General features: G+C 56.8%; 3 protein-coding genes across 3 annotated transcripts; all 3 read right to left on the bottom strand.

Annotated features, from left to right (window-relative positions):
- Positions 1–11,412: 11,412 nt before the first annotated feature.
- Positions 11,413–49,194, bottom strand: RNF212 (ring finger protein 212). The gene is made up of 12 exons (XM_043573213.1): positions 49,002–49,194; positions 43,573–43,634; positions 34,558–34,632; positions 30,964–31,020; positions 30,088–30,146; positions 28,243–28,295; positions 28,098–28,155; positions 27,084–27,129; positions 23,283–23,346; positions 12,188–12,260; positions 11,770–11,933; positions 11,413–11,588 (listed from the first exon to the last, which is right to left on the bottom strand). Exons 1-12 carry the CDS (start codon positions 49,108–49,110, stop codon positions 11,551–11,553), a joined length of 858 nt encoding a protein of 285 aa, XP_043429148.1. The 5' UTR covers positions 49,111–49,194; the 3' UTR covers positions 11,413–11,550.
- Positions 49,195–50,875: 1,681 nt separating this feature from the next.
- Positions 50,876–74,390, bottom strand: LOC122479149 (transmembrane emp24 domain-containing protein 11). The gene is made up of 5 exons (XM_043573212.1): positions 74,198–74,390; positions 60,831–60,931; positions 52,759–52,884; positions 51,889–52,035; positions 50,876–51,094 (listed from the first exon to the last, which is right to left on the bottom strand). The coding sequence occupies exons 1-5, from the start codon at positions 74,388–74,390 to the stop codon at positions 50,945–50,947; spliced, it is 717 nt and encodes a 238-aa protein (XP_043429147.1). The 3' UTR covers positions 50,876–50,944.
- A 10,142-nt stretch (positions 74,391–84,532) lies between these two features.
- On the bottom strand, positions 84,533–89,046 carry SPON2 (spondin 2). Its single transcript, XM_043573211.1, has 6 exons — positions 88,755–89,046; positions 88,048–88,273; positions 87,572–87,795; positions 87,243–87,434; positions 86,633–86,807; positions 84,533–85,240 (listed from the first exon to the last, which is right to left on the bottom strand). The coding sequence occupies exons 2-6, from the start codon at positions 88,268–88,270 to the stop codon at positions 85,056–85,058; spliced, it is 999 nt and encodes a 332-aa protein (XP_043429146.1). The 5' UTR covers positions 88,271–88,273; positions 88,755–89,046; the 3' UTR covers positions 84,533–85,055.
- Positions 89,047–112,193: the final 23,147 nt, after the last annotated feature.

Genomic DNA, 112,193 nt, shown 5'->3' with positions numbered 1-112,193 from the left:
ATCCACCCTTTGTTCTTGCGGCTGCTGGAGCCTGCGGGCCAAGAGGAAATGAGGGAGAGCCAGCCAGCAGCCCTCTCCCACCCGGCAGGCCCGGCGGCCAGAGGCTGGCGGACGCCAGGGCAGGGCCCAGCGGAGGGTCGGAGGGGCTGCTCCAGGGAGGGGCCGGCTGCCGGCCTCGCCACCCTCCAGCCCAGCACAGAGGGGCGTCTGCGAGGGGCCTGGGAGTCCCGGGCCGCGGCCTCCTGTGCCCCGACTGGGCAGCCGGCTCTGTGCACCCCAGCCCTCTCCCCTGCCCGCCCCCTCCGCTCCCGGGCACTGGCGGCCGGGCCGGCTGAGGGTGGCGGAGGCAGCGCGCCCTCGGACGCGAGCGAAGCGGTCCGCCGTCCGTCCCATGGCAGGCTGGGCTTGCTGCCTTGCCCGTGGGGAGGGGGCACCCGGGAGGGCCAGCGCCCTGCCCCGTCTCACCCAGGGACAGTACAAGGTCTCGGATGGGAGTGTGTGCACACGTGTGATGCGTGGCTGTGTGTGTGTGTGTGCACACGTGGGCATGTGTACTAGTGGGGGGGGGGGCGGGTGTGTGGGGCTTGAGACCCCTTGCATCCCTACCCCTCCTCAAACTGCATGCACCCCTGCTGGGGCCTCGTTCAGGAGGCTGCTGGTGGGGTCTCCCTTGTTGTCTCAGGGGAGCCGTGAGGAGGCCCGAGGCCGCCCGATCTGTCTCGGGGTGCGTGGCAGCCTTTGCCTGAACCTGTGTAGAGGCTGAAAGTGACCCCGATGCCCCTTTGTGGCGCCATGATCCTTCTCTCCCCTGGGAAGAGCTGACTCTGCCCAGCCGGGCCCAGCTTTGATCTTCACGGGCCGTAGTCCCCATCGGGGCTGGGCAGCCCAGCAAGCTGGCCCCGAGGGGGCCTTATCAGGTGCCACCGGGAACCCGAGCCCTGGCCTGCGGCCCCTCACCGGGGGCACGGCAGCGTTCGGGTCACCAGGGAGCGGGTCTTGGGGGCAAACCCCACGGCCACCGTGCCCACCCTCAGGGTCTGGGTGCGGGCCCTCTGGGAGGCCTGGGGTCTGAAGGCCTCCCAGAAGTGGCAAAGGCTCTGGGGGGCGAGAGGGCCTGTCCCAGGGCAGAGCAGGGGTGATCGCCGTATCCCCAAGGTCCAGGCTCAGCCAGGGGGTCCCGGACGAGCTGGCTCCCTAACTGGGTGGCACCGCCGTCAGGGGTGCCTGGACGCCCACCTCGGGGAGGGCGGGTGGCAGCCGGCCTGCAGTTCTCACCCAATAGCAGACCTGAGCCCACTCCTGTGGGCCACGTGTCGATGTGCGTGGACACGCATGTGTGTAAGGACCCTGCCAACTGCCACGCACCAGCGTCTGCGCACACCCACCCAAACAGCCCCGTGGCCTTGGGCTGAGGTGGCGACCGCTGCTTGGAAGGCTGGGGCCTCAAACAACGCGGCCTGCCTTCCCCACGCCTGAGAAGGGGCCCCGCCTCTGGTTTCAGGGCTGCCGGGCCAGTCTGGCCTCACCCTGGCTCTCCCAACTGCTGGGTCCCCCAGACTTTCCCCCAGCCTCCTGCTGGCCACAGGGAGCTCGCCCAGATGGAGGGGGGTCCCCAGGGCTGGGGTCCTGGCGCACGGCAGATGCTTCCGTCTTGAGGCCGGGGGGGGGGGGGGGCGGGCAGCCCGAGCTGTGACATGGCAGCTGGAGCTATGGCAGCAAGTGCTCCCGAGGCGAGGCTGACCTACTGTGGCCTTCAGGCCCCGTCGAGCCCCTGGTGCCCAGTGCTTATCCAGGAGTCTGTCAGAGCTGAGTCGAATGCCAGCCCGACCCCCTAACCCGATGAGGTGTCCCCTGGCAATGTCCCCTTCCGCTGCTGGGCCTGGAAGGTCAGGCGGACTGCAGACTCAGGACCCGGGAGCACGTCCTCCAATTCAGGGGACCCTCTCCCCCCCCCCCCCCCCCCCCGCTGCTGATCGTCCCACAGCAGGTCTGGCTCTGTTCTCTCCCCACGGACTCGGTGAGGCAGGGGAGTGGCACATGTCCCTCTGGTGGGGCCGCACCATGTACAGGACTACATTTTCATGTGACAGGTGAACAAAGGGGTGGCCTTGGCGTTGGTGAAGCATGCGACTCTTGATCTTGGGGTCGAACCCCACGTTGAGTGTAGACGTTACTTAAAAAAAATAATAAAATCCGTAAAAAAATATTGCCAAGAAGGCGTGTACCAAGGAAGCCGGGATGGTGAGCAGGTGACAGGCTGCCTCTGCAGAGACGCTGTCCCCGGGGGTCACCTGGAGTCAGGTGTGCCGGCGTGTAGCCCCAGGACCCTCTGGGCCCGGAGGGGGGCCGCCGCTGGGTCTGGCAAGGAGTCCTCAGCGCAGGTCGGGTGTCCAAAGGTCACACGCCTCCCCCAGTGCTCACCTCCAGAGGCCAACCGACCGTGGTTTGTTCGTGTCCTTCGGGGAGGTGGGTGGGGCAGCAGGCTGGGGATGCGGTCCGTGCGGCAGGGACCCACCTCTGCACCCCTGCAGCCACAGCACCAGGGGCCCCGGTGGCCTGCACGCATGCTCAGGGGTGCTCCGTCCACAGCTGGTGGGGGGGGCTCTGTCTTCTAGACACGTTTGCACCGGGGCCTGGGGCTCCGCGTCCAGGTGGGTGGGAACAGACGCCCCCCAGCGGGGTGTCAGGGCAGTGGGCCGGGGCTCTCAGTCCTCCCTTGGGACGAGGTTCCTAAAGGGAGCGTCGGTGAGGACAGCCCTGACGGGGATCAGGAAGGGTGGGGGCAGGGCAGACCCCGCTGGCGAGTCTCGGGGGAGCTTCTCCTTCCAGAGGCTGCAGGGCTGCAACTGAGGTTCCAAAGGGCCACCACTTATCTGCTTGATCCACCGACATGGACAAAACACCGCGGGCCCCTGCCTCCCGGAAGGTCTCCGGGCCGCAAAGCCGGTAACTGTTGTCTGTCACCTGCAGCTTCTTCCGGGGAGGACGAGGCTGCAGGGGAGCCCAGCCTGGCAACCTCAGGGCCCTCGGCCCCTGGGGAGCCTGACCCCCCCTCGCCCCCCCGCCAGGCTCACAGCTCAGACGCCCACTACCCGGTGGTCTGGGGTCACGGCCTCGAGGGTGTCCTTGGAGGAACAGGCATCTGTCAGGAGCTGCCTGAAGCCAGAGCCCCTGTGGTGGGTTCCTCTTCTCGCGTCCCCCGCTGGCCGGCCGGGGCGCTGAGGGACCAGCCTGGCCTGGCAGAGGGCTGGGGGCGCACGAGGGGGGCTCACTCGGGCAGGGAGCAGAGACTCTGCCGGGGCGTCTTCGGAGTCTTCCCAGCCCTCACCCTCCACCCCCCCCGCCTGGCCTGGCGCGTCCATGCGCAGGAAGGGGCTCTGGGAGTGTGCAGGGCCGGGCGGGTGCCGCTGCGGGGGCCACCCTTGGCGGGGTGCGGGAGCTGGCCGGGCACGGTGGCAGAGCCGGGCGCCAGTCTCGCGTGCAGGGGCGTCGGGGCGTCTGTGTGCGGCGAGCGGGCGGGAGCGGTTCTGGGCTCACGTTACAGTTTCCACTGGAAAACAGCCCCATTCTGAACATTGGCTCCGAGCTTTTAAAAAATTGCAAATATATCCAGTTTCCAGACGAGCGCTCACCAAGTGAACTTGGCTGTTTCTGCCGGGCCCACCGAGGGGGGGCGCCTGGCCCAGTCGCAGCCACAGGCTGGGGCCAGGTGGGCGGGGCCGGCCCGCAGCTCCGGGGGGCGCCTCGGCTGGCCTGGCCCAGGGCTACCGGGCCCCTGGCACCCAGAGGGACACAGGGCACAGGCCGAGGTTCAGGGAGTGGCCACCTCCCCACCACGCAGGGCTGTGTCAGGCCGCACCCTGGGGCCAAGGTGTGTGGCCACTGACTGCCACGTGCTACTGAGCCCTGTGCGTGCCACACACTCACGTGCGGCTGGAGACGAAGCAAACCCAGGCTTCTGGGGTGTCGGGGCCACGAGGTGGCGGCTGACTCTGGGGCCCTCCCTAGCTGTCACCTGCAGTTGTGTGTGTGGAGGGGGCTCGGTGTGCACATGTGAGTGTGCGGTGTGCGTGTGTGTGTGTGTGCGTGTGTGGGTGTCCCGCGCCTCCCTCACACTCAGGGATCAGGGCAGGGCTCAGGCCCCCAGCACCCTTAGGACATCGGGGAGACCAGGTCCCCAGGGAGGTCCCGGCCCTGGGGGCAGGTAGGCCATGCTGGGCCCTGGGGGGCAGGCCCTTTGTTGACCTTGGCACCCCTGGGGAGTGGACCGTGGGGGGGCAGAAGTCTGCTGGCCTGGTCCCTGTGTGTCCCCACGCCAGGCACCCCAGGTCAGGAGTGAAAGCCCCATGCCTCCCTCTGGATGGCCTGTTTTCCTTGGAAGGCGGGGAACATTCTCCCGTGCAATGTGGCTGAGACACCAGAGGGCAACAGTGCCCACCCGGTGAACCTGGACCCCCACCCCAGCTGCGTCCCCAGCTTCAGAGAAGGCTCTTTCTGATGCCAGAAACACGTGGAGACTCTTCCAAGGACCAGATTCGAGCTCTTTGCGGGTGGGAGTCGGGCAGCCCAGAGTAGGAAGCGGGGTGCAGGCAGCTTGGAGCCCGGGCCCTGCCCCTGCTGCCTGCACTGCCCACACAAGACATCTCAGCTCCTGGGGGAGGCGGCCGGGGCTGGACACGGTTCAGGAAGGTGCTGACCCATCTCACAGAGGGGACGGCGGCCCCGCTCATTAGTCCTGAGGGGAGCTGCTGTTTCTTCCTTTTAAACCTAGGTTCTGTCAAGTGTCTCCTCTGAAGGTGGGGATCCCTCAGAGGGTTCTAGAAGCGCTGGTGACCCCAGTTCCTCCCCAAGGGTGGGGGCCACCCGCAGGGCCTTGTGGTGACCCTGGCCCTGGGGTTGTGTGCCCAGAGACTTCCGTGCTTTTCCTCGTGGGGGACACACCCCTTGTTGGTGTAGGCCCAGGAAGCGCACACGGCAGGAAGAAAACAAGTCTCGGCGGCTAAGAACCCCCCTCCCCCTGCCTCCGCGCCCTGTCTGTGCTCCCAACCGCCCGCCCCTCCTCCCCACCACCTCCGCGCTCCGACCGTGCTCCCAAACCGCCCGCCCCGGGTCCTGGCTCTGAAAAGTCCTGAGGCAAATCGTTTTTCTGCCAAATTTCAGTGTGAGATGTAGGAAGGCAGAAACCAGAAGCAGTAAAAGTGAAAACAGAAAGAAAGGAGGCTTTCCTCAGAGGAGAAAGGTCTGGAAGGGGCGCGGGAGCTGGCCGCCTGCCTGGGGGACACAAAGTGGGGTCAGGAGGGCCTTGCCTGGCACATCCTGCTCACGCCCACCAGGGCCGAGGCCCCACATTAGGGCCAGTCACCCAGGGCCGGGGACACAGCCAGCAGCCCACGAAGGCCATGGCCCTCCGGGCCCGGCCCCAGGGCGGTGTCCCGTGTCCAGGAGCGGGAAGGGGTTTGCCGAGAGGGTCCTGAGGGTGCCAGCCGTACGTGTGGTGTGGCCGGCCCGTGTCCTGGAGGCCCGTGCCACATCCGCACACGACGGCAATGGAAGCCTCACCCGGGAGGGCAGGCCAGGCAGGGAGCAGGGGCTCTGCCCTCACTGAACAGGTGGTGAGGCTCGGAGCGGCTTTGTGCCTCAGTTTCCCCAGTTCTGCAGCCACGAGATTGCCCTCACGATCCCCGCACTCTGCGGACTCCGATGCCCTTGGTTGTGTCTGGACCCTTCAAGGACACCGGCGTCCACGACGTCATATCACTCCTCACCCCTGGGTCAGCCCCTACCCCCCAGCAGGGGCTCCAGTCACCCCCACGACGCAATACCTGTTTGGGCCACCCCCTGCCCGGTGCCTGCCGGGGAGAGCAGGGGGGGCGCTGGACGGGGGCCCTGTGTCCACTCCCTCCCAGCCTGGCTCTGCGCTGTCCCCTGGCTCCCGCCCTGTGTTCTGAGCCCCTCCCCCCGCCCCCGCCACCGCCCCTACACGTGGCCCCAGCCCGAAGGGCAGGGGGCTTGCTGTCTGCAGGGTCCAGGCTGCATCTCAGTGTCTCTACAACGGTGAACTAACATTTCCTGAAGATGAATTTATGAGGTTCCTGAAGGTCTGTAACTCTAGTTACCGAATTCTTTCCTCCCTCCCGCGCTTCTGCAGCTGGCGATTTCCCTTCCTCGGGGAAAACGCTCCTCCTCCCCGCCCCCCCCCACCCCCCAGCTGTGCACGTGAGGCCCCACACCTGCCGCCAGAGGACACAGTCCGGCCGCAGTGGCCACAGTGACAAGTGAGGGGCCCGGGGTCAGGTGCAGAGCTCCCCCCGCAGTCCCGGGAGGCAGGAGGCCCTGCTTTCCAGCCGCACGTGAGGCCATGAATCCTGAGGAGGGGCATCTGAGACCCCCAGCCGATGGGTCCCAGGTCCTCCGCTCAGGATGTGGCCACCGTCCTGCACTGTGAGCCCTGGTGTGGCCGCCGGGCACACCCACCGCACAGACCACAGTGTCACTGAGTGTGTTCGGTGTCCCTGGGGTCAGGCTGGCTCTTCTAGAAGCAATTTTCCAAGTAACGTGGGTGCTGACTGTGACACACAATTACTTGCTGGAAAGATGTGGAAGCCCCCACCCCAGCCCCCTCCCGCTCTTGCAGGAATCTCCCACCGCACCTGGGATCTGCCAGTCCTGTCCAGAAGCTTCCGCCCACTCTGTGCACACCCTGAGCACGCTGGACCTGCAGCCACCCTCCCGCCAGGCTCCAGGAGGTGGCTGTGCCCGTCTTAGCCCGTCAACATCGGCTTCCTGGGCTGTGGGTGCAGCCAGCACGCGTCCACGAGCCCAGCAGGCAGCGCGGTGAGTGCCAGAGACACAGGCCCTGCAGCCCCCTCCCCAGATGGCCTCCAAGGACACAGGCAGCTTCGCCCAGACTTCTAATCGCTCCGTGACCGGTTGGAAATTTGAGAGTGAAAGTCCTCTGCCACAGAGATCCCAGGGCGTCCTCGGCCGGGGCTCACGGCGGCCCCGGTGTCTCCGCAGCCGGCAGGACAACAGGCCCTTGGGCGCCTCAACCACACGGGCTCCCTCCACCCTTCGCCGGGCCCGGATGCGAGTTGGTCACTCGGACTTTCTGAAGCAAGTATCTACACGGCAGTGCCCGGACGGCCACCCGAGTGTAGGTTTTCATCTGGAACGCCTGCTTTGGCCACGAGGAAACGTCGGCTGAAGCCGGATGAGAATCCTTCCACTTGCGGGATTGGCCCGTGTACTTAGAACATGCCCGTGGTCGTGGCTCAGGGAGGCACGTGTCGGTGTGAGCATGCCGCGTGTGCGTGTGCCAGCCTGCGTGGCACCAGCAAGGAAGGGCGGCTGTGTGACTTTTCCGTGTGTATGAAAGTTGAGGCGAGGGGCTCAGCTTGGCAAGGGGAGCCCGAGGAGGCCCCCCGGGGGGGTGGTGGCCTGACATCGGAGCACCAAGCACCTGCCCCGGGGTGTGGTACCAACCTTCTCACCAGGCAGCGGGGTGCCTCCCGTGACACAGAGTTCAAGGCTGTGTGGACACCTGCCGGTGTGGCCGTCCCTCCCGGGGCCTCTCCCTGCCCTGACAGCGGGAGGATCGAGGGTCCAAGATGGGGCGCAAACAGGGAGTCAGGGACGCCCGCCCCTCCTCCTGCCGTGTGAGTCCTGGCTCCACGGGTCCCTTAAGCACAACGCAAAATCGGTGCAGACTTGGATTTACCACCGAAGAATTTTAGGAATTTCCTCCCGTCTGAGAAGAAGACTCCCTCTGTGTCACTACTGCGGGGGCGTGGAAGGCCTCTGTGCCCCTGGGGGCGCGCTTTGAGCCTCTGGCTGCACAGTTTAAGGTCCAGAGCACCAGGGCGTCCGGGCTGGGCCCACACCCGCTCCCTCCACGCTCGCCCTTCCCGGGCTCAGGTCCTCCTGTCTTCCTGGCAGTCCCAGTTCTGCATCACTGTCCCCAGAAAACTCACTGCCGGCCACGGGCGGGGCCCACGGCGGCCCGGTCTCCGCTGCTCCCAGTGGCTGCGGTTGGGAAACAGTGCCGGTCGGACACCCTTTCTTTCACTTTGTAAACTAATATCCAAGTGGACGCTTCACCCATGGACATTTTACAGCTAAAACCAAAGTTTCTGACAGACGGCGTCAGCTCGGTCTTAGAGGCCGGCGCCTGGAAGAGGCCGGGGGCGCAGCCTTCTGCAGGCTGCTGGCCTCCGAGGGGGGCGGGGGAGGACGGCGAGCGCTTAGTGACCTGTCCTCCGCAAGGCGAGGTCGCGCCGGGTGCGTGGGGCCACCGTGTCTGTGAGCTTGTGAGCACTGGTCCCAGATGCAGGACGTGAGGACGCAAGCTGGGGAAACCTTCTTATCTAGGGAAAAGGGACCAGAATATGTCCTTGCTTACATGAAAAAAGGAACCACAGGACTAGGGCTGTCCAGGGGAGCGGGGAGCCGGGGGCCAGGCGGTCCTCTTTAAAGGCCCTCCTTTTGGGTATGTTGGACTTTAGAACCAGGTAAACGTGTGCTGCAATGATAGAGAATTCGAGGGAAAACAATCCCTAAAAATGAGGGGTTTGGAGAAACTGCACCAGCTGCAGGCGGGGATCCCCGGGTGGTCCCTTCACCTGAGTCCCCACGCAGCCCAGGGGCTCCAGGGCTGGCCTCAAGGCGCAGGTGACAGAGCTTCTGCAACACCCAGCCAGGGATTCCCACCCCTGCCACCTGCCCTCCCCTCCCCTCCCCTCCCCTCCAAGCTCCAACAGGCACCCTAGCCCTTCACCAGGCTTTCCCGGGCCAGGGGCTCTGGGGGCTTTGGGGTGCCCGTGACTCACAACCTGCTGTCCCTCCCCACCGGGCCTCCCTCCCTCCTGTCCTTTCCCAAGAGGAGCAAGGCTTCCAGGCCTACGTGGGAGGGGGAGGGCGAGCAGGGTGGGGTGAGCGCACTTCCCTCAAAGTGCCTGTTACAGAAGCTGCTCCGGGGCCCAGTTTGGCTGAAACCAAAACAAATGCTCCCACAAGTCCGGCGTCCTCCGAAAGGTGACAGTCTGGAAGGTACTTTCTGGCCAAACGACAGACCGAGCCCTTGGGGAGGGGGCAGGCAAGGAGGGAGGGGGATTGGGGGCCGGGGGGTGTGGGGAGGAGGGGGCAGGAGGGGGGCAGGGATTGGGGGTGGAACTGGGGGACGGAGAGGGAAGGGGATTGGGGCCAGGGTGGACGGGGGACTCTGCCCCAAAGCTAGGCTATTTCCAGGCATAAGTGTCATCTTGTAATTAAGACAAGATGAGGAGCACACTGAACACATGGCAGATAAGCTGTCAAATATCTACTCCGCACGTATTGGGCGCACCAGGTCGAGGGGGCTGGGTACAACACGCAACCCTACTGGGCGCACCGTGTCGAGGGGTTTGGGAATAACACGCAACCCTACTGGGCGCACCGGGTCGAGGGGGCTGGGTACAACACGCAACCCTACTGGGCGCACCGTGTCGAGGGGTTTGGGAATAACACGCAACCCTACTGGGCGCACCGGGTCGAGGGGGTTGGGTACAACACGCAACCCTACTGGGCGCACCGTGTCGAGGGGTTTGGGAATAACACGCAACCCTACTGGGTGCACCGGGTCGAGGGGGTTGGGTACAACACGCAACCCTACTGGGCGCACCATGTCGAGGGGTTTGGGAATAACACGCAACCCTACTGGGCGCACCGGGTCGAGGGGGTTGGGTACAACACACAACCCTACTGGGTGCACCGTGTCGAGGGGTTTGGGAATAACACGCAACCCTACTGGGCGCACCGGGTCGAGGGGGTTGAGTACAACACGCAACCCTACTGGGCGCACCGTGTCGAGGGGTTTGGGAATAACACGCAACCCTACTGGGCGCACCGGGTCGAGGGGGTTGGGTACAACACGCAACCCTACTGGGCGCACCGGGTCGAGGGGGTTGGGTACAACACGCAACCCTACTGGGCGCACCGTGTCGAGGGGTTTGGGAATAACACGCAACCCTACTGGGCGCACCGGGTCGAGGGGGTTGGGTACAACACGCAACCCTACTGGGCGCACCGGGTCGAGGGGGTTGGGTACAACACGCAACCCTACTGGGCGCACCGTGTCGAGGGGTTTGGGAATAACACGCAACCCTATTGGGCGCACCGGGTCGAGGGGGTTGGGTACAACACGCAACCCTACTGGGCGCACCGTGGCGAGGGGTTTGGGTACAACACGCAACCCTATTGGGCGCACCGGGTCGAGGGGGTTGGGTACAACACGCAACCCTACTGGGCGCACCGGGTCGAGGGGGTTGGGTACAACACGCAACCCTACTGGGCGCACCGGGTCGAGGGGTTTGGGAATAACACGCAACCCTACTGGGCGCACCGGGTCGAGGGGTTTGGGTACAACACGCAACCCTACTGGGCGCACCGGGTCGAGGGGTTTGGGTACAACACGCAACCCTACTGGGCGCACCGTGGCGAGGGGGTTGGGAATAACACGCAACCCTACTGGGCGCACCGGGTCGAGGGGTTTGGGTACAACACGCAACCCTACTGGGCGCACCGGGTCGAGGGGGTTGGGTACAACACGCAACCCTACTGGGCGCACCGTGGCGAGGGGGTTGGGAATAACATGCAAGTAGCCTTCACAGGCACTTTTGAACAGAGTACATTATAAAAGCGGGGCCGGTGCTGCCACCTGAGAGGCCTGCTCTCTCGGTTTCACACCCACCCCTGCGCGGAAGCCCTGAAGTGCATTGAAGAGGTTTGTCCCACCTGTCGAGGTAAGAGCTCAGTCCAGAGATGGGCCCGAGGCCCGGTCTGCACTTGCAAATACGCGGGTTTCTGGGCACCTTACTACCACTGGTGCTCAAGGACCTTCCCTGGGGGCCGAGTGCCAGCCCCCCCTCGCCCCCTCCCCACAGCACATCCTGGGTGGTGTCCCCTCAGACAGGTGACCAGGCCTCCGGTGGCCGTGAGGGGGCCGCTCCGCACTGCCGTCCCGCGGCGTGACAGAGCCCCGTGGGGCAGATGGCCGCACACTGGAGGCGCCCGGCGCTGCCCCCCAGGCCGCGTGTGCGGGGCACGGCTGCCGTCTTTGTTCGCGGCAGGGATGGCACTATTAATCAGACATCTCATTTAGTTTTGCCTTTCCAGTGAAAATTATTAAACACTTTTTTTTTATTATTAAGGTTTATTTATTTTTGAGAGAGAGGGAGACAGAGCGTGAGCGGGGGAGGGGCAGAGAGAGAGGGAGACACAGAATGCGAAGCAGGCTCCAGACTCTGAGCGGTCAGCACAGAACCCGACGCGGGGCCCGAACCCGGACCGTGAGATCGCGACCCGAGCCGAGGCCGGACGCTCAACCGACCGAGCCACCGATGTGCCCCGGAAGTTCTAAACACATCACACGACGCCATCCCAGGTCATCAGAAAAATGCTTTATTCAACGGCGTTACTTCATTCCACGCAGACGCACGCACGAGCACGTTTACTGCCTAACGCACACACGCCAGCACCGAGGGGGCCCGGAGGGCCAGGCCGGGGACGGGAGCTCGTTCACCTTCCGTGCGGGACTCCCTCGAGGCCAGCAGACCCTGCGGGAGCATGGACAGCCGTGACCCCAGGTGGACACGCCCGGGACCGCCACTCACGTCTCAGCCACTCACCAAAGCGCCGCGGCACGACCGTCAGGAACGCGCAACGCGTCGCCTCTGCTTCTGCCACACACGCGCGCGTGCGGGAGAAGCAGCTGCCCTCGGAGCAGGGCACACTTGCCTGCGTGCTGTCTCTGCAGCAGTACGGAGATGCTGATGGGCTGCCTGGGGGCCGCTGCCTGGGAGCCCCCCAGGCTGGGCGAGCCCCCTCTTCCTGCTCGGCCTGGGGCCTGGGGCGCGGGCACCTGGGACAGCCCCTTGCCGGGGACAGGCAGCGGTGGGACCCTAGGAGTAAACCCGACAGACACAGAATCCTCAGCGACAGCCCCCCCGCCCCCCTCCCCCCCCAACCCGACCGCATCAACCACGCCCCCTCGGAGCTTTCCAGTTCTTCGGTTTTAAAAAGCAAAGCATGAAGCGGTCTACACGACATAACCCTGCTCGGAACACACGCAGAGGGGTTTAAGAAACAGTACACAAAGGTCAGCGGCATGAACTGCAGTGAGTCAGGTGCTGGACACCTGGGGCGGGGACACTACCTGAGGGCCCGGGGCAGCTCCCTGTGACTTGGCGTCGGGCCGAGAGGCTGAGGGCCGCGGCGGGCGACGCTGCCTGCAGTGGACAGGAGCAAAAGGTGAAGACAAACACAGAGGCCCGTCCCTCTGCCCTCGGCCGCCCCCTGCCACGTCCCCGACCTCCCGCACCCACACCCTTCCCGACCGGGCGGACGCACCCACAGGACTGGAACGGAACTCCTGGGATCCAGTGCTGTGGCCCCCGTGCCCGGCAGCTGACCAGGGCACACCCGGACCGGACCGCCAGCCCCGCAGAGCCTCCACCCGACACCGAGCTCTGGGCCGCAGGCTGGGCTGGGGAGGGCACCTGGGATGCAGACGGCTCAAGACGTGTGCGGAGACCTGCTCTCTGTCCTACTCTGTCCCTGCTCCTGTCACTCAGAACCACTGGCAGGGAAAAAGGCACTTTCACCAGCTTCTGGCTCTGAGTCCCTTAGCCCCAGGGACCGGCTCTGGTCTCCGCCCACACCGCCAGGCTCCCGAATTTCTGCTGACATCCTCCGTGCTAATAAGAAGCTTCTTTGAAAGACGCAAACAGCCCCTGGCACGCATTAGTCACAGCAGAGAGCAAATCTGAAGACTGCTAGTGTTTAACACCCGAATTCCTTTGCATCCAAATCTTGGAGAATTTGAACAGAAGAATGGCAGGGAGAGCAGGGAAGACAGCATTGAGGCTCCCCGTGTTTCCTTTCACATTGAAGAACCCGGATCAGAGAGGGGCAGTGGCTTTCCCAGGGCCGCACGGCACCCAGTGGCCAACAGGGACCTCGTGTCTCTGCCCACCGGCCGTGCCGCAGCACAATGGCTGAGACCAGAGACGCAAAATGACTCGTTACTTATCTCCTGTGTTTTATGATGGTTTGACACCACGGGGCCTTGCTTATTCTGGGAAGACCACCCCTCCCGGGGCTAGCTGACTCCCAAAGAGTAACGACTCGTCCGTGAGCTGGCCTGTGACATGAAATCTGAGTGCCCAGAGGTGCTCCCCATCACCTCCCCGCTCTGCCCTACCCCCACCCCCAAAACTGCTGAAATGATCCCAAGTAGCCAATCCCAAGCCGTCCTCACCGCCCACCACTCCTTCCCGTGAAGACCAGCCTCCCTGCTCCCTCTGCCCGAGGGCCCCTGTGGGGCGTGCCCGCCTCCGGCTGCCGGGGGTGTGAGGAAAACCTTGTCTCCTGGTGGGCTGGCCACACAGCTCATCAGACAAGTCCCGGGACATTTTAACGCCGGCGCAACACAAACGGTAACGGCAGGTTACGTGCTCCACGCGCTACAGCCCACGGAGAGGGAGTCTTAGTTACTCTTTGCGGGACTCGTGGTGATGACGGTTATCAGCAGAGATGAGGGAACCGAGGCCCCCGGAAGTGAACTCACAGGGGTTTGGGGTTGACGCCCCGCACGCGGCAGGTGGGAACCTCGTGACACACGGGGTCTGAGCGGGAACCCCAGAGCAGGGCACGACCGAGCACTCGGGCGCTGGGGCGTATCCCCTGCTTCAGCCCCACTGGGACCGGGCGCTCAGACCGAGGCTGCCCGACCGACAAGACGGGCAGCAAGTCAAGGCCCGTAGCTCCTTTCCAGAAAGCCATGCCGTTCAATGAGGTTAGAAAGATTTCCGTTGGCAAACGAGAAATTTGCCGTTTAGAGAGGACAAGTTCCCTTATCCAGGATACGGAAAACCTCATCGGCCTGTGGCGGCAGACGGACGAGCCCGCGCTGTTTCCTGAACGAGGCACCAACGTGCCACCGAGGCAGGTGCCGGCGGGCGGTCGCGGGGGGGGGGAGGGGTCCCGGGCGGCGGGGAGCAGGGCGGCTGTGCCCGGGGCAGGGGGGAGCTCCCCGCTCCGTCAAGCGCGCCCGTGGGGAAGGGGCCCAGGCCGCGCAGAAGCCGGGACCAGCCGGACACAGACGTGAACCCCGGCACGGCCAGCCCACGGGGGCAGCCGGCAGCCACACGTGGACCGGGTGGTGGCACAGCGAGGTGGGGACAGCCAGGGGCGGGCGGTGCCGAGTCGGCTCCGGCACGAGAGACGAGATGGTCTTAAGACGACAAGGCCGGAGGGCTCCCCGCTCGAGGAGGAAACCAGGGCGGCCCAGGGCAGCATGACTCAGGGCCGACTTCTCACCGGGCGGCAGCAGGAACCTCCACGGGCTGGAAGCGGTGGCCCACGGAGCCACGTCCAGGGAAGCGAGCCTCCGAGATGCACACGAAACGAAGCCACTCAGACGCGGACAGAGACCGGGAGAACCCACCGCCAGATGCCCTGCCCTACGACGACAGCGCACTTCAGGCCGAAGGGAAAGGAGAGCGGCCGGTAACGAAGCCCCGGAGGCGGTCAAGTAAAGGGTGTGTGTGTGTGCCTTCGTCTCAAGACCTTCAAGAAACGGGAGTTTAAAATCATTCGCGTGCCGTGTTCCTGGGTAACACCTGTGGATGCCGTATGCGTCCCCACAGCACACGTGGTTATAGTCAACGAGACGGCACGCAGCGGGGGAGGGGTGTCGGGGGACAGCGTTGCCGAATCTCACCACAGGTAAGTCGGCTTTCCCATCAAGTACGTTGCGATGGGCGCGCGGCCTAATTCCTAGGCGATCACGGAAAATAAGAACACGTTGCCGGAATATCAGCCACAGGATCGAACGTGTGTCGATTCAGTGGGCTCGGCCACCCTGACACAGCACCCCAGGCCGGGGCCGGGCTTTACCAGCGGACACGGTCCTGGAGGCTGGCTGGCGTCCAGGAGGGCCTGTCCCCGGTTCCCCGCTGGCACCTTCTCTGTGCGGCCTCACCGACCTCTGGGGCGGGGAGCCAGTGGGCTCCCCGGTGTCTCATCTCTTTGTTGCTGTTTTACGGTTTGTTGACATAAATACAACGTGCTTTTTCCCCCTTCTTCTGGTGTCTCTTCTTATAAAGACACCAACCATATCAGACTGGGGTCCCACCCAAGGACCTCATTTACCTCTTAGAGGCTCAGTCTCCAAATACAGTCATGTGGCAGGGGGTTAGGGCTTTAACGTGAATTTTGAGGGGAAACGATCCAGCCCATAGCAAAATCATACACTAAAAATATTTAATGCGAAAAAGGCAGTTAAGGAGATACAGACAACAAATCCCAAGACATACATAAAATAAGAGCAAAATGGCAGACATATATCCAAACATACTAATAACTGTTAACTATCAGTGGACCAAGCAGTCCAGTCAAGAGGCAGGGATTTTAAGAATGAAACCAGGCAAGAAGGAAAACATCTCATACTGTCTGCAACAGGCACACTTTGCATTCAGACACAAATAGGCTGAACATTTTAAAATGGGAAAAGATATGCTATGCAAACCGTCACCAACCTAAAAATTAAATGAAGAAAATCCCACCATCAAACATAATTACTGAGGCAGGAACGTATCAGTAGAAAGGAGACCTGTACGCTGAAAACCGCAAAAGATCCCTTGGGTAAATCAGAGACGCGAGAAGCGAGGAGACGTCACCAACGGATCCCGAGACTCAAAACTCTTAAGATATCAGTTCTCCCCCAAACTGATTTGCAGATGCAATGTAACTGCTATCAAAATCTTAGCAGGATTTTTTGGTAGAATCTGACAAATGGATCTTACGATTAATGTAAAAACGCAAAGGACCTAGAACAGCCAAGATTATTTGGGTAAATTAAGAACGAAGTCAGACGGCTCCCACTGATTTCAAAATTTACGGTAAAGCAAGAGTAAGAAGATGGTATTTTGGGGGCGCCTGGGTGGCTGAGTCGGTTGAGCATCCGACTTTGGCTCGGGTCATGATCTTGCGGTCCATGAGTTCGAGCCCCGCGTCGGGCTCTGTGCTGACAGCTGGGAGACTGGAGCCTGTTTCAGATCCTGTGTCTCCCTCTCTCTGCCCCTCCTCCGTTCACGCTCTGTCTCTCTCAAAAATAAACATTAAAAGATGGTATTTTTGAAATTTTTATTTATTTTTAAGTAATCTCTATACCCAACGTGGGGTCAAACTCATGACCGTGAGATCATGAGTCACATGCTCCACCAACTAAGCCAGCCAGGCATCTCCAGGAACACAGTATTTTGATGAGTGGAAGAGAATACAAAGTGCAGAAGAATACTTTGACAGGACCGACCAATTAACTTCAATTTCGGACTTTTTATATGCAGAATTACAACCGACTTTTACGTACGGATCTTGTATCCTACAATCTTACCAACCTTGTTTATGATTCCTAGTATTCTTAAAGATCCCTCATGATTTTCTGCACACAAGGGCACACCGTCTACAATAAAGACACTCTACTCATTCTCACCCAATCGATGTGCCTTTCACTTCCTTCTCTGGCTTCCCTGCACCGGCTGGAGCCCTCAGTGTATGTCGGACAGGAGAGGGGCTGTGGACTGGAGGCATCTCACCACGTCCCCGGTCTCAGAGTACAGCATGATCCCTCTCAACAGTACCTGGTCAGCCCTGGGCTTTCTGCAGATGCCCTTTACCTGGCGAAGAGGTTGCCTTTTATTACATGTTTCTTGAGAGTTTCTACAGTGAATGATTGTAGAATTTCGTCAAATTATCTGTTGAAAAGCTCTAATGTTTTTTAGGTCCTTTATTTCTACTAGTATACTAATTAGTCGATCTTCAGATGTCAAATAACCTTGAATTCATAGGATAAATCCCACTTGGTGATGGCATACAATCCTTTTCCTAGGTTGCTAGATTTGATGGCCTCATATGTTTTTGAAGAATTTTGTATCCACATTCATAAGGAATACTGCTCAATTATTTTTCTTGTGCGGTCATTGGCTTTAAGATATTGCTGACCTTATGAAAACTGGAAAGTGTTCAGCCCCCTCCTACTTTCTAAGAGAACTCATATAGGACATTAGCTCGTTAAATGTCACATAAAATTCACCCATAAAGCTATTGGGAAAAGGGCTTTTCTTTATGGAAAGATATTAAAAATTACTAATTCAACTTCTTGATGGAGGTCTATCCAGATTTACTATTTCTTCTTGAGGTGGTTTTGATAATGTCTTGATAGGAATTTACTCATTTCACGTAAGTCATCTACTTTGGTAGTATAGAAGTATTCACAATCTTCTTATAACCCTTTTAATATCTGTAGGGCGTATAGTGGTACTCCTGATACTGGTAATTTGTGCTTTCTTGGTCACTGTAGGTAAAAAGTTTACCAATTTTGCTCATCTTTTCAAAGGACAAGCTTTAAGCTCCACTGACTTTTCTCTGAGAGTTTTCTATTTTATACATTTCAAATTTATTTCGCTGTAGTTAACTCCCTAAGGTGGAAGCTCACTGGTTTTAGGTCTCCTTCCTTTCTCATGCATTTTTTTTTTAACTTATTTTTGAGAGAGACAGAGCAAGTGGGAGAGGGGCAGAGAGAGAGAGGGAGACACAGAATCTGAAACAGGCTCCAGGCTCTGAGCTGTCAGCACAGAGCCCGACACGGGGCTCAAACTCACGAACTGTGAGATCATGACCCAAGCCGAAGTCAGACGCTCAACTGACTGAGCCACCCAGGCGCCCCTCTCACACAAGCACTTAAAGCTATACATTTCCCTCTAAGCACTGCTTCACCTGCATCTCGTATATTTTGATATGTTGTATTTTCTTTCATTCATTTTCTGGTGTTACTAGAGATTTTTTTCTCCTTGATCCATTAAAAGCTATAATTGTGTTAATACTTGTTTTATTATCAGATTTTCCTTCTGCTGACTTCCAACTTAATTCCACTGTAGTCTGAAAATACACTTTACGTGATCACGATCCCTTTAAAGGTGTTGGGACTTGTTTTGCATCCTGGTATGTGGCCTACCCTGCAGAGTCCCCCTTTGCCCTGGCAAGGAACGCACGCCGTGCTGCTGTCAGGTGGGGGACAGTGCCGTTCACGTTACTGGAGCGGGGAACTGAAATACCCAAACCTCAACTGTTGAATTAACCATCTCCGCTTTTGTCAGTTTTGACCTTATGTACTTTCCATTTTGGTGTGTCTACACTAATAATTATTACGTCTTCCTGGTGTGTTGACCCTTTAATCATCATGAAATGCCCTTCCTGGTCTCTGGCAATATTTATCTTAAAAAACCTGCTTTGTCTGATGTGAAAATAGCCTCCCTAGCTCTGCACTTGCTATGCCTTTCCCCATAATTTTTCTATTTGTCTCCTTGAATCTACAAGTGTGCCTTCTGTCAGGGTAGCTCTTGTGCCGTCTGACAATCTCCGCTCTTCCACTGGGGTGTTTAGCGCGTTCACATTTAATGTCGGCCCCGATGGATCAGATCTGTGTGTGGCCACGATGCTATTTGTTTCCTTTTACCTTCCTGGTCTAGCTGCCCCATCGACCTCTGAGAAGAGAGCACTGAGATCTCTAAGACCGAGTCCATTCCTTTCCTTCTCGTCTGCTTTTGCTTCGTTAATCGCCTCTGTTGTTGTGTGCGTACTGCTGAGACGTCGCTCGTCTCCAGAAACGTCCTTTGTCCAAAACCACTTTGTTCGTTATTCACACCGCAGCTCCAGCTCAGCTGCTTACTGTCCACACGGTGCGGTTTCCACCCTGTCCTCCGCTTCCTTGTGCTGCTGGATTACAGGCATCCGGAGGACAGCGCGTGGCTACAGCTTCTCCACCCGGTCTGACGAGCTCTGACTTTTCATCGGTCTTTAGTGTTCGTGATGAAGGGAAGCATTGATAGGATCTGGTTCGTACCTATTCTGCTATTTATCGTCTACGGTCTCATGTGTCTTTTCCCTTCTAGTCTGCCTCGCTTTCTTTTGTGGCAAACAAATGCCTTTTAATGCAATATTTGAATTCCTCTCGACTTAACTGTATCTTTGAAGTCATGTTTGTTTGTGTTTACTTGAAACAAATCGACTTCCAGGTAAGGCTGACTTCATTCTGCTGGGCTGTGTCACCTCTGCTCCGACGCGGCCCTGTCCCCCGCTCTGTGCGTACCGCCCCAGGTGCTGGTTTGTTGTGTTACACTTGCCACTTCCACCAGCTCAGGTCTGCAAAGTACCAGAGAATGAGACCCTGTTCCCTCCAGTCCCGTCAGTGTGTATCCTCCGCTCAGTGCCTCCCATTGGATTTCCTGTAGGGCAGGTCTGCTAGCGACCCTTGTTTGAGTTACTCTGTAATGTGTTTATTTTGTCTCAACTCGATTTTTTTAATGTTTATTTGAGAGAGAGTGAGCGTGGGGGAGGGGCACAGAGAGAGAGAGAATCCCAAGCAGGCTTCAAGCTGTCAGTGCAGAGCCCGATGTGGGCTTCAATCTCAGGAACCGTGAGATCACGACCTGAGCCGAAATCAACAGTCAGAAGCTTCACCAACTGGGCCACCAGGCACCCCTGTTTTGTGTAAACTTTTAAAGGAGAATTCTATTAGATACAGAATTCTTGGCTGACCCAGGCCTGGGGGGTCTCTCAGCCTCTGTTAGAATTGAAGGTCTATAACTCTTAAAACTGCTGAAGACAGAAAAGACAAGGAAAGTGACTGAGACACAGCGGCTGTATGAGATGTGGGGTATCCTCGCAGGGGACTCTGAGCCCGAGAGCAAACAAGGCTTCTCAACGGTCAAGGGCAGAACCATGCTGACGCTGAGCTGCCTGCAGGCTGGGCTGGGGCTGTGAGTACCCCTGTCCTTTGTGGGGGGGCTGGGGCGCCATGCCTGCAACATGCTCTCAGTGGTTCAAAGAAACACGGACTATAAAGGGTAGGCGGCAAATGTGGCAAAATCTTAACAGTTGGGGAATCTGGGTAAGGGGAACAGGGAGTTTCTCATACTTTTCTTACCATTTTTCTGTGTGTTATTTCGGAAATATTTTCAAAACAAATTATAAAAATACCAGGTTGGGATACTCATATTACAATATATCTCAAAAGACACTGTAAAGATTTTGGAGAAACATAAATATTAAGAACTAGAATAAAATGATATAGGTATGGAAAAAATCTGTCCAAGCAGAAATCTGGAAACAAATAAAAATTAACAGATTTGAGAACATAAAAATGTTAAGCATTTATGGCACAAAAACAGACACTCAGATCAATGGAACAGAACAGAGAACCCAGAAATGGGGAAAGAATATCCAATGGAATAAAGATATTCTTCAGTGTCTTCAGCAAGTGGTGCTGGGAAAACTGGACAGCAACATGCAGAAGAATGAACCTGGACCATTTTACACCAGACACAAAAAGAAACTCAAAATGGATGAAACACCTCAAAGTAGGACAGGAAGCCATCAAAATCCTCGAGGAGAAAGCAGGCAAAAGCCTCTTTGATCTTGGCTGCATCAACTTCTTACTCAACACGTCTCCAAAGGCAAGGGAAACAAAAGCAAAAATGAACTACTGGGACTTCATGAAAATAAAAAGCTTCTGCACAGCGAAGGAAACAATCAGCAAAACTAAAAGGCAACTGACAGAATGGGAGAAGATATTTGCAAACAACATATCAGATAAAGGGTTAGGATCCAAAATCTACAAAGAACTTATCAAACTCAACACCCCAAAACCAAATAATCCAGTGAAGAAATGGGCAAAAGACACGAACAGACACTTCTCCAAAGAAGACATCCAGATGGCCAACAGACGCATGAAAAGATGCTCAACATCACTCATCATCAGGGGAATACAAATCGAAACCACAATGAGATACCACCTCACACCCGTCAGAATGGCTAACATTAACAACTCAGGCAACAACAGATGTGAGGATGCGGAGAGAGAGGATCTCTTTTGCACTGTTGGTGGGAATGCAAACCGGTGCAGCCACTCTGGAAAACGGTATGGAGGTTCCTTAGAAAATTAAAAATACAACTACCCTATGACCCAGAAATTGCACTACTAGGCACTTTTCCAAGGGATACAGGTGTGTGTTTTGAAGGGACACATGCACCCCCATGTTTATAGCAGCACTATCGACAACAGCCAAAGTATGGAAAGAGCCCAAATGTCTGTTGATGGATGAATGAATAAAGAAGATGTGGTGTGTGTGTATATATATGTATATGTATATGTATATGTATATGTATATGTGTATGTATATGTATATATATATACATATACATATATATATATACAATGGAGTATTACTGGGCAATCAAAAAGAAGGAAATCTTGCCATTTGCAACTACGTGGATGGAACTGGAGGGCATTATGCTAAGTGAAATTAGTCAGAGAAAGACAAATATCCTAGGACTTCACTCATGTGAGGAATTTAAGATACAGAACAGATGAACATAAGGGAAGCGAAACAAAAATAATATAAAAACAGGGAGGGCACAAAACACAAGAGACTTAAATATAGAGACAGAGTTGCTGGAGGGGTTGTGGGAGGGGGGATGGGCTCACTGGGCAAGGGGCATTAAGAAGACACCTGCTGGGATGAGCACTGGGTGTCATATGTGGGGGACGAATCAGTGCAATCTACTGAACTCACTATTGCACTGTATGCTAACTAACTTGGATGTAAATTTGAAAAAACAAAAAAATGTTAACCATCTAAACTTAAAAAAAATCCAATGTAAAATTAAACAGCAAATTGGATAAAAGATGGCTATCCTTCATCTTGAGGATTTCATACACGTGAAGGACAAAAGGGAAAAAGAGAGAGTTCACAGTCAAAAACAAGAAATGGCTAAAATGAGACACTCAGGATCACAGTCACAGCATGAGGACCTGTCCCTTCCAGGCGCATGGGGCAGGACACGCACGAGGCAGGCCCCCCTCCCCCGTGTCACTTCTGGATTCTGATCGATACATCTGGAAGCATTTAGGATGTTCGCTGCGTTCCCTTTGGAAACATGCGCCAGGGAGAGGACCCAGTGAGGTCCGGGGTCCCACAAGCCCCCGCCCAGACAGTGAGGGGCAAGAGGAGGGAAGGGCGCAGCCAGGCTGGGCGGGCGGACCCCAGGATTCTGTACGGAAGGGAAGCGGGGCAGGAAGCTCCCATTCGTGCGGCCTCCACGCCTGAGTCCTGTGAAGGCAGATGTGACCCCCACAACCACGCGGGAACAGCGCACGTGCCAGGGCCTGCAGGCCCTGCCCTGCTCCCCACAAAGGTGAGTGGCGAGGCAAGAGCCGGCACCTAAGGGGACTGCGACCTCGGACACCACGGAAACACGGCATCAACGTGTGTCACGAGTTCTCACTGGGGTGTGACAAGGGGCTCCATCCGGGGGAACTGGCTCAACTGGGAAACTCCATCCATGGCGGTGGGGGGTGGGGGGGGGGTGGGGGGAGGGGGCAGGGAGAGGGGAGCCGCATTCTCTAGAAGCTGGCACAACAGGCCTGAGGGGGGCTAGGGGCAGGGAAGGGGGCTAAAGGCAGGGAGGGGGGCTAAGGGCAGGGAAGGGGGACAAGAGGCTGTGAGCAGGGTGGACACCCAGGATGGGGTGCCGCTCAGGCGTGAAGGTGCCGCGGGGAGGCCCCCGGAGCAGGTGCTGGGGGCCCCAAGCCCACTCGGCTGCGTGGGTGGCAGCGAGAGGTGTCAGATGCGACCACATAGCCTGCCTGTGGGCCCTCCTCCGAGGCAGTTGCTAGAATATCCCCTCCAGCAAGAAGCAAAGGTGAGGCGGAGAGCAGAGAAGCAAACGGGGTCACACATCACGAATGTGAGGGTCTCCCTCACGGGCCTAAGCTCGGGGGCTTGCTGAGGGCATGAAGGTGACAGCAGAGGGGCTGGGCCGGGGTGGGGGGGCGGGGGGGCTCACCCTGCTCCCACTGGGAAGGAGCCTGAGCCTGCGGTGGGCACGGGCACTTGCTCTGGAAACCCACTCGTGACTCCCACACCCGCCAGGAAGGGACCATCTTGCCGAGACGGAGACATCTTGCTGGGACAAGAGTACTCGTGAAGGGTCCCCAACGGGCCCAGCAGCCACACCGTTTTGGGGAACAGGTCACTGCCCACGCTGACTTCGTGGCAGGACAGCGCTGCCCTGGGTGGGTTCCACTGGGTTCCCTTCTGTGGCAGGCAGTTCCGTGGCATGTCCGTTTGGGGCAGGGGACAGGGACCCCCGTCCATTTGGGGCAGGGGACAGGGACCCCTGCTTACCCATGTGTCCATCATGAGGCGGGCTGATCAGAGAGATTCTTGCCGGGCCAGCCGTGACCTCAGGCTAAGCATGTAGAAAGAAAACAAGTCAGTTCCCGGAGCTGCCCGTTCCGAGGGCCAGACCCACCCCATTTACCGCGAACCACCGGCTCCAGGCCCACAAGGGCAGGGTGCCCCCCTCCGCTCCCCAGCCCCAGGGGGCTCGCAGCAGCGGGGGGGACGCGGGGTTGCTGCACCAAGCGCTTCCAAGAATCTCAGAAGAGAGGAAACGTCAAGTCCTTGGCTGAGGTCAGGAATGTTGAAATCCCACACAGATCCTCATTTTGGGCTCATGATCTCGTCACCCTGCGCTCCGGTGTTGACGGGGTGTTCTCGCTCGCAGGGAGCCAGCTCTGGCCGACCCGGTTGTGTTCCCCAGGGGCGCCCCCCCCCCCGATCCCCTGAGGATGGCACGCTGGCACTGTCACTAGTGATGGGGGGCCTCCTCCGACCACAGAGGCGATGCCAGGCGTGCAGGCCAAGCGCTCCCTTCGCTGCCATGGCCGTCCTGGTCTCACTCCCGTGGCCCCTGACAAGCCCGGCTCCCACCGGTCTGTCTCCAGACCCGGCCACCATCCCCTGTGCCCATCTTCCCAGTTCCCACCCCGGCACACCCACCCCTGCGGCCCCCTGCAGGGTCCCCTCTGTGACCCCAGCCCCTGGCTCACGCCCACCAGCAAGCCTCAACCAGGAAGGACCAGTGCGCTTAGGTGGAGACACTTCAGACAGCGCTGCCCCGCCTGGAGGGCGTGTCCATCAACTGCCTGTTCACGCGGACGGCTTGAGAGCTTCCGGGTGAAGCATCCCTCCCGGCCACGCGTCACGTGACAGTGGTGGGCTCGGCAGCTGTCCTCCCACGGGCTAGAGCTCTGGTCCCACCACACTTGGTCCTTCCCATCGGCCCGTCCCCCCTCCCCCACCCCGGGGTGCCCCCTCCACAGCCACGGGCTGAGTCGGGGTGCGCAGATGTCCCGTGCGCCCCTGCCGCCGGCCCTTTGCACCTGCTCCTCTCGCGGTCCCGACCCGCACCTCCGTCCGGCCTGCTCTGCACATCGTTGCCACATGTGCCCCCTGCACGCCAGCTCTCGACAGCGGGCAGAGCGTTCACAACTCCCAACAGGAGAACTCGGCACGGCGCGACGGCGAAAGTCACTCCGCTGAGTTAGAATCGGGTAACTGGTCTCTTCTCACCTTGGCTTCTACCAGCAAGGGTTTCTATTTGCTGGGTCAGCTCTCGAGGCTCCTGTGTCAGGGAGGATCCAGTAACAGGTGAAGAAAAAGGACCTGGAGACACGGCCGGCCGACCGGGCTGTGCAGGCACAGGGCTGAGCACGGGCTGCGGCGGGCGCCCTGGGTCCTGGTGAGGACCCGTGCTCTGGAGCACGACCGGGAGCCGCGGCCTAGGACGGGTGTTCGCGAGGGCCCCACTGAGCAGACCAGGGCAGACCCACCCCAGGCAGCACAAGGAAGCCGAGACGCCCCACGGAGGCGGACCACGCCAGGCTGCACTTTGCGGTGTGGACCACAGAGACCGCAAGCGGCAGATGTCTGCGAGGAGGGGTGTGTTCCACGTGCTGCAGGCGCTCCCACGGGGGCTCCCACGCGCACTTCCATAAGCGCTCCCACGGGGGCTCCCACAGGGGTTCCCGTAGGTGCAGCTTCGAGGCTCTCCCTCTATTCACAACTTGCTCACGGAGAGTTCTTCCTGCCAGAGAGCAAATACTCTAGAAAGATCTAGCACTTCCCAGGTGTCAGGAGAGTATGGAAAACTCTGAGTCCAAACCTCCCCTCCAGGGTGTCTGCGGTCCGTGTCCTGAGGCTGCCCCCCGTAGAGCAGCCCCGCGTCCTGCTGGTGGTTTCGGCGCATCCCGGGATGCCGCGTGGAAGCTGCCGGTTCCGCGTCTGTCAGCACAGTGTTTCTGCGTTCCCGATGGCTGACGTGTTTCTCTTTGGGCTCTCCCTCCAGTCGGTTCTCGCACTTTACCGGCCCCCCTCGTTAGCGCGTGCCGTAGAGCAGGCCTTCACTGGATACCCGTGAGTTGTCATTTCCCTGTTCACACCGGCCGACCGTCCCGGGTCGGAAGTTGCAGGCCGGTGTCCACGTCTGACACGCCATCGGCGCCCTGTGCACCTGCAGGGTGTGTGTCTCTCACCTGCTCTCCCAGGACCCCGGGGTTGGCCAGGGTAGGAGGTGAGAGGGGGACAAGGCCCTCTACGCCCCAGGCAGCTGACCCCAGGCTGCTTGCACCAGGTGTCCTGTGGTGGGCGTGGCACCTTCTCGACCAGCCGGCCGCAGTGCCCTCACCCTGCTTCCCCTGCAGCCGTGGCCACTCACCCTGGATGAGCCCGCAGGGGCGGGGACCTCTCCTAAACCACCAGACAATATCCCTCAGGGCAGCCCCACACCGGGGCCGGAGTCCTGTGCTCCCCTCCGCGCCCTGCCCCGGGCCGGCTGTGCCACCCAGGGTCTCTGGGCCCGGGGTGGGGTTCCCAGGACACAGCCGTCACCCTGCCCCCACTCCAGGGCTGATGGCGTCCGGGGGCCGGGCGAGGGGGTGGACAAGTTTCGGGGGCACTTGCGTCCTGCTCTGGTCCAAGGCGGGCAAACCATGGCCCGGAGCCCGATTCTGTTGATAAAGTCTTACTGCCAGGCAGCCGTGCCCGTTCGCCTCCGTCCTGGAAGCCTCACCTCCCGGAGGCCTGGGGGCAGAGCCTCAACTACTCCCAACCTGCCCTGGACGGCAGCAGGCGCTATCCCCGGTCCAGCACCTCACCGCAGTTTCGAGACTGTGGGCTGTGTTCTGGTCCCTCAACTGTAACAGCCGGGACATGGGGGATCAACTCAGGATGTCAGTCTCTAATCTCCAAAACAAGGCCACACGTGGGTGAGGCTGAGTCCAGCCTCCGGGGCGCCAAGGCCAGCAGGTGGTGCGTGGGGGCCGGGATCCACAGGCCAGATGTGACGGGGGATGGTGAGACAGGAGGGTGGGGCGGAGAACCGGGCACGGAGGGGAGGCGCACGCCGGCACAGCCACCAGGGACCAGGGCGTCTCCTCCACCCCAGCTCTGAACGCCTCTGCGTTCCTACCTGCTTATCCTGGAATCCAGAATCCTCCTTAATCTGCTTGCAGGACGGCCCCCGTGGAAGTGAGCACTACTCCTCACTAACCAACCTGAATACCTGCGTGCATGTCCCGGGGCGACCGGGAGACCGAGCTCCCACGTACCGGGTATTCGCGGACACCAGGCGGTGTATGAGTCACCAACACCGAGTCCGTGTGCACCAGGTCGCTCCCTCTGGGGACCCGCTTCCCCATCCTCTATCCTGAGCCTCCTGGTGTCTGGCCTTGGGTGGGGGGTGGGGGAGTCCCAGGCCGCGCTCCATCCGGGCCAGGCACCGATGGCCGGAACTTCCGGCCGTGTCTCCTCTGGCCTTGCCCCTCTCCAAGTGGGAGCCCTGCCTCTATTCAGGGGCCTCGGGGTCTCCAAGCCTCTGCCTTTCTTGGCCGGACCGGGTTTATCCTGACTTCACTCAGCCTCCCTTCCTTCTTCCCCACCTGCCGCTCACAGAAGGGAGTGTGCTCGACACCGAAACTGTCACCCAGGACCTGCTTCGCGAACCACATCCCCGCCCAGCACAGGATGAAGAGACCCCGCTGCGATCCGTCCCTGGGGCCTTGAACGCTTGTGCTTCCCGGAGCTGCGCAAACCACAGACACCGTGTGCTGGACGAGGTGGGACCCAGGGAGTGGGTGTACTTACTTTTCTCGCTGGGGAAGGAGTGAGGTCGACCTGCATGGACTCCACCCTGTTAAATGACAAGGGGCCAGGGGCCAGGGGCTCGTCAGCGATGCAACACCACCAACCGAGACTCGCGCCACGGGACCTACGCTCACCTCCAGGCCCCGCGCTGTCGGCCCGCCTGCCTCGCTGGCCAGCGCCCACGCCCACGGAAGCCTTGCGGCCTGGGCCCCGGCCCACCCACTCCATAGCCCCCTCCCGGCCCTCGTCCTCGCTCCTCTAATCGGGCCTGAGCTCCTGCAAGGCGGCCACAGGAGTAAACATCCTTTTTCCTTTCCTTAACGCTTACTGCCCGACCCACACGCTTCACACGATGAACACTCAACAAGTGTTCGTTCTGACTGAGCCCGAGTCTGACAGGGACGCACCACTCGGGCAGCCTCGTAGGAGAAAGAGCAGAAGAGAGAGGACAAGAAAGGGCGGGAAAGTGAGCTACTGAGCTCCTGCAGGGCGGGCCTACCGGACAGAGCCAAGGTGAGGGGCGCAGCTCCCCTCAGCCAGGGTGGGTCGGGGTCCGGGGGGAGCCCCCCGCCCAGCTGCGGTCTCTCGTCCTAGTTTTGTCTGTGCTGGATTAGTCTCCGAGCCGCCTCCCCTGGCCTGGCCATCCCGGTCACAGGTCAGTCCCAGGGTTGACACCCGTTGGCGCGGTGTGGTCGCAGGATGCCCCCCAACCAATCGCTAGGACTGTGGGGACAGAGTTGTGACCGGCCAGCCAGGACCACACACCTGATTGTGAGGCTGCGTCCCGCGGGGCAGGCAGGAGCCAGAGGGAGGGGCGAGGTGCCACGTCCTGCACTCGACTCAGGGTCCCTGCCTGTCCACCGCTGACTGGCGGGGTTGGGGTGGCGGTGAGGAGACGTGCGGGGTGGAGGGAGGAGGGGAGGACCGGAGGCACGTCAGAGGACGGGCCGTGCGACCCGCCGGAGCCGGCCGGTGACGGTCAGGGACACTGGGGCTGCCCCGCCGCACACGCACCTGTTGGAGGCTGACGAGTCAGGGGGCTGGAGGTGTCCGCCTGGCCGTGCCGAAGGAGCTGCAGCAGGGGTCTGAGCGTCAGGCCGCATTCGCCGGCCTGGCTGCCTCTTCACATCCCTCCCAGCTCAGGCCCCGTGTCACTTACTCGAAACCGGAGTTTTTATTGTGCTGAAAGCTGTCTGCTGTGACGATCTCACACTACACAGATAGAGAGGGGGTGCTAATCAGCTGCAAACGTTTACTTCAACGTAACCCATCCCGGTTACAATCGTAAGCCGACAAACACAGCCAGATGCCCCACAGGTGCCCCGGCCCCCAACCCTCGCCAGCTTCCCCCCACCCCACCCCCACACACAGCCCTGAGGAGCCCCCCGAGGACAGGCAAGTGGCCTGTGGCTTGCTCTATTGGCTGCGCCCGGTGCTGCGAACAAGCAGGTGCTTGACTACGGGTCGGGGGCAGGCGGGCATCCGCCTCTGTGGTGTGGGGACCTCGAACCTCTGAGGCCCTCGCTCCTGCCCGCGGCCTCCGTGAAACCAGTGTGCTCTGTGCCGCCCCCCCGCCCCAGGACATGAAGGTAACAGAGAGCCACCAGTACCAGCGCCCCCCCCCCCCCCCCCCCGCCCCGCGGGTGAGTGTGCACCATGCTGCCGCCCCACCTGGGCTCCTCCTGCTCTGGCGGGGGGCGGGGGGACTGGCAGATGCTGTCTGGGAGGGGCGCCCTCCCCGGGGAACGTGTGCGGAGCCAGCCCGCGGGACGGGACGAACCCCCCTGGCCCAGGCCGGGCAGAACAGGCAGATCTGGACTCCGAGGAGAAACACCACCTGGGACGCGCCTAAACAGAAGGTGGCGACAAAGATAAGCTAACACCACAGTGGTAAAGATGACCAGGAACGTTCTAGAAATGGAAAGCTGAACAGCCAAAACGGACCCGAGGTGGAAAAGGTGTGCAGCAGGCAGCTGAGCAGAGCACCGGGACTGGGGGCCCAGGAAAGCACAGGGAGGCTGCAGGGACAGAAGCTACCTGGGAGCAGCTCTGTGCACAGGCCTGCCAGGCTCCGAACAACGGGGCACGAGGACGCGGGAAAAGAGCAGGATGTGGAAAGGTGGCGGCTGTGAGTGGCCAGAGCTCACGGAAGACACGATTCCCCAGAAAGAAAGCAAACTATTCACCCAGAGGGATGGATCGGAGACCTGCGCAGGCGCCTGGCACTCTCCACCGTGCCGCTCCCCTCCCGTCCCCTCCCCTCCCCGAACTGAGCAGGGCCGCGCACCCCCACGTCCCTCAGGCTCTCCGAGTCTCCTGCTGTGATCTCTTGGGAATGGGGCAGGACCCCTGAGCACACCCTCACACTGGTGTCGGCTTGGGGGCCCCTTCACCCCAGACGGGGCCCCAAGGTGGCAGAGAGACTTCCAGAGGCCCAACGCGACAGGGCAGCAAGTGCCCACTTACAGCGCGTGGGTCATCCCTGCACACGTGACCAGCCGGATGGACGCCAGTCCCCAGGGCCGCTGGCTCTGCCACCTTTACCCTGACGTTCGGCCTACCAAGCTGGGAAGAGCCACCACATTAGCACAGCTCACGAGACCTCGCCCCGTCTCAGAACAGAAGGCACTGTGGACAGCGGGAGCCCCCCGTGGCCACTGCCCCAGGGCACGCCACGGCCTCCGCACGTGGGGCACACGTGCTGCACGTGGTCACCGGTCACGGACCCCACGGTTCCTGACAGATGCGCACGGGGCCCCGACAGGGCCTGGCCGTGGGGCGCCTCTGCCTCAGGGATCTCGGGGAGCCCCTGGGGGGTTTCCACATTTTCCCTTCTGTCTCCCTTGGCCTGCCTTCACCTCCTACTGAACTGCTGCTCTGACAGAAGCTCGTAGTAAAGGCAAGTGCTCTTTCTCCGGCCCCCTTCGTTACAACAAGGTCTCAGACAGATGGCCAAGGGCACAGCACGGTCGGCTGCCCTGTTCGCACTCTGGAGGGAACTCACCCCTGCAGCTGTTCCAACCGCAGCACTGACTTCCGAAGGGACTCTTCCAGCTTTGAGATCTAAACACAACCAGAGTTCTGGTCACCAGGCGGTGTAGGCCAACCTACAGTGTTGAGAGCACGTGCTGACCCTCTGAACGTCTTAAACCACAAATCAGAATGTGGGAGGCATGGGAGCTGTCCTCTTGCTGCTTGAGTGAATGTGCACCGAGAGCAGGCCACCAGGGGCCCCGGGGACCAGCACTGGGACGCCAGCACGAGGCAGCCTCACCCAGGTGCTCCCGGACCCTCTGTCTACACTCGAGAAGGCACTGCTCTGAGTCAGAAGCTCGATTAACGCTGCTCTCACTGAAGCTTTGCTTTCCTTTCATTAAAGGCGAGTACTTACAAGGCTAGAGAAGAGTGCTCACAGGGCTAGACGGGAGTGCTCACAGGGCTAGACGGGAGTGCTCACAGGACTAGAGGGGAGTGCTCACAGGGCTAGAGGGGAGTGCTCATAGGGCTAGACATTAGTGTTCACAGGGCTAGACGGGAGTGCTCACGGGGCTAGATATTAGTGCTCACAGGGCTAGAGGAGTTGCTTGCAGGGCAAACGAACAGGCCCCTCGAATCTCCTTTACAAGGACCGGCCAGTGCAACTTCACAGTTGCTGTGGACGGAGAGGTGCCTCACGAGTTTGGGGATGTCAGCGGGTCAGTGTTGGCATTCCAAGGTGAAACTGTCCTGGCCACCACGGCTGGGGCCCCCAGGCAGCCACATGCTGTCCACAGGGTGGGATCCCCGCACCAGGTTGAGGGTGGGCAGGACAGGCGCCAGCCCAGCGGCCCGCCGCCTTGAGACGCAGCCTCGGAACGAGGCGGCACGTCACCGGACTTACCTTTTCTCTATAGAAGGCCAACAGTCTCCTTCTGTGCTTTTCTTGAAATTCTGAAACCTGAGAAGACAGTACGCGTCAGCTGCTGGCGCCGGCACAGGGCCGCCACCGTGCACGCTGTCCCGGCGGCCAGAGGTTGGGAGGAAGCGTCAGTGCGAGCACCGGCGTGCCCGTCTCCCTGCGCCCCGTCCCCCCGCCTGCCCGCTGGCCCAGGCGTGGGCTCCGCTGGCTGCCACCCTGCGCCCGAAGCAGAGCTCAGGACCGCCGCGCAGGACGCGCGAGCAGTGGCGTGTGCCCGGCGCAAACGCGAGCCCAGGCCACGTGCTCCGTGGGAAGCTCGGGCTGCCTCCCTCGCTAGCGGCTTCAGCGGTGTTGAGGGCCTGGCCGCGGGACGGGACACGACCAGCGGGCCAATCACAGTGCTCCGCCCCTTTGGGAGCAGCAGCCGGGTCACAGGATGGCCTCCTGACCCAACAGCACCAACAGGGTTGGGGTGACCCCGGAAGTGCTAGGTGGCCGTGGCCGGCCCGGGAGGGAGAAGCCGACACAGGCAATGGTGCCCAGCGGAGCGGAGAGAGCGTGAGAGCCCACGGACCCTGTCTGGTCCCCCAGGGCCCACCGCACCTGGTCCGGCACCATCTCTGGTCTTCCATTTGTGGGAGCCCCGACGTCCACGTCTGTAGCGGGCTCCCGAGGGCACCAGCGTAAATCAGAAACCGTGACCTGTGATCTACTCAGGGGAGAAAAGAGCCAGCCCAGGAGAGATGTCTCCAGACGTGATGCCTTCCCTCTTGAAACACTAGGCTGTGACTGCTAACACCCAATTCTGCTGCTCCGGGGCAAGGCCTCCGCGTGGCTCGTGCAGGGCTGGGCGCAGGGCCAGGTGGGACGCAAGGTCAGCATCCCGTAGGTCCTTCCCCGGGACTCTGCCAAGTGCACGGACAGGAAGGGACGGCCAGCCCACAGCTGGTCCAAAGACCTCGTCTGCGGGCCAGGCCACCTCCAGAAGACAGGACCGCAGTCAGGAGTGACAGACACCCTCCTATTCTTCTGCCAAGCCCCCGCATCTTCCGAAGGGTTCCGTGCCCTCGGGGTCCAGAGAACACACTGCCGGGCGTCGCTCCGCAGGACGAGGGCTGACAGACACAGGCTCTGCCGGAAGCACTAGTCTGCGGTGGGGGCGCCACCAGGGGCCCGTCCCAGAAACCTCCTTGATGACAGCTCTCAGGCCTCATGGCTCCTCAGGTCTGGCTTCCAGGAGGCGGGCCTCACCTCCGGGCAAGGTAGCATGGGTGGCGAAGCAGGGCCGGCCCGGGTCTAGATGTGAGGGGGGGGCCTGTGCACAGCGGGGAGTGGTTTGGGCGGATCTGAAGCCACCCTCCACGGTCGTCTTCAGCCAGACAAGACTCCCTGTCTGTTTGCTTGGTCTCATCCTCGACGGGTTCTACGCGTGTGGCAGGAAGAGAACGTCACACCCTGACCCCTAGACCTCGTGTCTTGGTGTAGACCCTGAGAAACAGAGAGCAGGAGCGCCTGAGCACGACCACAGGACGGCCACGTGGCGCGTCGGGGAGCAGGACTGCGGGCACGCTGGCACGTGGGGCCTTCACCCCGGAGGTACCGGGCTTGGCAGGGCCTGTGGGCGGGCCCACGATATCTTCACTCCGGCAGGCCGTTCTCAACCCGGAACGGGGAGGGCACATGCACACAGGCCTCAGTGGCAGCACACGGCAAGGACGGGGCCACAGGCAGGGCTGAGCCTGGGAGACGTGCTCGGGGACAGCACGCCGAGCCCGAGGGGCCTGGTGCGCGTCCACGGCCACGCAGACCCCCGTCTGTGTGCCGCCCACCTGTACCAGGCAGGGGGCCGGCCTCCAGGTCCCCGGGGCGTCGGCCCGAGTGACCGCGTGCCGGGCCCCTCAGGCTGAGCCGCTGTGGACTTGATGGGGGTAGGCGACACCAACAAGGCAAGATCTAAAAGGGCCGTGAGCCCTCATCCAGTAGAGGACGCCCTCCTGGACAGAGAGGGCACGGCCTCTTCAGTTTGTGACGCGCCAGGCTGAGGAAGGCCAGGCCGGGAGCTGACCACGCACGCCTCTCCTCTGCTGTTCCGTGACTGGCAGGAGGTGTGGGATGGCCCGTTTGGGGGGCGGTCCCCTCGGGTAGAGCCCCAGCCTCTGTGCAGGGGGATCAGGTCTGCTGGCTCACTTCTGTCCCCCTCCCGGAGGAGCAGCCGGCGTCCACACTCCGGCCGGCACGGACCAGCCCCGGCTCGGGGGAGAGGAGGGGAGATGAGAAGGGGTCCCGGGGAGGGGACAGGAAAAGGAAGATTTTTCTATGTCCTCCCAACTGGATCAGGAAGGGTGACCTCCCAATGGCCTCAGTGGAAGGACCTGCCATGATTCTGACAGTCTCACACGTGCCAGGGCCCGAGGGCTGGCTTTACGTTCTTCAACTTACTGGAGACCCTGAGGGTTCCGTCTACGTGGATTTTATCTGTCAGTGCTGACCCTACTAGAAACTGATATTGAGAGAAACGGATGACACACAGCAATTCATTTCAGAACAAGAAACCCAGTTTGTTAACATGGGTAACAACGCGACGTCCCGTCGTGTGGCCTCTGGAAACTCCACTCTGCGCCATGACAGATGGGCTCGTGACCGTGGGAGAGAAGACCCAGAGGCGAAAAGGAGGTCACTTGGCAGCTGCCTCCACGGCCTTTGTCCCCACCCCTGTGCGGGCGCACGGTCTGGGACAGCGTGAGTGTCTGCAGAGCTGTCTGGGCACACCACGTCAGGGCACAGGACTGCCAGTGGTTCCGAACGTCATGGGCGGAAGGGTCGCCAAGCTTGAGAACGTGGACAGTTTCCGGGCCTCAGGGGACCTGGCCCACCCACGAAAGCTCCCGCTGTGGACGTGGCGATGGAGACATCCGGGCCCCCGCCTGGCCCCTGCCTCGTGCCGCTGTTGTGTCCTGGGGCGCCACCCAGGCCTTCGGCGCTAAGCGTAGATGGGACGGCCATGAGACCGTGGTGGCTTCAGGCCGTGTCATAGCTAGAAAGGGCCTTGCAGAGAACGCAAGGTCTCGGTGGGGCTGCTGGACCACAGCCTCCAGACGTGCAACGGGCCCAGAAGGTCAGGGTGGGACCGCTCTCCCTTGGCCCGCTGCCCCACGGGAAAGGTCTTGGCTAGAGGCGGCTCCTGGCCGCTGTCCCACTTGGCCCCTTTCCCCAGAGGGCAGGTGGGAGGTGGCCCACAGCAGGGGCTACACACTGACAGAAGGCGGAGAGGCAGGATGGCTGGGGGCGGGGGGGCTCCCTTCTCTCAGGCAGCTTCCCGGACAGAACGGTGGCCCGCACATGGTCCAGTGATGTCTGGGAAGTCAGACCTCTGGGGTGGGACGTGGGGTGAGCAGGGGTTCACAACCCTGGAGGGAGATGTGAGGCACACGTGGTGGGTGGGTGGGGGGGGGGGGCGGGAGGAGGACAGCACGGCGTGGCCGAGTGCGCTGTGACCCTCAGAAAGGACAGCCTCATGAGGCAGCCGCAGCCTGACGGGGGTTATGCTGAGCAAGAAGTACCCCGTGCAGGACTCACCTGGAAGGTCTCCTTTGAGTACTTCCTACACAGGTCGTCTATACCCATGAACAGCGCCCGGATATCCGCGTCCGTCTGAAAGAGAAGGAAAGCAGGGTCCCCGTTACCGCCTCTAACACGGGCGTGCGGCACTGGTGAGAAAGCCGCACCTCCGGGTCTGGAGTCAGCCACACACGACACAGTCGATCGACACCTCACAAGCCATCTCCAGGGGCCCCGGGAGGGACACCCACATCCCAGCTGCCGGTGGCTGTGGCAGACGAGGGGCAGCGCCACGCCTCCAGCGCTAAGGGGCTCCGGGCACCCACCGGGGGGCAGAGTGGCCAGCGGCCGGCCGAGCCCCCGGGCCGCACGTCCTCCTCTGTGAGGCGTGAGACACCCCTACTTGGACGGGTTCCCCCAAAGGTTGAAGGAGGCAGGGGTGAAAGCCAAGCAGAGGAAACGCGTGAAGCTCGGAAGAAGGGGAAAGCCGACGATCGCGGCCAAGTCGGCACAAGTACGGGCCGAGTTACCGAGAAAGCAAGCTCGAGAGACTCAGGAGAGCGAGGGCTGAAGAAACCGTCTCTGCCGACTTACGACGCTAGTGCAGGCGTGTCCTGTCCCCCACCCCCCACCCCCCCGCGTCAGCAACGGCCGTCCTGCGACAGGAGTCAGAGCGCGGCCGCCGCTAAGCGGGCAGGACAGCACGAAGCGTGCAGGGGCACCCGGATAAGGACACACACGCACCAGAGCGAAGAGGTGCAGGAGGGGCCTCGCGCGTCCTCCCCGTCTGGTCTTTGGTCTGGGCTGTGGGCAAGTCACGAGCTTCGGGATGTGCCCCCGAGCCCCAGCGAGACGACAGTGAAGCTGAACTCAGATGAGCAGCAGAAACGGGGAAATGCTCCCCAAAGGGCCAGGGCCTTCTGGGGGAGCCAGCAGCGGGGTGGGGGCAGGTCTGGCTTCGGAAGGTCAGGGGGCCGGTGTGGTGAAGCAGCCCCGGGATCCACTCCTGGGCGTCAGGCCGACAGCGGGGGAGCCCCGCACGGTGCTGCCTGGACGGACCACCGCAAGGCGGGGCAGCACGGCCCACGGGGAGGGGCCGGGGCCTTCAGGTACGTGCGAACCCTGCTCTGCACCAGCTGGGCCCGCCGCCCTGGCACACGGCCCAACATGTCCGAGCTCCCGTCCCCCGAGCGAGGTAAGCAGAAACGGTGCCCTCCCGAAGGTCATGTGGAGCGCGGGCAAACACAAGGGGAGCGGCGCCCCCAACAGAGCGTGGCCGGGCCTGGTGCTCGGCAAGTGGGGACCACGCCTGTTATGTAAAGACACATACAGAGACGGCCCAGAACACGATGAACGGCTCCGTGGGCCAGAAGTGAAAGCACCTGGAAAGGCTGGCTGTCACTCACCTGTCAGGGTCTACTACCTTCTGTGACGGGAGTCAGTCATTCTACACGTGACAGAGGCCCCGAGGGGCAGGGGAGGGTGTGGAGACAGAGCAGCCGAGGGCTCTCCAGGCTAAGGAACGACCTCACTGCACAGGCTGTGGAAACTCTGCGAAGACAGGCAGGACAACTACGCAGACAACCGCGTCACACACAGGAGAGCCGGGTGCGGAAAAAGACAAAAATGGAGGAGTATGGTCAAAGCGCCAAAAAACATGAATTTCCATTAAAGAATTCTAAGCCCAGTGAAAATATGCTTCCAAATGGAGACAAAAACAGAGGTCCTTTTCAGACAAACAAAAAACAGAGAATTTGTCACCAACAGAAGCCACGGCCTTAGGTAGGAAAGGGTTCCTCGGTGGGAACAAGTGGGTTCAGGAACAAGTGAGGAGCACGAGGGAAGGGGACTGTGGGGTGACCCAAGATCAGAATGGTGACCGCACACTCGTCATCCCATGGGGCTCTGTGCAGACAGAACTGAACCACACACCGACAGCATGAGGGGAAGGTGGGACGAAGGTGACAGAAGTGTCTGAGACCCCTGCATTGGCAGGAAGACTACTTCACGTTAGACTGCAGAAGGTCAAGGGCATACCGTAGTCTCTGGGGTCATGGAAACAAATGCTGTCTTGGTCTGACGCTCAGGTCACAAACAATTCCCACAGCCATGTACCCATACTTGTGCATTCTTCTGTATTAAACTTGAATAAAAGTAAAAATAACAACTAACAATCCCCAAATATTTCTAAATTAATCAATACAGTTTCAGAAAACACACAGGTCACAGGAGTAATCAGAAAAAATTTCAAAGTATTCTGAAGCGAAAGATAACAAAAATGTAACACAGCCAATTGCAGAAACGCAGGCAAGGATGAACAGAAGGGTGCCACAACCCTGCAATGTAGATATCAGAAGGGAGAGGCTAGAGGTTCCTGTAAGCAATTATCTTAAAGAACAAATTAAATCCAAAGAAAAAAGAAAAAGGAAACGATAAAGAAAACAAAAGTTGAGAAATGCAAAGTGACGACAAACAGAGCCAAAACACCCGAGAACACTAACTTACTAACAATAAAACCAGGTAAGACTGTTGAAGAAAAAAAAAGAGACAAGGCAACAAAAAAAGGACATCACTACAGATCTCACAGACACTGAAAATACAGATGGCTACAGACATGTGGATGATGAGAAATTTCAAAATTCAGAGGAAGTGCACAAATTCCTAGAAAAAGACTTACTTAAGCTGACCCAAGAATTAGGAACTCTGAAAAGTTCCATGTCTAATTAAAAAATTAAACCCTAGTGGGGCACCTGGGTAGCTCAGTTAGCTGAGTGTCCAACTTTGGCTCAGGCCATGATCTCGTGGTTCATGAGTTTGAGCCCCACGTAGGGCTTACTGCTGTCAGCGAGAAGCCTGCTTTGGATTCTCTGTCTCCCTCTGTCTCTCTCTACCCCTTCCCCGCACGTGCTCTGTCTCTAAAAAATAAACAAGCATTAAAAAAAAAAAAATTAAACCCTAGTTAAAAACCTCCTCAGCCTTCTAGGATCAGAGAGTGTCACACATGAATTTTACCATTCTCTGACTAACCCCAATCTTAAAAAAAAAATCTTCCAGAAAAGAGGAAATGAAAGAATATTCAACTCCTTTTATGAAGCCAGCAAAACCCTGATTCACCAAAACTTGAAAAGGGCATGTAAGAAAGGAAAATCACAGGTCAGTTCTCACATGAACGCAGGTGCACAAAACCCAAATTCATCTACACATACAAGCTATACCGCATCACAACCAAGTTGCAGTATTTGAAATTCTACTGTGAGTTTAAAATTCTAAAAATAAATGCAATTCACCACATCAGCAAAATAAAGAAGAAAAATAAAATGATAACCCCTTAGTAAGAAACCCAGAGCTCACATGAATACTCCATGGTGACCCACTGGAAGCTTGACCCTGAAATCAGAAAGAGACAAAGGACTCCTGCCATCACCACTGTGTCCCCTTGTTGCTTACACAGTGAGAAGAAGGTACAAGGAAAGAAAGGGGGGAATGACACAGAAATTAAACATTTGGAGATGACACGATTGTGCACAGAGACAGTCTAGACGGATCTTCACATCGGCCAACAGCATTATCAAGTGAATTTAGCACGGTCACCAGATAAAGGTTAATAAACAAAACCAACCCATTTTTACACACCAACGAGAAGCACTTAGGAGATGAAATTATCCCAAATCATCAATACCCGAGGGTGACGCTAACGGCGGCACCAGCCTCTGTACAGAAAACCGCCACTGAAGTCGGAGCGCATCTAAACAAACGGAGGCGTGCCACACTTGTGGCCCAGAGGCCCCACTGTAGGGATGTCAGTTTCCCTGTGTCATCAGTGAAGTGCAAACCCAACAGGGCTTTGTGTGGAAATTAACAAGCTGGTTCCAAAATTACATGAAGGCGCTAACTTAAGAGGGACACCTATCTCTTGCCTGCGCATTAGTGGAGGCCTGTGCTCAGTGGACGGCCTCCTGCTCGGAGACCAGCAGCCCTCCTCTGCTGGGTCACCAGCATCCACTTAGCAGAGTGTGTGTGTGTGTGTATGTGTGGGGGGGTGCTGTCCAAGAGACTGCTTTGGGGGCCAGGCCTGGGGAGGCATTATTCACGGGAGGCAGGCGGGGAGACTGAGTCTAGCTGGGGGCCCCGCAAGGAGAGCAGGGCCAGGGACAGCCCCCAGCCAGGCCAGCGTGCTGCTCCAGTGGCTGCTGTCCGCTTCTCTCTTCCGCCATACAGGAAGGTCATCCCCCGAAACCCTGTGGGACACCCCCCAAATGCCCTAAACCCAGGTCCTTGCCGGCACGTGGTCATGTCCTCCAAGTCCCGATTTGGGCTGCGGCCCAGGAACCAGGCTCATCCTCACCACGAGCAGCCTCCGACCTGGGGCCTGGGGCAGGACGGCTGAATCCACCCCTCAGAGGTCAGGGGAAGGCAAGAGGGCACAGCCATCACGGAGACCCTGTGGGTGGGTGTCCTGGGGTTCCTGCCCTGGGGCCACACATGCATCTTCCTTAGCCAGGCCTCTGCTGTCTAGGGGAGCCTCTGGTCTAGCCACCTCCAGCCCCCGACTCTGCCCACTTCTCCCCAGCGCCTTAAGTGGGCATGTGGAAGAGTGCCCTGCACACTCATGGCCCCAGGTCCCACGTCCTCACACTTGGGAGTCCAGACGCCGCTGGCTTCTCCAGGGCTCGGGGCCTCCCCACTGCAGGGGCTCCTTTCCATCTCCACTGGAGAACCAGCCAAGTCCAGCCCAAGTGCAACCCCTTCCGGCCCATATATCCTTCTGCTGTGCGTTCATCACAGGCTCTGTCCTGCAGGCCCGGCTGCCTCACCCAGATCCCCACAGGCTCCCCAGCTTCAGTCTCCCCACCACCTGACAGATAAGGCCCTTTCCGGTGACAAAAAAGTCAACAAATACAAAGCAGGTGGTGTCCTGTGTGTGAAGCCAAAGGAGCAGGTGCGGGCAGAGTAAGAGGCGTGGGCAGCTTTCACACAGCAGGTCGCAGAAGATCAGCTTGGCCTGGTCCATGCACTGTGTCTGGCTCTGACAAAAGAAAGCCAGTCAGAGCAGAAACCACCAGGGGCACTGCGTTTACAAGGGTTCGTGTTGTCCTGTGAAACGTCGTTCACGTACGTGCACACACGTGGATTCATGCGCACCCAAATGCACACACACCGTGCCATGATTCTAAGTGTCCTTCCTGCCACAGGTCAAAGAAACCACAGTCACACAGAACCATAGGCAGAGACCTAAAGGCAGTGGGGGAAGGAGGAGGTGGAAGCAGCCTGGCCCCAGGAGCAGTGGCAGGTTGGTGTCACCGGCCAGGGGACCAGGTGTCCACCAGAGGTCAGGTCCCAGAGCCACGGGCATGAGGGGACTTGGGTTTCACTCCGAGAAGGCCGGGACACGTGACCCATGTGCGCAGACCCCTCTGGCTGTGGGGGGAGAAAAGATTCCAGGAAGCAGGAGGGAGGGCAGAAAGAATGGCTCTTAGGCGTCGTGGTGGCAGAGGAGAAAGGAGGGCCCCCGAGAGACTGCTGGAAGCGGCCCCAGAATGCAACGCGGGCGTGCGGGAGAGAGCGGCCAGGAGCAGCACCGGTGCCGCGAACAACTTCACTCACGCGTGTGCACAGAGAATAAACAAATACGTACATCTTCAAGCATCTGTAGAACATTAACAATTGCCACGTACGAAGACACTGTGAAAATCTTGACAATTAAAAAAAGAAACCACATGGCCATATTCTCTGATCACAAAGGCATAAAATTAAAAGTTTTCTACAAAAACGGTAGAGGAAATAAGACCTAATCTCTCAGAAATTAAGGAATATTCTCCCAAGTAATTCTTGAGTTGAAAAAGAAGAGAAATAAGACTATTTAGAAATGATAAAACCAAGGCTCAAAGTGATGCAGAACAGCAGTCAACAGAAGGAAATGGACAGTCTGAAATACATTTATTAGAAAACAAGACAGAGCGCACATAAACTGAGCGTGCAAACCAAGAAGGCAGAGAAAGGCGGGGGCGTCCCTCCCTCGGCCGCAGGCCCGACCAGCTGCACCAGTCAGCAGAGCCTGGAAGCACAGCTGAGGGCCTAAAGCCGTACATTTCTTTCCCCCTCCCCCCATGTTCTTACTTTAAAAACATTTTTTTTAATGTTTGTTTATTTTTGAGAGAGAGAGAGAGAGAGAGAGAGAGAGAGAGAGAGAGAATGAGCGGGGGAGGGGCAGAGAGAGGGAGACACAGAATCCGAAGCAGGCTCCAGGCGTCGAGCTGTCGGCACAGAACCCGACGCGGGGCTCGAACTGAAGGACCGCCAGATGGTGACCCAAGCTGAAGTCGGACGTTTAACCGACTGAGCCACCAGGCGCCCCTTCGTGTTCTTACTTTTAATTGTTCATTTTAATAATCATTTGTTTATATGCTTATCTCCTTTACAAAGTTCCTTGAAAGCCTCTTTTGTCTCTTTTTTTCCTTTTTTTAAAAGATATAACTTACTGTCACGTTGGCTAACATACAGCGTATACAGAGTGCTCTTGGCTTCAGGAGCGGATTCCTGTGATTCATCGCTTCCATACAACACACAGTGCTCAACCCAACAGATGCCCTCCTCAATGCCCATGATCATTTTCCCCTCTCCTCCGCCCCTCATCAACCCTCAGTTTGTTCTCTGTATTTAATAGTCTGTTACAGTTTGCTTCCCTCTCTGTCGGTAGCTATTTATATATAATATATATAATATGATATATATACTAATGTATTAATAATACATATATAACAAAAATATAAAAATATATTACATATATAATATATATATGTAATATATTTTTTCCTTTTTACTTATTTTTTTCTTTTACATCCAAGTTAGTTAGCATATGGTCCAACAATGATTTCAGGCACATCTTCTTTATCTATTCATCCGTCGAAGGACATTTGGGCTCTTTCCAAAATTTGGCTATTGTTGAAAGGGTTGCTATAAACATTGGGGTACATGTGCCCCTATGAACCAGCACTCCTGCATCCTCTGGATAAATTCCTAGGAGTGCAAGTGCTGGGTCATAGGGTAGTTCTATTTTTAAATTTTTGAGGAACCTCCATACTGTTTTCCAGAGCGGCTGCGCCGGTTTGCATTCCCACCGGCAGCGCAAAAGAGATCCTCTTTCTCCACATCTTCACCAACATCTGTTGTTGCCTGAGTTGTTAGTTTTAGCCACTCTGACCGATATTAAAAAAACCAGAACTGGACCCACAAATGTGTGGCCAACTTATCTTTGACAGAGCAGAAAAAATTATCCAATGGAAAAAAAGACAGTGTCTCTGGCAAATGGTGCTGGTAGAACTGGACAGCGACAAGCAGAGCAATGAACCTGGACCGCTTTCTTACACCAGACACAAAAAGAAACTCAAAATGGACGAGAGACCTAAATGTAAGACAGGAGGCTATCAAAATCCTCGAGGAGAGAGCAGGCAACAACCTCTTTGACCTCGGCTGCAGCAACTTCTCACTCAACACATCTCCGGAGGCAAGGGAAACAGAAGCAAAAATGAACTACCGGGACCTAATCAAGATAAAAAGCTTCTGCACAGCGAAGGAAACAATCAGCAAAACTAAAAGGCAACCGGCAGAGTGGGAGGAGATATTTGCAAACAACATATCAGATAAAGGGTTTGGATCCAAAATCTATAAAGAACTTATCAAGCTCAACGCCCGAAAAACAAATAATCCAGTGAAGAAATGGGCAAAAGACATGAACAGACACTTCTCCAAAGAAGACATCCAGATGGCCAACAGACACATGAAAAGATGTTCAACATCACTTGGCATCAGGGAAACACATATCAAAACCACGTTGAGGCAACATTTCTTAAAGGAAATAAGGCACTTTCTACCAAACACTTAAATCTTTGACCTTATTTTTCCACTTCTAGGAATTTATGCTACAGAAATATTCCTACAGATATGCAGAGACATGGTAAAAAATGTTGGCTGTAAGACTGCAACAGTGAAAAACTAAAACCCCCCACTAGGAAACTGCTGAAATAGTTTTGCCAATGGCAAAATACTGAAACAGTACGCAGTGTTTTTGGAGAGGGTGCGCGTGCCAGAAGTGTAAAGTCAACTGAGCAGACACCATTATGTAAGAAGATAAATCCCAGTAACACACAGCAGGAACTATGTTCCCACTTATTGACATCTGTGGGAAACGGGATTTGGGGGACTTGTACTTCTCCATTATGATTTACTGTATCATTTCAGTTTTTTGTGACATCGTATTATATTTATAATCAGAAAAAAAACCAATGTTGTTATACATTAAAACATCCGATCACACACCTATCTTAGAACCTAAGTATAAAGAAAATAATTATTTACAACTAAGTTTAAACCAAACAAGTTAAACTGATGTATTTTCAAGAGAAAACAAAAGTCATTGTTTCAAGCCTACGGTGACAGTCATCAACTCTGAACTGACGTTCCTCCAACCCTCTTCATTAGGTATGAGCCCCAGGGAAAGCCAGACTCTGTCGCCTTCTTCAGGGGTCTGTACTGTACCGGAGACCCTATTCACCTCATCTTCACCTCCCAGAACACAGCACGGCAAGCTACAAACAGGGCCAGTCTACAAAAGAAGGTTATCCGAGGCATTCAAAACCAAACCCTGATAGTACTTTACTCAGAAATCCTGGAAGATCTTCTAATTAACCTAGCAAAATGAAAAAATTTTTCAGACACCCCAAATGACTAAATATTGAATCTCAATATTTAAAAAAAAATACGGATCGGGGCGCCTGGGTGGCTCCGTCGGTTAAGCGGCCGACTTCAGCTCAGGTCACGATGTCGCGGTCCGTGAGTTCGAGCCCCGCGTCGGGCTCTGTGCTGACAGCTCAGAGCCTGGAGCCTGTTTCAGATTCTGTGTCTCCCTCTCTCTGACCCTCCCCCGTTCATGCTCTGTCTCTGTCTCAAAAGTAAATAAACGTTAAAAAAAATACTAACATAATACTCTAAAAAAAAATACTGATCAACATTCAGATAATACATATTTGAACTTACGTGTTCTGAAAGTAAAAGCGTGCGACAAGGCACTTTACAAATCAAGCACTCGCCCTTTCTACCTGTAAAAGAAAAGCAAACTTTACTATATCATAGTGAGTATTGCTTCTGAACGCGTGGAGATGCAGATTCAAATCACAGTTTTCTTCACAACGTAGCATCCACACTTCCACACTCCATCATGACACTGCACGTGGCCAGAGTTGGGACACCGTTTATGCCGCGAACGATCCACCTCTTCCCGCCTTGTAGAACTGCCCCAAATTGGTGACTGTGAAGATCAACAATACTGAAACTAAATGTGTCTCAGAACTCTCTTACAGTTAGGTTTTGCAGCGATATCTTTTTTTTTTTTTCTTTAATTTTTTTTTTTCAACGTTTATTTATTTTGGGGACAGAGAGAGACAGAGCATGAATGGGGGAGGGGCAGAGAGAGGGAGACACAGAATCGGAAACAGGCTCCAGGCTCTGAGCCATCAGCCCAGAGCCTGACGCGGGGCTCGAACTCACGGACGGCGAGATCGTGACCTGGCTGAAGTCGGACGCTCAACCGACTACGCCACCCAGGCGCCCCTGCAGCGATATCTTAATTAACAATGGTCAGTCCTCAAAGTGAAAGTAGCTCCTTGCACCCCACCCAACACACGAAGTCAGAGTTTTGCTCTGCTCCCGCAGCCTCACCTCTGCGACACCAGGGACCGCTCACCGGGAAAGGACTCTGCGTTTGCCGAGCTCCTGCCGCCTGCACGGCGGCGCCTGGACGGAGGCCTCGTACCTCCCACCTGCTGGCGTCGGCTGACTCACCTGCTCCTGTCCGGGGGCCCCAGGGACCCGCACCTGCCGCAGCGTGACACTTTCCTCCACGCTCGTCCTCACCGGGAAGCCCGCGCTAAGTCCAGCACTTCCTGGCCTGCCCCCACAGGGACCCCTTCTCCTGTGACTACGCCCCGGGCCCCCGGAGCGGCCGCTGTCGTGGGCAAACTCAGACTCCTTCCTACGCCTGCACCCTCGTCACTGGCGGCAGCAGGGCCCCTCGTCCCGGGCTCGGTCCCGGCCCCACATGTCAGAGTCTCACCTTCCCACAGAGCGGCCTGGAGCCCGGAGCCGGCCAGTCAGTACTGCGCTCCTCACCCTTCCAAGCAGCACACCCAGCCCAAACCCGGGCTCTCTTTCTCCCCCGCTTCTGGTCCAGTGTAGCTAAGAACCGGGCAAAAAACCACTTAACTGGAAGTGGATTCAGAGACATGGGTTCCAACCCGGATGAACCTGCAACACTGCCGGCGCCCATCCACTTTTCTTGAGTGTCCCCCAACTCCCTGTGGGGGGGTGTTCGGACCAGCCCCAGACCGCGTGCTGACCTCCCTCGATCCCCTGCCTCCCCTCCAGTTACCCACCACAGAACAACCCAGCTCACTCTGCCTTCTTCCTCTGTCCCGTCCCACCCCCAGCACGTGGGACGACGGTCCCGGTACAGAAAGAGCGGGCTCCCTTCCGGTGGCCTCCAGAGCTACCCCCTTCCTCTCTCCCTACAAACACGTTCAAGTCGCCCTCTCCTGAAAACGTTCCCGCCCCCCCCCCCCCCCACGTCTCTACCGCGGATTCCGGAGCACAGAACTTCCCCTTGAGCATCGCTGCAGCCTGAAGCCGTGGAGTCAAAGATTAACAGAGCTGACTCCGAAAGCTCTGCGAGTTGTGTTGGGGGGGGGGGGGGGGCAGTAACAGACCGGACACAGAGAGGAACTTGTCTGCAGCTAGTGGACAGGAAAACTGACATTCATACTTAATGTGCAAACAGAGCTCACTAACCCATTAAGCACTCCAGCAAAAGGTGTGAGGGCCGCTGGCCAAAGCACAGACCGCCAGTAATGTATGAAAAGAAAATCCAGGCCATCGGTGCTGGGGACGTGGCGCAGCCACACCTTCTGGGCGGGTGGGTCCTAGGTGTCGGCTGTGACGGGCACGGCCCAGTGAGGCACTTCCACGCTTACACACACGCAAAGGAGAAAACCACGCAAGTGAACAAGTGCTGTTTACCAGCAAAACATTAGAAAAAACACACGTCTTTTACCAGGGAATCAGTTAAATAGGTCTTGGTATGGCAACTAAAAGAGATACTGTGCAACCTTAAAAAGGATGATACAGACCTAGTTGAACATGAAAAAAGATCCATGTCCTGTTCATAAATGCAGGTAAGTAAACGGTATACACGCAATACCATTAAAATTTTTTTTTAATGTTTATTTTTGAGAGGTGGGGGGACAGAGAAGAGAATCTGCAGCGGGCTCCAGGATGACAGCAGAGAGCCCGATGTGGGGCTCAAATTCACAAGCCTCGAGATCATGACCTAAGCCGAAGTCTGACACTTAACCCACTGAACCACTCAGGCACCTCCCATTTTTGTGTTAAAAACCCGTATCCATAGGAAAGAGTCTGGGAGGATAGACACCAAAGCTTAAGGAGGGCTTGTCTCTGAGTAACGGTCACCAAACAGCTGGGAAGCTATGGTCAGTGCTCCACCCAGAGCCCTCAAGCCTTTCTGCTGTCTTTTTTGTTTTGTTCTATGTCCCAGCACCTGTGGCTTTTTGGAGGAATGACCTAGGGCTACTGGAATGTGCTTTGGCCTTAGGCTTCAAGAGCTAGAGGTCCGCTGGGAATCGCCCTGCCTGAACCAGTCCCCCAAGGCTGAGAGCATGCACTGGTCTCCGCTGTTTTCACCCAAGTTCACCCACGCCACTAAATCCAGGGGGAGGTTCCACTCTGCCCTGGGACGCCAGGTCCCAAATACTCTGCTTCCTTTTCTTCCACAGCCTCCTCCTACCTTCACCCGTCGTCTTCAAGAAATGCTCCTCCCAGGTGATACCATGCCCTGGTTCCCTCTGCCCTCCACACTCTCCTCACTCCAGTATCTTCGATGACTATATACATGCTAATTCCCTGACGTGTTCCTGGCTGTCCTGACCCCGAGCCCCAAATACTCAATCTCTCCCAGTCTCCCCGCCTCGGATGGCTCTCACCGGAATCTCAGCGTCCAACGTGAGCCCCTGAACCTCACCCTGGGAGCTGCTGTTTTCTCTCTGTGCTCGGTGCTGCTAACCCAACCCCCAATCCTCCAGTCAGAGGCCAGGCCGCTCCCCCGACTCCGCTGTGCTACATCTCTCTAGGCCCACGGCCCCATCATCGCTCCCGTGCTCAACCGCACAGCCTCTTGCCCAGTTCCTGTCTCCCACCAAACTACCTTCTCACCCAGCTGCCAGAGACTTTTCAAACACACGCGTGAGACTCAGCAACCCCACTGCAGATATATACCCAAGGCAGTCCACAAGATAGACATCGGGTTAGTGGTTCTCTCTGATGTGGCTTCTGAGAGGGTGGTGATGTTCTCTCAATCTGGGAGCTGGTTTCACAGGTAAATTCACCCTGTAAAAATTTTTGTGCTTTGCATTCGTGACTTTTTCTTTGTACTTCAATTTAAATATTTTTAATGTTTATTTATTTTTGAGAGACAGAGAGAAAGTGCACGAGTGGAGGAGGAACAGAGAACAAGGGAGACACAGAATCGGAAGCGGGCTCCAGGCTCTGAGCTGTCAGCACAGAGCCCGACGCGGGGCTTGAACCCACAAACCGCGAGATCATGACCTGAGCCGAAGTCGGACAGTCAACTGACTGAGCCACCCAGGCACCCCTATTTGTCTTTCTCTCCTGTGAATTATCAGTTTATATTCCTGGCTAACTTTTTTATTGGGACAATATTTTTCTTAACCATTTATATTGAGCTCTTTTTTTTTTTTTTAATTTTTTTTTCAACATTTATTTATTTTTGGGACAGAGAGAGACAGAGCATGAACGGGGGAGGGGCAGAGAGAGAGGGAGACACAGAATCGGAAACAGGCTCTAGGCTCTGAGCCATCAGCCCAGAGCCTGACGCGGGGCTCGAACTCACAGACCGCGAGATCGTGACCTGGTTGAAGTCGGACGCTTAACCGACTGCGCCACCCAGGCGCCCCATATATTGAGCTCTTTACATAGGGAGACAATTAACTTGGTCATTAATAAGATAGTTATTTTCATGAGTGTGCAATTTGCCCTTTAACTTTGTGTATTTTTTGGCATGTAGGGCATACAGAGGTTTCACATTTTTTTTTCTTTTAGGTCAAATCTATCCTTTTCTTTGTGATTTCTTCTCTTTTTTTTATTTATTTATTTTTTTTAAATTTTGTTTTTCAACGTTTTTTATTTATTTTTGGGACAGAGAGAGACAGAGCATGAACGGGGAAGGGTCAGAGAGAGAGGGAGACACAGAATCGGAAACAGGCTCCAGGCTCCGAGCCATCAGCCCAGAGCCTGACGCGGGGCTCGAACTCACGGACCGCGAGATCGTGACCTGACTGAAGTCGGACGCTTAACCGACTGCGCCACCCAGGCGCCCCACTTCTCTTTTTTTTAAATGTTTATTTTTTAATTTTAAAAATTTTTAAATTTATTTTTGAGAGAGAGAGAGACACAGAGCGAGTGGGGGAGGGGCAGAGAACGAGGGAGACACTGAATCCGAAGCGGGCTCCAGGCTCCGAGCTGTCAGCACAGAGCCCGATGCGGGGCTTGAACCCACAGACTGTGAGATCATGACCTGAGCCAAAGTCGGACGCTTAACCGACTGAACCACCCAGGCGCCACTCTTTGTCTTCAACTTAAAATTTTCATAGAAAGAGACACCTGGGTGGCTCAGTTGGTTGAGTGTGGGACCCTTGAAGTCGGCTCAGGTCACGATCTCTTGGCTCTGTGCAGACAGCACGGAGCCTGCTTGGGATTCTCTCTCTCCCTCTCTCCCTGTCCCCTCTGCCCCTGCCCCGCTTGCTTTCTATCTCAAAATAGATAAACTTTAAAAAGTCTCATAAAGAGAAAGATACCTCTGATCACATCACCACCCTGCTTAAAACCAGTGGTTTCCTACTGCCCGGAGAACAGGGGGATCCCCTGCAGCATGCTTCAGCCGACTTCACCAGCACCCTCCGCTCCTCCAGCCCGTCCACACTTCCTTCTACCCTAGGATCTCTGCACTCGGCGTCACCTCTGCCTGGGAGCTCCCAAGTGTCCGGGCTGTCTCTCACCTTCCCGCCCCCTGCCCCGCAGGCTCTGGCTCCACCCTCGCTTGATGCCAGGTGAGGACGCGCCTTCTGGGGCCCTGCGCTGGTGTTTAAAGGCGTCCTGGACACAGGGCCTAGTTTAACCCGCCTTCCGAAAGGGCAGGGAGAGCCATACTCCCGGGGCTGACACCTGCGATCTCGGCCAGCACGTTTTCCACCATCCCTCCGGCCGCCCACCCAGCAGGACGTCCTGCTGCCTCTGCACCCGAGGTTCGGGAAGGAACCCGGCGCCCTCGGCCCCGCCCCGCCGCCCGGGTACTGCCCGACCCCAGGGCCCGCCCGCCTCACCTTTGTCCAGGCAGACGTCGCAGTACACGTGGCCGCAGTTGGTCAGGCTGAAGCACGACGTCCGGTGCGGCGGCTGGAAGCAGCGATTACAGAACACCCAGCTGGCCATGTCGAACCCGGCGTCCGCGCCGCCGCCGCGCAGAAGCCCAGGCCCGCAAGAGGCCCACACGCCGCCTCCCGCCGCGGGCAGAGGGTGGCGACTCTGCACCTGCGCAAACGCGAACTTGTAACCCGGCGCCTGCGCACCAGAGAGCGGTGTCGCTCCCGCCAAAACCCGTGCTGGAACATACCAACCCGGGGAAGGGAGGGAGGTGGGGTTAGATAGATTCTTCTCCTCGCAGGCTGTCTTGGCTGGACGTGGAGAGGAGGAACGTGCACACCGGGGCCTGGCCTCCCTCATTCCATCACTGCACTCCTTGCCAAGTCTTCTGTGGAGCCGTGTGTCCTAGTCCAGGCCCGGAGACGGTGCTGGTGTCCCCGGTTGGCGCCCACATGGGCGTGCCGGGAAGGCGCAGGCGCAGAGCGCGGGCAGGGGAGGCCAAGGCGGGGAGGGGAGCCGACCGGCGGGAACGGCAGTGATGGCTGGGAGACCGTGTGCGCACGCGGCACCCTGCCTGGTGCGGGGAGGGGGCCGGGGGCGGAGGGTGGGCGGGTTAGGGACACCGGGCTGACCAGAGGGACCAGGGGTCCTGGGCAGACGGAGGTGCGGGGCCACAGGCGGACCGAGTGAACCAGGACGGGGTGTGACTGCGGCCGGGGCCCAGGTTGGGACCATTTGGTGGGGTTGGCGTCGCGGCCGCTGCTGCCCTCCTGGGGCAGGTTATTCCTTTTGAAAGAGCATAGATGGTGGAGCTGGGGGAAGGGGCTCCTTGTACTATTTTTGCAGCTTCCGGTGAGCTTATGATTATTTCACAGTTAAAAGCTAAAGAAAATAGTTCTGTATCACGGTTGAACTCCCCGGATGATGCCGCATCTCCTCCACGGCTCGGAAGAGCAGAGCTTCCTTCCTCGTGTGGAGGTGGACCGACTGGGGACCAGGGACGAGAACTCGGTTCAGAGAACTCTGGGCCATTTGCTTGTGTGGAGGGAAGTTGCCATCTTTCAGGGAACTAGAAAAAAGCAGAGGTTCAGGGTGGCTTTCGGAGTGGAATGCAGTAATCGGGGAAGGATGGACTCCCTTGTCCGGCGCTGTAGCTATGAATGTCATGTGACCATTGAGCCCCTGAAAGTGAGTGGTCCAGACTGGGACGTGCTTTGAGTGTAAAATACACTTGGGTCGCCAAGAGTTCATTTCAAAAAAGGAACATGGGGCGCCAGTGGTTGAGCGTCCAGCTTCAGTTCAGGTCGCGATCTCATCGTCGGTGAGTTCAAGCCCCCCATCGGGTTCTGTGCTGACAGCTCAGAGCCTGGAACCTGCTTCAGATTCTGTGTCTCCTCTCTCTGTCCCTCCCCTGCTCACACTCTGTCTCTGTCTCCCTTAAAAGAAATAAATGTTAAAAAAATTAAATTAAAAAATAAACTAAAAAAAAGAAACGTGAACTACCTCAATAATTTTGTGCTGTTTACATATTAAAATGGTAATATTTTTGATGTTTTGGGTTAAATATATATATCACGGGTTAATTTTACCTTTCAAAACCCCCCCCTTTTTTTTTTTTTAATGTGGGAACCAGAAGACTTAAAATTTTCATATGTAGCTCACATTTTCTTTCTATTGGACAGTGCTGATCTGTACCAAGTTAAAATAACTGGGTGGTGTGCTTATTCTATCAAACTCAGAAGCTACATTGTTCAAGTAATATGTTATCACTGCTACAATGCTGTAACATGAATTTCAATCTGATAATCTTTGAAATCATAAAGGCAATACTCGGTTATGAATACATACTGATTTATTAACCAAACATTATGCAAATTAGCAAGTAGTTTTCTTGGTTAACATCTTAAACAAGTTTCTTAGCTATAAAGAAGTCTTTAAGGTGTTTCATTTGGAAAATTCCAATTGCGATGAAGATTAGTGTTTGTGCAAAAGCCCACCATAACACATTGCTATTTGTATCTTCGCTGGTCATTCGAAAATTTTCTTCACGGTCCTATGTAGAAGGGAAATAGGCAGGTTTAGTTTCTTAAAGTATTTAATGTATGAATTTGGGGGGAAGGTGCTATATGCTTTGAAGATGTTTAATATTTCCCAGTTAGTATCTCATACCAGAGTGCAGTATCTGATTAAGCTGGGGCATGTTGTTAGCTTAACACAAGGACTAAGAATCAACCTTATAAAGCATGTTTTTGTATTTTGATGTAGAGTGTCTGCTGTTTGATCCATTATCTTTTACATTTATTTCCCAGCATTGAGCAAAGTGACAGATTTTCATCATCTGCGTCCTTGCTTCACGTTAAGCTGGGCACTCTGTCAAGCACGCCTGTCCTCCTCTTATTTTCCAGGCAAGGAAACTGGTGTCTGGAGACGACACAAGGTGAGCAGGGGGCAGATCTGGCCCCACGTGTGAGCAGAGTCCACTGAGCACAGTGACCCGGAAACACACAGTGTCACAAGAACAGAACTGTCATTTGCAGAGCAGGCACACCGCGCCTCTCCATGTACGTGGAGGATGTTGGGGAGCATTTATTTATTCGCTCTGTCGGCTCACACCCCAAGAGCGGATGGGCCGCAGTCCCCCTTCCTAGAGGAGCTCACCGTCCAGCAGACAGTGAAAAGGTAGTGACAGCTCACTCTTGCCCTTCACCCTGAGGGTCCCCACCGTGCTAGCTCGGAGAGAGAGAGACGGGGAGCAGGCAGTCTATTCTCTCTGCAGTTTGGGGGCTTTGTCTCCAGAGCTGTGTTCCTGGCAGGAAGAGAGAGAGTAAGTCGAATGGGCAGACTGACCCTTTGATAGTTTTGTTCTTTGACTATTTGCTCAATTTGCTCAATTAGACGTTCCAGCTTGAAGCTAACTTCATTAACTTTGTCCTTCGCTTGAGCAGCGGCTGCATCAAGGTCGTGTTGTCCAACTCGGATCTCTAAGTGAATCCGCTGTACAAACAGTGACAAGGAAGAAACGTGCTTAAAACAGCTCCCCTCCACGTCTGCCTTGTGTCTCCCCGACTCCTCTCCTAGCTCTCTCCACCCCCCACCCCCCTGCCCCTTCTAGAGCAGGCCCCGCTTCTTTCTAGTCTCTCGCTGGCTCTCAATCCCCTGCCGTACTCAGTAGTCTTTCTTGGTGATATTAACGCATTAGATGGTGACCCACGACCCAGAGAGAGTACTCACACCCTCCTGAACGTCAGATTTACCATTAGGCAAATGCCTTTGGTGCCGAGGGAATTTGATGACTTTCAGGAAATTTTTCTTTACGTGAAGCTTAATTTCTGATGCTAACATACAGATTCTCTTCATCTGCACTCAGCACCTTTAGAAAATAACCAGTCGCCATCTGCCATGTAAGAGTTGTATTTATTGCAATTGCGTTGTTAATTTACTGTCCAGCCTTCGCTTGTTTTCAGGCCTGAATGATCACAGTTCTTTTAACCGTCCCTCACAGTTCTTGTTTTTCAAGCCCTTTAATCAACACCGTGGCTCTCCTTTGAACCCCTTCCAAGCTGTGCAGCCCCTTCTGTGGTTGCTGCACTGAGATGTGGTCCCAGGACTTTCATAAGGCTCTAGCCAGTCGGGAGTGATGGTTCTGCATACCAGCGTCACGCCTGAGTAGCACTGACGCCCTGTTCATCAGCACGGACACGGGAGGCATGTACTTACCAGCTTACTCCCTCCAAATGACACAAGCCTTGTAGAGTTAGATTCCAAGCAAATGATGTGTTCGCCAGGTGAATGTGAAGTAAAATAGAATGTTCCTTGTGGGCCATATAACTTGGACAATAACACCTAGGATTGAGGATATCCATAGTTTAAGTTTATTATTCTCTACTTGCCCTTCTTAAAAATAAATCTCCCCTCTATCATGTAGTAAAAATTGTGCTATTCCTAAAGAAGAAATGAAGTGGTTGATGAATGTGAAAATTATTTAGCCTTGTTGGGAAAAACAACACACACAGACACACAGTAAGATATCCCTTATTCGCTATCCGATTGTCAAAGATTTATTTTTTTTTTTAATTTTTTTTTTCAACGTTTATTTATTTTTGGGACAGAGAGAGACAGAGCTTGAACGGGGGAGGGGCAGAGAGAGAGGGAGACACAGAATCGGAAACAGGCTCCAGGCTCCGAGCCATCAGCCCAGAGCCTGATGCGGGGCTCGAACTCCCGGACCGCGAGATCGTGACCTGGCTGAAGTCGGACGCTCAACCGACTGCGCCACCCAGGCGCCCCCGATTGTCAAAGATTTAAATAAAAGTATCTGGGGATAGTATTGAGAAATACTGTCTCTAAACACTGATTTGGGAATGTAAGTTGAACAGCCATTTTGTAGAGCAGGTCAGCAATATGTATTAAAACTTAAAATGTATATGACCATCAACTCAGTGGTTTTACCTATGGAAACTTATTCTATGGAAATGAACAAGTGGAAAAAATTATATGTAAAAGGATATTCGGTGTGGTGTTATTTGCAATGGCAACCTTGCTTTCTTAAAATTACTTTAATACTTTTTAGTAGGGGATTGATTAAATTCAGACAAAGCCAAATAAAGGCATATTACATGGCCAAAAAAGAGAGTACTATACCCATACCTGTACTAAAGGTGTCCATGATATCCTGTGGTGGAGCAGTCTGTATAGGATCCTATTTTTTATTTAAAAAATCATTTGTAGGGGCCCCTGGGTGGCTCAGTCAGTTAAGTGTCCAACTCTTGATTTTGGCTCAGGTTATGATCTCACGGTTCGTTGGTTAAAGCCCCGCATCAGGCTCTGTGCTGACAGCACGGAGCCTGCCTGAGATTCCCTGTCTCCCTCTCTCTCTGCCCCTCCCCGACTCGCACTCTATCTCACTCTTTCTCTGTCAAAATCAGTAAATTAATTAAAAAAGCATTTGTAAGCTGTAATCATCAAGACAGTATGGTATTGGCACAAAGACACATAGACCAACAGAATAGAATATGAGAACCCAGCAATGGACCCACAAATATATGGCCAACTAATCTTTGACAAAACAGGCAAGAGTATCCAATGGAGAAAAGTCTCTTTAGCAAATGGTACTGGGAGAACTGGACAGCAACATGTAGGAGAATGAAGCTTGACCACTTTCTTACAACGTACACAGAAATAAACTCAAAATGGATGAAAGACCTGAATGTGAGACAGGAAACCATCAAAACCCCAGAGAAGAAAACAGGCAACAACCTCTCTGACCTCAGCCACAGCAATTTCTTATTTGACACATCTCCAAAGGCAAGGAAATTAAAAGCAAAAGTGAACTATTGGGACCTCATGAAGATAAAAAGCTTCTGCACTGCAAAGGAAACAATCAACAAAACTAAAAGGCAGCCAACAGAATGGGAAAAGATATTTGCAAATGACATATTGGACTAGTATCCAAAGTCCATAAAGAACTCACCAAACTCCACACCGAAAAACAAATAATCCAGTGAAGAAATGGGCAGAAGACATGAATAGACACCTTTCCAGAGAAGACATCCAGATGGCCAACAGACACATGAAACAATGCTCAACGTCACTCATCATCAGGGAAATACAAGTCAAAGCCACACTGAGAAACCACCTCACACTGGTCAGAGTGACTAAAATGAACGAATCAGGAGACTATAGATGCGGGTGAGGACATGGAGAAATGGGAACCTTCTTGTACTGTTGGTAGGAATGCAAACTGGTGCAGCCACTCTGGAAAACAGTGTGGAGGTTCCTCAAAAAATTAAAAATAGAACTACCCTACGACCCAGCAATAGTACTGCTAGGAATTTACCCAAGGATATAGGAGTGCTGATGCATAGGGGCACTTGTACCCCAATGTTTATAGCAGCACTTTCAACAATAGCCCAATTATGGAAGGAGCATAAATGTACATAAACTGACAAATGGATAAAGAAGATGTGGTTTATATACACAATGGAATACTACTTGGCAATGAGAAAGAATGGAATCCTGCCATTTGCGGCAACGTGGATGGAACTGGAGGATATTATGCTCAGTGAAATAAGTCAGAGAAAGACATACCATATGTTTTCACTCATATGTGGATCCTGAGAAACTTAACAGAAGACCATGGGGGAAGGGAAGGGGAAAAAATAGTTACAAACAGAGAGGGAGGGAAGCAAACCATAAGAGACTCTTAACTACAGAGAACAAACTGAGGGTTGATGGTGGGTGAGGGAAGGGGAAGGGGGAAAGTGGGTGATCGGCACGGAGGAGGGCACTTGTTGGGATGAGCACTGGGTGCTGTATGTAAGCCAATTTGACAATATATTTTTTAAAAAGAGCATTTGCAAAACGCATGTATGTATGTTTCCAGAAGCTTAGAAGAAGACTGTATTCTTAGAAGAATACACACCGACCTGTTAGTTGGTTATTTTTGTTGGGCAAATTTGATTTACTGTTTAGCTAATTTCTATATTGTTTGCCATTTTTAAGAACAGGTGTAGGACTTCTAGTCTGTCATCAAGGAGCTTGGAAGTTGCCACTCTGTCCTAACAAGTAAAAAGATGAACAAAAAGAAAAGCAGTTCTTTTTAGATCTGTCAGAGAATTGAGGTCACAGGGTAAACCACTGCCCCCAACACTGCAGAGACCAGGAAATACAAAGAATCACAACTTACCAGAGCAGAAACCGTGGGCACCAGTACTGGGTTCCTTTTACCTGGTACGTGATGTCCAGTTTTCATCAACCACAAATTTCAAGGACTACTACTGGATGGCAAAAAACATAGTCTGAAGAGACAGAGCAGGCATCTGAACCAGACTCAGACATTTCAGGGATACTGGAATGAGTAGACACCAGGCATTCGGAAAAACTGTGGTTAATATGCGAAGGGCTCTCACGGAGGGAGCAGGCAGTATGCCAAGAACAAAAGGGTAATGTAAGCAGAGAGGTGGAAGTTCTAAGAAACTTTTTAGATGCTGTAACAGAAAGTAAGGATGCTTTTGATGGCCTTATTAGACTGGACACGGCTGAGGAAAGAATCTCCCAGCATAAGGATATGTCCATGGGAATTTCTAAAACTGAAAAAGCAAAGAGAAAAAAGACTGAAAAAAATGGAACATAATATCCCAGAACCGTGGGACGATCGTTAAAGGTGTAACATTCATGTACTGGCCATACTGGAAGGAGAAGAAAGAGGAGGAAATGGAAGAAATCCCTAAAACAATAATGACAGAATTTCCCCCTGGTTAGTGTCGGACACCAAGCCACAGAGCCAGAAAACTCGGAGAACACCAAACGGGATCAATGCCAAACAAACCAAACCAGAGAAAGACCCTACACCCAGGCATATCATAAAACTGCCGATATCAATGATAAAAACATCTTGAAGCCAGAGGAGAAAAACACCTTCACTGTAAAGAAGCAAAGGTAAGAGTTAACATCTGACGTCTCCAGAAACCACGCAAGCAAGAAAAGCTTGGAATGAAATATTTAACACATTGAGCGAAGAAACCCACCAGCCTAGAATTCTGTATCCTGCACAATTCCCTTTCAACGGTGAAGTAGAAATAAAGATTTCCTCAAAGAAAATCTGAGGGAGTTTGTCATTGCTAGACCTACCTTGCAAGAACTGGTAAGTTCTCAAAGGAGAAGGAAAATGATATGGTTCAGAAACTCAGATCTCCATAAAGGAAGAGATCAGAGAAGGGCTAAGTTAAGGTAAAATAAAAACTTATTTTCCTTAACTGATCTAATAGATACTAGTTTGTTCAAATAATGACAACAATGCATTTGGTTATAGTTCACGTGTAAGTGAAATGGAGGACGGCATGACGGAAAGGGACAGGAGGGAGGAATCCGGAATGCTTGATTACTCTAAGGCATGTGCAGCCCCCATGAAGAGGTATGGTGGTACTTGAAAGTGGACTTGTGTTGGTTGCAAATATATATTGCAAATTCTAGGGCAACCATTTTTAAAAAAAGTTCAAAAAGTATAATTGATATGCTAAGAAAAGAGACAAAATGGAATCACATAAAATACTCAAAGTCGTGAAAGATTGGAGCTCCTGGGTAGTTCAGTCACTTGAGCATCTGACTCTTGATTTCAGCTCAGGTCATGATCCCAGGGTCCTGGGATAGAGTCCCATGGAGGTCTCTATGCTGAGCGAGGAGCCTGCTTGAGATTCTCTCTCTCCCCCTCTGTCCCTCTGCCCTGTGTTCTCTCTCTCTTTCTCTCAAATAAAACCCACAAAAGATAGAAAAAGTGGAAGACAAAAATAGGAACAAAGAACAGGGCAGTGAATAGGAAATGGGAACAAACACGGTGGACGTTCATCCAGTGATACCAGTAATCACTTTGAATGTCAGTGGTCTACATGTACCAATTCAAAGACAGGGACTGTCAGAGTGGATCAAAACCAAAACTGTATGTTGTGCATAAGAAACCTGCTTTAAATATAAAGACACATGTAGATTAAAAGTTACAGGATGGAGGGGGCACCTGGGTGGCTCAGTGAGTTAAGTGTCTGACTCTTGGTTTCAGCTCAGGTCTTGATCTCATGGTTTGTGAGTTTGAGTCCCATATCTGGCTGTGTGGCGATGGTGTGCAGCCTGCTTGGGATTCTCTCTCCATCTCTCTCTGCCCCTTCCCCACTTGTTCTCTCTGTCTCTCTCTCTCAATATAAATAACGTTTAAAAAAAGTTAAGGGATGGAGAAAGATGTATATGCTAACTTTAAGCTAGCCTTACAAAAAAGCTGGAGTACTCATATTTGGATACAGCAGTCTTCAGATCAAGGAAGGTTATCGGGGATAATTACATAACAGAGCTTTACATAATGACAAAGAGGTCAATTATCCAAGAAGACAAAACAATCCTTAATGGGTGAGCACCTAACAACACAGCGCCCAGCTACTCAAGACAAAAACCAACAGGACTGCAGGAGGAAGAGGAGAACCCGCCCGTAGTCGGGAGGCTCTGACACCCACCCCTCTGTCAGGAGCGGGCAGATCCAGCAGCAGGTCAGGAAGGACATCGTTGAACTCAACAGCACCATCAGTCAACGGCACCTAACGGATGTCTGTAGCCGACTTCATCCACCAACTGCAGAATATGCAAATTCTCAAGGCCACACTCACCAAGACAGCCCACATTCTGGGCCACAAAACACACCTGAATCCATTTAAAATAGTAGAGATCATCAACTACATTTCAATAAATAATAATGATAATAGAAACCATACAAAGTCTACCCTCAAAACACAATGGAGTTAAAGTAGAAATCAGTAACAAAGATAGTTGGAAGATGCCAAAATATTCAGAAATTAAACACACATTTAGAGATTAAGCACATTTTAAATTAACACATGGGGCAAGGAAGAAATCCTAAAAGAAATTTCAAAATATTTTGAGCCAGAAGAGGATTGTGGGAAGATGGTGGGGTAGGCAGCACCAGGAGTCTGTCTTGCCATCTAGACAACAATCACACTGTTGGAATCTGCCTGATGTAACTATTTTGGAACTATGGAGTCTATGGAAAGCTTGCAGCTTCCAGGGGAAGCCTTGGGTGGTGGACTGTGGTTAATTTTGGTCAGTGTCAGCTCTTAGCACAGTAGTAGCTACCCATCCCATCCCCGTGCGCGCCCTCATCCGCATCTGCAGCCCAGCCACGTGGCAGGCAGCTGTGCGTGTGTTGCTAGAACAGCTTGCACGTAGCGTGTGGAAGGAAGCCAGGGTGCCGAATGACCTTGTCCTCCCAAGATCAGGGATCTGCATAATGGTCATTGAAGGGATCTTCAATAAGATTATCAGCAGACTTAAAAAAAACAAAACAAAACAAAAGATTATCAGCAGACTTCTCATCAGAAACTTTGGAGACCAGAAGGCAGTGGATTGATAATCTCAAAGTGCTAAAAGCAAAAAAGTCCAAAAAGCGCATGAAAAGATGCTCAACATCACCGACTGTTAGGGAAATAATGGACAATGGGATACAAAATGCATGTGTTTGTATGGGACACAGATGTGGTTACTGCCTGCCCTACCAGCCGTGTTATTCCCTTGGGCTGTCAATCACACGCCATAGGAACGGGGAGATGACCAAGGGGGGCAACTTAGAGTGCCCTGTGCTCCTAGACACACTGATCAGGTAACAATGGTCAGAAGCTTTGTGAAGGTGCTGATAAGGGCCTTAAAAGGGGGTCTTGTAAGAAATGTTGAAACTAGGGCTGTTTCTTCTTCCTTCAAATAGAGTTTTCTTGAAAACCAGGCCTATGGGGTGAGAACTTGGTCTCTTTTAGGCCAAGAAGAGGGCAGGGTATGTATTAGGACCATGATAAATATTTGTCGAATGCAGAATGAATGAAAATATTTTTCATCCCTTCTAGAAGGATGTGTTGTTTCAGGGGGTGCCTGGGTGGCTCGGTCAGTTAAGTCACTGACTCTTAGTTTCTGCTCAGGTCATGACCTTGTGGTTCGTGGGTTCAAGCCCCAAGTTGGGCTCTGTGCTGACAGTGTGGAGCCTGCTTGGGATTCTCTCTCTCCCTCTATTTGCCCCTCCCCACTCACACTGTCTCTCTCAAAATAAATAAAATTTAAAAAATTTAGAAGGGGGTATTGTTTCAGGCAACTATGCTTTTGAAGTATGAATCTTCTCGGTCTTAGAAACAGTAATTGGGATTTCTGTGACAATTTTTAGCTCAACTAAAATTTCAATTCTGCACTTAATAAGCCATAGAGACATTCCCAGATAGATCATAAAAGGACAAAGAAGAGTTGGGTCTCAGCATAAGGGTAGGGAGGGGAGGTAGCTGTGCAGACAGGAGTCAGGAAAGTGACCCCGGCAGAACCACCATTAGGCCGGTGCCAGGCACACCAGGAGAAGGTACTGTACCAGGCCAGGTTCAAGTGTGCCAACAGTCCAGCTGGAGTGGAGTCTCCACAGGAGCAGGGATGTCAAAATATCTCCTGCGCTGGGACCAGGCAACCATCCAGTGTAATGAGAACAGGAACTTTCTGTCCTCTCCCCCCAGAGGAAATGCCTGTTCTGCTCTGTGAGGCTTTGCTCCACCACGAGCACATCCCAGGGCAGCTCCACGTCCAAAGGGAAGTAGTTCTTGCAAATGCGTTTGAATTCGTGGACTGAGCAAGTCAGAGTGTCTTGAGCCGGTGTGGTGGGGACCGGAGGTCTCCGTTACATCCAACGTAAAGACGACAAGACAGGATTGGAGCAGTCAACCTGCTGAAGATTCAGCTTGACGGTCTCTACTTGAACTTGGCTCCGACTCCAAAATTGCATCCTTCCCACTCGACCATGGTGCCTTTTCTACTCCCGTTAACCCCAAGGGGACCAAACAGACCAGAGGCTGCCACGTAACTAAAGAAAGCGCCTGCCAGGGAGGAGGGCAGGGGCGCCTCTGTGGCCCTCCTGCGTGGGTGAGGCTGTGGTCCTGACAAAACCACGGGGATGCCTCGGCCCTGGGGGTCCCATCTTCCCAGCACGACCAGCAGACCTCAAGATGATGCGCACGAGGCCTAGCATTTCTATTATTTTAAAATGTTTTGCGTTAAGGTCTCTGCTCTTCAGCCAGACTACAGGCTCCCCGGAGGCGGGCACTTGCCACGTCTTTGTGCAGCGCCTCTCTTTGGGGCTGTACACATGAAAAATTGTAAGCTCTGGTTGATGAGTGCCTACGCGGACGCGTTTCAAGTTTGTGGGGATACATGGCATAAGAGTTTTTCGCAAATGAAAACTGTTCGTGACAAAACACCAAAGAATGCTTTACCTCATCATTGTAGGTTGTAACAGTCACAAACATTCCCAGGCCCGGAGCCGACTCCAGGAAGTCGTGTCTGCGTGTGTCCCATTGCTGGATCCTGAAAGTCCCTGTTTCACAAACGCGAGATGTTCATTACAAGATAGGGGTGAGAAATATTTACGTAACGTTAACTGATAAATGAATTTTCTTTTCAGCTGATCTGAATAGAAAACACCGTTAGCGTAAAGAGCTTAGGTCCTGGTGATTAGGTCCCGTGGCCGAGCGGGAAGGCCCCGGAGGAGAGAGGAAGGCGTGGGCCCGTGTTCACACGTGACTTCACCGCTCTGCACTCAGCTCCCTCGGAAAAAGGGGATAAGCTAAGTCCCTCCTAAGTCTCAGAGCTGCGAGGGCTGTTGAAAAAATAAAGAGCCGTGACGAATTTCTGCCTCGAGTTCCAGCAGCTGTGTCCGTCACCCAGCACAATTCCTTTGCTGAGGCCTAGGCGTGTCCTGTCGAGTCCTTCCTTCCCCTGCTGTCAAGGCTCCTGCTCGGGTCTGCGTCCCTGAGAGAGCCTCCCACTTTCTCCTTTGGGGCACGAAAGCGTCGTATGGCTTACCTTTCCCCTTCAGCCCTTGCCAGGTACAATGCCAATGAAAGGAGGTCACGTTTATTGAAAAACATTGAAAAATAGCTAATAGTCCTTGTGTGTGCCAGGCACTGTGCTGAGCGCTTAATGTGCCGCCCCATCGATTCTTGAAATGTGCTTCGAGGAGGCATTTCTATTCCTTCACCAAGTCAACTGATAAGTATACAATGAGCCCCTTCCCCAGTGACAGCACCGTTCCGGGAGTGAGGACAGACGTGAACAAAATAGACACTATCTTTGTTTCCACGGAGCTCCCGTACAGAGAGAAACAGACAACAGGGAAATAAGTATACAATATACAAGGACGCTGTAAGAAAAAGCAGGTGACAGGGATAAGGGACTTGGAGAATTCGACAGGGCAGTCGGGGTGCCCCCTGAAGTTTGAGTGAAGAACCAAAGGACTAGGGGAGTAAACGATGTATATAATTTCGTACTGAGTATCCTTATAAACATGTTTCTGTCTCTACATCACATTCAGTTCTAAGTATTCGCCAAGCATTCTAGAGAATTTACACATGTAGTCTGAATTTTCATGACAACAGGCGATACTATTTTTATGACAAGTTTACATATGATGAAACCAAAACAGAAAAAGTAATTTGCCTAAGGCCACACACCTAGCAAGTGGCAGAGTCAGGACTGAAACCCAGGCCATGCAGTGTCTCTCCCCTACTGCCACACGATGCTGCCTCCATCTGGGGGAAAGACTGTTCCTTGCAGGAGTGTATGCAGAGGTCCTGGGGTGGGAGCATGCCTGGGGTACCAAGGAACAGCAAGGCTGCTGGGGTGAGGACAGCAGGCAGAGAACGCTAGGAGATGAGGTTGAGCAGGGACAGGGTCACAGAGAGCCTGCACATCCGTTGTTGGGATCGGGGAAGTAGTTATTTGGAGGAGTGAAATCAAGTGGCTTTCACTTTAAACTATTTGTTGCGTGGGGGCGCCTGGGTGGCTCGGTTAAGCATCCGACTTCGGCTCAGCTCATGATCTCCCGATTCGTGGGTTCGAGTCCCGCGTCGGGCTGTGTGCTGACAGCTCGGAGCCTGGAGCCTGCTTCAGACTCTGTGCCTGCCTCTCTCTCTGCCCCTCCCCTGCTCACACTCAGTCTCTCTCTGTCTCTCTCAAAAATAAACATTAAAAAAAATTAAAATATTTGTCATGTGGAGAAAAGACTGAGGGATCCAGAGTGGAAGCAGAGAATCGGGGTGACTTGGACCAGGTGTGAGTGGTGGATTCTGCATACTGTCCCCTAGTCTACAAGTTGGAAACTGAATCTCCAAGACAGAAAGTCGTATAGCTAGTGAGTTGTAGAGGCAGAATTAGAGTCAAGGTAGTGTGATTCCAAAGCCCAGAACTACAGGCGCAGGGCCACATGGCCTCCCTGGATGGTGAGGAGACAGGTCCCCGATGGGAACGTCGACTGTAGGGAGCAGCCCCTGCAAAGTGGGGCACTCTGCGGGGGAACACCGGAAGAGACCACCTCCTGGCATGGGAAGATCCACAGCAAAGTCTCAAGCCCTGCCTGCACTTCGTCCTAGGCACCTTTGAACTGTACTGGTCCTTTGTCCCTCCAGACATTTAAAAAACTCTATCAAATGCACATTGTATGCTGATTCAAGGGCCCATCTCCAGGAGATCTTTTTAAAAGTATCATTGATGGGGACGCCTGGGTGGCTCAGTCAGTTAAGCAGCTGACTTCAGCTCAGGTCATGATCTCATGGTCCATGGGTTCCAGCCCTGCATCAGGCTCTGTGCGGACAGCTCAGAGCCTGGAGCCTGCTTCGGAATCTGTCTCCCTCTCTCTTTGCCCCTCCCTGATCATGCTTTGTCTTTCTCTCTCTCTCTCTCTCAAAAATAAATAAACACTAAAAAAAAAGTTGTTAAGGATCACTGATGATTCTAGAAAAGATGGAGTAAGCCCATTCCACCCTATTCCTTCTGCTAATGACAACCAAAAACGTTGGGCAAAATGTGTAAAACAACAATCAGAAGACTCCGAAAGGTAGGAAAAAGGTGATTGGTTGAGAGCCTCAAGACTCAAAGCACAACTCAGCAGTGAGTGTCCTCCAGCTGGCCTGCCCTGGCCTGGGTGCTAAAGCAATCTGCAACTGCAGACCAAACTCAAAGGGAGGGGAAGAGAGAGAGGGGAAAGAGGAAGCTTGCTCAAGAAAAACCTGGTTTCTTTAGCCAGAGGATCTGGAAGGGCCTGCAGGATGGAGCCCCTTTGGGTACACCTGCCGTGCCCCAGATGAGTACCATGAAGGAAGCTGCACCCCTCCCCACTGGATGCTTCACGCGAGGGCTGGGGTGGGGTTCTGGGGAGATGCCCACCCTGTCTGAGGGCTGCAGGGAGGCGCGAGATGCACAGACGGATCTTTTCATCTGCCTATGAGGTTCCGCGGGGCACACAACAGAATTAACGCGGCAAAAGGCGCAGTGAGAGAACAAAGCAGAGGACGCTCTCTCATAGAGGAAAGGGGGTAGGAGGGCTGTTGTAAACAGAAAGTCCATTGGAGGAAAATGGGAGCTGGAAGTGTAGTGCTTTTCATTGGCTGACCCCTGGCAGTCTCTCATTGGCTGGGCTGTCATTGTCTCTCATTGGTTGGGCTGTGGAGTCTCTCATTGGCTGGAACTGTTGCTGGGGGAGGAGGAAACCTTCCTTCCTCCTGATGGGCTGGGCAAGTAGTAGCTACAGTGGAACCCACCCGCAAGGTGCGTCAATTCCTGTTGGGTCTGCAATTGACCAGGGGTGCTAGGGCTGAGAGCTCCCCTGGGGCCACCCGACTCCATTCTAAATGAGGCTTCCTTTTACTCATTTTCACAAGACAAAAATATATATGGAAAATAGAAACCATGCATGACTGATAAGGGAACAACAGTTTGAATGACAGTATACTTCACATCAGAAACATGGAGGCCGGAAGGAAGTAGCACATTTTCAAGCGTTGAAAGAAAACAATCGTCAAACCACACTCTATATCCAGCGGAAATACCCTTCAGAATGAAGGCGAAATATTCTTAGGTCAAGGAAAACTAAGAGAATTTTTCACCAGAAAACCTGCCTTAAAATAATTTCTAGGGGCGCCTGGGTGGTTCAGTCGGTTAAGCGTCCGACTTCGTGGGTTTGAGCCCCGCATCGGGCTCTGTGCTGACAGCTCAGAGCCTGGAGCCTGCTTCAGATTCTGGGTCTCCCTCTCTCTCTGCCTTTTCTCTGTTTGGTCTCTGTCTCTTTCTCTCTCTCAAAATAAATATACATTAAAAAGTAAAAAAAAAAAAAAAAAAAACCTCGCTAAAGGAAGTTCTTCAAACAGAAAGAGAATAATAAGGAAATTTGGAACACCAGGAGGGAAGAGAGAATGACAGAGTAACTAGGGAAATGATGACAGAGCATTCTCTATTTTTAAAATTGTTTGACGGTTGAAAGCAAACAGTATACATAATATTGTCTGATGTGATTCTCAAAGTATGTAGAGGTTACATTTAAGACAACTATATTATAAAGGGTGGGGAGGGCAAAGGCACTTCCATGGTCATAAGGTTTGTACGTTCCTCTTGAAAAAATGCAAAACATCGATCCTCATGGACTGTGATAAGTTAAGTATGTGCATTGCAATCCCTAGAGCAAACACTACTAAAACTATACAAAGAGGTATAGTGAAAAATACTATAGATAAAGCAAAAACGGGTTATTATAAAACACTGAAGTGACCCGCAGAAAGGTAGGAAATGGAAAACAGGAACAAAAAGCAAAGGGAGCAAACAGAGAACAGTAAAATAGCAGACCGGAACCCAGACAGTATACATTGCATGTAATAATTACGTTGGAGATAGATGGTCAAAACAGGTTAGACCAAGATTGGCAGAATAGGTTTTCTCTAATGACCCAACTAGTACACAGCGTATGAGGAAATCACTTTGATACAACGCTGTATGTAGGTTAAAGGTAAACGGATAAAAAGGGTAAATCATTCTGATGTTAATAAAAAAGTGTGGGTGGCTCTGTAAGTATCCAGTAAAGTGGACTTCAGGGCAATGAAAATTACCACGGGCAAAGAGGGACATTACATAATGAGAAGGGGTCAAGTCACTAAGAAGACGTCACCCTCGAGGCATAAGCGGAGTGTGAGAGCCCACGAAGGAAAACAGCCGAAAGGAGACCACACAGGCACTGCTGGAGTCGGACCACGCTGGTCAGTAATGGAGAGAAACTGCAAGGAGGTGGAAGCTGGAAGGACCGCCAGCCGCCAGGACCCGCCGGACACCCAGTGCACGCCCCCCGGTAAGGGCACACTAGGCCCTTCTCTTCAAGTACTTACGGAACTTTCACCACCTGGAGCAAGAAAGCCCAGAGCCCGATCAGGCAGGCACCTCTGCGGAAGCAGCTGAGTGTTCTTTGGAGGGAGGGGCGTGGCGAGCACACGGCCGGGCAGACGGATCACTTTCCAAATGTGTGACCACCTGGAAATCTGTTTCACGAGCTTCCCATTCTGTGAGATGAGCCTCGTCTTCCTCCCGGCCCACTTCCGGCACGCCCACCCCCGCCTCTCCGATGGGAATAGTCAGCGTCTCTGTCTGGCCACCACCAAGTGTCTTAACCCCTCCGGAACTCACCCTTGCTGCCTGTGTCTCGGAGCGGTTGGGGTGTCCCCGCTTAGTCAAGCCCCCCCCCCCCCCCCACTTTCTCTGGGAGCTTGCTCCTGTCGCCATTCCTACCCTTGCCCATACTGGGCCATTCCGGTCAGCCTGCCAACTGGTCTAGCGGTCAGGCGGACGTTCTGTAAGGTGCTAGAACTCGGGGAACATGCTGTGTTTGTCTTGCGCGGGCCTCTTGGGCCCGGCCATTAGCCGAGAGCAGTGTTCAGCTCTATGGTAGAGGCTCCATGAAGTTCTGTGACACGTTCAATGAAGATTTTGAACGAATGAGTACCAGTGGGGCTCAGCGTCACGACGCCAGTGATCCTGGCGGCCGCCTGAATTGTCCGAATGAGTGGGAGTGGTTTCCGTCCGCTTCGCCTCGATCTGCGGCCCCCAAGGTGGGAGGAGGGCAGGCGGGGAGGTGTCATGCCCCTGGGATGCCACCAGATGGCAGTGGAGAAGCATTGTTCAGGGGCCGGCGGAGGTGGAGGGAGGTCACCACCGCGGGATGGAACATGGGACAAAGGCACAAGTGTGGGCGGGGACAGGCTGCCCCGTCACGCTTCTCACCGCACGTCGATTGAGCGGGCGGGGAGTCCTGGCTAGGAGCTGGGACACGGGCAGGGCACTGACCCGCTCTATGCCTCAGTCTCCCCTTGAGTGAAACCGCATAATAACGGGTGTATCCCGAAGGGGTGAGGAGTTAAGTGAGTTGGCATTTGCAAGTTGCTCGGTGCAGAATTTAGCCCGCGTGAGCGCTGTGTAAGCACTTGATGACTTATTTCTGCCGTTGTTATTGGCCTTCGTGGGCACTGACTTCTCTCGCCTCCCACTGAACCCTCCGACCCTGCAGTGTTGGTAATGACACCCACTTGCACAGGTGTGGAGCCTGAGGCTGAAGAGGCGAATGGCTCATCTGAAACCATCCAGATGATAACAGGCCAAGCCAGGATTAAAACTCAGCTTGAGTTCCAAATCAAGGGCCTTGGCCCCCTCTCTTCGAACCACACCACTCACTCCGCGGCCTTGGTCTCTGTGTGCGCGCGTGTGGTGTGTGTGCACGTGTGTGCACGGCAAGTGTGGCGTGTGTGCGTGCGTGTGCGTGTGCATGTGCGTGCGTGTTAAAGCTCAGGTGTGGTTCACACAGAGCTCCCGGCCGACCTCGCTTCCTAGGCGCCCTTCCAGGGTGTTCCCTCCAGGGAGCCCTGGTTGGGAGCCGCTGGGTGCCCGGCAGGCAGAGTCCCTTCCGGGGCCGTGTACACGCAGCTCTCCAGTCCCCCGGGCACCCGTGCACACCCTGTCCAGGCACTCGGCCCCGCCCTGTGACCCCTGATGTGGCTGTGCCTTCCACCCCAGACTCTTTGTCTTCCTCGGCTGCGACCGAGGGCCATTGGATTGGTACTAGACTAGTCAGGTGCATTCACTGTAGGAAGTTTAAAAAGCAAAAGTCCCCCGAGAAGGTTTTGGTGATCAGTATTGCCCTTCTGGTCTCTCTCCTGTAAACGTGTGTTGCATATTTTGTAAGAAGTGAAGGCAACCTGTAGATACTACCTGTGACCTGATTTTCCCACCCAGTTATGTGACCGTCTTCCGGTAGACCTAACTATTCTGCTGTTACCTAAAGTGAAGTCTACACAGAGAGCTGAAGAAAGGCCCAGTGTTGTTTGTCAGTGCTGAGCATGAGCGGAAGAACGGAGGCACGGGAGGCCCCGCAGCGCGGTGGTCAGCGGCCCGGTCGTCTGGCCGACCCCTGGTGCGACCTGGCACAGAGAGCCAGCGCCCTCAGGAGTAGCTTTGAACATGGAGCGACGTCTTCCAGAACGTTCCGGGTTCCCCAGGGACTCTTCGTTTCCCTACACACCGGCCAGCCGCACGCAGACTCCATGTAGGGGGAGCGCGGTGAGGTGGGTGCGGCCGACGGAGGTCCTCGTGACACGCACACCGTCAGCGGGCAGCTCCTGGTCAGAAACCGTCCGCTTCCCAAACGCCCCCGCTCACTACCTAACTCCTAAGGGCGACCGCATTCTGACTTGTACAGACGCACGGGCTGTGGACGCGCTCTGGTGTCCACACGCGTCAGCGGGTCCGTCTGCGCCGTCATGGGCAGGACGGACCGTCCGGCGTTGCTGCCCCGCGAAGCGGCCACGTGGCACCTGTCTGTCGGGCGGCACGTGAGCAGGGTCCGGCTTGGGGCCCCTACGAGCGGCGCCGCGTAAGTTTGGCGGCACGTGGACACGGGTGTGCAGCCTTGTGGGGAGCGTCCCGTGGCCTCGGCGGTGGCGAAGCTCGTGCCCCGTGTGTGAGGCCCTGCCCTGCCGGACACGTGAACACTCGGCCGCTTGCTGGGGGTGGTGGCATCTCGCTGGGCTTTGCTCTGTGTTTCCCACCGACGAGCAGGGCGAGCGCCTGTCTGCCACTTGCCGGCTCTTTGGGTCTCCCCTGTCACGAAGTGTCTGCTGGGCTCTCGCCCGCTTCTCTGTCCCGCTAACGTGAGCCTGTCGTCCATGGCGGTTTGCCAGGTGGTGGACACCTCCTCCTCCACGTTTATCCTCGGGAATCGGCGTGTTTTCACTACGGAGAAGTGATTGGAAGCACAGACGTTTCTCCCAAACCGGCGGCGGGTTCGCAAAGGGCTTGCGGCACGGTCTCAGGTGGCATTAGTGACATCTGGGGCCAGAAGCGCGGGTCCTCGCCGGTGGGGGGGAGGGGGGACAGCTGCCCTGACTCGCAGGCGCACGTGGACCACATGTTGGGGCCGCTCCGGCCCCCTCACCCCCCTCTCCTGGCTCGGGTCAGCTTCGGGGGGGGGGGGACCCGACCTGACCCAGCCCTGCGGTGGGCGCGGCCTCCACGAAGATGGGAACGCAGCTGCCCCAGGGGAGGGCGAACAAAAGCACTCGCGGAACTTGGTCGCTTGTCCTGTGTCCCACCTCTAACGCCCCGAAGAAAATGCAAAAACCCTGGGTATTTGGGCAAAGTGAATCCTATCCAGGGGCCTTTTTTTTAGAGAGAGAATACGAGTGTGCCCAAGCAGGGGAGGGGCAGAGAGAGAGGAGAATCGCAAGCAGGCCCTGCACGGTCAGTGCAAGCCCGCAGGGGGGCTCCGTCTCACAAACTATGAGACCAGGACCTCAGCCAGCCAGATGCCCCATCTAGGGACCAGGAGCAAAATTTCTATTGGTTCTGAATTCTAATTGTTTTCTTTTTAGGGAACAGTCTCTGGGGCGCCTGGCTGGCTCTGTCGGTTGAGTGTCTGACTCTTAATTTCAGCCCAGGTCATGATCTCACGGTTTGTGGATTCGAGCCCCATGTCACGCTCTGTGCTGACGGTGTGGAGCCTGGAGCCTGCTTCAGATTTTCTCTCTCCCTCTCTCAGCCCATCCCTGTTTCTCTTAAAAAAAAGAAAAGAAAAAAGAACGGTCTCCCACACTATGATCACTGTGCTCCAAGGTGCATCTCTCTCTCTCTCAGGGCCTGCTTTTCATGAGGGACTAACAGCCTTGTTTGAAAAATGTCTCCAGGGGCACCTGGGTGGCGCAGTCGGTTAAGCGTCCGACTTCAGCCAGGTCACGATCTCGCGGTCCGTGAGTTCGAGCCCTGCGTCAGGCTCTGGGCTGATGGCTCAGAGCCTGGAGCCTGTTTCCGATTCTGTGTCTCCCTCTCTCTCTGCCCCTCCCCCGTTCATGCTCTGTCTCTCTCTGTCCCAAAAATAAATAAACGTTGAAAAAAAAATTAAAAAAAAAAAAAAAAAGAAAAAGAAAAAATGTCTCCAAGGACCAGCAAGTAAAACTCATCGGGTCAGCAGTGGTAACACACAGCTTCCCCCCCGCCCCCCCCCTCCCAGCCCCTGCCTCTGCCAGAGCTCCCTCCCTCTCCTCTGCTTCTCAGGCAGTGTCCTTCCTTTCGGGGGCGGGGGCCGGGCGGGGGGATGTTGAGCCAGTCAGGGCCGCACCTGTTCTGGCAGTTTAGGACAGAGCCTGGGAGGCCAAGTTGATAAGGTCGGGGCCAGAGCCCGGAAGGGTGGGGGCTAACACTGGTGAACACCTGCGTGTGGTCACGGGCCACGCTAGGTGCTTCGCTGCTCCGGGGCAGGTGTGAGCTCTGGTTTACAGATAAGGACACAGAGCTCCAAGTCACCAAGCTATTGGGCAACGAAGGTGGTTGCAAAGCATACCTCTTTGACACCAGAGGCCGGGCTCTGCCTTACGAGGCGCCCCGAGCTGCCTCCACCCGGGGAAGGTCGATTCCTCAGACCCACTGCAGGCTATTTATTTGTAGTCCCGACAAGCAAAAACACTCCTTCCGGTGGATTTGGATGACCGGCCCCGAGGTCATCTCTCTCAGGCTTTCTAGATGGGTGTGTTTCGTTGGATTCCATCGTACCTCAGAGGTGAAGACAGAAGGAGACGTCACTGGTGTGTGCTCTCCTGGACCGGGGACCTCAGACGTGGCCTCAGAGCCCCACAGACCCTGGAAAGCCTTAATATGTTTGTTTTCATTTTAATGGTCGCCTAAAAATTAAATATAAGCACATTCTGGGTTGGCACCTCTTGACCAAGCAGCGTTTGGCACGTGCACTCACAACCATGGACGCCCTGCGTGAGCGTCAGGGACTCACTTCGTGGACACTGGAGACTAGGTAGCAGTTCAGTGAGGCAGGCAGTGGAAACAGAGTCGTTTTGTGGCTCAGGCAGCACAGGCACCCAGAACTCAGAGAACCCGGCCCACAGCGGTCAGGAAGGGATTCACGCTGTAAGCAGGTGACCTGAGCCAAGGTCCTGGCTGTAGATATACAGGCTGCAACACACAATGAACAAGAAAGCACAGAGGGTGCAATGAAATTTCCTCATAAAAGGGATTTTTGGAAGTTTATTTCTTTATTTTGAGAGAGAGAGAGCGCACGCATGAGCAGGGAAGAGGGGCAGAGAGAGAGGGAGAGACCCAAGCAGGCTCTGCACTGACAGCATGAGCCCAATGCAGGGCTCGATCTCACAAACCGAGATCCTGACCTGAGCCAAAATCAAGAGTCATATGCTTAACTGACTGAGCCACCCAGGTGCCCCATAAAAAGGAATTAAAAAAAAATTTTTAATGTTTATTTATTTTGGGGAGACAGAGAGGCAGAGTGGGGGAGGGGCAGAGAGAGAGGGAGACACAGAATCCGAAGCAGGCTCCAGGCTCTGAGCTGTCAGCATAGAGCCCAATGCGGGGCTCGAACCCATGAAGCACAGGATCGTGACCTGGGCAGAAGTCAGATGCTCAACTGACTGAGCCACCCAGGCACTCCCCATAAAAAGGAATTTTTAATGAAATGTTTAGGAATTGTATTTTGGGATATGCTATTACGTTATTTGGCACATCAAAGTAATGGGCTGATGATTACACATACAATCATAGTTAAAGGAAATTTTTTTTTAAATAAAGGAAAAACAATGACAAGAATAGAGACTTAACTGATGGCTCGTCATGCTCAAAATTCTTTTAGAAGAAACTCAGAACAGTCAAGTAGGAAACCTGCAAAATATCTTTCTGTTATCAAACCCAACATTGTTGATTTGTATGTCTCTTTGATTCCAGTAATACTTGGTTTCTTAAAGTCTACTTTGCACTTTCTTTTGGTTCATACTTACATGTATGTCTTTTTCCATTCTTTTACTTTCAAGCTCTCCTTATACTTAAAGTATTTCCTTTTGGGGGAGCCTGCGTGGCTCAGTCGCTTGAACGTCTGACTCTTGATTTCAGCTTAGGTCGTGATCTCACAGTTTGTGAGTTAGAGCCCCGTATCGGGCTTACCCTGACAGTGTGGAGCCTGCTTGGGATTCTCTCTCTCTCCCTCTCTCTCTGCCCTTTTCATGCTGGCTCGCTCTCTCTGTCTCAAAATAAATACATAAACTTTAAAAAAAAAAGAAAAAAATTAAAGTGTTTCATTTGGGAACAGTATATAGTTGTTTTGTCTTTAAATCCAGCCTGATGACCTTTGTCTTTTAGGTGGAGAGTTTTGTCCATTTGCACTTAATGTAATGTAAAATGTAGTTGGGTTTATGCCTACTGTATTGCTAATGGTTTTCCATTTATCCTATTTGTTCCTTGTTCCTCATCCTTTCTTTCTTGCCTTTTTTTAGGTGGGGGATTAATCAAGTATTTTTTTCTCCATTAGCATATTATGGGACTTAAGGACTACATTCTCTCTCTCTCTCTCTTTTAATGTTTTATTTATTTTTTGAGAGCGAGACACAGAGTGTGAGTGGAGGAGGGGCAGAGAGAAGGAGACACAGAATCCAAAGCAGGATCCAGGCTCTGAGCTGTCAGCACAGAGCCCAACGCGGGGCTCGAACCCACAAACTGTGAGATCGTGACCTGAGCCGAAGTCGGACGCTCAACCGACGAGCTACCCAGGCGCCCCTCTCTCTTTTTTAATAATGGTGTTTTATAATTGGTGCCATTTAACATTTTTTTTTATTTTTTGATTTATTTAAGTAATCTACACCCCCCACATGGGGCATGAACTCACGACCCCAAGATCAAGATTCGCACACTCTACCAACTGAGCCAGCCAGGCTCCTCAAGGCCGTATCCTCTTTTTAAAAATATTTAAAAACATGTGTCCCGACGCATTTCCACAATTTCCCTGTAGTTAAAGCAGACTGTAGGTGGCTGAGCTCTGGCCCTAAATAACTGCACGGGGGCGATGGCTAAGAAGACCACAGAGGAGGCAGAACACAGATGGAGGCTTGGGGAGGCAGGGCGAGGGGCAGTCAGAATTGGAAAGGACCAGAGCAGGACAGTTTGGACGGGGAGCCAAAGAGGCTCCTGACTCAGGCCTCCGGGGGGGCCCGGCACGAGACCTCCACGTAAACACCACCCTCTGGCTGCATTCGCCTTCCCGCCTCAGACCCCTCCGGCGGGTCAGGTGATTCTCAGGCTCCCGCCACGGGTGTGCCCGGGACACGTCCATCCAGCTGGTGGGCCGCAAGGTAGCAGGCAGGGTGGGCGGGCTGCTCCCGTCCCTCTTACTCCTCCTCTGCCCCCTTCAAATGCAGGTTGAAATTCACAGATGACTAGGAAAATGGCCGCCGGCCACGGAGCTCGGCACCCGAGTCACGTGTCCCCTGGGAGGCCAGCCGGGGCCGGGGGCGGCGCAAGCACCGTGTGTTCTGTATGCCTGGCTGCATTCTAAGAGCGCTACAAATATTCATTCAGTCGCCATCACAGGAAGAAACAGGTGTCGTTATTATTTTTATCCCTTTGACAAAGGAAGCAGACAGCTTCCGTAGCTTGGCCAAGGGCACACGGCCTTGGATCTGGGCGGCCCTGCTCACGCCACACGGTCCCAAACACCCCTCCTCGGAGTTGCCACAGCAGCGGGGGCGCCCCCATCAGGGGGTGAGTGGAGAGGAGCATTTGACACTATTCAGCCTGAGACGGGAATCGTGATCTGCACTTACGGAGATTCTGCTGTGTTCTCCCTTTTGGCGTGAAAATCAGGGAACCTGATGCCAATCTTACCTGAACGTTGGAGGTACTGTATTTACCATGCGATTCTGCGGCCCTGGGCACCTGTTTCTTTCTCAGCAGGCCAGGGCAGCTCAGCTGAACGGAGACAGCTTGGAGGCGGTGTGGGGAACGTGCAGAAATCTCCGTGCCCGTGGCCGGCTTTATGGACGCTTTGCTTGGAGAGCGTCTCAGATCTGCGTACCCCTGCCCCCCCTCCAGCACCACTCCCCGCGGGACACCGTGAGCCTCCGGGGCCGAGGCTCAGAGACACATTAACGTGTGCTGTTTCCTGCTATTTCGCTGCACCAAGCCGGAGACATCACTTACCTTTGAGAATTCGGCCACGATTAGCACGATTAATGGGACCAGAAATTCTTTTCCTTCACGAAACCCGACGAGACCGGAAAGACCAATCAGGCTTGGATTCTGTGGTGCTATGTCTTTGTTTCCCGGTCTATGGATTATGCAGTTCACTCCCAAGGCCACTTTCGGGTCGGGGTCGCCAACCTCGATACACTCTCTCGAGAGGAAACCACACAGCGCGCTACTCCCCGCCAGACAGCTCACGCACCAAGAAACCAGCACGGTCCCGGAAGGCGACACGCTGAGTGGAGCTACCCACCTGTGAGCAGGGTGTCACTGGGAATGTCTTCTATTATGCACTTCTCCTCTCGTTCTCCGGCGTGGAAATAAAAAGCCGTTGAGAGTGAAAAGCACAAACCGAAAATAAACGTTAACGTCGGCATCTCTGGGTAGCGCTCTCCCTGAAACGGCTCGATCACAAGTGCGCTGCTCAGTGGGTGCTCGTCTTCCATTGGACAGTTCTGTCCATTGATTTCTGTGAGAAGTAACATGTGGCGGCTGCCCTTGGGCGGGTGACAGAGCAATTCCCAGGGAACAAGATAAAATGATGTCTGACCCCGGGGCCTCTCCGGGCACGGGGGCCTCACAACTCCTTCTGATCTCTTTTTAAGGACTTTGAAATGTGACGAGGGGACGAAAGACAACGCAGGGCCAAGGGACCAGCACGGTCGAAACCCTGAAGCACCACCGGCAACAGCCCCGCCCTCGCGGTCCTGTCCCTGGTCCCTGGTTGTCCCGCGGGGGAGGGGGATGTGAGCTTTGTGCCAGGGGGTGAGAACCCAGGGCAGGGGTGCAGGGGAGGGGCGGTGGGTGTGGACGAGGAGGAGGTGAGAGCCTGGTTTAACTGAGGCCTGGCTATGAGTCTGAGCTGCGATCACCCCGTGTGGCCCCTCAGGTCCTTCCAGCTCTGGTAAACAACGATTTCTTCTTAAACCTTTTATTTTGAAATAAAATCTGTCCCTGTCACCCAGCTCCCCCCAGTGGTGACACTCTGCGGAGCTCACAGAGCTCGGAGCCCCTATGGACATTGGCAATTTGACACCGTGGGGGGACAGGTAACTGGCCCACAGAGCTGACGGGGGTTTCACGGGTTTTGTACACCCTCTTTGAAAAAATACAGGGGTACCTGGGTGGCTCGGTCGGTTAGACGTCTGACTTCGGCTCAGGTCACGACCTCGCGGTTTGTGGGTTCGAGCCTCACATCGGGCTCTGTGCTGACAGCTCAGAGCCTGGAGCCTTCTTCGGATTCTGTGTCTCCCTCTCTCTCTGCCCCTCCCCTGCTCGCACTCTGTCTCTCTGTCTTAAAAATAAGTAAATATTAAAAGGAAAAAAGTTGGGTGCCTGGGTGGCTCAGTCGGTTAAGCAGCCGACTTCGGCTCAGGTCGTGATCTCATGGTTCATGAGTTCGAGCCCCGCGTCGGGGGCTGTGCTGACAGTTCAGATGCTGGAGCCTGCTTCCATTTCTGTGTCTCCCTCTCTCTCCGCCCCTGCCCTGCTCACGCTCTGTCTCTCTCTCTCTCTCTTTCAAAAATAAATAAACATTTAAAAAATTTTTTTAAAGAAAAGAAGTTAAAAAAATAACAATAACAAGTGTGTGCGGGGGAGGGGCAGAGAGAGGGGGAGACACAGAACCCGAAGCAGGCTCCAGGCTCCGAGCTGTCAGCACAGAGCCCGATGCAGGGCCTGAACTCGCAAACCGCGAGATCGTGACCTGAGCCGAAGTCAGACACCTAACCGACTGAGCCACTCAGTCGTCCCTGAACTTTTTCTTTTTAAGCTTATCTATTTGTTTTGACAGAGAGACAGCACAAGTGGAGGAGGAACAGAGAGAGAGGGAGACTCCCAGGCAGGCTCCACATGGCATTGCAGGGGCGCAGAGCCCGATGCGGGGCTCAAGCCCATGGACTGTGAGATCATGACCTGAGCCAAAGTCGAGAGTTGGATGCTTAACCGACCTGGGCGCCCCATTTCCTGGACTATTTTAAAGCACATTCCTGACCAGACGTCATTTTTACCCATCAGGACTTCGATGCACCTCTGACCTGTAAAGACTGAAAAACAAGCCATAAAGCACCACGCTGTTGTGAGCACAGTTGTGATGACCTAACAAAATTAATACGAGTCCTTCCTGCCATCCAACACCCAGATCATAGTCCGTTCCCCTGATTGGGAGGGTCTCTTTGCCGTTGATCTGTTTGAACCAGCGTCTAAACAGGATCCACACATCGTACTTGATCATGTCTCTTAAATCTTTTGTTCTCTTGGGTCCCCCTTCCTCTCAGCCAGCCATTTTTCTCCCAATAATTCACTAGAAACAAGGTTGCATGGCTCAGAGCGACCTACATGCCAGGTGTAGGATTGACTCAGCACAGTTCGTGAGTTTGAGCCCCGCGTCGGGCTCTGTGCCGACAGCTCAGAGCCTGGAGCCTGCTTCGGATTCTGTGTCTCCCTCTCTCTGCCCCTTCCCTGCTCATGTTCTGTCTCTCAAAGATGAATAAACATTAAAAAAAAAAAAAAGCCTCACCATGCGGACGAAGCCCCACAGCGGCAGTATGACAGATGACTTCACTTCTGCCTTCCCAGTGTGGATGACGGCTTTTTTCTTGCCTAACTGCTCTGACCAGAGCTCCCAGGACCGTGTTGAACAGAAGCGGTGAAAGCAGGCATCCCTACCTTATTCCTGATCTTAGAGGAAAAGCTCTAACTCTCACCATGAGTAGGATGCTTCCTGTGGGTTTTGATATATGGCTCCAATGATGTGGGACAGTTTACTTCTATTCCTAGTTTTCTGAGTGTTTTTATCATGGACTTTTGTCAAATGCTTTGTCTACACCAGCTGAGATGATCACGTGGTTACCCCCTCCACTCTGTTGAGGTGACGTATTACACTGATCAATTTTCACATGTTGACCCTCCTTCCATTCCAGGAATAAATCCCACTTGGTCATGGTGTGAAGTCCTTTCAATATATTGCTGAATTCTGTTTGCTTGTATTTTGTTGAGGATTTTGCATCAATGCTCATAAGGGATGTTGGTCTCTAGTTTTCTCACAGTGTTCCTGTCTGGCTTTGGTAACAGGGTAATTCTGGCCTCGTAGGATGAGTTGGAAAGTGTTCCAATTTTTTTTGGAAAAGTTTGGGAAGGACTGGTGTTAATTCTTCTTTAAATATTTGACAGAATTCACCTGCGAAGCCGACAGGTCCTGGGCTTTCCTCTGCTGGGAGATTTTTGATTAGTGATTCGGTCTCCATACCAGCTGTAGGTCTATTCAGACTTCCTGTGTCCCTGTGACTTAGTCTCGGCAGGTTCTGTGTTTCCAGGAATTTGTCCGTTTCATCTAAAGGGATCTGATTTGTTGGTGGACAACTGTCCACAATACTTTCTTACCAGCCTTCTTATTTCTGTAGAATCGGTAATAATGTTCCTGCTTCGTTTCTGGTTTTGGTAATCTGAGACTTCTCTCTTTGTCTCTCAGTCCATGTATAGCTAGAGGTTTGTCAACTTTGTTGGTCTTGTCAAAGAGGCAGCTTTTGGTTTCATGGACTTTCCCTGTCGTTTTTCCATTGTCTGTTTCGTTTATGTACGCTCTCCCCTTTATTATTTCCTTCCTTCTGATGGCTTTGGGTGTAGTCTGCTCTTCTCCTCCTAGTTCATTAAGTAGTAAACTTCGGTTCCTGATTTGAAATCTTCTCTGTTTTAAGTGTGTTTGTAGCTTATACATCTCCCCTAACTTCAGCATCACCTCCACTGTCTTCCCTAAGTTTTGCTTTGTTGTGTTTTCATCTTCACTTGTTCCTAAGTATTTTCTAATTTTCTTGTGATTTCTTCTTTGATCGATTGATTTAAGAGTGTTATTACTTAATTTCCACAAATTTGTGAATGTTCCCGTTTTCCTTCTTACGGACTCCTAACTCCATCCTGTTGCGGTCACAGAAGACACATCTTTTAAAACCTACTGAGATTCACCACGCGCTCTGACACACGGTCTGTCCTGGAAGACGGCCGTGTGCGCGTGAGGAGAACGTGTGCGCTCGTGGCTGGGCGGGCTCTGTGTGTCTGTTGCGTCTGGCTGGTGGCTTGGGTTGCGTCCTCTTTCCCGGACTCCTCTTCGGTCTGTTGTTTATCCACCAGTGAGAGTGGGGGGTTCAGGTCACCACCACTGCCGGACTGTCTATTTCTCCCTCCGTTCCGTCAGTTTTCGCTGCATATATTTTGATGGGCTGTCGTTAGGTGTGTACATGTTTGTAATTGTTATGTTTTCTTGTGTCGGGATTTCATCAACATGCACCGTCCTTTGTCTCTTGTAACCATTTTGAATTTAAGTCTGTTTTGTCTGGTATTTCCCTGCTCTCCTTCGGTGACCATTTGCCTGGACTGTGTTTTCCTTGCTTTTGCTTTCAACCTGTTTGTGCCGTTGGATGTCAAGTGAGTCTCCTGTAGACAACCTGTGTTTGGATCTTGTGTTTTTATCCATTCTTCCAGTCTCTGTCTTTTAACCGGAGATTTTAACCCACTTACATTTATGTAATTACGGATAAGGAGGAGGTCCTACCTAGTTCTCTGAGCAACTTGAAAGTCGTTTTTTTAAAGTCTGTGTCTACCGTATCTGCTGTTACACCTTTATCAAGAGACAGTTCTCGTTGACTTACTTTTTTCCTTTGAATGGGCCATGCTTTCCTGCATCTTTGTATGCCTTGGGATTTTTAGTTGAACACTGGACATTTGCATCTGATAATGTGGTAACTCTGAAATCAGATCTCCCCCTTCGCCAAGATTTACGTTTTTACTTGGATTGCTGTAGGCCGTCTCTGTGCTGAGGACCAGCCTGAGGGTAACTTGAGGTCTTCCTGGGTCTTTTTGAGACTTTCCCTGGACATGCAGGGTAACTTCCTAATTTCCCTTATTAACATGCATTTGCTTTTGAATGTACTTACCTTTAATATTTAGCTCCCCAAACAGGAAAAAGTGAAAAATGAAAGGGGACTTGGGAGACATGGGTGCTCACCTTTTACATCCCCTGAAAGTTCCTCGGCTGGACGGGAGGGTCTTGCGACACAGGGGGGTAGGGGGCGGGGGCGTCAACAGTGGTCCCCGCCTCTGTGTCTGCCTCTCTGTTATTAGAAGCAGCTGTCAGCCATCAGAGAACAAGTCCCCAGTATTTCAAGGACACGGTCTGTTTGCCCGTCTTGGTTGGGGGTGGGTATAGGTAGCTGCTACTGTGCTAAGAGCTGAAAATGGCCACAATTAGCCACAGTTTCCCATCCCAGCCTCTCCTCTGCAGCCTGTGCCACGCTGCCATCCTCCCTTGTCTCGTGGTGCCTGTGCCCCGGGCAGGACAACACTAGTCCTTTGACGCGAGGGCACGAGGTCCAGGGCGCGTGTCCTCCGGACGGCACCGCGCCCACGCGGCCTCAGAGGGGCGGGAGATATTTCTGTGGGGAAGCATCGGGGAGGCCCCTTCAGCGCTGTTCCCTTGGGATCCCACGTCTTGTTAATTTGAGGACGCACAAAAGCCTTCATCCTTCAAGGGGTGTTGAGCTCCCAACTCTGGGGTTCCTCTTTCGTGTTTCTCTCAACAGGCTGCAAGTATTATTTGACTGCCTTCTGACTCCCTTTGCTGCTGTTCAGAAGTTTCTGTCATTTCTACCAGATGCTTCTTTCCAGGTGCACCGTCCTCTCGTGCTGGGCCTGCGTCTGGGGCTCAGCGGTTTCGTGTGACACGAACTTGGGCTGCTTTCGTTTGTCCCTTTGGGGATATATTGTGCTTTCTGGCTCTGGAGACACTTTTTTAGTGACTTCTGAAACGTTTGCCTGACTTTCTCTTTGACCACGATCTCTTCTCCAGAATCCCTGTTACATCCTTCAGAGCGTCTCATGTAAAACATTTAGAGCCTCTCGTTGTATCTTCCGTATCTTTTTGCAATTTTCCGCCTCTTTGACTGTGTGCTGCACGCTGGGTGACGTCTGGGGCCACGCCCCCAGCTCTCGAGATCTTTCGTGCCTGGAGTAGCTCTTGCACCTGTGTCCCGCGCTGGGCTTCTTTCCAGATGGATGTTTGTGCCTAATCATCCCTCGCTGGTGGGTCATTCATTTCTCTTGGCCGTTTCTGGCACTTTCACGATCTAGGACCTTGGGCGAATGAGCCCCTTGGGGCCTTTTTTCTGTTTTCAATAGTGAAAAGTGTTGCCCTCACGGCTTGATTTGATTTGTGGGAGGCCTGAGACCCTCCGGGGAGCTGGGAAGCTTCCTGCAGAGAGATCTGCTTCTGTGCTCCCTTATGCAGAGGGAGGAGGGACGCGCTGACCTTGAGGGCCCGCTCTGCACTTCCGTTCTGCACTTCCGGGGCGGCCGGCTGTCTCCTGACTCTGCCCCGGGCCCTGCCTTTCCCAGCTCTTCACGCCCTCCCTTGGCCAGCTCCTCTTGGTCCCAGGACCAGTTCGATCGTTTCGATTGTTTGATTGTTTCGTTTGCTTCTTTGTGGCAGCGGGAGGAGGGAGGGGGAGCCGTGTCTCAGATGGAGGTCACGGGGGATTCAGGGTGCGGCCAGGGTGCAGTAGTTCGTGTGGGAGGACAACCCGCCCCCCCCAGAGTGCCTGGGCAGACACGGAGCTGAGTTGGACTTCAGTTCTCAGCCCACCCTCTCTGCAGGAAGACCCCTCCTGGCCCTTCTCAGGGCCTTACCCTCTTGAGTGCTCAGCCCCGGCCCCATCGCCGGCCTGTGGTTGCCGAGCACAGTGGACCGTTCTCGTGGTCCTCCCCTCTCCTGGACGCGCGGGCTCTGCGCCCTGACTCCCCGGGGCCCCGCGCCAGCCGTCCCCTGGGAGCCCAGAGCGCACGCTTCCGGCCACCTCATCTTCCAGCACGAGACAGTGCAGACGCCACAGGAGCCTCAGCAGAGGACCCTCCCTCCCTCGGACCCTCCCCTCCCTGGGCTGACCCAGCAGGACCACGGGCCACGAAGGGGTCCACGTGGACAGTCCCGGGAGCACCGTTAGGTGCTGCTTGCTGAGCATCTGCTGCCTTTACATCAAAATGAACCTGGACTTCATCCCCCTCTTACCACTTTGACCACGTCCCTGCGGCCCCGGCCTCGCTCTCCTCGGGTTAGTGCGGCGGTCTCTCACCTTCCTTACCCTGCCCCTGCCCCTACGCGCTGCTCTCGGAACAACCGGACGACCCCACGCAACGTACGCCGATGAGTTCTTTTCTGCTCAGAGCCCTCCCGCGATGGATGCTCCCTCCTCTCCTCAGCTCACGAGGAGCAGAAGTCACCCGCTGCCCGGCCGACCGGGCCCTTCTGCGGGACTGCCGCTCCCCGTGCGGGCCGCACGTGCCTCCCGGCTGCCTCCCCGACACAGCAGGGCCTTGGCCTCTAACTAGTCCCTGCTCGGGACACCGCGAGCCTTCCTCCTGCGTCAGGGCTCTGCTCAGAGGGGGGCTCGTGAGTGAGGGTGCCTCTGAACACCTTCCCGGAAGGGCACCCCGCCACCAGCAGCAGTGTTCTTTCTGGCCACGGCCTCCTTGCACAGAGCACCTTCTAACGTAGGATTTATTTACCGGCTTATTTTCCGTCATCTGCCCGCCTCGAGTCCCCGGGGTGGCTGTCCGCGGTGTGTCGGCAGGGGGCTTCTGCAGAGGCTTCTCCATGCTGACTTGTGCGCTAGAATCTGGAGCATCTCGGGGCAGCAGATGTTCGGACCCCAAGGAACGACACGCATCACCCGAGGGGCCCCGGCCAGCCCCCCGCCCCAGGGCGCCACAGGGAACCCTAGCGGCGTCTGCCCCCCTTTAGTGTCCCGGCGGGGCCTTCCGCCTCCTGCAAATGGCACGTGGCTTTGTCATTCAGCTGGAGCGTTCGGTCCACCGTTGCAGGCTTAAGTCTGTAATCGTGCGAGGGGCTTGGGGCTTCGGTATACTTTTGAGTTTTGGGTGCGGGGCTGGAGAACACGGTCAGCATGCTTAATCACGTCCCGTTCATGGTAATCCCCTCAATGGCTTCGTGGTTCTGATTTTGTAGTTTGTGGTTTCCTCTGATTTAGGGGTCATGCTGGTTTTTCTCAGGTGATTGGTGAGTTTTGATTGCGAGTTCATGTTACTGTGGGAATTCTCTGAGTCCTGAGTCCACAGTGAGGCGTCCAGGGAAGATTTATGCTGCCGCCTTCCGAGCGCCCCAGGGTGTCCCCAAGGCCAGGACTCTTGAAGCAAAACTTGTGATTGTGGGTTTTTCAGATTTCCGCTGAAATCTCAGACCTCATGCCGGTGTGAGTTTGGGCTTATGTTTAGGAATTGTCAGAGGTAACTTTTTTCTTCTCCGTCAGCAGTCAAGTGCAAGGGAGGCTGTGCCCTCGTGAGGTTGCCTGTTTGCTCGTGCCTGCTCTGGGCAGGTGACCGGGAGAGCCTCCGACGCCCCGGCCTAAAGGGGCGGAGGGCCAGCCGCGTTGTCCCAGGTGCGGCCTGGCTCCTGCCACTCCTTACCTCGGCCTCCGAGAGACCCCCAGCTTTCCACCACCTCGTCAGCCCGTTATGCACACATGTCACCTACATCTAAGAGGTGTCCCATTTGCTCTAGTATTTTTAGGTGCTCGGTGTCGGGACTCTTGCCAAACAGACAAAGTGAATTGAGTTCTTCGTTCATCCAGCAGGTATTGGCCATCTGTGCTGTGTGCCCGAGCTGTGCGGGCTGCCACCGTGGGCCTGCCCTCTACCGCAGCCTATTTCAGGGAGCCCCAGTGCCAGCTCCTGCCCAAGGGCAGACGCTCGGCTGAGACGCAGGGAGCCGAGCACGTGAGCGGCAGCCCCCAGAAGGTCGGACCTCCTTGTGCGGTCCAGGCCCTTCCCGGGCTCTCGGTGGGGCACGCAGGCTGGTACCCCACCCCTGGAAAGCGCTGGATCATGAAGTACCTCGGTTGTGCCCCAAGATCACGTGGCCAGAGGTCCACGGAGAACATCTGCTGAGAACATTTCACAGGCAAGTCTCCCCTCTTAGCGGATGCCCCCAGTCTATTCAGCAGGACACTGAGGCATCAGCAAGCGTCTGAGGTATTGGCTGAGAATCTACACCCCGCTGGGGGAGAAATGGGTCACGGGCAACTGCTTTCACTGCTTCCTCCCCTAGGTCAAGGGTCAAGGTGACCGTTTGGATCTAAATCTGTTCTGGAGAGAAGGATGGGTCCAAGGAGGGAAGCAACAGTAGAGGGTGGAGGGGTCTGGGGTCAAGCTCACAGACAGGGGTGTCAGGGAGTAGAGGACGGCCATCAGAGAGAAGGGGACGGGGCATTGCCGGCCGGGGGGGGGGAGGGGCTGGGGGGGCCATCAGACCTCCTGTCAGTTAAAGGGCAAGGACAGAGAGCATGGAGCATGGACCCCGGGTGCCACAGCACGGTAGACATGGAGCCCACGCCAGCAGCGGAGGGGGTCTCCCGTGCGGAAGGAACGCCGGGAACAGGAAACGGGGAGAATCCTTTCTAGGCATGTGGCTACACAGGGCACACAGGAGCAGGAGGTCTCAATGAGGAAGGGGAGGCCACGAGAAACACCCTCGGGATGGGAGAGAGACCTCGGCTGCCAAGCGTGACCCAGTAGGGGACAAGAGGAGAGTGTTTACAGGGTTGGCACCGAGTGAGTGCAAGGCTGGGTGTGGTGTCCCACACTAGGTACTTCTATGGGGTGTGGGTGGCTCGTCAGCGGGAGGTCTGGGCATGTGGGGGTCCAAGACTGCCACTGAGACAGAGTGGACAGGGGAGGTGGCCGACAGCCGGAAGGTGTGATCTTGATAAAATGGAGAGACAGAGGTGAGAAGGGTTTCTACATGGAAGTGTAGTGACCAAGAACTGGCAGGAGCATTGAGGGGGCAGTGGACAAGAGTGGGGAGGTGGGAGGAGGGGAGGGAGGTGGGCGGGAGGGGGGAGGGGGGAGGAGGGGAGAGAGGTGGATGGGAGAGGTGGGAGGAGGGGAGGGAGGTGGATGGGAGAGGTGGGAGGAGGGGAGGGAGGTGGACGGGAGGGGGGAGGGGGGAGGAGGGGAGGGAGGTAGACGGGAGGGGGGAGGGGGAGGAGGGGGGAGGGGGATGGACAGACAGGATGGTGGGAAGGGAGGGGGAGGAGGGGGGTGTGGGCAGGAGGTAGGAGGAAGGGAGGGAGAGTGATGGATAGACAGGAGGGGGGAAGAAGAGAGGAGGTGGGTGGTTATTGGATCCGATTCCGCATGTGTCCAAGCAAGAGGAAAAATGTTCTGGTCCCAAGGAATGGAGAGCCGGCCTTCCCCATCTCCCGGCTGTTCCTTGAGGGACTAGCCCAGCCCCAGGGCTCAGGGACCCACCGAGGATCCATGCCAGTAGGATGAGGTTGGGACGTGCGACCTCAGTCAAGGGTCCAGGAGGGTGCCCAGTGAGCCCTGAGGGCATCTCCGGGAGGCCATGGGCCTTGGTGGTGAGTGTCCGGTGCAGGGACAAGCTGCCGGCAGGGGCACGCAGTGCTGCCCTTGTGAAGTCTCGGGGAGTGGGGGGGCCCTACTCTGGGGGCGGGAGCATGGCCCGTACCTGCTCACGGTGCCCTTCCCAGGGCCCTTCCCGGAAATGTGAGACGGGGGCCCCTGAGGTCATGAAACAGTCTTTATTCAAGTGCAGGGAGATCGGTCATACGACAACGCCAAGGTGAGGGGTCAGCGCCTGCTCTCCTTTATGCACCTGACCTGCGTGGCCTGCCGAGGCAGCCTGGCTGAGAGGGGCAGGCAGGGGTGTGGGCATCTGGGAGGGCAGGTCCGAGGTATGTCATGCACGCGTGGCTTGGGGCTCTGGGCCTGGGGTGCGTGGCTCTCCTGCAGGTGGCCCAGCGGGCACCATGTACAAGTCGTCTGCGTGCAAGATGGCCTTGAACTATGGTGAACAGGGCAGGACACGGTTTACAGCAGAGACTCACCCACGAGAGGGGACCTCAGGACCGGGCGCCCGAGAGGAAAGCTCGCGGAAAGGAGGCGCCTCTCCCGCCGTCCTGCTCCAGCAGCCCGAGGCACGTGTGTCAGCGGTGGAGCTCAGAGGGGTGATGGACGAAGCCCCGCCTGGCCCACTGCACAACCAGGCTGGGCCACCACGTGGGGTCGAGGGGCCCGGGGCTCTGGTCTCAGACGCAGTTGTCGGGGACACACTCCGCCTCCTCCTCCAGCTCGGGGCAGGGCGTCCCGTGGTTGGCAGGCTGCACACGGACGTAGCGAGTCCTGCTCTTGGCCCCCAGCTTCCCGCAGGGACCCCCACACAGCCCCCAGGACGACCACAAGGAGACTTCGCAGTCCAGCGGCGTTTCTGGACCTGGACCGAGCACAGGAGAGGCCGTGAGCATGCGTGCGAGGTGCTTTGTGGCAGAAGGGGACCCCCGGGCGTGTGTTCGGTGCACAAGACCAGCTCCCACCTTCAGAGTCGTGAGGGGTGCTCGATTTTATCGGCGTGGTTTAGAGCAGGTTACAAACCCACCGATCGCACCGCCCAGGGAAAACCACTAAGATGCCTCGAGGGAGCATTTCTGCGTCCACTGTCCGGGACTCTGGGAGGCCAACTCTGGCCCCTGGGGGCAGGGGGGACCCCGTGTTGAGAGATGTTCTGAAGGCAGCACAGGCTGGCCGGGGTCTCCGCTGCCCACGGTGCTGGCTTTCAGAAGGTGACCGCGGTGGGGGCTCCCCTTCATCACCCACACCATCCCCTTCGCCAGGGAGGGCGCAGAAAGATCCATTTAGTGGAATGTCCTGCCCTGTCAGCTGTGACATGGGCCACACACAGACACACCACTGACAGGGGTCTCGGTCACGAGTGTCAAAGGCTTTCCCTTGCAAATGTTGTGCAAGTGTTAAATCTTCAGTCTAGAGTTTGAATCAACTAAATCCCAAATCTCTCAGAACCCCCACTGTCCTGCACCAAATGTGCAGAACCCCCAGAACCCCATCTGTCATCTTGTACTGAATGCTCTGACCCCCTGTAATCTCGTACTGGACACTCTGAGCCCCCAGAACCACGTCATCTTGTGCTCGATGCACGGAACCCCTGGGACCCACGTCGTCCTACACTGAGTGCTCAAACCCTGGTGTTTGAGTTTGCTCACAGACAGTGGCTCATATGACTCAGAGTGGGGCACCCTAAGCCCATCTGAGCAGTGACCTGGTCTGACTCCGTCCCCTGCACCCCTGTGCACCCCATGGGTGGCCTGGCCCCACCTGGCTAAGGGCACATCACCCCCAGGAGCCCGGCTTCCAATTCAGCACCTTTCTCCATCCTGCCGCCTCATCTCAAGTTGGGACTTCCGGGGTGTGTCCTGTGCGCTGGGCACACAGCGGGGCCTAGTCCCTGGATTACCGGCCCTCCAGGGGTTGCGTGCAGGTGACCGGCGTGGCCTTGGGAAGTAGCTCGTGTTGAGGTGTTGTCGCTGCCGAGTCACAGATGGTGACTCTTGGGCGGTTTCTAGCCCCTCAGGACCCTTTGCGGTTTGTACCCGGTGGCCACTCACCATCAAGGGTTATTCTGCAGCTGAGACCTAAGGGCCTCACGCATGGGGCTCCGTATTGGCGGCTGCCCGGTCACGGTCCCTGCGTGACCCGCACACCTGAATGGTGCTTCCGCCCTGTGCAGCCAGTGGGACGTCAGGGCCCCCCCGGAGTCGGAGCACTCGCACCCGGGCTCACGGGCGTGCCGGCCGGGCACCTGCAGGCTCACCTGAGAGGCTGTCCGTGATCTCATTGCCCCCGCCCAGCGGGCCTGGGGCGGGCAGCACGAAGGTCCTGGGGTTCTGCCGGAGTCGCACCAGGGTCACTCTGGCGATGGGGGGCAGGGACTTCAGCCGGGGGTAATAGAAGGAGTTTGCCGGGTGGCTGGGAGAGGAGGAGGTTATCTGTGGGGAGAGCAGGGGTCTCAGCACCGGAGAACCCGCGGCACACGCTTGCAGTGGGCGGGCCCAGGCTCTGGAGCGCCGGGTGGGGCGGGGTCAGGAAACCCCGCCCCCTCCGAAGGCCGCTAGCTCCTGGGGGCGGGGCGCGTGGCCTCAGGCTGCGCAGGCTCCGAGGGGTGGCGCAGGCTGCGTGGACCGGGGGCGGGGCACAGGCTCTGGGGGTGCGAGGCCGCAGGCTGTGTGGAGGGGGGGAGGGGGGGAGGCCGCAGGCTGTGTGGAGGGGGGGAGGGGGGGAGGCCGCAGGCTGGGAATCAACCAGGAAGGGTTGGGCCCTCCTCCCCGACCTGCGGGCCCCCTGCAGACGGGCCGTCTTCTAGTGGGGGGGGGGGGGGGTGTCCAGGGCCAGCAGGGCTCTCCTCCCGTCCCTCACCTCCTCACCTCCGTCACCGTGTCCTGCGGGATGGTGGCGAAGTTGGGGGAGGAGAAGGTGAAGCCGCTGTCCGTGCCAGCGTCGTAGGGGTACAGGTCGACCTCGACCTGCTCCCTCCAGCGGTCCCCGTCACACAGGTCCAGACTGTCCACGCCCACGAACCAGTCGGGGCTGGGCACGATTCGGACCACGAAGGAAACCTGCAGGGGCGGGGGGGGGGCGCTTAGCGACCCCCCCCCGCAGCCCCGCCCCGGCCCCCCGGGACCACGAAGGACACCTGGGGGGGCGGGGCGGGCGCTCAGCGAGCCCCCCCCCCTCCCCGTGGCCGCCGGCTCACCAGCGAGTGCCTGGCGTGGGCCTCCAGCTCGGCGGACGTGTGCCCGGTGCCGCTGGGCACGGCGGGCGCCGAGAACACCTCGTGCACGCTCTGCAGCTTCTCTCCCGCCGCCTCCAGCTCCCGCATCAGCGCCCAGGCCTCGCCCCGCTCGGCGAAGTCCCTCAGCCCGTCGCTCACGTACTGGTTCTTTCTCCACATGCTGTAGTCCGAGCTGTGCGCCGCCCCTGCGCGTGCGGCCGGCGGGGTGAGCCGACGCCGGGCCACCGGGGCACCGCGCAGGGGCCACTCTGGCCGCCCCCCCCTGCCGCCCCCCCTGGGCCCCGCCATCCAGCAGTCGGCCCGGCGCTGAAGGCAACGGGATGGGAGTGCCCCCCCCCCCCAGCTGCGAAGTGTGGTGCAGCTGTCGTGTGACCGGCCCCTCCAGGAGGGGGGCCGCTGCTGGACAGGCAGGAACGGGCGGCGGGGGCTGCGCTTACCCAGCAGGGACGACCACTGTGCGGGGGGCCGGAACAGGGGGTACTGCTTGGGGAAGGCTGTCTGGCTCCACTTGCCCGTGAAGGTGAGGCTGTACTTGGCCAGCGGTCGGGCTGTGCAGACAGACTCCGCCCCCAGCGGCTGGCTCGCCGCGGACCCCAGTGTGGCCAGGAGGAGAGCCCAGAGGGCCCTGCCCCAGGTGGTGGCCTGACTTGGGGCTCCCATGACCTAGGAGCGGAGGGAGAACCCGGCACGCCGGTCCCGCTGGTCCCGGGAGCAGGGACCTCCGGAGTGCAGCGCCCCCCCCTCCCCCCGCAGTATCCCTGCCCGCTGCCCCACCCCGGGCTCGGGCTCAGGCTCAGACCCCATCCCCGAAAGCAGCTGTGTCCGGTTACAGGCGGATTCCGGGCGCCCCTACGGGAGGCCGGGCGCCTGGCAGGTTTGGAGCCCGGGCTGGGTTGCGCCAGCAGCCCGCTCTGCAGCCGCGGGGATCCCCGAGCGCCACTCCTCAGGGCTGCCACTCCTCAGGGCTGCCGTCAGAGGGAGTCCTGGGAGCCGGGAGGGGAAACTTTGGGCTCGCTGCGCCCAGAACTACACAGCAAACTCACGCCTCCGTCTTGGGGTGCTGCTAGCTGCTGCACCCGGGGAGGAGCCCGGAGGCCCGGCGTCTCCGGATGGGGACAGAGGCGCACGCACACGCAGTACTCACCCAGCAGGCGCGGCCGGAGGGCGGGTGGCGGGGGCGCGGGCAGCGGATGGTCGCGACGGGAGCCCCGAGCTGCAGTTCACACGCAGGACAGCGCCCGGCTGGCCAGTGAGGCCCGGGCCCTGCACCGCAGCTGCGGAGCCGCGGAGAGATCTGCCGCGGAGAGGGGAGAGGGGAGAGGGGGCGCCTCGACCTCGGCCCGCCCTCGCTCTGAGGCTGAGCAGATGCTTCTCTGGCGCTGAGGTCACTCTCCTCCCGCGGGCGCCTGCCACTTGCCGCACCCCTTTCTTTGTCTTTCCCTCCCGCCTCCCCGCCCTCCTCTCCTCTCCCTCCCGCTCCCCCTTCCCAACAAACCCTTCTTAGTGTCTCCCTGGAGGTGGAGGTGGGGGGCGGGGGTGGCCAGCGTGTTACACCCTCAGGGCAGGGTGGGGACATGAGGGGCCGCATTCCTGGCCCCACATTAGTCCACGTGCCTGCCCCCGGAGAGGGGCTGGAGAAGTGGGGGCTCCCAGCTCGGGGATCCCTGGCCTTGGGGCTCTGCGTTTTGGTGAACACAGCCCGTCAGAGTACAAGGCCGCTGTCCACACCGCTGGCGGGGGGTGCCTCCTGATGCCCTCCCTCCAGAGGGGAGTCAACCCCGTGGGAAGGGTGGTCCCACTTCCAGAAAGGCTGGCTGGGGCAGGGAGGCGGCCGACGGGGGTGCCTGGCTAACAGACTCTGAAGGTGGTCACTGCCCACTGTCAGGAAAGTAGAGCCCTCGTCAGGTGCCTGGGAGCAGATGGGGAGCCAGCATTGTGGGGACGCCCAGGGGGCGTCTGAGCTCCAACAGAAAGCTTTTTGGAACCTTGTTAATATTTCACACATGTGGGGTGGGATGGAATAAATAGAATCAACCAGAATAGAATGCAAACAAAAACGAATGACCTAACCTGTATTTCAAGTAAATAACACAGCCACAGAGAGGCAGCCCGATGCCCACGGAAATGGAGGTCCTCAGGCCAAAGACAGATTCTAATTCTGGTTTTCAAACTGTTTGGTCTCGGGACCCCCTCCACTCTTAAAAATGCTGAGAACCCAGAGAGCTGCTCTCTGCGTGGGTTGTCTCTGTCCGTGCTCTCCGTGCTTACCACATTTGAACTCATCCAAAAGGTTCACAATCTGCATTAATTCGAGTACAGATGAAATACATTAACGTAAACGGCATGATGTTTCCTGGAAAACAACTTTCCAGAAGGAGAACCTGCTTGAGAAGAGCAGCCTGGTTCTCCATTGGCACAGACCCTCTTGCGCCTGGCTCTCCTGCAGGACAGCTGGCCTGCTGCACGTGTCCCCGCTCCGCTGACCGGACGCGCGGTGTTGGGTGGCTCTGTGCAGAGCCCGGCTGGGCGAGGACAGGCCCTGCAGCCTCGGGAGGGTCCTGCACCTGTGGGACGGAACCGAACCCAAGGTCGGGTTGAGAAGCAGCAGCCCGTTCCAGGAGACGAGGCCACAGACAGTGCAGGGTCGCGTCCCTCCTGCTGTGGTTTGCTCACGCGCTGTCCAGCGGTGGCGGTGGCCTCGGGCTTGCCCTCCTGTCCCAGCACCCCAGCGCCGCGCCACGTGGAAGGCCTCTGCAACCCAGGGATCCCCCCGCCCCACCCCGGGGATGTGCAGCGGGGAGACCTGACCCGAGGGCTCCAGGGCCCCGGCTGGCTTGCTGGGAGGGCCTCCCTCCCTCTGCAGTGGCCTGCCTCCCAAGAGCACGATGGGACACGTGGGAAGGGGCATAGAAGAAGGCTGAGGATAGATGACCTGTGGCCCCTTGGCCTCCGTGGGGCCTGGTGGGGGAGCCCGGCCTGTAGGGAGTCAGCTGCAGGGCCCTCTGCTGCCAGACTCTTCCTCTGAAAACCCGGGCACCCCGTGTCCCTTTTCTCCGGAGACGCCCCTACAGACCCCTCGACGGATACCCCTGCTGAGGCAGCCCCACCCCACCCTTACCAAGGAAGAGTCATCCGTTCATGATCGCTGGAAGGGCACCTCCACTGTCACAGTGCTGGGGGCACAGAAATGACTCTGATGACAAAGCCCAACTCCCCAAGGATGCGGGGGCGGGGCAGACAGGATGTCTCTGTAGATCCGATTCTGTTAGTAGGTGAGGGATTGGTTAATTGGTTGACACTAATGCAGGGTCCTTCCCGGTCACTCACTCCTTAACTGGTTCAGGGCAGTGGGGCTCAGGACTATGGCTATTGGTCAGGTCTCCACACTCTGACCCTCCCTGTCTGCACTCCCCCCCTTCTTGTCTGCACCCCTCCCCTCTGTGTCTGCACCCCCCTCCCCTCCCTGTCTACACCTTCCCTTCTCTGTCTGCACCCCTCCCCCTCCTTGTCTGCACCGCTCAACCCCTCCCGGTCCTTGTGTGCACCTCCTGTGCTCTCTGTGGTCGCCCTCACTTGCCCCAGGGGCAGGATGGTCTTCTGTGCACCTGACTCCCCAGGCCTGTCTGTCCTCCACTCGAAATGGCCGCAGCAGGCTCACCTTAACCCCTGACCCCCACCTCAGGTGCCTGTTGTAGCTCAAGCTGGCCTAAAGCACGGGACGGACAGTCCAGGGGACCTCCCTGCTGAGGGTTGACTTGGGGCAGATGTGAAGCCCTTTGCAGCCGGGGTGGGAGCCGTGGTCTGTGCAGCTCACACTGGCCCTCGAGGGATGTGAGGGGCTCCCAGAAGTCTGTGTTTGCGCGAGGACGGGCCTGGCTGGCAGCGGAGGGCTGGGCAAGCTCAGTGTCCTCATCATCCTCTGTCCCCCCCGCCCCGAGCTGTGGCCCTGCCACAGGGTCCCAGAGCCCGGGATGCCCCCGCGGGCTTCGTCACCTTTCCATTTGGATTCTGGCTGAGGAGCTCTCGACGCCTGATGCAACAAGGACTCTTTCAGGGCCTTTGGCGGGTGTGGTGCAGGCCCGCCTGGAACCCCACCCGGGGACGGGCTGTCTCCACCCGAGCACACAGACCGGGCGCTGGTGTCTGGCTCCCCAGGGGGATCCCGCCAGTCACACAGGCACACATTTGTTTGCTCGTTTGCCCACTCACCAGACAGTTACCAAGGGCCTCGTTCCGGCCAGACACCACAGACTCTGAACACACATCCTTTCCGATGGCTGCCTCAGTCCTGGATGGCCGAATATTCCGGCAACGGCCCGGCAGTCCAGGGGTTCTCCCCACCGTGCTGGACGCTCCCAGCTTGTTCCGCCTCAGGGCCTTTGCACTGGCAGCTCCCACTGCCTGAAAGACTCCTCCCTGTGTGTAAGTCCCAGGGAACACCTCCTGGCTTCCCGGCCCAGTGGAGCTCTGTCTCGCCCCATCACATCCCGGCTTTGTGTTTAATCAGGGCCCCTGCAGGGAAAGTCTGACTAATGCAAGCAGGCGGGGATGCACCACAGGGCCTGGCTTCCAGAGCAGCGAGGAAGGCAGTCGCTGAGCTTCGAGGAGTGACTTCCAGGGCCGCGTGCTGGGGCGCCGCTGACCCGTGGCCCGTCCCACGCCCCACCCGCCTGGGGACCTGAGCCCACCTGCCTCCCTCCTCCCGCTGAGCTCCGTTCTGGATCCAGATTTCTCCAAGCACTTCCTGCACGCGCAGGCTGAATCTCTCTGGGAATCCTGGGTCCTGGGTTGAGCCTTGCAGAAGGCCCCGGAAGGGGTAGGTGCTCGGCAGCTGAGCCCCACACCCACAGCCCCCGGGCCTGCTCTTCCCTCTCGCAGAGCCAGAGGGGGCCTTGTCTGGTGGGGGCCCTGCAAACCAGACCCCTGGTGACCACGCAGGAGGCCAGCGTGCCCAGGGGTCCCTGGGGACTTCACGGTGACACCTGCAGGCCCGCTTTCTTGAGGGGCCGGGGCCGTGGCTGCTGACCCGACCGTGGGGTGCAGACACCTCTTCGAGACCCTGCTCTCAGTTCTGTTCGGTGCGGTGTGCCCGGAAATGGAATCGCTGGGTCATACGGCGATTCTGTGTTTAATATTTTGAGGAGCCTCATGCTGTTTTCCACGGCGGCTGCACCAGTTTCCATCCCCACCGGCGGTGCACAGGCTCCCAGTTTCCTGTGTCTTCACCAGCCTGAGGTGTTTTAACTTGCCCGCCCCCCACTTCAGCTCGAGTAGCCTGAAAATGAACAGTCCACGCTCATGGTGAAACCCAGCCCCCCGGGTGGAGCCCTTTCAAGGCAGCGTTCCTAGAAAAGTGTCATCGCACCTGCCTGTTGGTTTCCGGGGAGACCCCACAGGGCTGTCTGCATCTGACTAGACTCAGAGCTGACCCAGTAAGAAAAGTCTTTTCCCCAGAGGTGAAGGTTGAAGACAAGTCCAGGCAATTAAAGAACTTTGCATTTGCCTGGGGCGGTGGATAACAGGACACTAAGCAAAACGCGGAAGAGGAACATCTGAGAGATGGGATGTCCCCAGGGAGCTATGGAAAACGCCAGTGCATTCCCGGGGATCTAGAAGGCCACACAGATTCCTAGGGTGGGACATGATCCGGAAGGGCCTGAGAAGGCCCCAGACCTGTGAGCAGCCTCGAGGGTCCGCACAAGCAGTCACCCGTCGCACCGAGGGCCACCACGGCCAGCACCACACAGAACGGGATGCAACACGACAGCACGGTCCCGGACAGTTAACGGAGTCTCTGTCCAGTGACTACCTGGCCGCTAAGCTAATGAAGCAGCGGCTTAGCGGCCACGTGTGGCAAAAATACAGATTTTACAGAATTAATTCAGAAAAGTCACTAAACGGGCAACGAAAGCAACAAACTCTGAGGAGCGGCTAGAGTTCGACTTCACGATCGCCACATTATATCATTGGAAATGTTCAGCTTTCGTCAAAAATTTATGAGACGTGGGAAGACACGTGAAACCATGGCCCGTACACTGGGGGGAAGGCGGTTCATGGAAAGCGTCCCTGACGAATCCCAGGGCTGGACTTGCCAGACACGAGCGTAGACAGCCTTCGGTGCGTTCAAAGAACCGAATGATGCCCGGAGAAGTAAAGTTTGAGAGCGCTGTCTCACCAAACGGAGATTCCCGGGAATGAACAGAACTTAGAACCAAACCCACGTTCTGGAGCTGAGAAGGGCACGGACCGAACCGAGAATATGCCAGAGCTGGTCCACGGCGGGTGAGCAGGCGGCATAAAGAATCAGCGAGAAGAAATAGGTCGACCGGGATTGCCCAACCGGAGAAACAGTGAAGAAAGCTGAACAGAGGCTCGGAGACCCCGCAAACATGCCCGCTGTGCACGACCCAAGTCCCCGGAGAGAAGGGAGACGCGGGCAGAAGCAGGACTGGAGGAAGTAACAGCCAGACTTCCCCACGCTGATGAAGACAGTGATGTGGGCAGCCAAGAAGCCGCTGACTCTGGGGGGAGGGGTGCGGCCAAGAAGCCGCTGACTCTGGGGGGAGGGGTGCGGCCAAGAAGCCGCTGACTCTGTGGGGGGGGGAGGCGCAGCCAAGAGCTCTCTGACTCGGGGGGGGGGGGGGCCGGGGGTGCGGCCAAGAAGCCGCTGACTCTGGGGGGAGGGGTGCGGCCAAGAAGCCGCTGACTCTGGGGGGGGGGGAGGCGCAGCCAAGAGCTCTCTGACTCCCGGGGGGGGGGGGGGTGCGGCCAAGAGCCCACTGACTCTGGGGGAGGGTGTTGAGAGCTGCACACCCGGTGCGTCCTAATCAAACCGCCGCCGTGAGCCAGAGACAGGGAACCTCGAAGGCAGCAAGAGAGAAGCGCGTCCCACCTAGGAGGGGTCCCCAGGCGGGTTCCCAGCTGACTCCTTTCCAAACAGCAACTGCAGAGATCAGAGGCAGCAGGATGGCCTGCTCAAGGTGCTGAAAGAAAACGGTGGCAACCAAGGGGTCTACGCGTGAAGACTGCATTTCCAACATCAAGGAGAGGGGCGCCTGGGCGGCTCAGTGGGTCAAGCGTCCGACCTCGGATCAGGTCACGATCTCCGTGGTCCGTGAGTTCGAGCCCCGCGTCGGGCTCCGTGCTGACGGCTCAGAGCCCGGAGCCTGCTTTGGATTCTGTGTCTCCCTCTCTCTCTGCCCCTCCCCTGCTCGTGCTCTGTCTCTCTCTGTCACTCAAAAATAAATAAATGTTATTTTTTTTTTTTAATGAGGGAGAAATGAAGACATTCCTGGGTAAACAAAACCAGAATTCGTCACCAGGAAACCTGGCCCACAGAAATACTAGAGGAGTCAGACCAAAACGAAAGGGGTGCGGACTGTGGCTCATACGCGCGCCTGGACGGACGGCGGCCGAGGGCAGGACAGAAGACGGTATAATTATAGTCTATAGGGCTTCCCTTCCTCCTATCTGATTTCGCGGACAACTGCAGAGGGCAACGGTTAAAACAGCTACATGCCTTGATGGGCAAAGGATGTGTACGCGTGTGATTTATACGACGATGATAGCGCTAAGGGAGGAGGGAACAGCACCGTGTACAAGCACAGTTTCTGGCGCACTATTGAGATTAAAGTGGTCAGGAATGGGTTTGTTATAAGTTAAGATATCCATGAGAGTTCCTAGGGAAACCACTAAGAAAATAAATTTTAAAAACGCAGTGAAAGAGGGGCACCTGAGGTTCAGTCGGTTGAGCATCCGACTTTTGATTTCGGCTCAGGTCACGACTTCGGGACGGTGGGGTCGAGCCCCACGTTGGGCTCCGCGCCGAGCATGGCACCCACTTGGGGTTCTCTCTCTCCCTCTCCTCCTGCCCCTCCCTCGCTCACGTGCACGCACTCTCTCTCAAATAAAAAAAAAATGAAATAAAATAAAAACTCAGTAAAAGACATGATGAACTAAAATGGGCCCCTAAAAGACACCCGTTTAGTACAAAAGAAGTCCATATGAAAGGACGGCGGAACAAAAAAGATCTCATACGTATAGAAAACGGGTAAAACGCGGAGCAAGTCCTACCCTATCAGTTAAAGATCCGATACAAACTGAGTGTGGACCAAACCCTCCGGTTGAAAGGCGGCCGGCGGCAGAGTGCGCGAGAGTGAGGCGGGTCTCCCCGCCCGCGGCCTGCGGGACACAGGCGTCAGGCGCAGAGACGAGAACGGGTTGAAGCGTGAGGGGGGAAGGGCCCGTGCGAACGGCAAACACAAGGGCTGCAGAGACCTTAGGACGAAACTGCGACTGGGGACGGGGGACATTTTGGAACGACGAAGGGCAAGTCCGAAGGGAGATAGACCCCTCACGAGCACATAGACGCAGCACTGAAAGTCCACATATGGTTCTGCACCCGCCGCCCCGCCGGGACTTAACGACCAACAGCCTGCCGTTGGCGTAACCGGCGAGAAGCACACGTTTCGCGCGTCGTTAAACGTGCTACGCGCTGTTTTCTTACAACAACGTGAGCTCGAGAAAACGGGTCACGAAGAAAAGCACAGGGAGAAGAAAATACGCGGACAGTGCCCTCCCGTATTTGTAAAAAGAATCCACGTGGAAGTGGCCGTACGGCGTGCGACCCTGTGTTGCTCGAGGGTCGAACGTAGTCGGAGACTCTCTGTTTCAGTGGCTCGTTTTAATAATGGGCAGGGTAGCAAGACAGGAAACAGAAGGAGAACGGTCAGAAGGAAAGAGAATGCTGGAATGACGCTGCGAACCGGCAGGACCTCGCGGACGTCTGTGGAACACGCCGCCCGCTCTTAGGGGCCCAGGGGAGGGACGTCGCCACGATGGACTGTGCGATAAAACCAGTCTGACAAATTTCAAGCGATGGAAACCACGCACGTAGGTCCTCCCAGCAAAGTGGAATGGATTTGAAATCAGTAACAGGAAGAAAGTTGGCCTAAGCCTCTGTCCCGGAGCTCCCTGGGACGCGGTGCGACCGGGGACGTGGGTGCCGGAAGGAGCCCCAGCCGCCAGCCGGCAGGCAGCACCCGGGACCCCGTGTGGATTCCGCTGCGGTTACCTTTTAGCTCCTGACCCGGCACCCGAGACCCGGTGCCTCGGAAGCCAGAGAAGCCGCACCACGGGCAGGCCCGGGAGGCAGCCGGTCCCGGGTCCCCCCGGTGCCGCTGGGTGCCTGGCAGGCTGTGCCCAGAGTCACCGGAGGCCCCTTCACTCAGTGCCAGGGGTTCGCGCGGGGCGGGGCCCCTGCGCGTAGCCTGCACTTGCTCCCGGCGTGGCGGCGGGTCCCCCGGGGCAGCACCCGGAGGGCGAGCCAGTGAGGCTGCCTGGTTGTTCCTGACCTGCCTCGCCAGTCACGGGGCCGCCCAGGTTCCCGGGAAGGTGACCAGACCCCACCAGCTCAGGGGAGTGGCGTGGCTCCACAGGACGTGGGGCCGGACGGGGGGGGGGGGGGTACCCTCGGGCCTTCGCAGCAGCTCACGGGGCAGGTGTGGGTGCCGAGCTCACACTCTGGGGCCGGGCGAGCCACGCCGGTGCCCCACAGGAGCCCCCGGGTCCCTGCAGGGACGTGCCAGCCCCGGGGGCTGCTGCGCCCACACCCAGGGGCTCAAGCGCCCCCGTTTGTTCACAGCCCCCGGTCCCCACGCAAGCCACCGATCAGCTGGGCTTCAAGTGACCTTGCCTTGTAACTAGCTGACGGGGCCCGTGTTCGCCTGCTTCTGGGGAAACCGCTCCAGATTCGCCCCGGGTTGGGGGGCTGAGAGAGCAAGTGAAGGTTTGTCAGCAAGTTTTCCCAGAGGGCTGGGGCTGCCCCTCCGTGTCACGTCCCCGTGCACGTGTGCCCCCCACAGCCCCCGCCTGGCTGTGGGCGCAGGCCGCACTGAGGGGTCTCCTCGCCGAAAGATCCCATACTGGGGGCGGGGGGGTGGTCCTGGGCCCTCGCCTGACACCCACCCAGGGCGCCTCTTCCCAGGGGCACACGGGCCACCTCTCCCACACTCGGCGGGACCCTGTCCCACACGCTGGGCTTCGGGGACTGGCTCTGAAATCCTCAGGGAGGGCCCGGAGGGTGGCAGGATGTCCCATCCCGCCGGCCGAGGCCAAGCACGGTGAGAGGCGTGTGCTGTGTGAGCTGCCCAGAGGGGCTGCCGAGGCCCCTTGCGCCCACCTGCCCAGCTCACATTCCCAGTGGAGGTTAGGAGGGTGCAGGGGCCCCCGAGACAGCGGCCCCTTCCCTCTGGGCCCGTGGGCCTCACACCGCACGGTCCCCTTTCCAGGTTTCCTGGGCTCCGAAGGGGCAGCAGGAGCCCAGCACCAGGGAGGAGGCCCGGGGCCGTGGTGGGTGGGCAGGGGAGGAGGCACAGGGTGCGCAGGGTGGCGGGGGGCGGGGGGCGGCGGGCAGGCGGGCTGAGGAAGCCTGGAGCCGGAGTCTGGGCAAAGCTGTTTACCGGGCCCTCCCGTGGCTCCCCGTGTCCTGACCCCGTGCGGGCCACACCTCCTTGGGGCCTCAGTTTCTCCCTCTGCAGGGTGTGGGATGGGACCAGGCTCACCAGATGGCCCTCCGGCCCCCACATGCCTTAGCACTGAGGTCACCCCTTTCCTCATGACCCCACAGGCCAGCCAAGCCGCGGTGCTGCGAAGGCAGCCCTGTCCAAGCTCTGAGTCAGGCCTCGCCGGTGGCCAGGCTGGCGTGGACCCGGGGAGTGGGTTCGGACTCGGGGACGTCTGCCTTAGCCTTCAGTTTTCTTCTTCCCAGTGGGTTTGTGTTCTCTCTTCACAGCGCTGGGGACGCCGTTTGCTGACCCCGGACGGGAGGCCACACTCTGATAGGCTATAAGGCTTTTCCTCAGGAAAAGCACCTTCCAAGGACGCCCCTGGGGTCACTCAGCAGACGGTGCACAGAAAAAGGGGTGTCCAACAAAGGGGTGCACCCAGGCAAAGCAAGAGGCCCCGTGAGGTCCCGCACCCCTGGAGCAGAGAGAGTGCCCTCACCTGGCCCTTTCCCCAGGACCCCCCGGTCCCTGTGGCCCCATCTTGGGTCTGGTGAGCGGGACCGCGAGGCCCTCACCTGCCACGGTGCTGAGCACCACAGGGGGTCTAGCACAGCCTCCCGAGCGAGCGGGGCTCTAGGGGCCAAAGAGGCGGGGCTCCAGGCAGCCTGGGCTTTGAGCATGGGGGGCAGGGCCCACGGAAGGACAAGGCCCCTCCCAAGTCCTGCCCCTCTGGCCTGCCTCCGCCGTCCCCCCAAGACAGGGGCTGGCTCTTTCTGGGGTCTGTGGTGTTGTGTCCGGTTAGGAAGGTGGTGCAGCTTTGCCCCCGCCAGGGTGGTAGGGAGTGAAGGGGTCCCAGGGAGGGGGCCCGTTACAGAGGCACAGCCAGCCCCCGTGGGAAGGGGCTGTGTCACCCAGTCCGGCAGCTCTGTCTCTGTCCCCTGCCCAGGCTGTCCCCCGCCCTGGGAGCGTGGGAGGTGCAGGCCGAGGGTCAGACTCCTCGACAGAGCCAGTGAACCAGGGCTCTGCCCGCCCCCCAGCCCGGTGAGGCCAGCAGTCCCCACGGACCAGGGGAAGGCCTTCCTCTCCGTTTTCCAGGCCTGGAAATTCTGAGCAGGCGCTGGCGGCCCTGAGCCTTGCGGCTGGCCGCCCCGGCTCCAGCCTCGCTGGTGGCCTAGTTTCTGCCCGGGCTCAGTGGAAATGTGGGTCAGCGTTTGCTCAGCTGGCCTGGGACCAGGACCAATGGAAGGAAATCACAGACTGGGGGCTGCTTGGCAGGGCCAGCCCCATAGCCACCGCCCGCCCCCCCCCCCCCCGGCGGCACCCCTACCCCCTTGCCACCTTCATGCTGCTTGGCAGGCGGGGGCGGAGGGGGCCGGGCCGTCCAGCCCCTCATCCGCACGCCTTCACCACTCCTGGGTCGGACCGGCGTGTGGGAGTTGGATGGCCTGTCAGGAAAGGAAGACCCTGCACTGTCCTGGGTCTGCTTCTCCCCCAGAGGCAGCTGGACTGAGCCCACCCCCTGGCGGACGCCCCTCTAGACTGCACCCAGCGAGCTGACCTACAGGCCCCCCCCCCCCCCCCCCCCGCCCACCAGTGCCCGGAACCTGGCGCCTTTACCCCGCCCCCGCTGTCCGTACCACCTCCCAGAGTCTGCAGCACCCCGGAGCTGCCCGTGGGTGGCCCTGATACTCCACAACACTCCAGGGGCCCTGCTCGCGAGGGGCCAGGTACCCCCAATTCAGGGGGACACCCTGGAGTTGTGCCTGCCGCAGCCCCCACGTCAGGACCCTCCCTCCTGCTCAGACCATGGACAGCGCACCTGGCGGTGGGCCGGGCGACGTGCAGAGGTGGAGGCGTGCAGGGGTGGGCCGGGAGGTGTGCAGGGGAGAGCCCAGGATCCCCCGTGGTTGCTGGGCGTTGCATTCCGCGAGCTGCCTGCCTCCCTGCCTCCTGGGGATTCCCAAAGATCTTAAACCCCTAGAAAACCCCAGAGCTCCTGATCTCAACTACTCAAAGAAAGGATCAGCCCTCCCTTCCCCCCCCCCCCACCACCTGAAAGTGGGAGGGGAGAGCAGGGGCGGGTGCGGTTGGAGGGCACTGCTCCGTGTACGGTGCCCCACGTGGTGCCCCACGTGTGGGTGTGTCTGCTGACCCTCTTCCCGGGGCTGGTCTGGGCGGGAATCCCGCAGGAGGAGGGTGTGTGTCCTCAGGGTCACGTCAGGGGTCGTGCGTGTTGACCGTACATCGAGCCCCGGGCCACGAGTCCCCCGAGCCAGCCACCTGCAGGAGACGCCCAGCGGGGCACAGGCCCCTCGGGGGCAAGCCCTGGTCACCGTCTGAAACGAGGGAGGCCACGGCCTCGCTTCCGTGGCTTCTCGGCCGGCAACCCGGTCCTGCCTCCCTTCTCCCGTCTCTGGGCCCTTCCCGCCTCCAAGAGGAGGCGCTGGCCATCAGAACACCTGAGGCCCCAGATGTCGTGACCGCAGCCACCGGTCAGGGCCCGTGGGTCTGGGAGCGTGACAGGTGGTGAGTGTTCCGGCTCAGCCCCTGAGTCCGGTGTCCAAGGGGGCAGCCCACCTGGGGAAGCAGTGGCCGGACGGGAATACCCGCCCTGGGGTTCAGCAGGGCCGGGCACCGTGTGGGTCCTCGGGAGGCTGGAGGGCCCCCAGCTAACCCACTCCCCTCCACCCAGACGGGCCCTCCGCCTTCTCCCCGGTACCAGCAATGGAAGGAGGCCAGTGCTCTGGGCTCCGAGGGGCCGGGGGGATTCCAGCTCCTTTTCCCGCCTGCTGAGTGACCTCAGGGAGGTCCTTTGGCCTCGTGGGGCCTGGTAGCACAGGGTCTGCCGGTCTGTAAAGCGGCGTGGGGGGTCCGGCTTACCTCTCACCTCTGCTGTTACACCGGGAAAGCAGGCACGGGCGAGTGTGCATGGCTGTGTTCTAGTAAAACGCTCCTGACCAAGACCTCAGGAGTGCGTGGGGAGCACACCAGGGGGGTCTAAGGCCTCCGGTCACCCACGCAGTCCGCTGAGGCCCCTGCCCGTCCTTACCCCTCACCCTCACAAACCCGTGAAGCCCTGAAACCTCGTGGGCGGATGGGACAGCCGGGGTGGGGAGAGTTGCATGTTTACTGACACGAAGAACACGTTACTTCAAGAGAGAAAATATTAACAAGGCCTGGTGTTCTCATCTGCGATGTTGGAAGCAGAGGACAGTGAAATGTCATCCATGGGTCACGGAGAGAGAAGGACTCCACCCCCGGCCTCTCATACTAGCCCAGAAGCGGTCACTGTGAGCGTGAAAGTGTCAGTGCGCATGTCGTCCGTATACCCTATTCAAGGAGAACACCAGGAAAAGACCAGAAAACTGACCTCGACTGAGGGCAGAGGATACAAGACTGATGTCAAGACGGAGCTAAGAGGACAAGATCCTGAGTGCAAACGCTGGCACACGGTGACATACGCATTAAGTAAGCGAGCACGAATCGGGAAGGATGGAAGTTCAAGTCATCAACTGTGTGTGCCAACCGACAGGATCCAAACCCCTAAAGCCAAACCGAGGGGTGAAAGAAGGGTCGAGGGTGCAGACGCAGCAACTCTCCCTGGCTCCCTTCACCACCACATCTAGTAAGGGCTGAAAGATGCAAACAGAGGTGGACGTAGGTGATGATCTCCACCTTCCTCGGAGGGAAAACATAGTAAGTACTTCCCACGACATTATGTCCTCACACGCACGGAAAACCTCGATGAATGAGAAAGCAGACCAATGAAAACGATCTTATGATAATCTAACAACATTTAAAGCGAATAACAAAAAGTCACGTACGTACTCCCCATTTCAACCACGCAGAAACCAAGAAACACATTCCCAGGGAACCTCAGATAGAACAGGAAATCGAATCTGAACACGCAAGGTCTCGGGAAAGCTATGAAAATGTAAACACGTCTCAGCAGAGCCCAGAGGCCCAGCGGACACATCACTCAGATGCTCAGAGGAAAGAATACAAGTGAGGGATCTTGTGCCCATTTTAGGAAATCACAATGAAAACAACAAAGTACATCTTAAAAAGTCAAAAGAGGCAATTACGGGGAGAAAAACAACTTAATTAAGTAGAACAGAAATCAGTAAAAAGGAGAGATGATGAAGTGCTTTTTCTTCCCCCAATAGAAAATAAACTAGAACCCGCTAGTGCTGCCTAAAAGCCTGATTGAGGATGACAGTCTCTGTCTAGAATATTCGTGTACGTGGAGATGTAGAAACCCACGTGCAACTGGGTGTGGGGGAGAGCCGGGGAGGGAGGCGGGGAGGACGGTGGAGGGGCGCGGCTAGAGCAAACAGGTAATTTCCTAGTGAATACCAATTATCAAAATAACTTAGAATAGGGGGAAACACGGAGAGACGAATGTAAGACAGTGGAGAGGTGGTTTAAAAATGAAGAATGAAGGAAAGCACCAGGGACAGACGTTCACGGCTGAGTATGCGCTAACCGTAAGTCAGAGGAAAAGTCATTCCAGTGTTATTTTAACTTTTCCAAGACACATAAAAGGATGGAAAACTCTGTAATTCATCTCATAAAACCAGTATAATTTAATACAAAAACCTGATGTTAAAAAAAAAAACTACAGACACATATCACTTATAAATGATGAGAAAAAAAATCTAAATAAGAGAATAACAAAAAGAACCCAATAAATTATCTGCAGAATTATATACTGTAACTTAGCAGATCTAGGCCAGGCTTCTAAGGGTGGCTCAATGATTGGATTAAATAATTTTATTGACAAAATAGCACAGAAAATTCATAGAACCAGATCGATAAGTACTGAAAGGAAATATGACAAAATTCAGCAATCATTAATACTATAGGGTATCAATCTATATAATAGTCTATCATGATACTATTCAGAAACAAATTTTTTAATGTTTATTTACTTTTGAGGGCGAGACAGAGACAGAGAGAGTGTGAGCAGGGGAGGGGCAGAGAGAGAGGGAGACAGAATCCGAAACAGGCTCCAGGCTCCGAGGTGTCAGCACAGAGCCCGACGTGGGGCTCGGACTCACAGACCACAAGATTATGACCAGAGCCAAAGTCGGATGCTTAACTGACTGAGCCACCCAGGTGCCCTATCATGATATTATTAAATCTGTATAATTCACTATAATATCATGATAATAATAATTATTATTCATAATAGAAAATAGAAAAAGACTTTGGGGGCACCTGGGGGGCTCAGTCGGTTAAGCGTCCAACTTCGGCTCAGGTCACGCTCTCACGGTTTGTGAGTTCGAGCCCCGCGTCGAGCTCTGTGCTGACAGCTCGGAGCCTGGAGCCTGCTTCGGATTCTGTGTCTCCCCCTCTCTCTGCCCCTGCCCTACTCACGCTCTGTCTCTCTCTCTCAAAGAAAAAACATTAAAAAAGAAAACGAAAAAGGCTTTGCACACGATAGTGGCTGAGATCAATGTGCACGGAAAACACAAACCTTTGAACAAATGCAGGTATGAACAGTGACTCTTGCCCCTGCCGTCACTATTCAACGTTTTCTCGGAGGTTCTAGCAACTGCAGTGAGATAAGAAAATCAAATAAATGATGTAAGCATCAGAAAAAAATAGATGAGATACGACTGAGGGACGGCCCCTATTGTACCATAGTTCAAAAACTTAAAAATCAATAAGAAAATCTGATACGAGATAAATATACGAAAGCAAGTGACTTCTCGCTTCTCGGCAATGAGCACCTAAGAACGGAAGCACGGGGACACTTGGTCCCGGCAGGAACTGTGGCCGAGGTGAAGGGCTGGAGCGATGCCTGGGTTGGGCGGTGGGCCACCCGCGGCTTCCACCTCCAGGCCGGGCGGTCCGGGCCCGCCGGGGCGGGGAGCGTGGGCTTGCGGCCGCCACCTTTCACGAGGCAGCATCTTGGGAGCCACCCACGTCTCCCCGCGTGCACTCTCGTGGTCCCCGTGTGGCGGGCTGTGGCCCAGGCACAGCAGGGAGGCGCTCTCGCCGCACCGGGGGGGGGGGGGGGGGCACCCTGTCGCACACAGGGCCAGCCTGGTGGGCAGCGGCGATCTGGGCCCGACGGAAAGTGTCCAGGAGCTGACGGGAGCAGAACCGCGCACGCTCAGTGCAGAGCGAGCCGTGAGCGGCGGGGTAGACGCGGCGAACCCCAGCGGCTCCGGGCTAACAGCCGGAGACACGTGGGATGAAGCCACCTTGAAGTTTTCCCGGAAGGGTATGTGCGTGGGCCGAAAGAAGGACCCTGGTCCCCATCCCGGCTCTGCCTGTTGCCAGCCCTGTGGTTTCGGTGGTGACTTAGCCCCCGCCGTGCCTCGGTTTCCACATCCGTTACTTGAGAGTTGTTATGGCGAGGGATTTGACGTGTGACAAGTGTCTGCTCAGCTGAGTGGCATTTGCAGGTATCAGAACATCCCCGAAAACCACCAAAACCCAACCTGTGTGCTATCGACACAGACAGTAAATCATCCGTGCCCCCAGAGTCCAGAACTGGATTCCGGAGCACGTGAGGAGGTCCTGAGCGACAGAGCGGGCTTAACGTCACTGGGGACTGGGGACGACGGCGGCGTAAGTCATCAAGGAACGATGCCGGGAGCAGCAGGGCGAGGAGCGGCCTCCGGGACCCGGGGTGGGGCTCCTGGGGGCGGAGGGGGGGGGGGTCCCAGGAGGGCCGGGGCCACGAGCCGCGGGACCCCCGCCCGGGAGGAGGGGCCGGGCCTGAGAGGAAGCGGCCGGGCCACGCAGGCCGGGACCCCCGGGCCTGAACCGGAGGTTCTGGGCGGCCAGCTGGCCCCGCACCAGCATCCGTCCGGCTCCCATGACATATCACCCGCCTGCCGAGAATGTAAACCATGAGCTAACGGCTTGGGGAATGTGGTTTCCGCTGGCGGCCCCGCAGCTGACAGCTGTTCCCCATCAGGGCCGCGCCGGCCGCCTGGCGCTCGCTGCCCTTGTTTTCCAGCGGGAAGCCCGAGGCCGCCCAACTGCAGGCCAGGTGCGGACACCCCCTGTTGCCGCCGCGCCACCCCGGCTTGAGACGGGCTCCGGCTCCAGACCCGCGGGGACGGCGGGCAGGGCCGGGGCCGGGAGGGGGCCTTCTACCTGCGTGGACGTCACACCCCCGGGCTCGGGCTGGCACCTGCCGTGGAGGGGTGTGGGGACCCGCCCACTGGGGACCCTCGGCACCCCCCCCCCACCCGGGCAGGATGCAGCTCGAGTCCTTACCCATGAACGGACCCCCCGAGTCCACTGACCGGGCCCCCCGGGGTGCTGCTTCACCCCCAGCCCAAGCATCCCAGCTTCCTGGTGGGTTGCAGCAGCCCATCTACAGGCCAGAACGTTCTGGATGATTCAGAGGTTCCTGTGTGGCCTGGCCCCTCCCTGGTTCTCTGTTTCCTTCTGTGCAAGCCCGGGGCTGAGCCCCCACCCCCGAGAGATCTGCCCCGGGAGGCTTCGTGGCTGCACCCTGCCCAGGACACCCCTGCCTCCCGTCCAGCTGGGACCCAGTCCCTGCTGGCGATTCCCCTGTTCCCCCAGCCCCCCCCTTCACTTGGGATGCGGTCTAGGCGCAAAGGGTGGGGCTCCCGCCGGGTGAGGGGCAGCACCGACTCAAGCCGGGGTGAGCAGGGGTTCCTGACTACCCCACTGGACGTCCTGGCTTGGCCCTTTCCCGCCCAACGCGTCCCCTCCACGGGCCCCAGCGAAGGCCTGGGCGGGGCTGTGTTCTTCCAACGGTGCTCAGCAGTCCAGGGGGCGTGCAGGGACAGGGCGTTTTGGGGGTCAGCCCTGCAAAGCCGCATGGGAGCTCGGCGTCCCTTAGAGGAGAGGTCGGAGGAAGGTCAGAACCTCGTATTCCCAGGGGAGCTGCCCTGCCCTGTGACACCAGGGGAGGGTCTGCCACACGTGAGACCCACACATGTCCCGGTGCTGCCCTCTCGATACAGGCCCCCACGGATGGAGCAAGGACGTTTCTTGAAAAAAGGCCTTATCGAGATACAATTCACGGGACAGGAAATTCACCTTTTCGAGTGTATAATTCGGCGGTTTTTAGTTTATTCACGAGGTTGTGCAACCATCATGTCTACTTCCAGAACATTCCACCATTCCCAAAGAGGTCCTGCCCCCGTTAGCGGCCCCTCCCGTCCCACGTGTCCCCCTCCCAGCCCCTGGCCACCACTCGGCTGCCTCCTGTGCCTGGGACTCTCCCGTTCCAGACGCGTCACGGAGACAGAGTCACGCGCTAGGTGGCCTGTGGTTCTGTCCTTCCACTTCATGCGTTTTCAAGCTTCGTCCACGTTCACGAACGTGCCGGGGCCGAGTTCCTTCCACGGCGGGACGGGAGCCCGTCGCACGAGCGGACGCCGTGTGTTTATCAGCCGTCGGGTGACGCCGTCCGGGCCGTTGCGGGAGTAGCGGTGACGCCACATGGCTATTGTGGCCCGGTGGCCAGGAGGCGCCCCTCGCTGGGGTTTACACCTCCCCGAGCGCTCGTGATGTTGGCGCCCGTCACGGGCCCGTTGCCCTTTGTGTGAATTATTCGGAAAAGCGGCTGTGCAGGTGCTTTGCTCGTGGTTTTTGTGGAGCCGTTCTCGCTCTCCCGCGTGCCACCGCCCGGCCAGCCGCCATCTCGCGCCCTGCCTCCCGCCGACCGAGACGTGGCCACGGCCATGAACTCCGGTTAGCTTCGGGAACACGTGGCTTCCTTGGTGCTCTTTTACTCCAGAACTTTCTTAGTTGTTTGTCCACGTTTCTTCAATAGTAACCTTATAATCAACCGGCCTGGTTGCAGAGAAATTCTCAGGTGCTTTCCCGGGACTGTCTCGCTCAGATTAGCTCAGGACGAGGTGACATCACGTGAGGCTCACTCCTCTTCCGGAAAGTGCCTTTCTGGAAGGTGCTAGAAGATGTCCCTCAGGAGCTTCTCAGGATGGTTCCGAGTACACAGGAAGTAGGCGAAGTTTGTGCCTAGATAATTTATAACTTTTACTTCTGTTATAAACACTGCCTTCTCTTTATCATCTCTTCTTGGAAACGGCTTGAATTTGAAAGATGTTGGTTTCTGAACATAAATTTTGTGCACAGCTGCCTCCCTGCACTCACCTGTGGCTTCTTCCTCTTTCTTTCTTTCTTTTAAAAATATATTTTTAATGTTTGTTCATTTTTGAGAGAGAGACAGAGAGCAAGCGAGCGTGAGCCCAAGCTGGGGAGGGGCAGAGAGAGAGGGAGACACAGAACCCGAAGTGTCTGAGTCGTCAGCACAGAGCCCGACGCGGGCCCCGAACCCACAAACCGCGAGATCGTGATCCGGGCCGAAGTCGGACGCTCAACCGACGGAGCCCCCCAGGCGCCCCCCTTTCTGGCTGTTTCTAGGCACAAAGTCACAGCTCAGCATGTGTCCTGGGCTCTCTCTGGGGCTCCTGGCCGGGTGAGGCCTGGCCCGATCCTGTGGCCGAGGCGGGTCCCCTGTCCCTGAGGAGACGCGGCCGGGCGCCCCCGTGCCCTCCAGTGCTGCCAGGCCGGGCTCTGGGCCTGGTCCCGGGGGGACACACAGACACGCCTCCGTACGTGGGGGACTGGGGCACCAAGCGCAGCTGTGGCCACAGGAGGCCTGGGGCCTTGTGCTGGCATCACCTGGGAGGTGCCCCCAAATTGGCCCTCCTCGGAGCCGCACCCCAGGGCGCACCTCCCTGTCTTTACGAAATGTGCCCACGGGTGGGGAGGCTCCGGGCTCGGTGGCCAGCAGGGATTGGGGGTCTCCTAGGTTCCAGGCCCCAGGGGCCAGGACCTGGTCTGCGACCTCCTACCTTGAGCCCTCCCGGGGACACCCCAGCCAAGGAAGGTCTGGGAGCAAAGAGAGTCGGGGCCGGGGCCAGGCCTTGCCCTGCTGACCAGCCCAGGCCCCCAGCATGCGGTTCTCGTTTGGGTGTGGTGGTTCTTCCTCCTGGATCCCCTGAGCCGGGGGTCAGCAGGGTGACCCTGCCCTGCCCACGGCCATCACAGGGCCCTGAGGACGCCTCGCTCCCACGTCCCCGTGCCCCTCCACGTGAGCTGGGCAGCAGCCCAGCCTCGGCCGCCTCGCAGGGTGCGTTGGGCCGGGGGCTGGTCTGGCCAGGCCTCTGGAGCCAGAAAGAGCCCAGCCCGGGCGGGGACCAGCACTGGCCACCCACTTTCCCGTGGAGGGTCCTGGCTGCAGACCCCCCCAGCGTATCCACGCCACTCAGGCCCTTGCACCCCTGGTCGGACCACCAGCCCCGTGCAGGGCCGCTACTTGGCTGGTGTGTGGCCCGTGGGTCAGGTGGCCGCCCCGCCCCCACCGACTGCCGGCCACCCGTTCACTTTCGCCACCAAGAGTGACCACAGCAGTGACCACAGAGACCCGAGTGTCACCCCCGCCGACTCCGACACGGGGACCACAGCCGCTGTGCAGGGAGGTGGGTGGGGTGACAGAGCACAGGGGCTGACCCATACCAGACACCCCAGCCCCGGGGTAGCCTCCACACCCCTCTGCACAGGGCGCTGGGCTCAGCCAGGACATGGGGACCCAGCGAGCCTCCTCGGGGAGAGGGTACCCTGGTGCCAGCAGGGCAGCAGGCCCCCCGAGCAGGAGAGGTCTTGCCCCTCCGGACCCCCAGTAGTGGCAATGAGGCCAGCACGCATTCACGGCGCCCTCGGAATAGGAGCCCCTCGGGGCTCGGCGCTTGGCCCAGCTCTGGGAGAGACGAGGGGGACGGGTCCTCTGGTGGGGAGTGGGCCTGCCGAGGGGGTCTCCGTCAGGGGGCAGGAGAGCCCTCCCCCCGCCGCATCCTGCCAAGCCCGACCTCGGGTGTGTGTGTGAGGGGCTGGAATCACTGGGCAGGGGAGGGCAGGTGAAGCTGAAGGGTGCCAGGAGAGGCCAGGTGAGGGGCAGAGAGGTGCCTGGTGGGCAGCGAGGATGACGGCAGAGGCTGCCGTGGCCTGAGTGGCCACAGAGCTGGGGTGGGTGGGCCCTGAGCCGTAAGCACATCGGAGAGTGGACCAGACCTGCTACCTGGGGCTCTCCTAAGGAGGCCCGGGGGGCCAGCGACGTGAGCGGCCCCCGCGGCCTCGGGGCACAGCCCCGCCCCACCCCCACCAGCTCTGGTGGGGCCGGGGGCCAGGGACTGCAGCTTCCAGGACCAGCATTCCACTCCAAAGAAAGCCAGTGCCCACAAAGTGGCCTCGGCCAGGGGCCTGGCCACCTCTCTCCCCGCCGAGGCCACCAGGGCCTGCCCCCCTTTGCTGGTGAGGCGAGGGAGCTGAAGGCTACTTCCCCCTCGCTGGTCTTCCTGGCCAAGCCTGGCTGGGCCCAAGGACTATTTTTTCCTTAGCAATTTCCAGAATCTCCCATCTGTTAAAAACACTCCACTTTTATTGGAAAGCTGGCCCCCGGTCCAGAGCGTGGGCTGCTGCTGACGCCCCCGCAACCGGTTACCAGGCCCCCAGGGCAGCGACAGGGGCTGGTGCACGGAGCAGACGGCAGTGGCCCTTCCTTGATGGGGACACCGAGGCTGGAAACTTGCAGAAGGCAGGGATAGATGCTTCGGGGTCTGGCTCCCGGAACCCTTGAGTCCCACCAACAGGATGGAGTCTCTCCCCTCCTCAAGGGCTGAGCCCGGCCCCCACCACGGGACCCCCTCTGCTTGCCCCCTGCCCACCCAGCCCCGGCCTTCCTGTGCCTGGGCGGGAGGGCGGGAGGGCGGGAGGGGGCAGGACCAGCTCCTGTTCTGGCTCCCACTGAGCTGTGGCACTGGGTGCGTGGTCAGCCCCGCGCCAGAGGCAGGTGAGGAGGAGGAGTGGGGAGGGACCACCTCCTGGAACAGGGCCATGAGGAGACAAGCGACAGGGGGCGGGGGTGGGGGGGGATGGTTCCTTTTCACATGGGGACACCGCGTGTATGTGGGTTTGGGGAGGACACCCTGGGACAGCCAGGTAGTACTGTCTACCTGGGGGAGGGGGCACTGGCTGGACAGGAGCCCAGAGTTGACCTGGCTGCCATGGAACTGCCTGTGCCCTGGAGACACAGAATTAGCTGAGAGCCCAGGGCAGGCTCCTGGGTGAAGGAGACACCGTGCTGGGGCAATTGGACATTCCTTGCCCTCCTGGCGGCTGTCCATCTAGTGGCAAAGAAAGATCATAAATGTGCATGTGAACAATTAAATAAACAATAAATGTGGAAACTGTATTTACAACTCATGTTATAGATAAAAGTCTAATTTCCTCAATACATAAAGAGCTCTTGCAAATCGATAAGAAAAAGACCAGTTGTACCTTTCCAAATAGAAAATAGAGTTTGAACAGGTAATTCATAGGACGTGCAGACACGAGCAGTGTGCAATCTCACGAGTACTAGGAGAAAAGCAAATACAATTGCACAAAGGCATGATAGCTCACTTGCCGTGGATTATTAAGTGTAAGAACTCATAATGCCTGGGTAGCTTTGGGGAAACAGCACTTTGTTAAGTGTTTGTTTATTTTGAGAGAGAGAGAGAGAGAGAATGAGTGTGTGTGCAGGTGGGGGAGGGACAGGAAGAGAGGGAGAGAGAGAATCCTAAGCAGGCTCCAGGCTGTCAGCACAGAGCCCAACATGGGCTCAAACCCACGAACCATGAGATCATGACCCGAGCCGGAGTGAGACACTTAACCGAGTGGCTGAGGTGCCCCTTATTAGTTTTAACGTCTATTTATTTTTGAGAGAGAGAGAGAGAGAGAGAGAGAGACACAGAGCACAAGAAGAGAGAGAGGGAGACCCAGAATCAGAAGCAGGTTCCAGCCTGCTGAGCTGTCAGCATAGAGCCCAAAGTAGGGCTCGAACTCATGAACTGAGCGAGAGACCATGACCTGAGCCAAAGTTGGACGCTCAACCAACTGAGCCACCCGGGCACCCCGAAACAGGCATTCTTATACACTGTGGGGAGCTGGTTAATCCGTACAACATGCAATTTGGGACCGTCTCCCCCGATTACACATGTTCACATCTTGACTTAGCAGTTCCACTCCCGGGAATCCACTTGAGAAAGAATCTGCTCCCCCAAGACCCCCGCCCAAGGACAGGCCACAGGCTGGGCCGCGGAAGGGGCGAGGAGGGCCTGGGTGAATGAGCAGTGACCGGTCCCCACAGTGGGATCCTGCACAGACCCCCAGTGCCGCCCTTGGGGGCGGGCAGGGTGCCGGAAGCCCAGGCTCCTGCGCGTAAGGGCACGTGGAGAGGAGACCAGGGGCCGGCGGCTGCTGGCGGCGGCTGCCCGGGGGTCTCGAGACGTCACCCCTGCGGCGTTTCCGTGCCGAGGTGGGGGTGACTGTCAGAGACGTCTCAGTTGGGCACACGAGGCCCCTCGGCTGCCCCCGGACGGCGGACCGTAGTGGCAGCGGGTGGGCAAGCTGGCCGGGCCGGAGCGGGCCTGCCGGGGCTGCCCCGTGGGGTGGCAGGGACTCCGTGCCCGCGGCCCAGGCTTGTCTGCACGCTCTGTGCCGCGGGGAGTCTGCAGGGGCACGGGCATGGGGCGCCGGTCACGGCGACCCCGGGGCCTCCTCCGGGTGTTTGGCACGAGCCCTGGCCCCGCGGGCCACATGCCTCTCCTCATGCAGAGAGCACCGGCCGCCAGGGCACAGAGCCCGGAACAGCCCCGCAGCTGGCCCCAGTCTCAGCTTTTCTCCGTGTTGTTTTTTGCTAAAAAATCAATTCTGCAAACCCAGCTGGCGCTGGCCGGGAGCAGCTGGGGGCAGCGCGGCCGACAGCGCGGCAGATGTGGACCCGGCCCTCCCCTTCCTGCCTCCTCTGGGCCTGAGGCGAGGGGAGGCAGGGGCCGGGGTGGGCGGCCCGCGTGAGGCCCGAGATCACCCCGTGCCCTGGCCCTGGCGCAGGCCACCCCCAGGACGACGTGCCCCCACGTCCTGCCAGGGGCCCAGCCGGCATCCACAGACCCCTCGCGGGGTGCCCACCCACCGTCTTGAGCCCCCAGGGCAGCCACCCCAGCCCTCCCCTTCCAGCCGCACCAGACGGCAGCTGTGGCCGGCGGCCTGGATGGAGCCGACGTGTGGTCTGCCCC

This window comes from Prionailurus bengalensis, chromosome B1 (genome assembly GCF_016509475.1).
Source record: "Prionailurus bengalensis isolate Pbe53 chromosome B1, Fcat_Pben_1.1_paternal_pri, whole genome shotgun sequence".
NCBI lineage: Eukaryota > Metazoa > Chordata > Mammalia > Carnivora > Felidae > Prionailurus > Prionailurus bengalensis.
The sequence above is the reverse complement of the archived record's forward strand: the minus strand, read 5'-3'. Positions and strand labels throughout refer to the sequence as shown.

Bases quoted from the DNA above. Each gene is read 5' to 3' on its own strand.
- RNF212 (XM_043573213.1), bottom strand. From the start codon at position 49,110: ATGGCCAGCTGGGTGTTCTGTAATCGCTGCTTCCAGCCGCCGCACCGG. The intron at 43,635-49,001 runs GTGAGGCGGGCG...TTTCTTTTACAG, and splicing joins CGACGTCTGCCTGGACAAAG to GTAGAAAGGGCGAGTGCTTG. The intron at 30,147-30,963 runs GTAAGTCCGGTG...GGTTGTGTTTAG, and splicing joins TGGCCTTCTATAGAGAAAAG to ATCTCAAAGCTGGAAGAGTC.
- LOC122479149 (XM_043573212.1), bottom strand. From the start codon at position 74,390: ATGGAAGACGAGCACCCACTGAGCAGCGCACTTGTGATCGAGCCGTTT. The intron at 60,932-74,197 runs GTGGGTAGCTCC...TTTGTGAAACAG, and splicing joins CAGTGACACCCTGCTCACAG to GGACTTTCAGGATCCAGCAA. The intron at 51,095-51,888 runs GTCAGTCTGCCC...CCTTCTACATAG, and splicing joins AAGAACAAAACTATCAAAGG to GACCGTGAAGAAAATTTTCG.
- SPON2 (XM_043573211.1), bottom strand. From the start codon at position 88,270: ATGGGAGCCCCAAGTCAGGCCACCACCTGGGGCAGGGCCCTCTGGGCT. The intron at 87,796-88,047 runs GTAAGCGCAGCC...CCGCACGCGCAG, and splicing joins ACAGTGGTCGTCCCTGCTGG to GGGCGGCGCACAGCTCGGAC. The intron at 87,435-87,571 runs GTGAGCCGGCGG...CCGCCCCTGCAG, and splicing joins CCCACGCCAGGCACTCGCTG to GTTTCCTTCGTGGTCCGAAT.